Below are 144,179 nucleotides of genomic sequence, written 5' to 3'. Positions count from 1 at the left end.
CTTCGGAACATTCCTCCACGGAAATTTCAGTCAAGCAAGTTCTCAAATTGACATCTCTTAACTTGATCTACCGGTCAAGTATTAACAGTAGCAATCTAACAGCACAACCCACTAACCTCATAGTGATTTGCTGAATTCATTATCATCATTCTAGTTATGAATATCATCACAGGGACTCGTCCCATTCCCCCTCATTGTGGTTTCATTATATTTCAACTAATTTTTAAAAATCAACATTTTTCAATCAGCATTTTCAATCAGAATCCAAATCAATTCATCAATTCTCAAACAGAATTAAAAATCATATCAATCACATTCAAAATCATCATCTAGATAGCATTAACGCTTATAATTTCAAGTCTTAGATTTACTCGTATATACTGTCAGTAAAGAGCTGCAGTATACTCTCGGTATATACGGGTAGTCACGGCCCTTGGAATTATAAGGTAAATACTATCATGTCTAGGCCTCAAGCAAGTCAGGGATTCTATATAATTGCGGTACTTCCATCTGAAGACCCAATTACCAAATTACGAATTTCAGTTTGAATATCAAATTGTATGAATTATCTCACACAATTATAACCTTTTTGTGTTTCTTGATAAATTTTTGATATATTTGTCTTCTCAGTTGATCTTTATTAACCAAAGGCTCTGATACCAACTGTGAGATCCCTGTTCCCACCGAGCAACGGATTCGGGGTACTGGCAGCGGAAGTAGCGCTTCTCACGCGGGACAGGGGTCCCACACTCGGGGCCTCACCCACGGATATCCGGATAAGAGACTAGTCCGTCGGTTGTTCCAAAACCGTACCCAGAAAAACTTCCTTTACCGGAAAGCACGGGCGATTCCACCAGGATAACTTTTTACTCTAACGTAGTCAAGATCATTTCTGATCGAGATGATCCAATTACATCTATAAGGTACTTAGTCAGTTCAAGGAAGAAACTTGCACTTGGATCATTGGGATCAACGCTTTTTTCCCCATTCAAGAGGCACAGCCGTTGATTCCTATCCATAGAACAGTTACTGTCCGGGATTTATTTTTTTCTATCGTAAAAACAAAAGTTTGAGTCTCGATTTACGGATCCATCAGTCCAGCCTAACCCCATCCGATCCCATGGGTTAGCCAACCGCCCAACCACTGTAGTGATGGGATCCAATTTGGAATTTGGTTAGGTTTTGTCCCGGGTACCAAGGAAAAGAGTTCCAAGGCCCCCTAGCCGGAAGTTCATGCAAACATAGAACTAGCCACACCACTTACACACCCAATATGAAATTGCCTTTTTCTTAGCATCAACTAACTTTAAAACAATCCTTTAATGAAACCATAGTACCACTGATCATAATCTTCCAATTTATCCGGTTGATTCATAATTTCCCATCATTCCTTCATCAGAGTATCTATGGCATCATTGGCAACTAGAACGCTCACCACCTGTCCACACAGGGGCCTTTTCAATAGTTCCTAGCCCATAATACTCGGCAATATAATCACTTATAAAAATCAAGATGGACTCTCGTTGAAGATCAGCAAGATCAACCAACAGATCCATATAAAGAGCCATGGACTCATCCATTGAAGACCAGCAAGGTCAATCAACCAGATCCATGCCCGGTTTCACAAAACAACTCTTACTCCTTGTTCCAATATCTTCCTCGACGCACGCGTGGGTATCCTAGGCGACCCAGAGCCCGAGCACCGTATGGTCAGCACCCTCTAGGATCCTTCGCAGGTGACCTAGCGCTTCACTCATAGGCCGCTTCCTTGGTCCCTCATCCACCGTACCGGAAGCTCACCATTTTAATCGAACCGAGGCTGGTCAAGACCTCGGTCGACCTTGCTACGCGAGACGTCCTCCATTGACTCTCCGTCAGCAGTTGCAACTTTATCAGTTAGGTCTCCACGACCTTAATCACAAGACGGTCAAAATGCTTCCCCAGCATTCTTGACATAAAACAGCCATTTACAAACAGCATTTACAAACAGTTTACAAATACAGTTTCTATATTAACTCTCATTTTTCCACATTATCCCTCATTAATCCACATTACTTATTCCACATTCCATGTATATGTGTACTCATCCAATCACCTCCTTTTCCATCTCTTCACTTCAGATTCCTTCACATCACATATCATATATTCACATCCATATCCACATCCATACATCCACATCCACATCCATTTTCACATCCATACATCCACATCTACATGCTTATCTCCATTTTCACATCCTCATTTATACATCCACATCCCATATCCACATTCATACATACACATCCATATATCCACATCTACATCCACATACATACATACATCCACATCCACATTCCACATTCACATCTATACATCCACATCTACATTCACATTCACATACATCCACATCCACATTCCCATACATCCACATCTATACATCCACATTCCACATTCACATCTACATTCACATTCACATACATGCATCCACATCTACATGCTTACCTCCATTTTCACATCCTTATTTATACATCCACATCCCATATCCACATTCATACATACACATCCATACATCCACATCTACATCCACACACATACATACATCCACATCCACATTCCACATTCACATCTATACATCCACATCTACATTCACATTCACATACATCCACATCCACATTCCCATACATACACATCTATACATCCACATTCCACATTCACATCTACATCCACATCTACATCCACATTTACATCTATGCATATACATCTTCATGCATATATCCATTTTCATGTTCATACATCCACACTCCCATCTCCATATCCACACATCCACATACATACATCCATTTTCACATTCCCATTTATATAACCCCATATACTTTCACATCTAATCTTTTACATCACATCCATTCTCGCCCTATCACAACCCATATACATCTTATCCTATCACATACACTTCTTACCTCATCCCCCCATACACATCTTAATTCATCTTATCACATCCTAACTTATTTCATAAGCATCTTATCACCTCTTATCACATCCTATCACTTTCCATACGCATCTTATCAATTCTTATCACATCTCATACACCTCTTATCACATCTTATCACATTTCATATCTTTTTTTTTTAAAAGAGAATTCTTTTATTTGATATAAGATTTCTCTACACATTTATTTATACATAAATTCCATTTAAGGAGACTAACACTTTCAAAATTAAAATCAATCTTTTATGCATCTTCTTATGCATGATTTCAATTTGGTAGGGAATTATACTTTTAGAATAAAAGAATTTCTCTTATGCATCTAAGTTAAGCATAAAATCCATTTATGAGGAAAATCATACTTTTAGTATAAAAAGAATATCTTTTATGCATACCTATATGCATGAAATCCAATATGATAAAAGTAACACTTTTGATATAAAAATTTTTCATTTATGCATACTTCTATGCATGAAAATTAAAAATGATAAAAGTAACACTTTTGATATAAAAATTTTCTTTTATGCATACTTTTATGTATGAAATAAAAATGATAAAAGTAACACTTTTGATATAAAAATTTATCCATTATGCATACTTCTATGCATGAAAATAAAAATGGTAAAAATAACACTTTTGATATAAAAATTTATCATTATGCATATTCCTATGCATGAAAATAGAAATGATAAAAGTAACACTTTTGATATAAAAATTTATCATTATGCATATTCCTATGCATGAAAATAAAAATGATAAAAGTAATACTTTTGATATAAAAATTTATCATTATGCATACTCTTATGCATGAAAATAGAAATGATAAAAGTAACACTTTTGATATAAAAATTTATCATTATGCATATTCCTATGCATGAAAATAAAAATGATAAAAGTAACACTTTTGATATAAAAATTTATCATTATGCATACTCTTATGCATGAAATAAAAATGGTAAAAATAACACTTTTGATATAAAAACTTATCCTTTATGCATGATATTAAAATTCCATTTCTCCATGATTGTAATGAAATTCTTTCAATTAATCTAGGATGATAATTCCTAGAATATGGTAGGAAGTCCTCTTTTTATGCTTTGAATGAGATTATTTTATGCATAATTTTTATAAAAATTTTGCCATAGCTCCGCTGCTATGACTGATAAATCTCAATTTTTCTAAGGGATAATGCTTATCATTAAGAAAATAATTAAAATAATCTCTAATTGGATTATTAATCCATAATGGATTGAATCATTAATATACATAAACTAAAAGCATAGAAAAAAGCCATTAATTTGGCCTCAAGCATAGCTTAATCTTGGGTTAAGGAAAAGTTTTATGAAAAGCTTGATTTGGATTGAGAATGGGTCATGAGTATGACCATTTCTTGAGTGAGAGAGAGAATTTACATAAAAATCATTAGAATTTAAACATAAATGAAAATTAACTTCAATAGCATTATGTAACTCTTCACTACTATTCAAACTTCAATAGCATTTAAAAAAAAACCATACCAATTAAACTTCTCAAGCTTGAGAGGGGTTGAGAAGAGAGAAACATTGAGAAATTATAGAAAGATCAATATTCACTAATTACCTTACAACTTGCTTGATTCTTTGTTCACGGTAGAGGCCCCCAACCAATCAATTGGTTTAGTATGTTGATGGAGCCACCAATGGGGATTGAAGAAAGAGAGAAGCTCCAAAAACTAGTGAATTATTAAATGAATTCACAGTTCTTGGCTTAGGTGGAGTAGAGTAACGATGCATAAACACTATCTATTTTTCAACAAGGGGGAGGCTTCTATTTATAGGAAAAATTGAGCTCCTAACCAAACAAACTGATTCTAGAATTTTCTAAATCAGTTTGGTCAATATTTGACCATTTTTAGGTCAGTTAAGCTAACTTTTTGGAACTAGACTTAAATGAGGAGAGAGGAGAGATGAAATATCTCAATTTTTGTGAGTTTAAAACTCATTCAAGCATGTGAAATATGCACCTCCTTTAAAGAACTCTCTTTCCTTACATATGTGTCATAATGGAATCATTTTAATATTGCTCATAGTTTTTTACTAATAAACCTTGTACATTTTCAACTCTTCATCTTATGTGAAATATGCACATCCTTTAAAGAACTCCCCTTCCTTACATATGTGTCATAATGGAATCATTTTAATATTGCTCATAGTTTTTTACTAATAAACCTTGTACATTTTCAACTCTTCATCTTATGTGAGCATTTAAGGGACTCCCCTTCCTTACATATGTGTCATAATAAAATCATTATTCCCAAAATATCTCATATTTTTAATATTGCTCATAGTTTTTTACTAATAAACCTTGTACATTTTCAACTCTTCACCTTATGTGAGCATTTACTCATTTTTGGGTATCTTCTTTTTTACAAATTGGATTTATCTACTCCCTACACATGGATTGATGCTATTGGCCCATAGGAACCTTAATTGGACCATAGTCTAAAGATTTCTGAAAATCTAGACCCTTAGACTAAGGTTCTTTATACCTATTTCCAATTAATTCCAATTGCACATTGAAAAATTCTTTTTGAATTTCTATTTCAGGGGAACTTATTTTAATAAGATGAGTTAATTTTCTATCCAAAAATATTCATAATCTGAATATTCTCTCTCTAGCATATTTTTCTCTCTCTAGGCTAAAACAGTTAGAACAAGGCCTTTATATTTCTGAAGAGGGATTGATTACAGGGGAAGATACTAGACATCAAAAAGGGGTTGGGGGAGGAATCTTACAAATCTTCTTGTCATGGCAGCTTCTCTCCACGCGTCCGTCTCTTCTTTCAGTCTTCTTGTCATGGCAGCTTCTCTCCACGCGTCCGTCTCTTCTTTCAGTCTTCTTGGGGCAGCTTCTCTTCTCATGTCCATGTCTTCCTTTAGATCTTCTTGGTGTGGATCTTCCTCTTGGAAAGAGATATTCTTCTTCTTTCATGGCTGGGGCCATGAGCTTGTCTGTCAGGTCTTTTTGCTCCATGTGAGCAACATGTTTAAATGTTTTGCTGACAGTTCCTTTGGGCTTTTGATGTTTATCTTTTGTCATTATGCAATGCAAACCCAAATTTATGCGGGAGGTCTTACCTCTTGCCTTATTCTGGACAAGGGCAGTGTCTAATCCCATTTTTACACTGATGCAATGTGCCCAATACATAATGCGTATAGCATTCATTCTTATGCACATTCCCAAATGCAACTTTGGCTGTGAATAATCTTGATTTTGAATGAGATTTACAGGCATTAACCGAGGGTTAAATGCAAAATGATTATTATCTCAACTTTATCAGCACAATTTTACCAGAAATTACATTAAATCAAGGGTAACCAATTTGTACGGGATGGTTGGAGTATCAAACCAACTCCGAATTGGAATCTGAAGTTATAGGGATCTGTATTAGATATCTAATGGTTAATTTGAACCCTCAATTGTACCAAAATATAGTGATTAGCACTGATTAATCACTGATTAGCAAATTAATCAACTATTTTGTGTGCAAAAAACAGAGTATGCGGGGAGTCCAGATCTGGTGCCTTAGACTTCAAATGAGCTCAAATGCTTTCAAAGCCATCAATATCTATGAGTCTAGTAGAGGATTAAGCCAAGAAACACAAGATTTGACCAAATATTGAAAGCTTAATCTCTGTTTTACCAAAGTCACCTGTGCAGATTTGATGAAGAGCTTGGATCTCACTGTAGACTTGATGAAACTGAATTCTGTCTTCACCAGCTTGTAGAGCATGCTTGAAAACTCCTTGGGCTAAGAGGAATTAGAGTGATTCACCGTGAGTGAGTGTAGATCTGAGATCTTCTGCTGAAAAACATAGCCTGCTAAAATAGCAATTTCTTCTTCATCCGACGGCAGTTTGCTACGTTGTTTGGATGAGCTTAAAGAGCTATGAGATACCTATCATGTGATAGAAGGATTTGGCCTAATTTTATGTGTGCAAGGAGAGGGAGCTCCTCCACTAGCTGGGGGTACAGAGGTGAGTTGAAAAAAGAGGGAAAATTATAATTTTCTACTAATCCTAATTAGCAAGATAATGGGCTCACAAATTAGCATGGCTCTGATACCATGTTGAAATTTGAGCATTGTGATGAGCTATGGTGGATCAAACACTAGAATCAACATCATTAACAAATTGATTAGCAAATAATTAAGATGTAATTAGTGGATAATTAACAAATAGATTAATGTAGGCATGGATACTCAAAAACCAGAAAATTCTCATTAGGGCAATGCCTCAATTTATAGAGTTTACATCAAGCATCAAATCCCACTGATTTCTCCATGATTCACTCCACCTCTTTTCCCTGATTCTCTCCACCTCTTCACTTTTCCCAGAATATCTCCCAGAATATCTCCACACTTCCCAGAATATCTCCACACTTCCTAAATCTTCTCATGCTACCCTTTATTCTCTCCCAGTAGATTCTTCTCACCTTTTCACAGGTTCTTTCACATTTACTCATTCTCTTTTACAGCCTCTGACCAAGGGCTTGTTCCTACACACACCCTATTCACTTGTATTTTCAACACAAATAAGGTCACCATTTGAACCATTAGTGTGCAGCCTAGAAATATAACACCACTCAATGTCCTGACACAAGCCTAAGCCCAATTGGGAGACAAGGGGAAGAACCGAGCAGGTGCTACTATTTCTAGAACTGGCCATAGGAGAAGAGTGAAAAAAGTGGGTAAGGGTTACACAAGGGTCACAATCTAAGATGGATTCGAAGAAGATACGATCAACACCAGATCCACCCAATATAGAGAGGATGGGATCAACCACAAGGGTCCGGACCTAGGGGAGCAAAGGGAGCCACCATCAACTCCTAAAGGAGTCGGTGAGTACCCCAACGCTGATGAGGGGATAAGAAAGCTCAAAGATGTCAAGTGCTTAGTAGAAGAATCTGCAAGGTACTTCACTTTGCCATCCTGCATAGACAATGGCACATCTCCAACATGGGCAATTGGATGAGCAGTGTCATCCCCTGTTTCCACAAAACCTGGTCTTTCAAGGTTTTTCATCTCCTTGAACCACTCCCCATGACTTGTCATGTGGTTTGAAGCACCTGAATCAACGTACCATACATCATCTTTATGTGCTGCTTCAACATTTTCAGACATGGCATTCATGACATGCTGCATAACAAACAACCTTTCATTATCTTCATTGTTTCTGCTTGAGGATGCATAGTTGTTTTGCTGTAATTTCCCATTTTGCATGTCAGCCTGCTTCTTATAACAATCTGCCTGCACATGTCCAAGCTTACCACAATAAAAGCATCCACGTGTATCATTATATTGCCTTTGCCAATTTCCACGACCTCTTTGACTCCCCCTGCCTCTGAATTGGCCTCTTCCACCTACGTGTTGTTGTTGTTGTTGTGAATTCTGGGCATGTTGTTGTTGTGCTGCTGCTGGCCATAATTTTGATTACCTGTTCGGCCACCTCCTTGACCACGTCCACGGCCTCCTCTACCTCGTCCTCTTCCTAAACTTGTGTAGAAGGCCTGTTGCTCCAAACTATTTTTGTTTTGTGAAGACTATTGGTCTTCACCCAAGCTCTTCTCTTCTATAATCAGCATAGACACCAAATCTGTAAAATTGGGAATGTTTTCTCGAGTCTAAATAGACATCTTGAACGCCTTGTATTGTGGCTAGAGACCACGTAGACAGACTTCCACCTTATCACATCATCATCTTTCTACTGAGACACCAATAGATACAAGGAATTCCACAATACCCTTTATCTTCAATGCATAGTCATTCACAGACATACTCTTTTTCTCCACAATATGAAGTTCATTCTTCAACTGTATCTTGCATGCCTTGGTATTTGTTTCATAGAGCTTTACCAAGGTGTCCCACGTCTCCTTGGGAGACCTGGCATCCTGTATGTGCCCAATCATGGTGTCGTGTATACTGATAGAGAGCCAATACATAACCTTTCTGGGTCCTTGGTTCCAATCCTTGAACTCTTTCACATCTGCAGCAGCCGGATTGATATCCGGTATCTCCGATGCCTCTTCATGCTCACCTTCTATATAGTCCCATAGCCCTTTCCCCCATCAGGAAATTCGTCAACCTGAACCTCCAAGCATGGAAGTTGTTCTTATCAAGCTTCTCAGCAACAATCTGGGTTATGCCATCATTTGACATCTTGCCAGATACACAAATTTACCATAAACAGCACTCTGGTTTGTCCTGCACAAACTGCTATTTTTTCTGTAACAACGGTATTGTACTACACTCAAATGTCACAACCAGTGACCTCAATGTGCATACATACACCCAATGGCAACTGTTGACCTCTTTGCTTCACACACAATGTCTGCACAGCCAATTTGTCTTCCTGCAGAACAGAGTTCTGCAAAGAATCGATGACTTACCCGCAGTGCGCGAAATCGCCTGCTTTTTGAAAAACGGAGGTCCAGACGCGCCCAAAACGCGTTTTCAATCCAGAAAATATTGTCTGTTAGAACAGTATAGTTGCCCTATAGCTTTACTCCCGCGAAGAAAGCTCCTCAATCAGAGATCGTTTGCCAGTGCCTCCCATAGAGCTCCCGACAAGGGTGTAGTCACCAACACAAATAAGGAAGAGTAGTTGAAGCTCTTACCCTCGTACCGCTTCCTGTGGTTCTCTTGCTTGCAGTTCAGCCCTTAGCATGAACTAGGCTCTAATACCATGAAAAGGTGCAAGGGGGAAGAGAGCTTGAGCTCTTGCAAGCACACACACACTCACAAAACCCTAATAGAGAACACACAAGGTGAGAGGCTGAAAATCTTCTTCTTATTCACTCAACACTCAACACTCTTGCTTGCAGTTTAGCCCTTAGCATGAACTAGGCTCTAATACCATGAAAAGGTGCAAGGGGGAAGAGAGCTTGAGCTCTTGCAAGCACACACACACTCACAAAACCCTAATAGAGAACACACAAGGTGAGAGGCTGAAAATCTTCTTCTTCTTCACTCAACACTCAACACACCATATACAAAGATAAGAGTACACACATATGAAAAGGTACTCAACCAAATACATACAAGGGTTCTCTAGTGTGAACCTAACTAAATGAGCTGGCGCTATAACTATGCCAGTCTCTAGAATGGCTGTCACACAGCCTGTCATCCCACTGGCCGCATACTCACTAGATGAGCTCGATATCTCAACATGATAATGGAGGTGACTTGGCAAAGTCCTGGGTTTTGTTTGATCACACTCATCGAGTTTTTGGTTGGTCAACAATGGCTTGTCATGTTTACGACCCAAGGTGAGACTACGTACTTCTATTTTTTCCGTTCTTTCATTTACCTTGAATGATAGCTGATTGAAAAAAATTCTCTCCAAAATCCTATAGTGTTCAAGAGCTGTTGACAATTGCCACATGTGAAATGAAGGAGGAGGATACAAAAAGCCAAGTACTATTTTGGGAAATGCTGAATAGCACAATGGAGCAATGTGGTTATGCACCCGCACACTTCTATGGGTTTATGGCTGATGAAGCAGGGTCAAATTGTGTGCCGTTTAGGACCATTTTCAATGGGGGTCTGCACAACATTATGGAGGACAGGGAGTGAACATGCTTATTCCATTGGAAACAAAGTTTGATGAAGCATGCTAAACAATGCGTGAAGGCAGAAAGTCGACAACACCATATTGACTTGTGTGAAGAATGGAGATTGGCAACCAATAAGGAGTCAGCTTTCTTAAAAAGTAAAGAGATTCGTGAGAGTGGTGGAGAAATGGACATGTTCATGAGGGAAAACTATTAGTAAATGGATATGTGGATGAGTTGGTGGAAAGTACGAATAGCACATTGGGGCAACCTCATGTCAAGGGTGAGAAATTTTATGGAGAAATGATATGTTGTATGGATGTATTTGCATTGGAGTCAATTTTGTGAATTCATGTATGAAACCTCTTGTGTGCAGGTGGTCTTAAGCTCGGTGGATTTAGCACAAACCCCTCAAACAAACTTATCTGAAAGTGTACATGGGAGTTGGCTTACTGGTGAAGGATATAAGGAAAAGGTTAGCTTGTATGATGCGTGCATTTCAGATATGGCAAACGCTTTACTAAAAAGTGCAAAGCAATATGCATATCAGATGGGGAAGCACAAAGGTGAGGAACCAAGCTTGAGCAAGTTGCTGGACAGGGTGGCAGCAAGGTCAAGACCGACATCACCACAAGTGGCTTGCATGGTCCATGAAACAATAGCTAATACTCCCATGTATGAGGAATCAAGGCCTCTACATGGAGATAAGGAGACTATTCAACGGAAGAGGGTGAGGACAACGGAAGTAGACCAATGCTCACATTGTCAAAATCAGGGAACAACAAGAAAAGTAAGTTTTGGAGATAGATCTAGAACAAACAGTGCAACAAGTCATGCTTCAAGGGGAGGACCAAAAAGTCCAATGACTAGAGGAAACAAAGATGTAGGACATGAAGAGCCTAAACAACATTATGGCATAATGAGCGGAGGACAAATGCATGTAAAGAAAGAGGGCGTTGGACGCACAATGTGGGCCATTAGACAAACCCCATTGAACTCAAAAGTCAAATGTTTGGGAGGTATTGATGGAAGACTTAAGTGCAACTCATACATACAGGGAAGCTCTATTGGAGTTGTTGCCCCTAGCTTCTACTCAGAGCGACGACATCCTGGTCTGGGAGGGCCAAAGGCTCAAACGATGTGGTTTTGTCCTTCAAATGTTTCACACACATGGCATGTAGATCCAAACATAATATACAAGACATCATACCCAGATATGTGGAAAGTGGATGTTGGGACCAACATAACCAGCCAAGAGGTAGAGAAATTAGTAAAGGCAGGGTACAAGTTAGATGTTACTCATGAAGAACCTTTTGTGCCAGGGGTGGGTAGTGCCGAGGCCATGACAGCGACAGTCCTTAATGAGAGTGCAATGCAGCCGTCCCCCTACTCTATTTTTCATTTGGCATGTGAGAGTGGAGAGTGAGAGTGGAGAGGACTATTTTATACACATCAAGGTACAACCTTGGTGTACATATCCTGATTTCATGCAAAGAGAATCTAGAGGAAAGTCTTACGTTGCATGTAAGCATATCTATTTTGTCTTTTTGGGATTACATAAGAATGAGGATATGGTAATGCATCAACCGACACTATCACCAGACGATGTGGGCAATATACTATCACGTCCTCGAAACAAGGATGTTTGTGCCTATACTTAAGCTTTAATCAAGCCTCTCATGTTTGTGCCTACTTAAGCTTGTAAGGAAATGTGAAGCCAATCTTTTTGTAAGAAAATTTGAACCCAATATTTTTGTCTTGCTTTGGGATGGAGTATACTGTCACGTACTCTAAAGTCTTATTGTAGGTAGCTTGCGACGCTATGGTAAAGGAGTTGTACCAACCATATATCTTCTTGTAAGGAAATGTGAACTCAATCTTTTTGTAAGAAAATATGAACCGGGTATACTTGTTTTTACTTGTGTTGAAATAAATATTGGTCTTTGAGTATGCATGAAAAGTTGAAGTATCCTTGTCATAAATTGTATATATTGGAAGAAAGGTACATAGATAGGTATGTTTGTGCCTATATTTAAGTTTCTTTGACATAAAATGTGTGTTTATATGTAGGAAGGTAGGTAGGTAGGAATGTAGGTATGTATGTATGCATGCATGTATATGTTTGGGAGTATGCATACATGTATGTATGTATTGTACACATGTGTGTATATATGTATGTATATATGTAGGAAGGTAGGTAGGTAGGTAGGTATGTTTGAGAATATGCATGTATATATGTATGTATGTATGTATGTATGATGTATGTATGTATGTATGTATGTATGTATGTGAATGTATTTATTTCTCTTTCATAAATACTTACTATATAAAAGCTCACCAAAATGTATCATTTTTCTTACAAGCTCGCATAAAACTATCTTATCTCCAAAAAGCTCGCCAAATAAAGCTCGCAAAAAAATCAAACTCTCCATTGAAGATCAGCAAGATCAGCCAACAGATCCATATGAAAGAGCCATGGACTCATCCGTTGAGGACTAGCAAGGTCAATCAACCAGATCCATGCCCGAATTCAGAAAAAAACTCTTACTCCTTGTTCCAATATCTTCCACGATGCACGTGTGGGTATTGTCTCTCGGTGACCCAGAGCCCGAGCACCGTATGGTCAGCACCCTCTAGGATCCTTCGTAGGTGACCTAGCGCTTCACTCATAGGCCGCTTCCTTGGTCCCTCATCCACCGTACCGAAAGCTCACCATTTTAATCAAACTGAGGCTGGTCAAGACCTCGGACGACTTTGCCAGGCGAGACATCCTCCATTGACTCTCCATCAGCTGTTGCAACTTTATCAGATTAAGTCTCCATGACCTCATTCACAAGACGGTCAAAATGCTTCTCCAGCATTCTTGACATAAAACAGTCATTTAAAAACAATTCAAAAATACAATTTCTATAACGAACTCTCGTCTTTCCACATTGCTCCATATCAAACCACATTAGTTAATTCCATAACCATTTCATAAGTATTCCTATTCTCATCCAATCACATCATTTTCATCTCATCACATCTTTCCTCAATTTATCCTCATCAGATCTCATCCACTCGCATCTACCCATATCCACATCTCATCACATCACATTCATTCACATCTCATCCATTCAGACCACATCACATTCACTCACATCTCATCCATTCAGACCGCATCACATTCACTCACATCACATCTCATTCATTTTACCTCACATCTCATTCATTCACATCTATCCCGATTCACATCCCATCACATCACATTCATTCATATCCATCACATTCACATTCATTCATATCCATCACATTCATTCTCGTCACACCATTATATCACATCACTTCTATCCACATCATATCTCATTCATACACATCTCATCTCATTCATCCACATCATATCTCATTCATACACATCTCATCTCATCTCATTCACATCCCATCACATCTCATCTCATTCATCCACATCCATCCAATCGTTCACATGTACGACTACTCACATCTATCCATCTCATTCATACACATCTCATCTCATCTCATTCACATCCCATCACATCTCATCTCATTCATCCACATCCATCCAATCGTTCACATGTACGACTACTCACATCTATCCATCTCATTCATACACATCTCATCTCATCTCATTCACATCCCATCACATCTCATCTCATTCATCCACATCCATCCAATCGTTCACATGTACGACTACTCACATCTATCCATACATTCATATCTATCACTTCACATCCACATATATTCATGTCACATCTCATCTCTTTACATCACATCACATTCTTTCTTATACACATCTATATCCATTCTTTCACAAACATCCACATCCATTCTTTCACATACTCATTCACATCCATTCTTCACATACACATTCACATCCATTATTCACATACACATCCTTATCCATTCTTTCACATACTCATTCACATCCATTCTTCACATACTCATTCACATCCATTCTTCACATACACATTCACATCCATTATCATCACATACATTCACTCACATCTCATATCATTCATTTACATTCTGATTCACATGACATCACATCTCATCCATTTATTCACATTTATCTGATTCACATCACATCTCATCACATCTATTCACCTCATGTCTCATCACCTCTATTCACATCACATCCATCCATCCATTCATTCCCATCTATCTTATTCACATCATCACATCTCATCATATCTATTCACCTCATATTCTCATCACCTCTATTCACATCACATCCATCCATCCACCATCCATTCTTCTCATCTATCTAATTCCCATCACATCTCATCACATCCATATCTATTCACCTCATATTCTCATCATATCTATTCACCTCATATTCTCATCACCTCTATTCACATCACATCCATCCATCCATTCTTCTCATCTATCTAATTCCCATCACATCTCATCACATCTATTCACCTCATATTCTCATCACTTCTATTCACATCACATCCATCCATCCATTCACATCTATCTGATTCGCATCACATCTCATCACATCTATTCATCTCATGTTCTCATCACTTCTATTCACATCACATCTATCCAATCATCTATCTGCTTCGCATCACATCTCATCACATCTATTCATCTCATATTCTCATCACTTCTATTCACATCACATCTATCCAATATCTCATCACATCTATTCACAGAATTTAAACATAGAATTTAAGAGGATCATAATTTTTAATATAAAGATTCTTTACACATCTATTTATGCATAATTCAAATTTAAGAAAAATAACACTTTTGAAATAAAATTAAATCCTTTATGCATCTTTCTATGCATAAATTCAATTTTAATGAGAATAACACTTTTGAAATAAAAATAAATCTTTTATGCATCTTTCTATGCATAAATTCAATTTTAACGAGAATAACTCTTTTATAAAAATAAATATTTTATGCATCTTTCTATGCATAAATTCAATTTTAATGAGAATAACACTTTTGAAATAAAAATAGATCTTTTATGCATCTTTCTATGCATAAATTTAATTTTAATGAGAATGACACTTTTGAAATAAAAATAAATCTTTTAGAATGCACAAACGGAAGGAATTACTCTTTTAGAATAACCTAATGATAAAGTTTAGTTCTAAAAAATTTAAGAAAATTTTACCATAACCTCCTTTGTATGGCTGACCATTTCTCAATTTTAACATTGAATTTATGACTTGAATTAATCCAATTTGAATTCTAATATCTCTAATCTACTCCATTTTTTTAAAAATCAAGAGAGTAAACAATGAAAAGAGTTTAATGAACCATTTAATTAAACTTTCTAAGATTAAGAAGGGCTGAATTGTAAAGAAGAGAAGGGGGTAGCCTTTCCATCAAGGCACAGCATCACATTTTAATTCAAACATTTTCAAAACATAAAATTTAAGAAAACCATAGATTTAAATTTTATAATAATTAAGAATTAAGCTTACATGGAGCTTGTAAGCTTTCCTTTGGCTTGAGGGATTGAGGGTTCTACTCTTGTTTGCAGCAAGAGTGGCCACCAAATTCACTTGGAGAGGATTGGGCTAAAAAATAATTGAATTATCAAGAAATTCAAGGTTAAATGGCTCAGGACACAAGCAGAGCAACAGTGCATAAACAACATTAACCTTTTACAAGGGGGAAGGCTTCTATTTATAGGAAAAATAATTGAATTAACAAGAAATTCAATGTTAAATGGCTCAGGACCAGAAGCAGAGTAACAGTGCATAAATAACATTAACCTTTTACAAGGGGGGAGGCTTCTATTTATAGGAAAAAGTGAGCCTCTAACCAAGCAAACTGATTCTAGAATTTTCCAGATCAGTTTGGTCACTTTTTGACCATTTTTAGGTCAGTTTAGCTTACTTTTTGGATCTAGTTGAAACAAGAGAGAGGAGAGATGAAAATATCTCATTATTTGTGAGTTTAAAACTCATCCACACATGTGAAATAGGTGCCTCCTTCATGAGGGGAATTCCCCACAATGAGGTGTCAAAAATGCATCATTTTCTCTAAATATCTCTTCTTTTTTAACTAATAAACCTTGTCCTTAGTCAACTCTTCATCTTATGTGAGCATTTACTCATTTTTGGGGGATTTTCTTTTATTCTTCAATTTATCTCCTCCCTACATTTGGATTAAATCTTATTGGTCCATAGAAACCTTAATTCAAAATTTTTAGAAAATCTGGACCCTCAGGCTAAGGTCCTTTTTACCTATTTTCAAATAATTCCGATTGCACATTGGAAATTTCTTTTTGAATTTGTGTTTCAAGGGAAACCATTTTAGACAATAGGAGGGTTTTTATATCCAAAATTAGCTCAATTTTGAATTACCTCCCTCTAGATATTTTCTCTCTCTAGGCCAAAACAGGGTAAAATAGGATATTTCTTTTATTTTAGAGAGGGGAATAATTATAAGATCAGAAGGGAAGGTTCTTACACCTAAACACCTCAAAAGATGGAGGGAGGAATCTTACATCCTACCCCACTTAAAAAACGTGAGATGTCCTCATCTTGCAAAATTAGAGGACAACTCTTTCACTTAAGATCCAATTGATTATGGGATTCCTTATAGTCTGGTGAACCCAACAGAATCCTGGGATAAAGATCCATTATATAGAACTCATCGTCAGATAACAATTCACTCAAATCATATCATTTAAATTCTTATCACAATAATGGTCCATTAGACCGAACTTTCTATTTGAATAGTCCTCCATGTAATTTTCAATTATACAGATTTTTAATTTAACAACCCTTAACTTGATCAACTGGGTCGTGTTAACAGTAGCAATCTGACAACACAATCCACTAATCTTATAGTGATTTACTGAAGTCATTAACGTCATTCTAGCTATGAACATCATCGCAGGGACTCATCCCATTCATCCTCATTATGGTTTTGCTCACCTTATTACATTTCAATCAAAATTCAGGAACCATCATTTTTCAATCAGAATCCAAATCAACTCATCAGTTCTCAACCAGAATTTAAAAATCATATCAACCACATTCGAATTCATCATCTGGATAGCATTTATGCTTATAATTTCAAGTCTTAGATTTACTCGTATATACTGCCAGTAAAGAGCTGCAGTACCCTTGGTATATACGGGTAGTCACAATCCTTGGAATTATAAGGTAAATACTATCATGTCATATGAGACGGTTGTTTTGAGCTATAGAACACTAGGTCATGGTCCAATCTCTATGAATTCTAACATACATAGCAAAAGTTACGAGAAAACTATGCATTTTTTCTTTTAAGCCTCACAATAGACCTCGTAATGAGCCTCTCTATAAGCTTTGCAATAAGCCTCGTAACTTGCAAGGCTTATTATAGCACATCCAATGACGGGATTATAGGGAGGCCTATTGTGAGGCTTGTGAAGTTGACACAAATGTTTTCCAAGTATATTACCCTCACAATGCCCTCATCCTATTAGAGTGTTTTGCAAGATCTTATAAAGCAGGATGTTCTAGAGGACTCAGGAGTACATTTTTCAAGAACTGTTAATTTCATGGTTAGTAACATTTGCTTTTGGATACTAGGTTTGCATCAAGGTGACCACAATGCAAAAAAATAGCATTTATTTATCTATGTAAATAGTAAAATACATAAACATGCACGACCGAAGGTCATAACACCAAATTCGAATGTACAGAAGAGGATGGAGCATGCTAAATGGGATCGGATCTGTGCTCATCTTTTAGACATTATGGACAGACTAGAGGTAAAGCCATTTGGACCAGTTACCATCCTATTGATGGATCACCCAGAGTTACTTTGTCTCTCTCCACCCCCAGCAAAGATGGTGCCGAGATCTCTAGAGGATGATAGAAGAGAAATTGTTTTGGATTCGAATGAACTCTTGGTGAAGGTTGTTGAGTACACTCATGGACAAGAACCCCCACCGTATGCACCACAAATGGATAGAGTCCAGGAGAGCAGGACACGCACTATGTTTGTATGAAGAGATGCTCTTACTTTCTTGGATTTTTATCTTAAGTGGTTTGAAGTATTATTTTGGAGCACTTCTCGACTAAACAAAGTCAAAATAAATCTAGATGCATGTTTTCCATGCCACGAGAGGAAGATTACAGGAGTTCTTGCACAGGGTGAGTGTGATGAGGCATGCTTTCTTGTGGATAAAAAACCTATTTTTTTAAGAATTTTTAGCGCATTTGGAACTGATTCAGCTGGCTATCTGAAGAAAACACAATCATTTTGGAACTGATAGTGTTTACAAGTTGTGCCAAAACCCATCTACAACTTGGTTAGTACTTCCGAAGTTTGAGCTACAAGATGATGAAGAAGTCCAATCATTCTTGATTGAGCATGTGCAACCCTAGTTGTTTCTATGGCCTCAATCGAAAGATTATTGAGAGCACATAGCATGCATGGAGCATGCACTGTACTGCACGACAAAGAGTCAATAGTAGTCAAGGAGAAGATCATTGAGTACAATGACATGGGCAACCAAAGACGAAGGGAAAGGAATGCATGATTATCAACATGGCTTTTTTTGGATGCTTGTAGCATGAGCATGAGGCTGGCCACCTCTTGTCTTAGTTGTATGACTAGTTGGAAATATGTACAATGGACTTGTATTAGACCACTACTCAGCTTGTACACTGGGTTTGCTTTGGTGAATGATAACATATACTTTGGAGTTGTATTATTGGTCAAGTTGTAAGTTGGATTTCTTTTGGTCACCTTGTGAACTAGAAAGTGCACTGTATTTCACTCATAGGATACTAACAAAATAATAATTAGACTACTCATAGGGTACTAGCAGACTACTAATAGGGTCCTAAAATGCTATTACTAGTGTGCTTCATTCATTGGGTACTAACAGAGTACTAATAGACAAAACCTAGTGAAAGTAGGCATTTTACTATTAGGCTACTAATAGTCTATATTCTTAGGGGTAATAATAGATTAGTATTAGGATAATACTATTGCTAGAATATTGATAGGGTACTATATTCTTAGGGGTAATAATAGGTTAGTATTAGGATAATACTATTGCTAGAATATTGATAGGGTACTAACAGATTACTATTAAGGGACCTACTACTAATAGGGTACTAGTAGGATACTACTAGTCTATTACATGAGGTCAATATTAGGGTAGAATAGACATACACTACTAATAGACTACTATAAGGGTCTAATAGAATACTATAAGTAAACAAATTAGACAATTAGACTAGTGAAGTGATTTTTATTAGATGACATAATGTACGTAATGCACCACATTAGTAGTCAAGCACACTCATGAACTATTCATGAGATAGTTCATGAGTGTACGTGTGTGTGGTGGAGAGACCCGCAGTTGCATAATACGAGATAGTACAGAAGAGAAGATAGACAGGAAGAGAGCATAATAATCAGAATTGAAATCTTGAATGTTTCTTAAACTCAATCAAAATGTAGGGTTGTTACATGTCAAGTGGCATGTTATTGTATATTGATTCGTACATTGTATCTGAAATCGAAAAAACCTTCCTTTCATCGTTGACTGATTCCATCTGAACCATTGGAAACTTGATAGCCCTGATAAGGTGCGAGTAAGTCAAAACTTCAGGTTGGTCATTAAGAAGGCAATAAATATGAACATCAAGTCGTTTTTAGTATATACCCTTGACTGCATAACAATCTTTCTCAATGATGTTTTTCCATCCATCACATAATGTTTGTTTTGCCTTAAACTTTGCAGTAGTACACTTTATGATGTAAAACTCCACACCCTCAGAATTCCCAACCTCTGCATTAACAACAAGATTGTCCCCACATAATGTTTGTTTTGCCTTAAACTTTGCAGTAGTACACTTTATGATGTAAAACTCCACACCCTCAGAATTCCCAACCTCTGCATTAACAACAAGATTGTCCCCACAATGCTCACAGCATCACTGAGAATCTCGTGGTGTCTTTCATAGGTGGCATCATCAAAGATGTCATCATTTGTGTGCACACCTATGCTAGTGCTATGGACTCGATGATATGACATTCCCATTTTTGCACATATGCTTTGTTGCAACATCTTTCCCATGCACCATGCATGAAAGCACTACAAAAGCATGATAAATTTCATGCACTAATACTCATGTTGTTGGTCATTAAAAACCCATTAACGCAATGTATAGAACGTGTTTTATCAATAGGTTGGCAGCCCCACAAAACTAATATGTCAACCTCTGTAGTAGCCTTCACCTCCCAAAATAATTGAGCCACATATATTTCCTTTAATGAGGAGGAAGCTTGAGCTGCATTTGACAAATTTGACCGAAGAAAGTTGACCACGTCAACAGCACACTCTAGCATCCACTTCCAATTTTTCATGTGTGAGGGCTCTCTTCACAATAGCCCCTGCTCCATCATGCTCACCCTAACCATGTCCCGGGCCAAAACATTCCACGTCATCTTCAAGCCAGTCAAACCAAGATATCTACTGAAATAAAATGGTCTCTTTGCCTTGAATTGGGATGTTGCACCATCTGACCAAACATAGTGCTAACGGTACCCCCTATTTCTCCAGCCATGTATAATGAGGCATAAAACAATGTTGCACAAATAGAGTATCATGCTTTATATCATCAGAGATGAAGAAATGGATAGTTTTTTTAAACCCACCCTCAATTCGAATGTACATTATGTGCATAAGAATAGTTACCTACTTTGAATACCAATGCATAGACTAAATCTCATTTTGCTCTTGAAATGAGTAGTTCTCAAAACAAAGTCAACAACAAACACAACAACATCAGATGGAAAATACATCACATACTCTTTAAACTACTCAGCTTGCCACATGTATATAAAGTTGTGTCGAATAAACTTTGCAAGGTGAGTCCAAATGTACTAATTCTTTGTAGCTCATTTGTTTGATCATCAACTCTTTCCTATTATTTATTATTCCACCCCTACCCTTGTAAGCCACATCCTCAAAAACCTTTACTAGGACAACTATTTTGCTGTCAAAAATCTCACATTCGCAAAAAAAAAACCCAACTATTGGCCCACACTTTTTACATCGTCCCATTGTGCAGTCCAAATGATGAAAACTAGAAGCTATAGGCTTTTTGCATAGCACACCTTCCCAAATAGACGTAACACTTTTGAAGGTGTGATCAATAGATCTGCAAGTTGAACTACCACCATTGCTTTGGCATATCTTACAATTGCACAAACAACTTGCTCCATGAAATCCATTACTAGGCTATCGCATAAATTTCATTGAATCTTTGAGGAAGATCAGCAACGTGTGTATTTATCTTTTAACTTCCTTACAAAATAAGACTTCAAGTATTCAGATGAGCATGTTTGAATTGCAATATCTAGGTGTTACCCTTTGAATTCCAAGAAAAGTTCTACCTGCAGTAGTAGTAATAGAAAATTTTATGTTTATTACATTGCATAATAATGTTAAAACAAAGGTAGGTAATTAGCATAAAATATTACTTAATACAAAGAGACATGACTACTGATTAGTATACTGGACGACTATTTATAGTAGACAAGACTACTAATTTAGTAGATTGAACTACTGTATAGAACATTGAACTACTAATTCGTAGTGTGAGATCCCACTGCCCCCTTTGCGCACCGGATTCCCGATTGCTGGCAGGCAGAGCGGAAGCAGCTCCCTCCTACGCGGGGTAGGGTTTCCCACTCGGGGCCTCGCCCTCGAATGTCCGGGCACGAGACTAAGCTCGTGGTCATTCCGAAAACCAAAATCGGAAAAATTTCCCATGCCTGAAAAACAGGGACGATTCCACCTTTTTGAATTTCTTAACGAATTTTCTAACGAGGTCAAGAGACTAAACTAACCTTCATCTGATTAAACCAGATAGAAGGAAAATTTATAACAGACTTACCTTGAAGGAATCAATGCTTTTTTCCTAATTCAATCAGGCACAGCCGTTCATCTATTCATTTGAGAAGTCTTCAGGCTTTTATTTAACTACTCGAGTTCTAAGCATATTCCTTTATTATTAAAACTCTACTGATTCCAGCCTACCCCATCCGGCCCATGGGTTTTAGCCACCACCCAACCACTGGAATTGGTAGAACCAGACAAGTACTTACCCACCCATAATTGAATGCCTTTCTTAACTTTTTCTTTAGAATACAGATACGCACACACTCCTCTTTAAACTTTAATTTATAAAACAATCTATTGACAAACAATTATTGGTTACCTATGTCATAGCTCAAAATTTCCATCCAATCCTTGTTTCTCACAAAAAACAGTATCACTCTGGACTCTCCGTTGTTGAGACCAACTGGTCAACAAACAACGAGATCCAGTAACAAATTACAATAATCATTGATCCATCATACAATATCTTCCACGACATACCCATGGGTGTCCTCAGCACCGCGAGCCCGTGCATCGCCTAGTCAGCACCCTCTAGGATCCTCCTTAGGTGTCATGGCACTTCACTCAAGGACCGCTTCATGAGCCCTCGTTCATCGTACCGGGAAGCGCACCATTTTAACCGTACTGAGGCTGGTCAAGACCTGGGCAGGCTTTGCCGCGTGAGCTGTCCTTTGAACACTCCCCGCCAGCTATTACAATCAAACTTCCCTTAGAAAAACACATATACCAAATGCTCCCTCCAACATTCTGGTGTAAGACAGTCCTTTAAGAAAACACGGTTTCTATGCAAGTTTTCAATTTTGATTTTCTTTGAATATAATGAGTATATCTTAAATTCGTATCCCAAGACTTCTTGACGGTCTGAATTCCAAACAGAATTCCTCGAATTCTGTAACCTTGATCCTCATATCAAAATCAAAGGGTCTCAACTTAGTTTTAGATTCGGTGGGTGATTTGAGTGTATTTTCCTAAACTGGTCACATCGTCTTTCCCTGAAACTGACGAGACGAAGAGTTTGGTCTTGGTCAAATTTTGATTCTAGGTTCGAGTCTGGTAAGGTTCTTCCTGAACTACCTTTCTTAAAAGGGGGTGATATTTCAATCATTATTTTACTGAATTTCATTCATTGAATATTCACTTAACTGATTTCTAAACTAATTCATGAATTCCTATGTGGAATAATTTAATCAATTTATCTAAATTTCTGACTTCGATAGATTTTTTGAATTTTCTCATTACCGTCCCAGTGAATATGAAACGATAGAATTTTCTCTCACAGTGTATTTTACTTATTCATTTATCGATTATTCATGGAAATTAAACATAGAATCAAAGAGAACTCTAATTTTGATATAAAATTTCTTTATGCCTCTTTTTATGCATAAAATCCAACTTCAATGGAAATAACACTTTTATATAAAAGAAAATCCTTTTATGCATCTATTTATGCATAGAAATGAAATCTAATGAAAATCACACTTTTATAATAAAAAAATATCCAATATGCATCTTTCTATGCATAGAATTTAAATCTAATGAAAATCACTCTTTTATAATAAAAAAATATCCAATATGCATCTTTCTATGCATAGAATTTAAATCTAATAAAAATCACTCTTTTATAATAAAAAAATATCCAATATGCATCTTTCTATGCATAGAATTTAAATCTAATTAAAATCACTCTTTTATAATAAAAAATATCCAATATGCATCTCTCTATGCATAGAATTTAAATCTAATGAAAATCACACTTTTATAATAAAAAAATTTCTTTTACGCATAAAAATCAATATTGGTGAAAGTAACACTTTTATAATAATAATAAAAATCTTTTATGCATCACTTTATGCATAAAAATCAATATTGATGAAAGTAACACTTTTGTAATAAAAATAAATCCTTTTATGCTTCACTTTATGCATAAAAATTAATGTTGATGAAAGTAACACTTTTATAATAAAAATAAATTCTTTTATGCATCACTTTATGCATAAAAATCAATATTTATGAAATTAACACTTTTATAATAAAAATATTTTTAATATGCATCTTTCTATGCATAGAAATTAATTCTAATGAAAATCACGCTTTTATAATAAAAATATTTCTAATATGCATCTTTCTATGCATAGAATGAAAATAACACTTTTAGAATACACAAACGGAGGGGATTATTCTTTTTGAATAACATAAAGATAAAACTTATTTCTACAAAATTTAAGAAAATTTTGCCATAACCTCCTTTGTATGGTTGACCATTTCTCAATTTTTACATTCTAAATCTACTTAGAATTTACCCCAAGATGAATTAAAACACTCTAATCTAATCAATTTTCACTTCTAAATAGCAATCAATAGGAAAAGTTTAACTTAATTTGTTTGTTTCATTTAAGGATAAAGAAAGGCTAAAATTCTTAATGAAGAGAAGGGAGAAGCCTTTCCATCAAGGCATAACATCCAATTTCACATTAAAAAAAGCAAAAAATCTGAAAACCATAAAATAGAATTTAAAAAAAAGTAGAATTTCTAACTTACATGGTGTTTTTTGAGCTTTCCTTTGGCTTGAGGGATTGAGGGTTCTACTCTTGCTTGGATCAAGAGTGGCCACCAATTCTTTGTAGAGGAATTAGTCAAAAACAAGTGAATTATCAATGAATTCAATGTTTTTGGCTCTGGGGAGGAGTAGAGAAACAGTGCATAAAACACTATTAAGCTTCTACAAAGGGGGAGGCTTCTATTTATAGGAAAAAATGAGCCTCTAACCAAGCAAACTAATTCTAGAATTTTCCAGATCAATTTGGTCAATTTTTGACCATTTTTGGGTCAGTTTAGTTCACTTTTTGGATCCAGTTTTGAATTAGGAGAGAGGAGAGATGAAATATCTAATTTTATTGATTTAAAATTGAAAAGCAATGATGAGAAAACGGTGCCTACTTCATGAGGGGGAATCCCTATCCTGAGGTGTCAAAAATCAGTTTTTTAACTATTTTCCTTAGTCCTTAGTCCACTCTTTATCTTATGTGAACATTAACTCATTTTTGGGGGGTTTTTCGTTTATTTTTTTATTTATCTCCTCCCTACATTTGGATTAATCTTATTGGTCCATAGGAACCTTAATCTAAAATTTTCAAAAAATCTGAACACTTAGGCTAAGGCCTTTTGAACAAATTATAATTTATTTCTAATGCACCTTGTGAAATTCTTTTTGAATTTCTATTTCGAGGAAATTTATTGTAATAAGAAGAGATATTTTTCCATCTAAAAATGTCTAAAAACTGAATAATCTCTCTCTAGAATATTTTCTCTCTCTAAGCCAAAATAGGTAGAAACAAGATCTTTTATTATTCTGAAGAGGGGATTGACTACAGGGGAAGATACTGGACATCTTGAGGGCTAGGGAGAAATCTTACATTCTCTCCCACTTGAAAAATGCGAGATGTCCTCATCTCGCAAATTGGGGGTAATCCCATAACAGTTCGGCTTCTTTTTCCCAGGTGGCATCTTCAAAAGGATAGAACTTCCATTTGACCAATAATTCTCTCAGAATTCTGTTCTTGAGAACCATCTCTCAAACATTAAGGATTTCTTCAGGTTGAAGTTAAGGTTTCATCATCAAGCACATGATTTGGGCTCGGTACATACTTCTTAAGTAGGCTGACATGAAATACATTATGTACTTTGAGATGAGGAGGCAGAAGAAGTTCATAGGCTTAGTCACCTACTTTCTTTGTAATTAGATATGGCCCACAGTATCTGGGGGATAGCTTCTTGTACTTCCCAAGAGATAGAGAACTTCTTTTTGGGCATACTCGAATGAAGACCATATCTACTTCTTCGAATTCTCTGTCTGACCTCTTCTTATTTGCATACTGCTTCTGTCTATCTTGGATAACTTTTATATCTTTGCGAACTGACTGCAGCTGCTCCATGTTGTCAAGCATCTGTCTAGACATCTCGCCCCTAATCAATGGATCGGACCAAGTTAATGGAGTTAACTTGGTCCGATCAATGGATCGGACCAAGTTAATGGAGTTAAGCAATCTTGTCCATACAGAGCTTTGCATCCCGATACTTTGGTGATAAGAAGCATTGTAGGCAAACTCGACTAGGTGCAGATAGCTTAGCCACTTCTTGGGTTCCCTACCCCACAGCATGACCGAAGTATATCTTTGATTACTTGGTTCACCCTTTCTGTTTGACCATCGGTCTCGGGGTGGTAAGCTATGCTGAGATCCAAGAAAGTTCCTATTGCTTCAAAAAATGCAGTCCAGAAACTTGACATGAACTTGGGATCTCGACGATCACTTACTATTCACCTGGGTAGGCCATGCAATCTGAAGATTTCCTTGAGGAACAATCTGGCCACATTCACTGTAGTGTAGGTTTCTTTTACTGGAATCAAATGAGCAACTTTTGTTAATCTACCAACTACCACGAAGATGGAGTTGTAACCTGATTGCACTGAAGATAATCCAGTAATAAAATCCATACTGATCCTACATTCCCACTTCATCTGGGGGATGTCTAATGGATGTAACTTCCTAGGCATTTTTACTCTCTTGGCTTTGACTTTCTGACATGTCAGACATTGACGTACATGATTAAGACATTGACGTACATGATTAAGTACATCTTTTTTTAGTCCAAGCCAAAAGAAGCTTTTCTTTACTACAGACATGGAGGTTTTGATGAAACTTGGATGTCCTGCCAATAAGGCTGTCATGGGCTTCATTCAAAATTTGACCCTTAGTCCCCTCATCATTGTTGGGAATGCATAGCCTGCGATTATAATACATAATTCCATCATCCAGGCTGTACCCTTGAACTCGATTTAACTCCTCAAGGAGTTTTGCTTTCTAATAGGGCCAAAGAATCTATCCTGCATGATCTTCTCTCTTGCCTCACTAATCAATGGATTTGACACCACTGTAATTGCAAGGAGGCTTTTCTGCTCTGAGGGCATCTGCTACCACATTTTCTTTGCCTGGGCGGTACTTGATTTCAAAATCAAATTCCTGTAGGAGGGTCTGCATCCACCTTCTTTGGCACATGTTGAGATCCTTCTAGGTGAAGATCCACTTTAAGGTCTGGCTGATGATTTGTCATCAAAGTGAATCTTTGACCCAGTAGGTAATGTCTCCACAACTTTAGGGCATAGACTACTGAAAGTAGTTCTAGGTCATGGACAGCATAATTCCTCTCATGTGTTTTAAGTTTTCGGGATTCGTAGGCCACTACATGACCTTCCTGCATGAGTGCACCTCCCAGGACCACTGGCATCAATTACTACCCCAAAGGGTAGAGAGAAATCTGGTAATTTCAGAACGGGATTGGTTACCAAGGCGGTCTTCAACTTATCAAAAGTGCTCTGACACCTGGCAGACCATTGAAACGGGGTATTCTTCTTGAGAAGATTAGTTAGGGGGGAAGCTATGAGAGCATACTTTGGTATAAAAATTCTATACCAACCAATCAATCCCAAGAATCCCCTGACTTCTTTCACTGTCTTTGGTTCAGGCCAATCTATGATTGCTTGGACTTTTGCAAAATCTGGAGAAATTCCATCTTTAGATACCAGAAAGCCCAAGTATTCAACATGGTCGGTAGAGAAAGTGCATTTGCTCTTTTTTACAAAGAGTTGGTGCTTCCTTAGAATCTCAAGAACTTTTCGGACATGAGCTTCATGGTCAGCTACATTCTTTGAGTAAATCAGAATATCATCAAAGAAAACAAGAACAAAATCATCCAAGTATTCTCTGAGAATGTCCTGCATTAGGCGATTGAATGTAGCTGGGGCATTTGTCAAACCAAATGGCATGACTATAAATTCATAGTGCCCATACCGAGTATTGATGGCTGTCTTTGGGATATCTTGCTCATTAGTCCTGATTTGAGATCTATCTTTGTGAAGATCTGGGCTCCACTTAGCCTGTCAAGAAGCTCATCAATTTTGGGGATAGGATATTTATTCTTAACTGTTAGCTGGTTGAGACCTCTATAATCCACACAGAGTCTTAACGTTCCATCCTTCTTTTTCTGAAAGAGAACTGGCGCTCCCCAATGTGAAACACTGGGTCTTACAAACCCTTGTTCTAACAGCTGTCTAAGCTATTCCTTGAGTTTGATGGCTTCAGGAACTTGCATTTTGTACGTGCGCTAGGCTACTGGTGGTTGAGCTCCGGGGGTCAATTCTATCACATGATCTAATTCCCGAATCGGAGGCATCTCAGTTAGCTCTCCTGGGAATAAATCATCATATTCACTTAACCATTCAGGTTCTTTAGATTTTAAATTTGTGTCTACCGGATTTATTTTGACAACATAAATGAGCTGCTTCTTTCTAAGTCCTTTTAGTAACTTAGAAGCTTTTACTAATTGTTGCAGACTTGGGGATCCTGAAATTCCTGTTCCTTGAACTTTGTTTTCGTGAAGGTCACGGAAGGAAATGGTTCCATTATGACAGTGAATGTCAGCTTGATTTTTGTGGAGCCAATCCATTCCAAGGATCTCATCAAAAACTCCCAAAGGTAGGACTCTGAACTGACAGTCAGTTATATTACCATCTAGATTGAACTAAATACGATCTATCTCATGGTGAGTGAAAAGAATCTTCCCACTGGCCAATTTAACTTGCACAGGTTTCCCTGATTTTTGATCTAAGACTAGCTTACGCAAGCATCCAGGGAAAATAAATGAATGAGTACTGCCTGAATCAATCAAAAGTTTGAATGACTTACCCTTATACTCAGCTGCTGGAGTATGGATGACTGAGAATTGACGATTTGACCCTTGGTTTTCAATTGCGGCATAAATCTGGCCTCTTTCCTCTTCCACTACTTCTGCTATTGGGTGCTGCAGACTAACTTTGCTTTAGAATACAGATACGCACACACTCCTCTTTAAACTTTAATTTATAAAATAATCCATTGACAAACAATTATTGGTTATAGATGTCATAGCTCAAAATTATTGGTTACAGATGTCATAGCTCAAAATTTTCATCCAATCCTTGTTTCTCACAAAAAACAGTATCACTCTGGACTCTCCGTTGAGACCAGCTGGTCAGCAACGAGATCCAGTAAACAGATTACAATAAACATTGATCCATCATACAATATCTTCCACGACATACGCATGGGTGTCCTTGTCGGCACGCGAGTCCGTGCATCGCCTGGTCAAAACCCTCCAGGATCCTCCTTAGGTGTCCTGGCACTTCACTCAGGGACCGCTTCGTCGGGCCTTGTCCATCGTACCAAAAGCACACCATTTTAACCATACCAAGGCTAGTCAACAGGCTTTGCCATGTGAGCTATCCTTTGAACACTCCCTGCCAGCTGTTGCAACCGATCTTCCCTTAGAAAAACACATATACCAAATGCTCCCTCCAACATTCTGGCGTAAGACAGTTCTGTAACCTTGATCCTCATATCAAAATCAAAGAGTCTCAACTTAGTTTCAGATTCGGTGGGTAATTTGAGTGTATTTTTCTGAACTGGTCACATCGTTTTTCCTTGAAACTGACGAAGAGTTTATGGTCTTGGTCAAAGTCTGATTCTAGGTTCGAGTCTAGTTAAGGTTCTTCCTAAACTACCTTTCTCGAAAGGGGGTGATATTTCAATCATTATTTTATTGAATTTCATTCATTGAATATTCACTTAACTGATTTCTAAACTAATCACAAATTCCTATGAGGAATACTTTAATCAATTTATCTAAATTTCTAACTTCGATAGATTTTTTGAATTTTCTCATTACCGTCCCAGTGAATATGAAACGATAGAATTTTCTCTCACAGTGTATTTTACTTATTCATTTATCGATTATTCATGGAAATTAAACATAGAATCAAAGAGAACTCTAATTTTGATATAAAATTTCTTTATGCCTCTTTTTATGCATAAAATCCAACTTCAATGGAAATAACACTTTTATATAAAAGAAAATCCTTTTATGCATCTATTTATGCATAGAAATGAAATCTAATGAAAATCACACTTTTATAATAAAAAAATATCCAATATGCATATTTCTATACATAGAATTTAAATCTAATGAAAATCACTCTTTTATAATGAAAAAATATCCAGTATGCATCTTTCTATGCATAGAATTCAAATATAATGAAAATCACTCTTTTATAAACATATCCAATATGCATCTCTCTATGCATAGAATTTAAATCTAGTGAAAATCACACTTTTATAATAAAAAAATTCTTTTATGCATCACTTTATGATAAAAATTAATATTGGTGAAAGTAACACTTTTATAATTTAAAAAAAACTTTTATGCATCACTTTATGCATAAAAATCAATATTGGTGAAAGTAACACTTTTATAATAATAAAAATTCTTTTATGCATCACTTTATGCATAAAAATCAATATTGATGAAAGTAACACTTTTATAATAAAAATAAATTCTTTTATGCATCACTTTATGCATAAAAATCAATATTGATGAAAGTAACACTTTTATCATAAAAACAAATTCTTTTATGCATAAAAATCAATATTGATGAAAGTAACACTTTTACAATAAAAATATTTCCAATATGCATCTTTCTATGCATAGAAATTAATTCTAATGAAAATAACGCTTTTATAATAAAAATATTTCCAATATGCATCTTTCTATGCAAAGAATGAAAATAACACTTTTAGAATACACAAACGGAGGGGATTACTCTTTTTGAATAACATAAAGATAAAACTTATTTCTACAAAATTTAAGAAAATTTTGCCATAACCTCCTTTTATGGCTGACCATTTCTCAATTTTTACATTCTAAATCTACTTAGAATTTACCCCAAGATGAATTAAAACACTCTAATCTAATCAATTTTCACTTCTAAAGAGCAATCAATAGGAAAAGTTTAACTTAATTTGTTTGTTTCATTTTAGGATAAAGAAAGGCTAAAATTCTTAATGAAGAGAAGGGGGAAGCCTTTCCATCAAGGCATAACATCCAATTTCACATTTTAAAAAAAGCAAGAAATCTGAAAACCATAGAATAGAATTTAAAAAAAGTAGAATATCTAACTTACATGGTGTTTTGTGAGCTTTCCTTTGGCTTGAGGGATTGAGGGTTCTACTCTTGCTTGGATCAAGAGTGGCCACCAATTCTTTGTAGAGGAATTAGTCACAAACAAGTGAATTATCAATGAATTCAATGTTTTTAGCTCTGGGGCGGAGTAGAGTAACAGTGCATAAAACACTATTAGGCTTCTAAAAAGGGGAAGGCTTCTATTTATAGGAAAAAATGAGCCTCTAACCAAGCAAACTATTTCTAGAATTTTCTAGATTAGTTTGGTCAATTTTTGATCATTTTTGGGTCAGTTGTTTAGTTCATTTTTTGGATCCAATTTTGAATTAGGACAGAGGAGAGATGAAATATCTAATTTTATTGATTTAAAATTGAAAAGCAATGATGAGAAAACGATGCCTACTTCATGAGGGAGAATCCCTATCCTGAGGTGTCAAAAATCAGTTTTTTAACTATTTTCCTTGGTCCTTAGTCCACTCTTCATCTTATGTGAACATTAACTTATTTTTTGGGAGGGGTTTCTTTTATTTTTCAATTTATCTCCTCCCTACATTTGGATTAGTCTTATTGGTCCATAGGAACCTTAATCTAAAATTTTCAAAAAACTGGACCCTTAGGCTAAGGCCCTTAGGCTAAGGCCCTTTGAACAGATAATAATTTATTTCTAATGCACCTTCTGAAATTCTTTTTGAATTTCTGTTTCAGGGGAATTTATTTTAATAAGAAGGGATATTTTTCCATTCAAAAATATCTAAAAACTGAATAATCTCTCTCCAGAATATTCTCTCTCTCTAAGCCAAAATAGGTAGAAACAAGATCTTTTATTATTCTGAAGAGGGATTGATTACAGGGGAAGATACTGGACATCTTGAGGGCTGGGGAGGAATCTTACACGTAGACTAGACTACTAATTAGTGGAATGGACTATTGTTTAGGAGGTAACTTTTAATTAGTAGACTGGACTACTAATTAGTAGATTGAACTACTATTTAGAGACTGAACTACCTAGTAACTAGTAAGTAGTTTAATCACTGAAACAATAGTCCAGTCTACTAAAATTTACTCCTAAATAGTACTCCAATCTACTATAATTAGTAGTCTTCTCTACTACAATCAATAGTCCAGTTTACTAATTAGTAGTCATGTTTACTATAATGAGTAGTCCAATCTTTTAATTAGTAGTACAATCTTCTAAATAGTAGTTCATAACATTCTAGTAGTAAGTAGTCCTATCAACAATCAACCCATAGCTAGTAGTTGTGTGAACAAGAGGCATACCTAAGGGACTAGTAAGTCCACTCTACTAACTAGTAACTAGTAAGTAGTTCAATTACCGAAAACAGTAGTCGAGTCTACTATTTAACTCCTAAACAGTACTCAAGTCTACTAAATAGTAGTCTTCTCTATTACAATCAGTAGTCCAGTCTACTAATTAGTAGTCCTGTCTACTATAATGAGTACTCAAGTCTACTAAATAGTAGTCTTCTCTATTACAATCAGTAGTCCAGTCTACTAATTAGTAGTCCTGTCTACTATAATGAGTAGTCTAGTCTACAAAATCATTGTCCGGTCTTTTAATTAGTAGTACAATCTCCTAAATAGTAGTTCATAACATTCTAGTAGTAGTAAGTAATCCAACAGCTAATAGTCCTATCGACAATCAACCCATAACTAGTAGTTGTGTGAACAAGAGGCATACTTGAGGGACTTCTAGTAAATGAATCGGGTGTTGCACAAATGACTTCCTCACTATCCGTGTGGCACACATCCTTCTTGTTTGGTGACACACATGTGTGTGATGACCAAAAGGTGAACACCAACTCTTTCACCTCTTGGCTAATTGAACTGCCCCGTTGTTGTCACTTGCATGATGACAGGGAAAGATCTTCATTGGCCATGTCACACACCCTAGATTTTGCCAAATACAAGCTTCTCCTAGACATATTCAAAAACCTTGATGTGGCAACCAAGTTTGGTTAAGAGGACTCCTTTTCTGTATCATTTACTAACATCATTAAACTGGGCCATTTGAAAAACAATTGATCTGTAGATTTTGGTCGCTTCACCATAGTAAGGCTATTGCATACACCCCATAGGAGAGCTGCTTTGTAAGATTCCTCCCCAACCCCTCAAGATGTCCAGTTTCTTCCCCTGTAATCAATCCCCTTTTCAGAATAATAAAAGATCTTGTTTCTACCTGTATCCTAGAGAGAGAAATTATTCTAGAGAGAGGTAATTCAATTTTAAGATATCTTTGGATGAAAAAATATCTCTTCTTATTAAAATAAATTCCCTCGAAATAGAAGTTTAAAAAGAAATTCCTAAGGTGCATTAGAAATAAATTATAATGTGCACAAAAGACCTTAGCCTAAGGATCCAGATTTTTTAAAAATTTTGGATTAAGGTTCTTATGGACCAATAAGATTAATCCAAATGTAAGAAGGAGATAAATTGAAGAATAAAAGAAACCCCCCCCCCCCCAAAAAAATGAGTAAATGCTCACATAAGATAAGGAGTGGACTAAGGACCAAAGAAAACAATTAAAAAACTGAATTTTGACACCTCAAAGTGGGGATCTCGCCTCATGAAGGAGGTGCCTTTTTTCTCATCATTACCCCCAATTTTAAATCAATAAAATGAGATATTTCATCTCTTCTCTCTCTCTCTCTATTTCAAAACTAGATCCAAAAAAGTAAGCTGAACTGACCCAAAAATGGTCAAAAATTGACCAAACTGATCTGGAAAATTCTAGAATCAGTTTTCTTGGTTAGAGGCTCACTTTTTCCTATAAATAGAAGCCTTTCCCTTTGTAAAATCTTAATGGTGTTTATGCACTGTTACTCTACTCCTGTCCTGAGCCATCTACATTGAATTTCTTGATTAATTCAATTGTTTTTGGCCTAATCCTCTCCAAAGTGATTTGGTGGCTACTCTTGCTTCAAAACAAGAGTAGAACCCTCAATCCCCCAAGCCAAAGGAGAGCTTACAAGCTCCACGTAAGCTAATTTTCTTACTTATTTACAATTTTTAAATCTATGGTTTTCTTGATTTTTATGTTTTGCAGTTAATTGAATTAAATTCAAATGCTATGCCTTGATGAAAAGGCCACCCCCTTCTCTTCTTCACATTCCACCCTGCCTCTAAATTGGCCTCTTCCACGTGCGTGTTGTTGCGAATCCTGGAACTGTTGATCTGCTGACCATAATTCTGTTATTCTTATTAAATTTAATTTGTATGCATATAGAAAGATGCATAATGGAAATTTTTTTATTATAAAAGTGTCATTCTCATTAAATTTAATTTTTATGCATAGAAAGATGCATAAATGAATTTTTTTATTACAAATGTGTTATTCTTATTAAAATCAATTTTTATGCATAGAAAGATGCATAAAGAAATTTTTTTTAATTATAAAAGTGTTATTCTCATTAAATTTAATTTTTATGCATAGAAGTATGCATAAAGGAATTTTTTTATTACAAAAGTGTTATTCTTATTAAATTTAATTTCTATGCATAGAAAGATGCATAATGAAAATTTTTTATTATAAAAGTGTTATTCTCATTAAATTTAATTTTTTTGCATATAAAGATGCATAAAGGAAATTTTTTTATTACAAATGTGTTATTCTTAAAATTGATTTTTATGCATAGAAAGATGCATAAAGGAAATTTTTTTATTATAAAAGTGTTATTCTCATTAAATTTAATTTTTATGCATAGAAAGATGCATAAAGGAATTTTTTAATTACAAAAGCGTTATTCTTATTAAATTTAATTTTTATGCATAGAAAGATGCATAAAGGAAATTTTTTTATTACAAAAGTATTATTCTTATTAAATTTAATTTCTATGCATAGAAAGATGTATAATGGATTTTCTTTATAACAGTGTTATTCGCATTAAATTTAATCTTTATGCATAGAAAGATACATAAAGATTTTTTTTAAAATTATAAAAGTGTTATTCCCATTGAAGTTGATTTTTATGCATAAAGAATTTTTATATCAAAATTAGAATTCTCTTAAATTCTATGTTTAAATTTTATGAGTATTTGATAAATTAATAATTAAATACTCTAAGAGAGAAATTTCTATCGTTTTATATTCACATGGATTGTAAAAAGAAAATTTAAGAAATCTATCGAGATCGAAATATTCAAATAAATGATTAATTTATTCCTCATTGGAATTCATAACTAATTTAGAAATCATTTAAGTGTATATTCAAAGAAAGAAATTCGGTAAAATAGTTACTCAATTATCAAACCTTTTCGAGAAAGATAGTTCAGGAAAAATCTTATCAGACTCGAACCCTAAATCAGACTATGACCAAGACCAAACTTTTCCGTCAGTTTTGAGGAAAGAAGGTGTGACTAGTTTAGAAAAATACACTCAAAACTCTCGCCAAATCTGAAACTAAGTTTGAGACCCTTCGATTTGATCTGTGGATCAAGGTTACAGAATTCGACGAATTCTGGTATGAAATTCAAAATTCCGTTCAAGAAGTTTTGGGGATACTGATTCAAGAAATACTCCTTGTATTCAAAAAAAAGTCAAACTGAAAACTTGCATAGAAACCCTGTTTTCTTAAAGGACTGTCTTACACGAGAGTTCTAGAGGGAGCATTTGGTATATGTTTTTCTAAGGGAAGTTTGGTTGCAACAGCTGGCGGGGAGGGGACGGCTCACGTGGCAAAGCCTCGATATGGTTGAAAAATGGTGTGCTTCCGATACGATGGGTGAGGGCCGACGAAGCGGTCCCTGAGTGAAGTGCCAGGACACCTAAGGAGGATCCTGGAGGGTTTTGACCAGGCGATGCACGGACTCGCGGTGCCTAGGACACCCATGCGTATGTCGTGGAAGATATGTATGATGGATGAAATGATTATTGTAATCTATTATACTGGATCTCGTTGCTGACCAGTGGGTCTCAACGGAGAGTCTAGAGTGATACTATTTTTTTAAAAACAAGGGACTGGATGGAAATTTTGAGTTATGATATCTATAACCAATAACTGTTTGTCAATGGATTATTTTATATGTTAAAGTTTTAAAGAGGAGTGTGTGCGTATCTGTATTCGAAAGCAAAAGTTAAGAAAGGCATTCAATTATGGGTGGGTGAGTAATTATCTGGTTCTACTGATTCCAGTGGTTGGGTGATGGCTAACCCATGGGGGCTGGATGGGGTTAGACTCGAATCAGTGGAGTTTTAATAATTAAATTAGAATAATAGGAATACGCTTAGAATTTGAGTAGTTAAATAAAACCTTGAAGAATTTCTCAAATGAGTAGATCAACGACTGTGCCTGATTTCGGTTAGGAAAAAAGTGTTGATTTCCTCAGATGATTAGATCAACGGCTGTGCCTAATTTCGATTAGGGAAAAGTATTGATTTCTTCAAATTAAGTCAGTGATAGTTTTTCTTCTATCTGGTTTAATCAGGTGAAGAATAGTTAATCTCTTGAAGGTTTCGATTTTGGAATGACCACCAGATTAGTCTCGTGTCCGGACATTCGAGGGAGAGGCCCCGAGTTGAAAACCCTACCCCACGCAAGAGGAAACTACTTTCGCTACTAGCAACCGGGAATCCCGTGCACGGAGGGGGCAGAGGGGTCTCACAGCTAGTATCAGAGCGTTGTTGATCAGGATAGCCGGACGATCGAAGAATACCATCAGGCATTTGCCCTTCTCCTCAAATATTCTCCACTTTTGGATGAAGAGCAGTTGATGGCCAGATTCATTCGAGGGATGAACGAGCCATTGGACACTTTAGTGAAAAAACTTTAGTGAAAAATGCCAAACCAAAGCATTTGTTGTTAAGGTCCCACCAAAGCTTGCACCCTCAAACTTTAAAAGATTCCAAACCCTGGGAACTGCTTCAAACTTTCCACCCCCAAAGAGGTAGCAAGGCCCTAATCAGAATCAAGATGCTGGGAGATTCAGAAGTGAAGGAAGACCCTTCCCTCAAAACACTTTCTCAAGATGCTGGGAGATTCACCTCTTTCAAGGATTCAGAGGGATGCTCTTAGAAGTGAGAACATGTGTTTTGGGTGCAGGGTTTCGGTCACCAGCTTAAAGACTGCCCGACTCTTGCCATGTCAAGAGGACAGGGAAGTCAAGGACCCAGAGTGCAGAGACCAGCCCCTTTGTATCAGTCCATCTCGCCAAAATCAGGGCAATCCCAAAAACTCAAGCTCAACCATCTACCTCTGTTCAAAGTAGTCTCAGAACTCCCTCCCAGAACTGGGGTAACCAAAGAGAGAGAGTTCTGCCCCAATCTGCAGAAGCAGCCAGAGCAGTTATGATAGCAGAAGTAGTGGAAGAGAAAAGAGGTCAGATTTATGCCGCAATTGAAAACCAAGGGCTAAATCGTCAATTCTCTATCATCCATACTCCAGCTGAGTATAAGGGTAAGACATTCAAGCTTTTGATTGATTCAGGCAGTACTCATTCATTTATTTCCCCAGGATGCTTGCGTAAGCTAGTCTTAGAATAGAAATCAAGGAAACCTATGCAAGTTGAATTGGCCAGTGGTAAGATTCTTTTCACTCACCATGAGACATATCGTATTCAGTGTAATCTAGATGGGAATATAACTGACTGCCAGTTCAGAGTCTTACCTTTGGGAGTTTTTGATGGAATCCTTGGAATGGATTGGCTCCACAAAAATCAAGTTGATATTCATTGTCACAATGGAACCATTTCCTTCCGTGACCTTCACGGGAACAAAGTTCAAGGAACTCAAATTTTTGGATCCCCAGATCTACAATTAGTAAAAGCTTCTAGGTTACTGAAAGGACTTAGAAAGAAGCAACTCATTTATGTTGTCAAAATGAATCCGGTAGACACAAATTTAAAGGGTAAAGAACCAGAATGGTTAAGTGAGTATGATGATTTATTCCCAACAGAGCTTACTGAGATGCCTCCGATTCCGGAAGTGGATCATGAGATAGAATTGATCCTTGGAGCTCAGTCAGTAGCCCAGCGCACGTACAAAATGCCAGTCCTTGAAGCCATTGAACTCAAGGAACGGCTTAGGTAGCTATTAGAACAAGAGTTTATAAGACCCAATGTTTCACCTTGGGGAGCGCTAGTTCTCTTTCAGAAAAAGAAAGATGGAATGTTAAGACTCTGTGTGGATTACAGAGGTCTCAATCAGCTAACAGTTAAGAATAAGTATCCTATCCCCAAAATTGATGAGCTTCTAGACAGGCTAAATGGAGCCGAGATCCTCACAAAGATAGATCTCAAAACAGGGTATTACCAGATCAGGATTAATGAGTAAGATATCCCGAAGACAGCCATCAATACTCGCTATGGGCACTATGAATTTACTGTCATGCCGTTTGGATTGACAAATGTCCCAGCTACAGTCAATCGCCTAATGCACAGGACATTCTCAGAGAATACTCGGATGATTTTGTTCTTGTTTTCATTCTGATTCACTCAAAGAATGCAGCTGACCATGAAGCTCACGTCTGTAAAGTTCTTGAGATTCTAAGGAAGCACCAACTCTTTGCAAAAAAGAGCAAATGCACTTTCTCTATCAACCATGTTAAATACTTGGGCTTTCTAGTATCCAAAGATTGAATTTCTCCAGATTTTGCAAAAGTCCAAGCAGTCCATAGATTGGCCTGAACCAAAGACAGTGAAAGAAGTTAGAGGATTCTTGGGATTAATTGGTTGGTATAGAATTTTTATATCTAAGAATGCTCTCATAGCTTCCCCTCTGCCTAATCTTCTCAAGAAGAATACCCTGTTGCAATGGTCTGCCACCAGGTGTCAGAACGCTTTTGATAAGCTGAAGAGACTGCCTTGGTAACCAATCTCGTTCTGAAGTTGTCAAATTTCTCTCTACCCTTTGAGGTAGTAAACTGATGCCAGTGGTTTTTCCTTGGGAGGTGCACTCATGTAGGAAGGTCATGCAATGGCCTATGAATCCCAAAAACTCAGAACGCATGAGAGAAATTATGCTATCCACGACCTGGAGCTACTTTCAGTAGTCTATGCCCTGAAGTTGTGGAGACATTACCTACTGGGTCAAACATTCACTTTGATGTGACAGATCATCAGAGCTTAAAGTGGATCTTCACTTTAAGGATCTCAACATGCGCCAAAGAAGGTGGATGCAGACCTTGTAGGAATTTGATTTTGAAATCAAGTACCACCGAGGCAAAGAAAATGTGGTGGCAGATGCCCTTAGCAAAAAGCCTCCTTGCTTGCAATCACAGTGGTGTCAAATCCATTGATTAATGAAGCAAGAGAGAAGATCATGCAGGATAGATTCTTTGGCCCTATTGCTACCCTACTTATGCAAGAAAGCAAAACTCCTCAGGAGTTGAACCGGGTTCAAGGGTACAGCCTAGATGAAGGAATTATGTATTATAATAGCAGGCTATGCATTACCCAATGATAAGGGAACTAAGAGTCAAATTCTGAATGAAGCCCATGATAGCCTTATAGAGGACATCCAGGTTTCATCAAGACCTACATGTATGTATGTATGTATGTAGAAAAGCTTCTTTTGGCGGCCTGGACTAAAAAAGGATATACTTAATCATGTACGTCAATGCCTAATATGCCAGAAAGTCAAAGCAGAGAGTAAAAATGCATGGAAAGCTACATCCATTAGACATTCCCTAGATGAAGTGGGAATGTATCAGTATGGATTAACTTTTGCTTTCTAATATAGATACGCACACACTCCTCTTTAAAACTTTAACTTATAAAATAATCCATTGACAAACAGTTATTGGTTACAGATGTCATAACTCAAAAATTCCTTCCATCACTTGTTTCTCAAAAAATAATCTCACTCTGGACTCTCCGTTTTGAGACACTGGTCAGCAACGAGATCCAGTAACAGATTAGATTAATCATTTCGTCCAACATACATATCTTCCATGACATATGCATGGGTGTCCTAGGCACTGCAAGCCCGTGCATCGCCTAGTCATCAAAACCCTCCAGGATCCTCCTTAGGTGTCCTGGCACTTCACTCAGGGATCGCTTTGTTAGCCCTCGCCCATCGTACCGGAAGCACACCATTTTTTAACCATATTGAGGCTGGTCACAAAACAGGATTTGTCGCATGAGCCGTCCTTTGAACACTCCCCGCCAGCTGTTGCAACCAAACTTCCCTTAGAAAAACAAATACCAAATGCTCCCTCCAGCATTCTGGCGTGAGACAGTCCTTTAAGAAAACAGGGTTTCTATACAATGTTTTTAGTTTGACTTTCTTTTGAATACAAAGAATATTTCTCGAATCAGTATCCCCAAACTTCTTGAACGAAATTTCAATTTCATACCAGAATTCCTCGAATTCTATAACCTTGATCCACAGATCATTTTGAAGGGTCTCAAACTTAGTTTCAGATTTGGCGAGAGCTTTGAGAGTATTTTTCTAAACTGGTCACACCTTCTTTCCTCTTTGAAACTGGCGAAAGAGTTTGGTCTTGGTCATAGTCTGATTCACGATTCGAGACTGATAAGATTTTTCCTGAACTATCTTTCTCGAAAAGGTTTGATATTTCAGTTACTATTTTACCGAATTTCTTTCTTTGAATATACACTTAACTCATTTCTAAATTAGTTACGAATTCCAATGAGGAATGAATAAATCATTTATCTGAATAATTCGATCTTGATAGATTTCTTGAATTTTCTTTTTACAATCCGTGTGAATAGAAAACGATAGAAATTTCTCTCTTAGAGTATTTAATTATTCATTTATCAAATACTCATAAAATTCAAACATAGAATTCTAATTTTGAAATAAAAATTCTTTATGCATCTATTTATGCATAAAAATCAACTTCAATGGGAATAAAAACATAGAATTTAAGAGAATTCTAATTTTGAAATAAAAATTCTTTATGCATCTATTTATGCATAAAAATCAACTTCAATGGGAATAACACTTTTATAAAAAAAAGAAAATCTTTTTATGCATCTATTTATGCATAAAATCAAATTTAATAGGAATAACACTTTTAAAATAAAAATAACTTCTTTATGCATCTATTTATGCATAAAAATCAATTTTAATGAAAATAACACTTTTATAATAAAACAATTTCCTTTATGCATCTTTCTATGCATAAAAATCAATTTTAATGAAAATAACACTTTTATAAAAACAAAATTCCTTTATGCATCTTTCTATTCATAAAAATCAATTTTAATAAAAATAACACTTTTAATAAAAAAATTCCTTTATGCATCTTTCTATGCATAAAAATCAATTTTAATGAAAATAACACTTTAATAATAATAATGAATTCCTTTATGCATCTTTCTATGCATCAAAATCAATTTTAATGAAAATAACACTTTTATAATTTAAAAATTCCTTTATGCATCTTTCTATGCATAAAAATCAAATTTAATAATTAATATCTTTTGAGTAAAAGATTCATGGGATTTACAAAAATCAATTCTACCCATATTTTCTAATAAAATTAATAATGCTCAAAATTCTACTTTTGATAAATACTCATAATTTGAATTATCCCAAAAATTACTCTTTTACCATTTAATTACTTGGATATCAAATATCATGGGAATTTTTCTTTTTGCATAAAAATAAATTTACCAAAAATTTCTCTTTTACCATTTAATTACTTGGATCTCAAATATCATGGGGATTCCTCTTAATAAATTTATCGAAAATTCCTCTTTTACCATTTCATTACTTGGATCTCAAATATCATGGAGATTCCTCTTTTTGCATAATAATAAATTTACCAAAAATTCATCTTTTACCATTTAATTACTTGGATCTTAAATATCATGGGGATTCCTCTTTTTGCATAATAATAAATTTACCAAAAATTCATCTTTTACCATTATCAATTAATTATGCATAATTATAAAAAAAAATTATTTCTCATGAATATGATAAAAATCATTCTTTTTACATAGGATGTCCAATCCTAGAATATGGTAGGAAGTCCTCTTTTAGCATTATGCATAAAAATAAGATATGTATTATTTTTTGAAAATTTTACCATAGCTTCGTTGCTATTACTGATAATTCTCAAATTTTTTAAAGAATAAAAACTTGTAATGAAAATATGATAGTAGTTCCTCTTTTATGCTTAAAATTAAATTATGAATTTAAATCATAATTTTAACTATAATTATAAACTTAATTATGATTATCTCACTAGATTAAGCCAATTCCATTATTTCTCTTTTCCCAAATTGATAGGATAATCTATTTCTCATTTAGAATCAATCAAAGTAGTTTTTAACTACTTATAAATAATCTAAAAGAAATAACCATTATTTTGTTAACACAAAATCATAAAAATACCATTTTTTGAATCTCTAGCTTATCAAGCCTAGAGTTTAGCTTTGAATTAAGAGACTATCATTGAGAAGCATCCTTTTTCAAAGGATTTTTGCCATAAAGATGGCTATTCTTTTAGAGAGAGAGATTTACTTAAAGAAAGCATTAGAAATAAGCATAAAGATTAACTTTCTCTTAATTAAATATTAAGACTTTAAGGGAAAGCTTGATTTGAATTAAAACAATTATTTAGAAAGCTTCTCAAGCTTGAGAGGGGTTGAGAAGAAGAAAGTCATTGAGATAAATTAGAAAAAACCATAAAATTTGATTTTACCTCCAAGTTTGGCTTGATTCTCTATTAGCAAAGTAAACCATAAAATTTGATTTTACCTCCAAGTTTGGCTTGATTCTCTATTAGCAGAGTAAAGCCCCCGACCAATCAACTGGTCCACCAAGAGGAGAAGAGCAACTCCAAGAGTTGTTGTAGAGAGAGAGAGCTCCAAGCTCTCAAGAGAGAGAAAAATTTAAGGGATAATAGAAAATATGATTATTTTAATATAATACTAGCATGGTATAGCTCCAATATTTTTTTACAAAAGACTAAGGGTCTATTTATAGGTGAGGGAGGCCACTAACCAAGTCCAACTGGATTCTAGAATTTTCCAGGTTCAGTTTGACTCAATTTAGACAAGATTTGGACCAGTTTGGCTTCCTTTTTTATTTGGTTTGATCTAGGAGAGAGGAGAGATAAAAATATCACAATTTTTTTAATTAAAAACACTTCCACACATGTGAATAGAAGCCTACCTCAAGAGTCCCTCTTTCCTTACCAAGGTGTCAAAAATACATCATTATTCTAAAATATCTCATTTTTTTAGTAATATCTCATAATTTTTAACTAATAAACCTTATACTTAGTCAACTCTTCATCTTATAAACCTCATAATCTCATAATTTTTAACTAATAAACCTTGTACTTAGTCAACTCTTCATCTTATGTGAGCATTTACTCATTGTTAGGGCTTTCTTATGTAATTCTAAAATATCTCATAATTTTTAACTAATAAACCTTGTACTTAGTCAACTCTTCATCTTATGTGAGCATTTACTCATTGTTAGGGCTTTCTTATGTAATTCTTAGACCTTAGTCAAAGGGCTTGGGGGTTAGTTACGTGTGCATGTACCTTTTGGGATGATCTGAACCGAGTGGTTATTCCCTGACAGTTGCATCTAGGGAAGGGCGATGATTCTGATCGCTAATGAATGAAGGAGAAGTTTCTGCTATGTCTTTGCTCAGTGTTCATCATGTCTTTCTTGATGTTTGTGCAATCATTATGCTGTCGTGATAAATCAGAGTCTGTGCTCTGAATGGTGTTGAGTGAGTATTGTTTGTTAATGTCTTGTACAGAACCTTTTGGAGGCCATGTACACAGGCCATGTACACACTGGCGATCCTGCGAGTTCGAATGCCCTGAGTTCTGGGAGGATATGATATATTCAGAGGACCACTAGCCTTGGATGTCTGAAGATAATTCGGGGAATTCAAGATGATATTATACAAGGTTAAGGGCCAAAGATGTTGATGCTGCTTTAACAAGCAGGAATGATGATGAAGAAGATGATGATTATGATTCAGATTATGAAGTTCCTCCATGGACAAGTGGACCTTTGGAAACTGTTTTGGAAGAAGATGTAGAGGAGGAAACATTGGATCAAGAAGCAGAGGATATTGATGATGAGGAAGAAGTACATGATCAGTTTGTGGATGCTGTTCCAGCAAGGGGTTCCGACAGGTTCGGTACAATCTGAATCTGATTCAGGCATTCCAATTTTAAATAGTGATTCAAATCTTAATGCAGAAGCAGGAAGTGTTGGGGATGCTCAAAATCCACCAGTATTCTCAAGTACTTTCAGGACATTTCTTGGAGGAACCTTCTTGAACAGAGTTATCAGGGAAAGTAGTAGGAGAAGGTTGCAATTTCAACCATTACCAGTCTTAGCAAGGAGGCCAGTCAAAATCCACCAGCACAGAACCCAAAGGTGAGATCAGCAAAGTTCAGGGGAAAACCCAAAGGGGACCCTGACTGCCATGTAGCCCAATTCTAAACAAGGTGGGAGGCTAGTGGCTATGACACACTTTATGGGGGAGAGGTGAAGACAAGGCAGTTTGCTGCTACCCTAGAAGGCTCAGCAATGGATTGGTTTAGCCAGTATGGTTTGGGACATTTTGGAAACTTTGATGCTTTGAGAGATAGTTTTCTTGCCAGGTTCAGAAGGGAGAAAACAGCCAATGATATCATAAATAAAATTAAAGATCTTCAACAAAAAGAAATGCTAGTAGAGGACTATGCTCAGAAGTTCAGGGTTCTCTCTAGAAGATTGGAAGGAGTAGATAGGCTTTCCAATGAAATGTTAGCTTCCTATTTCTTGAATGGATTAAGGAAGACAATCAGATCAGCAGTGGCTAATGTAGACATTGTTGCAGGTTTTGATGCTTTGGTGCAAGCAGTAGTAAGAGTGGAAAAGAGGTTGGGTGTTACCAAGAAGAAGAAAAAGAAAAAGAGGTCTGATTTAGACCTGGACTCTGACTCTAATGAAGACACAGACTCAGAGAGCTCTGATGATAATTCAGAATATAATAGTGACTCAGATTCAGATGATGAATCAACTAGCCAGAAAAGGAAAAAGAAGAAGAAATCTTCTAAGTCCAAAGATAAGGGCAAAAAGAAGAAGAAAGGATTGGATGATGAACAACTGTTAAAGAGGCTTAAAGCATTGAAGTATGCCTCAGTATTAACACAAATGACAGACCAGTGTGTCAGATATGCTCAAAGGAAGGACATTTAGCAACCAATTGCTAGTATAACCCAAATTTCAGAGGAAGAGTTCCCCTCGGTGTACAAAGGTCAAAGCAGTAGCAGGAAGAAACTTCATCTAATCAAGTCTTCCCTGCTCAAGCTAGAGGACCAAATAGACAGTTCAGATCACAGCCTAGACAAACATGGCAATCAGATTTTAAAGGAGAATTGAAGTGCACTTATTGTGACAAAGAGGGCCGTAGACAGGGCCCAACTTGTGAGTTATGGTGCAAGCATAGGACAGAGAGGGGTATCCCAATTGTAAGGTACCATGTAGTAGCAGATCAAAATCAGAGAGGAAAGATGCAAGCGAAACCAACAAATAACACAGTTAAATGCAGTGACAATGACAGAGGACCAGTTTCATAGCAACTCTGATATGGTTGAGAATGTTGCTTTTGATTGTTCTGGATGTGTAGTCCATGCAAATGATAAGGATGGGCAACAACAGGTTCGTGCCTTGGCAGTGACAAGAGCTGCAAAGTTGAATAAAGGTCCAATTCAATGGGTGGATCAGGAGAAAGTTAGAAGCAAGGTTCAGAGGAAGTTGGACAAGAAGAAGCTAGCTTTGGAAGAACTATTGTCAGAACAAATAGAAGAGTTTTGTGAAGAACAAGGACAGGTTAAAGGAGAAGAGGAAATTTCTATGGTTGACTCACTTTATGAAGCTTTGTTACATTCAGAAATTCAGATTTCTCTTGAACAATTGCTGACATTAGTACCAGGGTTCAGAGATTTGCTGTTTCAAAGAATTCTTCAGAGAAAAGGTGTTGATTCACCTCAAAGTAATTTTTCAATGAGCAATATTGTTCAGGTGGAAGATGTTGATTTAAAAGTTCCTGCCATATCAGTCAAATATCAGGGCCAGTCCATACATGGAGTTCTTTTGGATGGTGGATCAGGAGTTAACATACTTCCTGAGTCAGTTTATATTCAATTTGGGAGCCAAGAGTTGCATCCAGCACCTTTTCAGGTTAAAATGGCTGATCAGAGGAGATTACAACCTTTAGGTTTGTTAAAAAACCAGGAGATCTTCATTGCAGGATTGAAGTTTATGGTCAACTTTGTAGTGCTCCAAGATGCAATCAGGGAACTTGGCCTACCCAATGCTCCTTGGAAGACCTTGGTTCAGGCAGGCTAAGTTAAAGCAAGATTGGTGAGCTAATATGGTGATCTTGAAACAGGGGAACCAGAAACAGACTTTACCCATGACATCTACTATAACTATGTCAAAGGAGCAAAGAGCTTTGTGGGCACAAGGCATACACCTGGCAGATGAAGTAGAAGATGATGAGGAAGAGGAATATTTGAAGGCCAATCCAGTAGTTGTCCCAGTGTTTGATATAAATATGATGACTATTTTGGGAGATTATGAGGATTGTTTTGCTGTAGCTGCAGAAGGGGAGACAGACCAGCAATTACAGGATATTCAAACAGGGACTGAGATGACTAAGGAACAGTTCAGAGTTCTACAAGAATCAGAGCTGTCATAGTTAGAGGAGATGCAGAATGGTCTATCAACTGATCAGGCTATTGCAATAGCAGAGCAAAGATATGAAAACAGTATGAAGAAATCAGCTAGAGTTATGGAGGATGATCTGAATGAATGGAATTCGGGAACAGAGAATGACCCTAAAGTTGTCAAAGTTAGTGTTCATGTGGAAGGAGAATTCAAAGACAATCTTCTGAAATTATTAATGGAATACAAGGACATTTTTGCATGGGAATATTCAGATATGAAGGGGATTGATCCTGCCTTTTATTCCCATAGGATTAATTTGAAGCAAGATGCTAAGCATGTTATCCAACAGAGGTACAGAATGAATCCTAACTATGCAAAGCAGGTTAAAGATGAAATTGACAAGCTGCTCAAGGTGGGATTCATTAAGCCTGTACATGAAGCAACATGGCTATCTCCAATCGTAGTAGTTCCTAAGAAAAATGGAAGAATCAGAGTTTGTGTGGATTATAGAAAGCTCAATGCAGCCACCATCACAGATCCTTTTCCATTACCTTTTACAGATACTCTGCTAAATTCAGTTGTGCAGGGCATCAAATGTATAGTTTTATGGATGGGTTCTCAGGATATAATCAAATCAGGATACACCCTGATGATGAACACAAAACAGCCTTCAATACAGAGTGGGGAGCATTTGTGTTCACAGTAATGAGCTTTGGATTAAAAAATAGACCACTGGCTTTCTCAGAGGTGGCAAGCAGAGTGTTTGAGCCCTATTTGTCTTCTTTTATGAGGGTATTTATGGATGATTTCTATGTGTTTGGATCCAAAGAGATGCATTTGGAGCACTTGAGGAAAGGTTTTGAGAGATGCGGGAAGTATGGTATGTCATTGAATCCATACAAATGTGCAATTGCAGTTAAAAGAGGAGTCTTGTTGGGCCACGTAATTTCAGAGGAAGGTATACAGGTGGATCCAAGAAAAATTCAGAGCATCATAAAGTCCAAGAGCCCAGTGAATCTGAAGGAAACATCTAGGTTTGTGGGTCAGATCAAGTGGCACAATAGACATTTAAGATATTTGTCAGATGTATGTGCACCCTTGTCACATTTAACCAAGAAAGGAGTAGAATTCAGGTGCTCAGAGGCCCAGGAAAAGGCATTTCAGACTTTAAAGAAGATGATGGTGGTAGCTCCAATTTTGCAGCCTCTTGATTGGTCTTTACCATTCCATGTATTTGTTGATGCCTCAGACATTGCAGTAGGAGCTGTTCTTATGCATGCAAAAATCAAGAATTGGTTCAGACCTATCTACTATGCAAGTAGAATGCTAACTTCAGCTGAGAGGAATTACTCAGTTACAGAGAGAGAAGCTTTGGGCATGGTGTTCTCTTTACAAAAATTTAGACATTATCTCTTGGCTAACAAAGTCTTTTTCCATGTTGACCATCAAGCTCTGTTATTTCTTGTGAAGAAACCACAGTTGACAGGAAGGTTAGCAAGATGGATGTTGTTGTTGTGCAAGAATTTGACTTTGTGATAGTACATACTCAAGGGAATCAGCATGCTGTGGGCTGATTATTTAAGCAAACTTGAAAGTAAAGAGGATGCTGCATGAGTTAATGATTATTTCCGTGACTCTGATCTGTTTGCTGTTGTTCAGAGCTAGAGCTCTGACTCCTTTTATGATCAAATGTTGCTGTTTCTTACTGATGGATTGCTACCAAAAGAGATGAGAGTGGATCAGAAAAGGAAGTTTGTGCTGAAAAGCAAGCCATTTTTAGTCATTGCAGGAGCATTATATAGAAAGGGGATAGATCAAATAATAATAAGATTTGTTCTTCTTGATTTTGAACAAGTAGTAGTGGTACAAGAGGCACATGCAGGGTTGTCTGGAGGTCACTTCTCAGGGGAAATAACAGGAAAGAAGATTTTACAATTAGGTCTATGGTGGCCAACAGTTTTGAAGGATGCTCACACATATGCCAAGGAATGTTTGGTTTGTCAGCAAGTGGGGCAACCCAATTCTAAAGATAGGATGTCAGACCACCCTGTGCTACCTCTAGATCCATTTCAAAAATGGGGATTAGATTTTGTGGGTCCTATCAAGCCAAAGAGCAAGACATGTAAGAGTTATATTCTAGTGGCTACGGATTACTGTACTAAATGGATGGAAGTAGTGGCTCTCAGAGACAATAAAGCAGCTAGTGTGGCCAAATTCTTGTATAGTAACATCATGACAAGGTTTGGATGTCCCATTGAGCTTGTCAGTGAGATCAAGGAACACACTTCTTGAATGATGTTATCAGAGAGCTAACTCAAACCCATATGATTTTGCATAAGAAGTCCACTCCCTATCATCCTCAGGCAAATGGACAGGCTGAGAGTTCAAACAAAATCTTGCTTAAAATCATTAAGAAGATTGTTCAGGACAACAAGTCTGATTGGGATATGAAATTGGACTCAGCTTTATGGTCATTTCAAACAACCTTCAAATGACTCCTTTTAGGCTTGTTTATGGGTTAGAAGCAGTAGAACCCATGGAGTTTGTGGTGCTTAGCTTGAGAATTGCTGCAGAAAGCAGACTTCCACTCAGAGAATCTCTGATCTATAGACAGCACAATCTGAATCAGTTGGAGGAAGACAGAGCAATGAGTGCTTATGTTTCAGAGATCATTCAAAAAAGGAGACAAGCTTGGGTAAATAGAAATCTCAAGTTCAAAGTCTTCAAAGTGGGAGATTGGGTCATGCTTTACAATTCCAAGTTAGGGCCACACCGAGGGAAGTTGAGGCTCAGGTACATTGGGCCCTACATAATTGAAAAAGACTTGGGGCAAGGAACCTTCATGCTTTCAGATTCCTTTGGAACATTGGTACCAAAGGGGATGAATGGGTTTAGACTTAAGCCATTTGTGGGCACTCCCCCTGTAGTTCAGAGTACATGTTCAGATCAGGGCGGAGCAAAAGATCAGAGAACAGAGGAAATTCAGAGCTTGTGTGTGGATCAGAGTCCGTATGGATTTTTCAATTTGAACGGTGGGGAATATATTTCGCACGAGTCGGCTTGATTTAACTTTTTGTCCGACATTATTTGCGGTAATGGCCGACGTGATGCATGAGAATCCCTATAAATCCGCAGCAGTGAGGGGACGGCATGCACGACTTCATCCAGTCCGTTCTAGCAGTGCATGGAAGAGGAGATTGCGTGAGGAGACATCTGTGTTTTAGAGGCGTCCATTCCAGAAGCCTCATTGTGCTGTGTGCTATGTGCCTCATTCTTTTTCTCTTTGTTCTACTTATCCCCCTGCTCCCATGCCCCATAGTTCTACCACTAGGCCAGACCTTCCTGCTCTGAATACTATTAGGCAAAGGTTGGCCATGGTGAAGGGTAAGCAGGCTATGCAGCAAGGGTGACCTAAGGTGGAGACCACATCAGTTCGACGGTCTCCCTGCGAGAGCGTTCAGCACCAAGCAAAGAAGTGGAGCAGTGTTTTAGCTCGGATTCTGAAGAGACGGGACAACAGGAGGAGACTTCTAAGAAGGATATTTCTACTGATGTGGGTAGCCTGATGGAGAACTTTGCACCCTTCAAGTACAGCATGGATTTGGAGAATAATGCAAATGTTCAGTGGCTTACTTCAATTGGGTTGATCAGATATGCAAAATTGGCCTGGGTTGAGTGGCAAGACAATATCTATGCTCCCACACAGCTAGCTATGCTGAGAAAGATAGAGGGAGTCTCAAAGGAGGTACAAGGGTAACCCCAGCTCTGATTTCTCAGGTATTTGACTTACCCTTTTAACCCAGGTTTGGAAGCTTTGAATTTAGTTTCTGATGAGGATATGGAGAGAGAATTTGGGAACCCTGTGGGCTCCAGACATTATTATCATTTGAAGATAGTAGAGGCCACCAGGAAGCAGCAATTGTGATGGTTTATGGAGCGTGTTCTTTTACTTCAAAAGGTTGACTACATGTCAAAGGAATCTTATACCCCTTTAGCTTCAGTAGAGGTGTTGAAAGAACGGTAGAGGGGAAGGAGACACACACACAGGAGCAAACCCTAATGTATATTGCAAACCCTAACCATAGAGGGAAGCCATGTCCACTCACACACAAAGCATAATGCACTAATCCATAATCCACACAACACACAATGAGTTGTGTCCACACTCTACTAACCCTAGCTAATGTCCACACACTATGACCAGCTGGACACGCGGTCATTTATGTCTCACACATGTTCCTACCTAATCTGCCAACACATAGCATAGCTAGCTCACACTGACATCGAGCTTGAATCTCAACAGCCCCTCTCAAGCTCATGATGTACTGCCGATGAAGATGTAGATGAGCTTGGGATATCAAGACTCTCAACACTCCCCCTCAAGCTCATCCCATGTACTCCCAACATAGTCCGGAAGTACTCAAACTTCTCCCTGCTAAGTGGCTTCGTAAAGATATCAGCCACCTGCTCATCAGTCTTCACATACTGAAGATCAACTGTACCATCCAGCACCTTTTCTCTGACAAAGTGATAATGGACCTCTATGTGTTTGGTCCTCGCATGAAACACTGGATTCTTTGCCAACTGTATACTGCTCATGTTGTCACAATGAATGACAACTTTGCCATCAAGAGGCTCACATAAATCTGTCAAGAGACTCTTTAACCATATAGCCTCACAAGTAGCAATGGCTGCACCCTTGTACTTAGCCTCTGTACTGGATAAAGCAACTGTAAGTTGCTTTTTGCTACTCCAACTCACCACAGCACTTCCAAGTGTAAAAGCATATCCACTAGTAGACCTCCTGTCATATGTGCTACCTGCCCAATCAGCATCTGTGTAGCCATGTATGTCCAAGCTTTTACCACTCTCATAGAATAAACCATAATGTGCTGTGGTCTTCACATATCTCATGATGCGTCTCACTGCATCCAAATGTGGTTTCCTGGGGCTCTGCATAAACTGGCTGACTAGCCCCACAGCATAACTCAAATCCGGGCGTGTGATAGTCATATATATGAGACTACCAACCATCTTCCTGTACATAGAAGGATCATCCAATTCCTCGCCATAATCAGCCCGCAACTTCACATTTTGCTCCAATGGTGTACTCATAGGCTTACACCCTGTTATGCCATACTTTGCCAACATATCCAATGCATATTGGCGCTGTACTAACCAAGTACTTGCATGATCTTTCACCACTTCAATTCCAAGGAAGTATCTCAACTCACCAAGATCTTTCATGTCAAATTGCCCACTCAAAGCTTTCTTGACATGCATCACATCTGCACCATGATCACCTGTGATAATCAAGTCATCCACATAGATGACTAGTAAAACAATCCCATGCTCTGTCTTCTTCACATAGAGTGAAGAATCTGCTGTAGAAATCTGAAAACCAAGTGAGATAAGATATCTGCTCATCTTATCACTCCAAGCACGTGGTGCTTGCTTTAGACCATACAATGCCTTTTTCAATCTGCATACATGAGTGGGATATCTAGGGTGTACATACCCTTCTGGTTGTGCCATGTACACTTCCTCTTGTAGATCTCCATTCAGAAATGCATTTTTGACATCCATTTGATGCATTTCCCAACCATTAGCTGCAGCCATAGCAATGACTGCTCTCACTGTGCCCATCTTAGCCACTGGACTAAATGTCTCATCATAATCCAATCCTTGGGTCTGTGCATAACCCTTTGCTACCAATCTTGCTTTATGTCTTTCAATAGAGCCATCAGATTTGCACTTCACTTTGTAAACCCATTTACATCCAATAACATTCTTGTCCTTTGGTAAAGCAACCAAGTCCCATGTATCATTATGGACCAATGTGTCCATCTCTACATCCATTGCTTTCTCCCATACATGCTCTCCAATAGCCTCTGTATAGCATGTAGGTTCCACATGCTTCACCATAGATGTCATGTATGCATAGTGCATAGCAAAATCTCTATATGTCAATCTGTCAACAGGATATCTGACTCTCTGGGATCTCCGCAATGCATGCGGGTCACTCTGTACACCTGTAACTCTAACATGTGGTGGCACATATCTGTCCTGCCTAGCACCAGGTGTGCGTAAAACAGGTATGCCAAGCTCCTCATCCAAACTCTCGGAACTAGATGACTCATAACCTGTGATTCCAATTCCTTCAACTTTCTTCTTTCCTTTGTCCATAGCACTACTCCCAGTGCTTACACTCTCATGCCTCAAACGTCCTGACCATGGACGTACACTGCTACTCTCAGCTTCTGCCTGCTGGCCCAGACATAGTAGTAGAACTAGAACTTGCTTGTGGTGGCAATTTCACATGAACATCAGCCTCAAGTGACTCAATAACACCCTCATCTTTTGCTTTGTACCAACTAGCAATCAAGCACAACATCTCGTGAGATGACCACTTATCTAGTTTGAGGGTTATAACATCTGTATGCCTTTCGATCCTGTGCATATCCAACAAATACACATTTCTCTGCTTTAGGATCCAACTTCCTTCTTCTTTCATCAGGCACATGTACATAAGCTATGCATCCAAAAACTTTAAGATGTCCAATGTCTAGCCTGTAACCTGTAAGCCGCATCTCTGACGTGCTTCCATGAATGGCTGCTGTAGGTGTTTTGTTCAATATATACACTGCAGTAGCACATGCTTCTGCCCAATAGTAATCTGGCATGCTCTTTTCATTAAGCATCGCCCTAGCCACTTCACATATGACTCTATTCTTTCTCTCAGCCACACCATTCTGCTGAGGTGTATACCTGCAAGTCAACTGTCTCCTTATTCCATGCTTCCTCAAGAAATGCTCAAAAGCTTTTGAGGTGTATTCACCACCTCCATCTGTCCTCAGACATTTAATCCAACAGCCATATTGCTTTTCTGCAAAAGCTTTGAAATCCATGAACTTTTCCAACACTTCACTCTTCTCTTTCAGAAAGTATATCCATGTCATCCTGCTAAAGTCATCAATGAATGTCACATAGTATAGACTGCCTTTGATAGATGGGTTTTGTGCAGGACCCCATACATCACTATGTACGATCTCAAGTGGCCTGTTACTCATATTTCTTTCTCTAGGAAACCTCAACCTTGCCTGCTTTCCAAACTGACAGGCTTCACAAACATGCATATGTCCATCATATTTGAACCTAGGCAATCCATTGACAATGCCTCTTGTTTGCATGTTCTTTAATCTCTATATATTGACATGGCCAATCCTCTTGTGCCACATATCAATGTCCTGTACCACATTCCTGCTCTTTGAGAACATGGCTGATTTTAGCTCAGGAATTCCAGCATCCAGCTTAAACAATCTTCCTTCTTTCTTGCCTTTAGCAATCACTCTACATCCATGTTTGAAATCTTCAACGAAACATCCATGCTCGTTGAAACGAACCTGTAATCCCTGTTCCACCATTTGACCAACTGAGGCCAAGCTTTTAGTGATCGAAGGCACATACAGCACATCTGACATAGACTTTGTCTGACCATTATGCATGACCAATGGTACACTTCCAACATGTGTAATGACATGCTGGGTATCATCACCTGTTTCCACATAGCCTTTGACATCCATTGGCTTCATATGCTCAAACCATTCACCATGACATGTCATATGGTTTGATGCTCCAGAGTCCATATACCATGTGTCATCATTCTCAGCATTTGTCGTCATAGAACCCACAACATGCTTCATGGCAAACAAATGATTTGCAGTTCCATCATTGCTACTTGATGCATAGTTACCACCATGTTGTGCATAGTTTCCACCATAATGACCACCATGTTGTGCTCTTCCCCCTCTCAAATCATTCTGTTTGCGGAAACAATCTCTCGCCATATGACCATATTTGCCACAATAATGGCATTCCACATCTTGCATAGAATTTTGTTGGCCTTGCCAACGTCCTCTACCACGGGGGGGTTACCCACGACCTCTTTGAGGTGCATATCCACGACCACCTCGAGCACCATATGAAGGCTGAAAATTCTGTTGTGGAGGCCTATCCTGCCATCCACGACCATTACCACCACGTCCATGTGATGTGAATCTCCCCCTGCCTCTAAAGCCTCTCTGCGAGTAGAAAGCCTGATTTCTGCCATCATCATGGCTAGTAGATGCATCCAGAAATGAATCACTGAGCTTGATTTCCTCAACCAACAAGAGTGAAACCAACTCATCAAAGTCGGGTAGACCTGTACTCCTCACTGAGATAGATGTATCAAAGGATTCATATTCCTTGCCAAGACCACGCAAGGTAATATCCACCAAATCATCATCAGGCATGGGGGCATTTATTGTGGCCAATGCATCTGCAAACTTCTTGATTTCTTGCACATAATCATGTATGCTCCTTTTATTCCTTTTCACATTGTGTATCTGCTGTCGCAATTGAGACTTGCGAGCACTCGTATCTGTATCAAACATCTTGACCAAAGTATCCCATGCATCTTTGGGATTCTCAGCATCCTGAATGTGTATGAGCATAGCATCAGATATACATATAGACAAATAATGTAGCACTTTGAATGCTCTCTCTGACCATTGCTTATGAGCAATAAGCTGCTGCTGTGTAGGTTGTCGAGGTAGCTCAGGCTCAGGCTCAGCACCTGTAATGAGATTCCAAAATCCTTTCCCTTTCAAGAAACTCTTTATCCTGTACTTCCATGCCTGGAAGTTCTTCCTATCCAGCTTTTCACCAACAATCTGTACTGGATTATCCGACATGTTGCTCAATGCGTACACCTTCCGCACACTTCAAATCTGTAAATGAGCCTTCCTCAGCTCAACCACACTCCAATGAATGTTCCAGATACTCCAAGGTAGCCAACAAACTCCAAATTTGATGTAGAAAATCAACCTGTAATCATCCAAGATGAACTGACTCACTCAGTGCAGGATACCCTGAATTGACACGCCTTCCAAGGCTCCAAATCACAATGTAATGGTGAAATCAAGTATGGGCAACTTGCTTTGACACCTAATGAACCTCAATGTTGAGTATTAACACCATCTGACATGTGTACATATCAATTTTTGAAAACCCCTTTCTCTGTTTTTGGAAAAACCAGAAAAACCAGAAAACCAATAGAGAATTTGCTCTAATTCCTTCAATATTTGTCCAAATTGAGCAACCAGGCATTCATTAGCTTAGCATTAGTGTCCATCAACTCCATGTAAGAGGAATTTGTCCAATTGTAAAAGACCAAAGATTAATTGCTCAATTAAAATGCTCTGTTTCTCTGCAACCAATGGACAGCCTGTTTTAATCAGCTCATTCCCAGCGTAATTAAGCATCATTGACCAAACAAATCACATAGCCCTCTTCTCCAAAGTGTAAAGCATCCAATTGCTAAAGCAAACTTGAAATATGTCAAGCATCCAATGAGTAATTGACCTCCTCGTAGTCAAAAAACCAGAAATCTGCCCTGTTTCCTCTGTATGGGCTGCGCCGCCTGCAATTAGGGGATTTGGGAGTGTTTATAATGTTGTTAGATGATGGTTATAGATGCCCAACACACCTAGGTACATGTGCAATCCACCAATGCTTAGATTTTTGCAGAAAACTCACTCCAAATGCATCAATTTTGGGCTTCCTTCTCTCTGTTTTGTAAGAGCTCAAAAAACCAGAATTTTCACACATTCAAATGCTTCCAAAATGCTCCAAAATCACAATAGGGCTTGCATAAGAGTTGCCATTACATCCCTCATTGTCAAATACATATGTCTTTTGCCAGAATCACACGTATTTCCACCATACATCAATGTTCCCAAGCTTTAATGGAAAGCTTCAAAAACCAGAATTTTCTTTGCTTTGATTTGCTCTATTTTGCTTTGCTTTTGCCTGTTTCACCTACAATCCGCTCAAGGATGTTTAGAAGACCTTACCCGGTAGGCCAAGCTTTCAGATCTGATAGTATTTGGTGTGCTCCATTGGTGTGCTCCAAGCTTCACAGCTCCAATGGCAAGCTTCACAGCTTCTTTTCACAGCTTCTTCTCCCTCTTCTCTTCACTCACTCATAAACCCTAATAAACAGCACAAGGCTCTGATACCATGTTGAAAGAACGGTAGAGGGGAAGGAGACACACACACAGGAGCAAACCCTAATGTATATTGCAAACCCTAACCATAGAGGGAAGCCATGTCCACTCACACACAAAGCATAATGCACTAATCCATAATCCACACAACACACAATGACTTGTGTCCACACTCTACTAACCCTAGCTAATGTCCACACACTATGACCAGCTGGACACGCGGTCATTTATGTCTCACACATGTTCCTACCTAATCTGCCAGCACATAGCATAGCTAGCTCACACTGACATCGAGCTTGAATCTCAACAAGAGGCAGGAGTGGATGTGGATTGGGCCACTGTGGTACATCAGAGGATTATGATTGAAGTGGGAGAGAAGGATAAAAGGAGAGCAGTTAGTAGCAGGCTTGGCCCTTTCCTCAAGGCCTTATTTGATTATGACTCTTTTCAAACAGCTATACCTGCAAAGCCTGTGGACCCTAGACTTTCTTCACATACATTGGCTCTTACTCTAAAGAGGAAACTTAGGGATAGACAGTTGACAGAGGAGGAGTAGAAAACAGGAGGGTGTCTCTTGGAGGCAAGTTATAGTTTGGAAGAGGCGACAACTTCTATGTTGCAGTTTGGGATAGATGAAGATGATGAACCATTTTTAGGGGCAAAAGTCTCTGGGATAGGGCAATCTCCGACTCCTTCTCAAACCAAGTTGGGGAAGAAGATACAGTTGATTGAAAAGGAACATGTGGCAGGAGGCAGCAAAAGATATGACCTATTGAAGATGCAAGGGATGCCTTCGAAGGTGACTCTGTTGGGGCAGCAAAATCCGATTCAGAGCAGTCTTGGACTGTCACTACAGAAAATGTGGGAGATACTCTTGTATTTCTGAGGAAGTTTTGTCTGCAGCAAGTTGAAAAGATTAGGGAATATCAAAATAGAGCCTATGCGGAAGAGTAGTTGCAAAAGGCTAATGATCAACTTAGACTAATGCTTGCAGAATCAAGAAGTTGAAATGTTGCAGAATCAAATCAAAGCTCTGAATGCTGACATGGCTGAGTTGAAAGTTTCTTTAGCCAAGGAGATCTCTGAACAGACTAGTCAGTTGGTTAAGAATAGATTGTCTCTGAAGTTGTTTGAAGAATGGACAACATCTTTGAAGGATAGTGTAGAGTCAGAGATGCAAAGATTTCTTGAAAGACAGGTGGAGCTTGAAATAGAGAATAGGATGCTTTTAAATAGATTGGAACCCTTAGAACAGATGAAGGAGCAAATATTAAGTGAGCATGAAGAACTGTCTGTAGGAGGTGTTCTAGTCTCTGAATCAGATGTGGGGAGAATCAAATCAAAAATGATTCAGCAGGGATCAGTGATATGGAAAGAGATCAGAGAAAGAATTGGGCAGTTTGTTTTCAAGCCATATCAGAACCTCAAAGGAGTTGTGAACACAATGGAGCAAGAGGTGAATTTGAAGCGCATTGCTCAATTGGAAGCTGAGGTGGTACAGCTTGTAGCCTTGTAGCTGAAAAGTCCAAATTTCAGAGCAAGGTAGATGAAACAGAGGATATGCTGGAATATAAGACGCCGAGTGGTTTTGCTCTAAAAGGCACAATCAGGCCAGAGGAGTCCCATATGATGGGGATAGAAAGTCCTAGTTCTAATCCTTTTAAGCTTGTTAAGTTGAAATCGTCTATAGGGAAGCTGAAGAAGATTAGAGCCCTTTTTTAGACACAAGAAGTTGAAGGACAAACATCTGGAGCTGTTCAGAAAAAGAGCTCTGATGAGCACGTGAGCTTGCTGATGGGTATGGATAAAGCTTTACCAGATGATGAGGACCCTGAGGCGGTGATCAACATTGCAAAGGAGGTTCAAATGGACGTGGAAGCTCAGCAGGAGCAGGTCTTAGAGATTCAGACTGACCAACAGGGTCAGGCATAGTGATGCTGGGAATGTTTACCACACAATGTTTTTCAACACTATTTTTTTTAAACAAAAACAGACAAACACTAGGCATTTTCTTTTTAGGGAAATTTCATTTTGTTCTAGACACTCTCTTTATATGATTAGAGGTCTACTGCAGAAATCAGATTTTGCTGATCAGGGATTGATGGGTTCAGGTCAAATTTTTGGGAAAAATTTAGCCACCAGGCTGTGCCAAGTGTTAGGGCTTTCTAATGTAATTCTTAGACCTTAGTCAAAGGGCTTGGGGGTTAGTTACGTGTGGATGTACCTTTTGGGATCTGAATCGAGTGGTTATTCCCTGACAGTTGCATCTAGGGAAGGGCGATGATTCTGATTGCTAATGAATGAAGGAGAAGTTTCTGCTATGTCTTTGCTCAGCATTTATCATGTCTTTCTTGATGTTTGTGCAATCATTATGTTGTCGTGGGATAAATCAGAGTCTGTGCTCTGAATGGTGTTGAGTGAGTATTGTTTGTTAATGTCTTGTACAGAACCTTTTAGAGGCCATGTACACACTCATTTTTGGGTATTTTCTTTTATTCTTTGGATTTATCTCATCCCAACACTTGGATTAATCCAATTGGCCCATTGGAACCTTAATTGGACCATAATCCAAAATTTTATGAAAATGTAGATCCTTAGGCTAAGGTCCCTTATACCATTTTCAATTAATTCCTAATGCACATTGGAAAGTTCATTTTGAACTTCTATTTCAGGGGAATCCATTTTAGACACTAGGAGGATTTTTATATCCAAAGATATCTAAATTTTAGATTATCTCTCTAGACATTTTCTCTCTCTAGGTCAAAACAAGGTAAAACAAGATCTTTCTCCTATTTTAGAGAGGGGAATAATTTTAAGAACAGAAGGGGAGGTTCTTATACCTTTACACCTCAAAAGCGTGAGATGGAACTCCTTGAATTGTAATTCCATGTGAGTTGGAATTCTGTGAATTTGCATATTTTGACCTCGAGTTTTTTCTTTTTCTTTTTCTTTTTCTTTTTTTCTTTTTTTTTCTCTTTTTTTAATTTTATGGGTCATTTAGGTCATGATTTGCAAACAACAGCTTCTTGTGCATTCATTTTTCACTTCCAAGAGGGGTGACAAAAGCATTGTTATTTTGTTCTTGATGTGCTCCTAAGTCTTCGTATTTGTTCTTGAATTTGTTGCAGAAATGATGTCAAGGCAATAGAGAAGACTATTGATTGTTTGCTTGAATAGACAAGCTCTTGTGTTGGTGCTGAATGCACGAGAGTGGTTGAGGGATTTTCTTGCTGCTGTTGCTTAGGTCTCCATTCTTGTCGAACCATTAGGTGAAGTTGTTGGGGTTGAATTCAGTGGTGAGGTTTTCTTCACATTGTTTGATTTTGGCAACCATATGATGGAATTACCATCATAGTAACCTTGTTGTTAAAGTACATGCATAGGCACCCATCTTCGACGAACACTATAATTTGGTTGCCAATGTGCTTGGTGTTGAGTCTTTCTTCTTTGTGCAAGGTTAGGGGACTTTGTGATGCGCTTCGGGACCCAAGGTTTGGTATTTCTTTGGTAGTACCCTTGTGCTCGCAACAGTTTTTTTGGTACCCACACTTGTTGCATTGGTGGAGTTTTTTGAGGAACTCGCATCATAGGCTTTTGTTGGACAGTGCTGTGGAGTACTCTTCTTCTTCCTTCGTTTTTGAGTGCTTCATTGAGGAAGATGTTTTGACTATCGAGGCACCCAAATTTGATTGGCACCTTCATAGTAGCCTTGAGCTACAAGTAGCTACTTCTCCACCCACATTTTGATACTATTAAGATATCGTGATTGTGGGAGTCTTGGTGGAGTTTTCTTTAGGGTTGATGAGGAAGGTTTGGGGCCCTCCTTGACTTTGGTTGGTGTTGAGGCTGCAGGGGGTTAGTTTCAATATACATTGTATGTTCAAAGTGCCCCAAACATGGCATGTTCAAGTCTTGTGTAAAGAATCCTTTTTCAGGATGTGTCTTGAGTGTTAGTTGACCTAACAAATCCCATAGCAGCTCGAGAGTCATGAGATTGTGTTCTCATGTTGGATAAAGCTATGCTTGAGCTATGGTGATATTAATTGAAATTTTCAACCCAACCAAAAACATAGGGATTTGCAAGACTATTACTTGTCGGGATGAGTTTAGGTTGTCCCAATGACACCCAAGTGTCTATTGTCATGACGTTATGACTTGCTCGAGGGCTAATCAATGCGCATTTGCATGCTGAACATCATTGCCTGTAGGGAAATCTAGCCATACCATGATAGTAGTCTGGGAGTCTGGTAGCCTGGTGCTCTTGGTCTCCATCTGGCTTGGAGGTCTGCAATGCGCTGAAGTGTAATCCCCTCCTATGTCGTCAGGGTAGGCACTGGGATAGATCTCCAGAAGAAATCAGTGAGTTGGAGCTGTCGCCCACCTCTCCCCCTGTAATATGAGTCCGTATCAATGCCTCTCTGTGGCGCTGTGTCATCTCAAGAAGCAACTGGCCAAATCTGTGCTAGTCTGTGGATTCCATGATCTGACGGTAGAGTGAGGGATGTCCACTGAAGATGGTGGTGTATCTCTCTCTAATGTCACTATATGCTCTGCATCTGTATACGTAATGTTCCTCACTCTCAACCTCCTCCTGGCATAGTCTGCATATCCTCTCTGCTCTGGGGATCCGTGCTGCCCTACCTACCTCAATCTCAAGCTGGTGTGATGACACTTTGAGCTGGCCAATCGCCACTCAGGCACTGTGAGGCATGTACACTGAGAGAGAGAGAGAGAGAGAGAGAGAGAGAGAGAGAGAGAGAGAGAGAGAGAGAGAGAGAGAGAGAGAGAGAGAGAGAGAGAGAGAGAGATTTTTTATTTTAAAAAAAAGCAGTAATGTAATGATCATAGGAATTATTCATCAACAAAAGCAACCAACTATACAACTACACTATGATGACATGTTGGATTTTTTGATTGTATTAAGGATGGCATAATGTACCCATGAGAAACCTATTTGGGTGACCAATAATAATTTCACTTTCATGCTCTCCAAAAAAAACATAAGCAATTCTTTAAGAAAAACTTGGGCACAATGTTGGCCTAAATCTCACTTCCCTTACTTTATCAATTTTCCTTTGTGATAATAACTGAACAATTTGCAGGTCTTAGAGCAATTGGAGTAAATATGGCAATATCTTTTCTTGGAGCTCTTCTTATAACAAAAATTTTCATCATTTGTATGTTTCTTTATAGAGCTTGCTACCATCATTATGTTTTCCTATCTATATCATAAATATATGGTTTGATAGGCATTGTAATGATTCTGGAGTGTATGATGAAAAGGCAGTGAGTGAAATGCATTTAACTTGAGTGGTGATCAATTGAATACAAACATTGGTATGGTTAGGTTATACATATGTTTTGTAAGTACACTTGATCTTTTTTGAAAATGAGAATAGCCATGTTACTAGCTATCCAATGTAGCCATATGTGTTTCTAGCCATGTCAACTCACATGTTGTCATGTGTGTGGGTGTGTTTGTGTGTGTGTGTGTGTGTGTGTGTGTGTGTGTGTGTGTGTGTGTGTGTGTGTGTGTGTGTGTGTGTGTGTGTGTGTGTGTGTGTGTGTGTGAGAGAGAGAGAGAGAGAGTTATATTAATGGGGTGCATTGGAGTTAATCCCTTTGAAATCCATATCTTGGTGTCTTAAAGTTTGTTTGAATATTTTAGAATCCCAATCTTATCAAGTTTGGTAAAATAATACATGGTTATGTGTTGTGAAACCTTGGTGAATACTGGCTCCTAGTTAATGTAACTTGCATGGTTTTATGTGGTCCTCATGTCCTAGTTATAAAATAATACATGATTATGTGTTGTGAAACTTTGGCAAATACCAACACCTAGTTGATATAACTTGCATGGCTTCGTGTGTTCCTCATCTCCATCCATGTACCATCCCACCCAAAATTGAAAAGCCTTTGATTACCTCAATTTAGTTTCCCTTGACTTTGGTTGTGAATTTTGATTTGATATGTTCTTTTTTAACCCTTCCATGACCACCATCTTAGTCCTTCAATCCATCATGTGTAAGTCTTGCCTTATCTCTTCTTTCACTTGAGAGAGAGAGAGAGTTTGTTGGTAGTGTAGAAAAGGGTGTAGCTATGTTTGGTAGCCTAAAAGTGGATTTGGCTATGTATCTACTCTACTAATGTATTGAGACAAAGGCAAATTAAAAACCTAAGGCATGCCTTATTAACAAGAATCATAATCTTTTTTTAGTAGATATACAGGCCTTGTTTACAAGAAAACATAATCTCTCTTTAGTAGATATGCATTTACCAATGCTAAAACTTCAAAATGGGTCAAGAAAAATGTTGTAACACATCAGATAGCAAGGATCCAAAGCTGAAGGATGAATCCCAAAAATCAAAATGGAAACTAAACAGAGACAAACAAGCCTCAAATCAACCACCAAAATCTTAGAAACCAAACAAAACCAAAGACAAGCAAAAGGTGGAGGTCAAAATAGGACAAAGTGAGGATATGAAAATCAAAACAGTCTCACCGAAGGGACTCAAGTCAACTCTCGATTTAGGAACATTCGCTACCCAAAAACATCAAAACTTGCAGGTGAAAATTTGGATGTTGATGGAAAAAAACAAGTTCCTTCTTGCTAGTAAACAAAGAGACTTAGATGTAAGTACTATAGGGAGGGACACAAATAAAGACCTAAAACAAAACTTTTCTTGTGCCACCACATGGGAAAACAAGGGATTACAAGCACGTACACCCTTCTAACCAAATGAAGAAGGATTGACTATAACTAATAATTCTAAGGGTGTGACACATGGGAGAGCATGGTGAGGCTGGTTGAATGGTGGACCGAGTCACCCATTGACTCTCCCCATCGACTTCCCAAATATTGACACCAGAGAAATAATACCAAGCTGAGGATTATTAATTTCCTTTCAAAATGCGCTAGATTTGCTAAATGAAATTCAATCCTCAAGATAAGCGACCTGAAGAGAACTCAATGTGTTGTATGGAGGTGAAATGATTTCAATGGCTTATTGCAATGATAAGTTAAAAATAAATGAAAATGAAAGTGTCCATGCAAATGAGACACAAATGTCAACACAACCAATGGAAATGAGTAAATAACTGAATGCGTCTTTGTCACAACAATGTTGTGGACCATGGAAATGACCTTCAAACTCTTAATCCACCTTTCACTAATAATTGTAGACGTGAAAGTGCCATAGGAGAATATGAGATGAGGGCTAAAGGTCAAATGAATAATCTCAAAGTGAATGGGAATCATTCACTGAAAAATCTATGCTACCTCTTGAGGATCCAATCAACATTTAGCTAGATTTCCTCGTTAGGCAAAAATATTCAACAAAAATGAGCAGTGATTAGCCTCAACACTACTCACAATACTATTTCAAGAAGGATTTTGGCATCTTGAGGCCAACCCATACTCACTCCTAGGTAATTGATTGTGCTAGATCCTGAAGGCCAAGATCTCAAAGTTTGGGGTTATTTCTCACACATAACTATTGAAGCTCATGGATCTAAGCTCCCACATGAAGATGGTGATGATAATAATGACTTAATCCTACACTAATTAACATGTGATTAAGCTAATCTAAGCTAAGGTGGGTGATACCTGTAGGCCACTCTATGGGCTATCCATAGGTGTCACTCATTCCTTGGTATGTGCCTTGTAGGCCTAGATATTATCAGTTAGGGCCTATGGTATAGTTAGTACTAGTTCCGATGGGGACACCTAGTACATGTATGACACCCAGTTAGCTTAGCGGTTCATCATATTAGGTGTATCTTTTGTAGTTTTTATCACTTCAGCAATACATCTACAGCTGCACACTATACTTCTTGCCTTCCTCTCCTGTTGCTTCTGTTGTCCACTCCACCCAACAGTGGTATCAGAGCAGGTTTTACCCTTCAATCCTCGCCAGTTTCAGCCTTCCCGAGCCTCGCCCTTGCTCATTGGCAGTGATTTCTTGCTGGTCGACTGGTCTCTACTGCTCGAATCCACAGTGTGAGCTCCTACAGCTATTCAGTGTTAGAATACTAAATGTATGAATGAGCTTGATCTCATACTCAATGGATGAGCTATGGTGGATGGAAATGAGCCATATCATAAAGCTAGTAATTAAGCACTAGTTAAGCATGATTAGGGAGACTTAATCACAGCATAATAACAACATGAGTGGGGCAATAGAATTCGTGTTTCTTCATTAGGAATAGCCTCTTAAATAGGCATGATACAACCTTTACAAAGATCCAAAAGGCATCTCCTAAAATCTCTCCATCTCCCCAAAGGTCATTGTCCTTTCACACACTCAAGAGGTACTACATACATCATCAGTTATGTCATGACAGAATCTACCTCATTTACTTGATCCTCTAGCTTTTACATTGCCTTTAACCTTAGGCCATGAAGTACCCTTCAACCTTAGTTCATTTGACATGACTTTGGATCATTCCTTCTAACACCCTTCCTTGATCAAGGCATGTCATAGTGTAATACCCTTCCTTGACCAATACATTGCATAAAAGAAAATAGCATGGCTCATAGGGAGCATAGCTCTACATTGCATGAAAGAGATAGCATAGCTCATAGGGAGCATAGCTCTAAAAACTGAAAAAACATAAACATGAAAACATGTCTCTCCAATACTCCATATCCATGAACATTGTGCCTCATGTGCACCATCATGTGTTGAGCATGGAGACCCAACTCCCATCAATCCCCCCCCTTGTGGGCTACATGGCCAACGTAGGAGAACTGTGAGCATACATCATATCACATGACCTACATCATCGGTGGTCAGAGGTGAACATACATCTTGAGTAAAGGAGAGCATCATCATGGCTTTAAAAATCCCATTCATCATCAGGTACCTCTTCATCATTATAAGAGGTGGATATATGATTACATTGTTCGGTGGTAGTAGTGTTGGCTGCATTGGTTGAAGTGCTAGCAATGTTTGCTTCCACTTTGTTGTAGCATTTGTCTACTAGATGTCCTGGCTTTCCACAAATGGCGCATTGACGCTTTGGTTTGTCTTTGTGGTAGCAATTCTTTATGGTGTGTCCCATTCTTCCACAGTGTGAGCATTGAAGAGCTTTACCATTTTGTTTTTGAACAAGATATGCAGGAGTCATAAATTCTGTGGTGGCCCTTCCTTTAAGTTTCTTTTCTTCTTCTAGAAGGACACTTTCAATGCCTTCTAAAGTGGGATCATGCATATACTTCAAAGTGGGCATTATGGTGTCATATTCAGGAGGCATAGATTTGAGAAGTATAGCAATGGCATCACTTTCTTTGACTGTTTCATTTATGGCTTCTAGTTGAGCCATTATGCTCTTCATTTTGTTGATATGAGACGCAAGTGTCTCTTCCATTTTTAGCTCCAAGCTGTAAAAGTCAACCTTTAAACTAATTTTACTGTGTAGACCTTGTGCTCCAAAAGATTTGTCAAGTGTGTTCCAAGCTATTTGTGACGAGTTACCATTACCAATGTAATGAATGTAACTATCTTCCAATCCAAGAGCAATGAGAGCAAGAGCTTTCTCATCCTTGGTTTGCCATGAGATTTCCCCTTCTCTAGTGTTGGGCTTAGGTATAGATCCATTGACGATGCCCCAAACACCATCTTTCATCAACAAAAACTTCATTTTGACTTGCCATGTGTGGAAGTCATGGCCATTGAATTTTTTAATGAGGATTTGAGATGACATCTCCATGAGAAGGTCTTACCAAACAATGGCAGTGTCTAGTCTCATGAGAAATAAGAGAGTTCAAAAACTAGAAGGCACCATCAACATACAAGTGCATGTTGTTACTTAGAAATTCCCCAAACCCTAAAGCTCTAGCATGATGATAGTAATAGGTTCTAGTTTTTACCCGCATCCTTGGCTTTCTGATTTTTCTTGTGCTTTTGAGGGATTTTCTCACATATGATTCATTTGAGGATTCTGCATCACTTTTCGTCTCATGATAATGTTGAAGAGGATTTTAAATTGTGATGTTTATTATTACATCATCACAATACCATATGATAGTGAAGTACAAAATCATATTGGATTAGCTCAAACCTTATCCATTCATATGAAGGCTGTCCCTAAAACAGAGTTGACTTTGAGTGTTTCATTGAAGGTCTTCCCAAATGATTCACTTAAAATGCTTTGAACACAATGAATAGCAGTGATTTGCTAAGCTATTGAGCTCAACACCATCCAAAACAAGTGAGTAAATCACTGATATGAGCCTCAACACTCCAGACACTTTGAAAACTGATGAATGACTTGAAGCAGCAGCTACAGTGCATCAATGCTCATGAAATTCAATATGTATAAGCTTCATAACATTGCTAAAGTGCTCACCAAAGGAATTAGTAAACCATGGACCATGTCTCCAGCTGTAGCCGATTTTTGCAGAAAAAAAGCGCCGATTTGCAGGCGTAATGGCGACGCGATGCTGGTGATTGAACTCACGGGCAGCTACACGCTGAAAGCGCCGCCTCTTAGCTTTCTTTTGCACCAAAAAGTTTGTGAAATGGTTGAGTATTCAGCCCGCAATCAGCAAAAGACCAGGGTTATGTAGTTCAAGCTTCAATGGAAAGCTTCATTTTGATGAAAATGAAGACCATGGTTTAATGCCTTGAAGATGATGATGATAACTAGGCCTAGGAATGAAATGTGGCTCTGATACCATGTTAGAATACTAAATGTATGAATGAGCTTGATCTCATACTCAATGGATGAGCTATGGTGGATGGAAATGAGCCATATCATAAAGCTAGTAATTAAGCACTAGTTAAGCATGATTAGGGAGACTTAATCACAGCATAATAACAACATGAATGGGGCAATAGAATTCGTGTTTCTTCATTAGGAATAGCCTCTTAAATAGGCATGATACAACCTTTACAAAGAGCCAAAAGGCATCTCCTAAAATCTCTCCATCTCCCCAAAGGTCATTGTCCTTTCACACACTCAAGAGGTACTACATACATCATCAGTTATGTCATGACAGAATCTACCTCATTTACTTGATCCTCTAGCTTTTACATTGCCTTTAACCTTAGGCCATGAAGTACCCTTCAACCTTAGTTCATTTGACATGACTTTGGATCATTCCTTCTAACATTCAGAGGAATTCCATTGTTGATAACTGTTTATTGCTACTTCTAGCATTGAGGCGACTGCTTCTAGGCCCTGCTACAGCATTTTCGAGGTCTTCTACAGCACCCGTGGCCATCTGTCGCCACTTTTTGTACTGTATATCCAGGCGCCCAGCTCCTACGACCTCAACCAGACTCAGATCTAGGCGCCCAGCTCCCGCTTCCTCTTCTTGCTGGTCAGATCTAGGCTCCAAGCTCCCGCTTCCTCTTCTTGCTGTCATCACTCCCAGGAGGCTTCCCATCGCCATTTTCTAGAGTTTCTAGCCATTGTTCGAAGTTTTTGGCATAGCTGTGTTCTATAAGTCAAGACGGCAGCAGAGTCATTGCAGTCGAACATGGGCAGCTTCCACATGGTCCAGTAGTGCCCGTCGTAGTAGCCGCCCCCCTTGAAGTGTTCACAGTAGACGCTCCCAACCCTCTCGAACTCCAAACAAGGGATCTGCCCCTACTTGGTGCAAAAATCAGACACCCATGACTGAAATTCTTGCATTCAATTTGAATTTTGCCTGGTAAGCTTTCATTTTCATTTCCAATTTGCTTTGGCAAATTTACCCCTTGGAAATTTGGGCCTTTGCTCGCATTTGGCCTTTGTGCATAGCAGGGATTTGTCTTTTCAGGTATATTCAAATATTGCTGGGCAGATTTAAGTTGGTCATACAGTTGGTTTATGCCTGGAAAGCCTTGAGGATTGCGGAGTCAATAATTGGTATTTGCAGTTGAGAGCTTGAGGCTCCTAATCTTGCCTTTGTCACATTTGGATTTGTGCATTTGTCTGCTTAATGGCCAGTGGCAAGGATGATCTTTTTGGGGCTTTCGGTGCTGACGACGACAAGCTTGATGGGGTGAATTATCCTATGTGGTCATTTATGATGAAGCATGTCTTGGTAGCCAAGAATTTGTGGAATATTGTGAATGGCAATGAGCCTAGGCCTGTCAGGCAAGCTACATCTTCCACTAGTGATGTCACATCCAGTGGTTCTTTCCATGCTGCTTTTGTACCTCCTACTCAGGAGATGATTCAGTGGGATGGTCGTGATGCTAAGGCACAGGCATTAATTGCTCTTTCTGTTAAGAAGAGTATTGTACCTCATATCAGATCATGCGTTACTGCTAGAGAGTCTTGGTAAGCTTGCCTCTTTGTATCAGGTACGCAACGAGGCCCGTGTTGCCTATCTCCGCAAGCAGTTAAAGGATCAACATATGAATGAGGGTGATAGCATGGATGCCTATTTGACAGCTATCAAAGATTTGAAAGAGCAATTGGCCAACATTGATGAGGATATTCCTGATTCTCAGCTTGTATCCGGCACATTGGATGGATGGATTGCCTTACTCTTACCAAGGTTTTGCTACTACCTTGAGGTTGGTTGCCATGGGCAATGCCAACTACTATTCCTTTGATCAATTGGTTGCACTTTTATTGTTGCAAGAGGAGCAGAGTCGCTCTAACAAAAATGCCAGTATGCGTTCTAATCAAGCATTTGCAGCTAATGATAGGAATAAGGAAAAATTTCAGAAATCTGCCCCTAAAATAATAGCAAATCAATCTTCTTCTTCATCATCCCAGGGTGATTAGAAGAAGAAGAAGAGGTGTAATTACTGCAGGGTTGCAGGCCATGATATAGCTGAATGCAGGAAAAGGATTGCTTTTGAGAAGAAGAAGAAAGAAAAGGGACTTGCGGTCTCCACTGCCTTTGGCAATGATGCCATTCCTAATGAGCATGCTCATTTTGCCACGGAACAGTCTTGGAGTTTCATAGTCCAATGCCATTATGATCCTTCTGTACATGATGCAGGTGATGAGTTCCAGCTTCCACGTGGTTCTTTGATAGTGGTGCTTCTAAGCACATCACTTCCTGCACGACATTGTTCACTTCCCTTGCTGATGCCCCAAAAGGGGGTTCTGTGACATGTGCCAACAATGCATCCTATATGGTTAAGGGTGTTGGGCAGGTTACAGTCACTTCAGTTGCAGGCAATGTTGTCACTCTGGAGAATGTTTTGTATGTGCCAGGCATACGCAAAAATCTTATTTCCATTTCAGCTTTTGCTACTTGTGGACATAAGATTGTTTTTGATGGGCAGAGGTATGCAGTCTATGACTTGAGTCATGCCGATGCTATTGTTTTGACTGGTACTCTTCAGGGGGGCTTGTATAGCCTAGATGCATATGATAGATGCAGTGACAGTTCAGCCCATGATGCCCATGCTGTGGATGCAGATGTACTCCCTGACACATATTTATGGCATGAGAGATTTGGTCACCTCAATCTTAATGCCTTGGTACGGTTGCCACAAATGGTTGAAGATATGCCACAGATGCACATGCCTACTAAGAAACATATCTGTGAAGCTTGCCTACTTGGCAAGATGCACCACTTTGCTCTCCCCAAAGATGGCAGCGTTGGGGCATCTCGCAAGCTATTTCTTGTTCATAGTGATGTGTGTGGTCCCATGAAGACCGCATCTATTGGTGGCTTTTACTACTTTGTCACCTTCATTGATGACTACCAGGTACACTTGGATATTTGCATTGAAGTCCAAGTCGGAGGTGTTCGCATGCTTCAAGCACTTCATTGCCTTGGCTGAAAATGATGCAGGCTTGAAGATTGCCAATATGAAATCTGATAGAGGGGGGGAATACATGTCTAAAGAATTCAATGATTACTTGGCAGCCCATGGTATTCATCATGAGTGCACAGTGCCTTACACTCCTCAACAGAATGGAGTGGCTGAGCGGAAAAACAGGACCATTAGGGAGATGTCTAGGTGTATGCTTAAGGGCAAGAATTTGCCTAATATGTTTTGGTTGGATGCAGTGATGTGTGGAAATTATGTCTTGAACAGATGCCCAACTAAAGCATTGAGAACAATCACACCCTATGAGGCTTGGAAAGGTCTCAAGCCATCCATTTTCCATATGCATACTTTCGGGTGTTTGGCCTACGCACATGTGCCTTCACAGAGACGGACAAAGTTGGATGATAAAGCTATCAAATGCATATTTTTGGGATACAGTGCAGAGAGCAAAGGTTATAGAACCTCATCACGTAGGGTGGTTGTCAGTAGAGATGTTATCTTTGATGAGACATCCTCTATGCCTTTGTGGGATTGCAAAATGCAGTCCACTTGGTGTCTCGGACATTTTTGACAGTCTTGTGCCATTGCTTGGTTCCGATGCCTCTAATGATGCACCACAGGATTACACTCCTCCACATACTGCTCATTTACAGCCTATCACGCAGTCCGGACAGCCACCTGTTGTGACACAGATGCCACATGCTCTTGAGGATGTTGTGAAAGAGGCAGTAGAGCAGGAATTGGCTGACATAAGACAGCCTAAAAGAGCTCCTCGTTGGTTCTTTGACACTTTGAAGGACAACAAGTTAGATGCTCCTTTGCCAACCCATACGAGAGCTACAGCCAAAAGAGATTTGGCAAACTCGGTGCTTATGCTTTGATTGCTACAGCATGTGATGAGGAGCCTGTTTGTCACAGAGATGCCTTTTCAAATAAGTTGAGGATGCAAGCCATGCAAGATGAATTGAACTCCATTCATGCCAATCAAACATGGGAGTTATGTGACTTGCTTGCAGGTAAACATGCCGTGGGGACTAAGTGGGTTTATAAAGTGAAGAGGAAAGCTGATGGTTCAATTGACAGGTACAAAGCCCGTCTTGTGGCCAAAGGCTATGCTTAGAAAGAGGGCATTGATTATGAAGAAACCTTTTCTCCCACTTCACGTATCACCACCATTAGATGTGTTATTGCCGTGGCTGCCCACAATAATTGGGAAGTGCATCAGTTGGATATCAAGACAGCATTTCTCAGTGGTCTATTGGTGGCAGAGGAAGTCTATGTTGCACAACCTCCTGGCTTTGAGGTTGTAGGTTCTGAAAAAAAGGTATGCCAGCTTAAGAAAGCCTTGTATGGATTGAAGCAGGCACCTCGGGCTTGGTATGATAGGATTCACACTCATTTGCTCAGCCTTGGTTTTCAGAATAGTCCCACAGAGGTGACTTTATATATCCGCCAAGAGGGGGGCAAATTTGTTGATTTTGATCCTCTATGTGGATGACATGATTCTCACTGGGCCACATCCCAAGAAAAATGCAGATTTTAAACGAGAATTACAGCAATCATTTGCTCTTAGTGATCTTGGCCAGTTTGCAGTATTATTTGGGCATACAATTTGCTCGGACTGAGGAGGGAATTATTATGTCACAATCCAAGTACATTGGACAGCTCTTATAGAGATTTCAGTTTGAGGACTGCAAACCCGTCTCCACCCCATTAGAGACTGGTTTTTGTTTCTCTCTGCTGAAGATACCAGTGGACCTTGTGATGCTACCTCTTATTAGCCAGGCAGTTGGTTGTTTACTTTACTTGTGTCATACTCAGCCAGACTTGCAGTACGTGGTCTCCCAGTTGAGTAGGTTTATGCACAGTCCCACTCATCACCATTGGCATGCAGTGAAACGTGTCTTTAGATATATCAAAGGCACACAACACTTGGGCCTTTTTTACAAGGCTGATTCTTCACTTATCATGCATGGGTTCACTGATAGTGATTGGGCTAGTTGCTATGATACACGCCGATCCCATAGTGGTAATTGTTTCATGCTTGGCTCTTCATGCATCTCTTGGTTCAGTAAGAAGCAAGCGACAGTTGCCACATCTAGTAGTGAGGCTGAGTACAGGGCAGCTTTCACAGCTACAGTAGAGTGTGTTTGGCTACGAAAACTACTTGCAGATCTTCTAGTTGGTCAGACTACTCCTACAGTCATTCATACTGACAGTCAGAGTGCTTTGGCTATTGCACGAAATCCTGTGTTTCATGCTCGCACGAAACACATTGAGGTTCATTACCACTATGTCAGAGAGCGATGGTCAGATGGTGACATTCAATTGTCTTACATTCCCACTAAAGATAACTTTGCAGATCTCTTCACGAAGGCTCTCCCGCGACCAAAGTTTGAGGCTTTTCGACAAGTTTTACACTTGGTACCATTTGTTACATGATCTGCTACTCTGTACAGTCATAGGTTGCTATATCGATATTGGACGAATTTGTGCAACCATAACCTTTAGTCTTCAGGTATCTTGAGACGTTTCCAGGATACTTCAGCCCATACCGTCGAGGGGGGTTTGTAGGCCACTCTATGGGCTATCCATAGCTGCCACTCATTCCTTGGTATGTGCCTTATAGGCCTAGATATTATCAGTTAGGACCTATGGTACAGTTAGTACTAGTTTCGATGGGGACACCTACTACATGTATGACACCCAATTAGGGGTTCATCATATTAGGTGTATCTTTTGTAGTTTTTATCACTTCAATAATACATCTACAGAGCTGCACGCTTTGCTTCTTGCCTTCCTCTCCTGTTGCTTCTGTTGTTCACTCCACCCAACAATACCTAATGACAATCATGATGAATGAACTAAGCTAATTAAGCTTTAGAATCAAGCACAATTAGGTTACAAGATTGAGACTTGTAACTTGTACTCATAAAGAAGCTTGAGAGCTTGGTTGATTCATTACTTTAAATGGACCCCTTTCATATAAGGAGAGTATAACAAAGCTATGATAGCTCATGTGGGATAAGCTGGCTAGGTGACTTGGCACTCTAGCATCACTCATTTCAACACCCCTCCTTGTTGCTAGATTGGGTACAATTTTTAGGCTTTCACTCTTTCTCTCTCTCCCCTTGTGTTAGGCTACTTTGGCATTATAGCTACTTTGGCTATGAATTTCAGCTTCAGTGCATCATGTGGCCTTAGAGGCTGATTACATCACACTTTTTGAAGAGACAAGAGGGGTGAAAAGTACAATGGTTCTTTCTCTAGAAGCATGCATCTTCAGTTGGGCAGCTTTGACCTCGATGTAGTTTTCTTGCTTCTTTTTGTGATAGTAATCTTCTTCTAGGTGACCAATTTTTCCACAATAGTCACAAACAAGCTTTGCTTTATCTTTATTATGACATTCATTCTTGGTATGACCAAGTTTTCCGAAGTGATAGCATCTTGGACGTTGAGATGTTGATTGATTTGTCCTTTAAAATCTCCTACCCTTTGTATACAACGTTTGCTAATGTGATTTGAATGATTCTTTATCCTTGAATTTTGATTCATGTTCAAGTAGAGATGATTGTATATCTTGAATTTTAGTGTTGGGTACATTTTTAAGTGTAGCAACAAGTGATTCATAAGATTCTTTGTCTACACTTTTTAACAATATAGCAATAGATTCATCTTCCTCAATGATTTTCTTTAATGCACTAAGTTGCTGCTTGATACCTTTGAATTTACTGATGGGTTGTGCCATGGTCTCAGTCTCCTTCTTATCGAGCTTGTAAAACTACATGAGAAGGTTGATCTTTGAGTCGGTGCCGAAAATCTTGTTGAGTTCCTACCATGCCAACTTGGCATCCTTGATGCCAGAAATGTGACTAATCACATCATCATCAAGATTTTGAGCAATAAGGCCCAATGCTTTGTTGTTTTAAAGTGGCTCAACCTCAACTTGTTCATTCTCAATTAGGTGCCAAACCCCCTTACGCATAAGCAAGTACATGGTCTTGCTTTGCCATGTGTAAAACCTATCACAATTAAATCTTGATATTACTTCTACATGCTCCATTATGATAAGGGTTTCTTACTTGAGCCTTGATTTTAGTGCTTAGGCAGTGTCTACCCCTATTACAAGTCATTAAGGTGCAAAGTATGTGCTAGAGATAAATCCAATGCAGTGAAAAAATCACTTATTTGAGCAATGCAAGTGGTTGAGATGAATTTTGATACAAGAAAGAGTTTCCCACAATGGATTTACACCTAATTTTTTTAATTTTTAATTTTGGTTGGCCCAATTACCATTAATATTGCACTGATGATAGTGATTAGTACTTAATAAGGATGATTAGCAGGCTCGATTTTTAGAGGCTTAAATTGAAGGGCCTTTTTACCAAATCTCATTCCCCTTGGTTAGGATCAAAGTCCTATGTGGAAGATTCAGCTCAAAAAGCCACCAAATCGCGCGTATCTGTTGCAAAACGCTGACTGTATTTTTGCTTGTTTGTTGCACCAAATCACACAAGATTTAGAATGTAGGCTCCTAACATGATGACTAACAAGCCCCTAAGAGATCTTAGCTCAATTTGTAGTGGTCAAATTTTAAAAAAAAAAACTAGTTAGCGAAAGAGTGTTGAATTCAGGCTATAGCATGCAAATCTATGGTAATTGTGTGGTGAAAGTGGACATCTAGAGTAGGAGAAGAGGTGGCTTGAAGGGTTTTACAAATGCTTGAGAGATTAAGGAGAAATTAGCAAATCAATGTTGCCCACAAAGAGGGTAAGAGGATAAGAATGTGATTAGTGACTAATGAGATGATTTATGGATTGAGATTAGTAATGTGGGGTTAGCGAAGATGGATGCTAAGCTATAGGGAGTAAGAACTTGGCTCTGATACCATGTTAAAGGTCACCGATCCAAGATCCCACCACATGGAGATGGTGATGATAGACTAATGTGGATTGAGATTAGTAATGTGGGGTTAGCAAAGATGGCTACTAAGCTATAGGGAGTAAGAACTTGGCTCTGATACCATGTTAAAGGTCACCGATCCAAGCTCCCACCACATGGAGATGGTGATGATAGACTAATGTGGATTGAGATTAGTAATGTGGGGTTAGCAAAGATTAAGCTAAGCTAAGCTAAGGTGGGATATAATTAATGACAATCATGATGAATGAACTAAGCTAATTAAGCTTTAGACTCAGGCACAATTAGGTTATAAGATTGAGACATGTACTCATAAAGAGACTTGAGAGCTTGCTTGATTAATTAGTTGAAATGGACCCCTTTTATATGAGGAAAGTACAACAAAGCTATGATAGGTCATGTGGGATAACTTAGCTAGGTGACTTGGCACTCTAGCATCACTCATTTCAACAACTCTAACTGAGGATAAAAATATTAAATGTGAATTTCAAGTTACACCTGAGGAACTAGAAGAGCTTGTCCTGGGTAGTGATCAACATTTGGTACTCCATTCAAACTATCTTCTTGGAAACCCTTGAAACATCCTTCACATTACTCTTACGACGACCAGAGGAACCCTTACCACCCTGAAAGTGAGACTATAGAGTCTAAACACATCTTGCCAAAGCCAAAACAACTGAAAGCTTAACAACTTGAAGCTTTAGCGCCTAAAACTCCAGAACCTAAACCATTCCTAGAATAAAAATTGGCTTTGAAATGAGCTAATGTCAAATTTATCCTTTATTACAAGTAAAACAATCTCATAACATATAAGCTATGGAGTTGTATAGGCGAGCCAAGCTTGCAAGCTCATGAATATATTTCATGGAATGACACTCAATATATGCCATGTCTAGGATATTTTGAATGCATAGTTAACGTGGAGTCTAACCCCTTGAAATGTAAGATTTGTGTGGTCTACTATGTGATGGAAGAAGATTTTATCCTAGAAAAAGATTAGGCTACCTTGGTATAAGCTATACCAAACTTCGTTAGCCAAAGAAGTGGTGGTTCCATTCTATGACAAGGATGAAATAACACCCAACACTCTTTATGACCTTATCCAAAAGAGACAACTAGCTTCTACATCAAAAACCAGTCCTGCTGAAGGTGCATCTTAATCCAATTCTAGGATTAACTAGAGCTACTGCCATTATCTTACATCAAGGAGTCACGGCGGTAGATACACCAAAGAGTCATACATTCAAGATATAAGGCAATAGTGTCCAAAGCTACAACTTGGATGGGCATCCGTAATGGTGTGACAGAGTATTTATGGCGATTCTCGCTTCAAGAGTGTGTGGTAATAACAATATAGGATGAAGTCCTAAGTGATGTACTTCATGGATATATTATGAGAGTAGTCATTGTAATAGCATTAGGACTCTTATGAGCCTAAAGTGCCCGGCTGGCCATAGTTTAAGTGAATGTGAACACTTATGGCCTTGTATATAAGTGAATTTCTCTCAGAATACAACATACTCTCCCATTGTGCAATTGAGTCTTGCTCTTGCTAATCCTCTTACTAATCTCTCCCTAATGCATGCTAGCGATTGTGTGAAGTGAGAGGAGGGGCGAGGATCCGTAGTGCAACGCGACGGTGTGACAACGCTCGCGACGGGAGACGCAGTGGAACTGCTTCTCAAGGAGTTGTAGAGCTTGGAGACCTTAAGGGTTACGAGCTCGGCCATTGGAAAGATCCTCATGATAGTTGCGGTTCACTAGGTAATCTCTTTTTGGATGTGTTTCAAGGAGGATTAGGGTGAGCCATAACATTTTTGGCGCCATTGCCAGGGAGCCATCCCTTGGCTTTTTCCATCATTTTACCTCTAATCTATGCATAACCCATTGCCCATTATCTTGATTAGTGGTTTCCCATGAAAAAGATATGGATTTGATGGTGATTTGTGTGAGATTTGGTATAGAATAGCTCTCTTTTTTATTTTTGAAAAGAATGCTTTTGCTTAATTTTTAGATTAATTTATTGATTTTATTATTGTTTTTATGGCTTTTCATGATCTTAGGGCTTGCACATAGTTTGTATAAGGATTAGTTTGCATCCATTGCATCAAAAAATATAAGAGAATGCATTTCTTAGTGAATGTTAGCTCTCTTTACTTTAAACATATATCTAAGATCATTAATTTTAGTTTAATTGTGTGTTTTTTGTTGAAATTTTTTGGATTAGAGTGTTAGCAAGCATTAGGAGTAGCTTAATCTTTCAAAAAAATTCTTAAAACCATCAAAAAATCTTTGAATTTGACTAATTTCTCTTAATGGACTAGTTTTTATCATTAAGGGTGATTAACCTTGTTCAAGAGCCCAAAAAAATTGAATATATGTTAATTGGGGTATAAATTGATCATATGAGTAGTCGAAATTAGAGTTTTTGAGTGTTTTGAGAGCATGTAGATGCATCAAAACACCTAATCACATCAATTTTTTGCTCAATTAAAGAAATTTCACTCTCTACTTAATTTTATCTTAAAAGACGAGACCATAATTAAGAGTCTAATTAATCTCTCATTTTAGATTAATTTACACAATTGTTGATGCACAAAGATTAGTTTTTCCTTGCTCTATCTAATGATGTGCTCAATTGTGTGAATTAAGAAAGGATTAGTGGTTAATTAGAGTCTTTAATTAGTATAAAAGAGAAAAAGATTAGTGAAAAGATTAATCTTAAGTTAGTCCTTAATCACTTTTTTACATAACTCATTAAGGCTAATGAGCATTCAATGAGAAGATGCTCATGAGTTGTTAATTTGTCCATTTTGGGAGTCATTTATAAAGGGTGTAAGGGGTGTCATTAAAAGATTGACTTTTTTAATTCCACATACCCTTTTTGGAAAAATGCCCATATCCCTTTTATTTTAAATTCAAAAAATATTTCGTCCCAAAAAAGAGATTCGTATTTTCCACTAGACTCAAAAAAAATTTTAAAATTTAATTTCCACGTGAAGTCCGGTTCACGCGTGAAAATTGTTTCACGACATGAAACACAAAAAAATAAAAAATAAAAAATCACGTGAAGTCCGGTTCACGCGTGAAAATTGTTTCACGGCGTGAAACACCAGAGTTCACGCGGTAAAAATAAAAATAAAAATAAAAATTTATTTTTCGCGTGAAGTTCTCCGGTTCACGCGTGAAAACCGTTACATGAAACACTTCATGCGGCAAAAAAAAAAACACCCTTGTTTGGATACTCGTATCTCCTAAACCATATATCCGATGAAGGCTCTCTAGGGCTTATCGGAAAGCTGACATCGAGCTCTTTGACTTTGGACTCGGTCATCCGAAGTCAAAATCGACCATTTTGGCCTCCGACCAATAGCCTCAAAATTCGACCCAAAAATCGAGGCAAAAAACAACCCAAGAACCATGAAAAATCACAAAAAAACAACGCGAAAATGACAATGAGCCATATTCAGGCTACTTTTTGAGAGTCTAGACGACAAAATCACGGACTCCTCAGGAAAACAAAGTTGTAGTACTCCAAAAATACTACAACTCTCTCATACAAAGTTTTTCAAAACTTCTTTTGGAACACCCTCAAAACGTGCTGCAAAACAGTGAAAAAATTCTTGAGAAAATTTTTCATCTTGAGATAGTGATGGAAAATCGGTTTTAGGACCTCCTCTTCCATCTGGGAAGTTCCTAGCATACGCTTTTTTCGGAAAAAAAAAATCTCAGTTCACGTGCATATAGCGCCTAAGCTAATTAGGGCAAACGGACACCCGTTTGATCCTTAATCCAAGGAAGAGTACGCCAAGCCTCTTGAGGCTGTAATGGACTGTAGGAAAGTATTTAAAAAAAACTGTGACTGCTTATTGAGGAGCATTTAGGCACTCAAACATGGCCACGATAGAGGGATTGCCAAGGATTACACAAGCATTGAACCCAATGGCTGACATCTTCAAGCCATTGAGATCTATGCCACAAATTCACCTCCCAATGCCATTGGCCATGCTTATAACCAGTGTGTCATCGGGTTTTACACCCCTTGTGACTTCGATCCTACCAGGCTTTGATCCCTTGCCTAACATTCCCACAAGTCCTAGAAGTATCAACCCTTTCCTGGATGCCCACACCTTGGACATACTGAAAAGTCTAGGAAGGGAGGTGGCCCAAGGACTCAGTGAGTCTCTTCCCACAAGAGCACTCACATACAACCTCAGTGACTCATACAAAAATACGGCCGTACAAATTTTCAAAATTATGGGCAAATATGACGGAACAAAAGACCCTATTCAATTCATTCAAATGTTTGAACAGAGATGTGAAGCCTTTCGAAACCCCAACTGCCCCACTAAGGTACATGCGTTGAACTTATGCTTAGAGGGAAAAGCTAGTCCATGGTTCGTCACATTGATGCCGGCGATCAAGACCCACTTCAAAACCTTGAAATCGGCCTTTATACATGGCTTTTCCAGACAAGGTGTTCGATGGAGTGCAGTAACACAACTCTATTCAATTGAGCGTCAACCCAATGAATCCATTAGAGATTTTATCCTTCGGATAAAACTCTTGGACTCACGTTGTGAGTCATGGGAAAAATTAAACGATGTTCAATTGAGGAGATGTTTCATGATGGGCTTGAAGAATAACAGCTTACACAACTTGATCATTGTATCCAATCTGGAAACATTCGATCAATGTTGTAAAGAAGCAATACGTTTAGATAACATGCTAGAAGATGAGCATGCTACAAGGCGTTCCTCATCTAAACCATGTAAAGCAATGGCAAAAGAAAGATCGATCTCGGAATTGACATTCCCAAAATTTTATGCAGCCTTGCTTAAAACCTTACAACAAACATCACTAAGAGAGGATGAAAACCTTCAAAACTAGACATCCTTAATGCCTCTAAAAGTGAGGAGCAAAATGCCTTGTGTTGAGTGTAATCACTACTACCATCCCAATCCTCATTGTGCATACAAGGCACCTGTTCTTCTATACTACATATATTGTAAAACCTTTGACCATGATACTAAAAAGTGTCCCGCTTTATTCACAATGGACTCAAAACCTCCATCTCTCGTGCACCAAATAGAAACAGTCCAAAGGGTAGAAACAGCTCAGGAAGCAATTAATTAGACACTTCAGTGTTTCTATTGTCGTGGACCTCACAAGGTGGTAGACTGCACAGTTTGGAATACTTTCATGTCCATAGTCACTAACACCTTCCGACTAATGTGTGAACAATGTGGCATTGATCACATGTTCCAAGATTGGCCAAAACGAGTTGCTTCAATGCAACCGGTCTCACAAAATACAACTCTTAACATCTTGAGTGTGCTAGATCTTCTTACTCGCCGGTAGGCCAAGCTCTCAGATCCGATGCCGATGTGTGTGCTCCACAGCTTCTCTTGCTCCAGGCTCCAATGGCTTTCTTCTTCACAACTTCTTTCCCTCTTCTCTCACTCACTCATAAAAACCTAATAGAGAGCACCAAGCTATGATACCATGATAAAAGACAGATAGTGAGAGGGCACACACAACAAGAGAAAACCCTAATAGGTTTCTTTCTTTCTCTCTCTCTCTCACATCAAGTCCAAAAGTAGAATCAAGGAAGATAAACAAGACACTAAAAGGCCCTTCAAATTTGTGTGGACAATTCAAAAAAAGGATAGCATTAAGTTAGAAACATGAAGGGATACTTACTTAACCAATGGCATATGGTCACACCAAAAAAGGATGGTATTAAGTTAGAGACATGGAAGGATACTTACCTAACTAATGACATAAGGTCGCACCAATGATTGAATGGGATTTTTTAGTCTACATTTTGTGACAAGGTAATCATATAATCACTAATTGCACCAAATTTGACAAGATTAGGGTCCTAGGCAGTGAAACAAACTTAAGGACACAAAGATATGGATTATACAAAAGTTAAACCCAATGAAACTAAAACAAAAGGATTTTAAACTTACCCTTGGTTTGAGTAACTTGTAAAGAAGGAAAATGGGTAATCTTGTCATGATAGAGCATCCCTCTAAGATGGTATTAAGTTAGATACATGGAGGGATACTTGCCTGACCAATGACATAAGGTTGCACCAATGATTGAATGGGTTTTTTTTGGTATTTTGTGACAAGATAATCATAGAATCAAACATGTAATCACTCATTACACCAAATTTGACAAGACTAGGGTCCTAAGATGTCAAACAAACTTAAAGAAACAAAGCTATGGATTATACAAAAGTTGAACCGAGTGCAACTCAAACAAACGGATTTAAACTTACCCTTGGTTTGAGTAGCTTGTAAATAAGGAAAATGGGAAATCTTGTGAGGATAGATCATCCCTCTTATCTTTACAAAGGGAACATGAAAATAATCCTAACTTCACATACACTTTGCACTGCCAGGCTGCATGCCATGGAGAAGAAGACAGACTATTGATACCATGCTAAGGAATCATTTTGAATCCAAATGGGTGGAAACTGTAATAAACATGTCTTTGCTACTCATGGCCCTTCTCTTAGCAAAAGAAGTGTAGACAATTGTAGGATGCTCATGGTGCTGTATTCACTCGGATCCTACCATGGTGAGACAATTGCAGGATGCTCATGGTGCTGTATTCACTCGGATCATATGATAGAGTTGATGAGTTCAGTTTTTTGGAAGGAACCCTTAGATGCATGGGGTTCTCACATTACACTTATGTGGAGAGGAGGAACTTTTGGATTCTAAACTTGCTGATGATAATGCTATGTATTTTGAGGCCTCCCACATCTACCTTTGTTCTTTTTCCTTAGATGCTTTATGTTTAGTCATACATCAACTTACTTGAATGCACTAGCTTTTGGGTTAGCGACTTGGTGAGAGTAAATTGGGGTGCAGGATTTCACTTTACTTGGATAAGTGAGGCAACACTACGAGATACTTAGGTTGTTAGGTTAGGATCGATGTATCCCCTACACATTAGTTTGCACATAGGGGATATGTCCTAAAGCACCCAACCATTTGAGGTGATACTTCATTGGAGCTCTAGGAACCTGGACTTAACCTCTAGAGCCTTGGTGATTAACCAAGTACGACTTGGGTCAACTTGCTATATCTTCTCCTACTAGAGCTTTTTATGAGAGGATGCATTGGTTAGCTGCAAAGATTGGTTCACAACTTTCTTTGGTCAGTTTTGGATGGCATAGTAGTAGTAGATACTTGAGCCACATTTGCATGGAAGGCCCTAATTTGTCCCAAGCAAGAAGGGGGGTTGGATATTATAGATCTAGAGCCTTGATTTGCAAGTTAGTGGTTAGAGGCTTTCTTCCACACACTAAGCCATGGAAGGATTTTTTATTTCTCAAATCTCTACATCTACACCTCGTAGAAGTAGAAACTAGATGCCCCTCACATCATATATTTTAGCTTCAAAAACAAATTGTAGAGAACCTTTATCTCCCCCCATGTTAGCTATTTCAAGATATTAGAGCTGAATAAGACTTTTCTTGAGATAGACTCTTGATATTAGAGCAAAAAATGTGGATTGATCTTATTAGAGATAATTGTGCCCCCGTCCTTTGGGTCCCTCTCGTTATATGCACACTAGACAGGCTAGGAGAGATGCACAACTATAAGGCATTAGAAGAGAGGACTCTTTAAAGTCTTCCCATGGATCACAAAGATGCCTCCACCCTTCACCTCAAGGGGAATCATGGATGGTTTGAGCAAATTGATTTGAATATCCCCCATAAGTGGCTCACTAGTACATTCTATGATGAGTATCACCTCAGATGGTTGGGTGCTTTTCCTAGGATAGGTGTACCATTGCACGTATTACCAGGACTAGCAAAAGGAGATTGCATAGTCTTCTCTCTATACTATTCTAGTTGGATGAAGATTGATGAGATGTGACACACCCAAGACTTCATCCTTGGAACTTTCCTCCACCATGTGAGAGTTGTTAGTTTGCTCACAGAGGCATTGGTTTATCCCCTTGACTCAAGGCTCTTGATGCTTATGGCTTCATGGTGGATATCCTTGTAAACATCTCCCATGGGGTCTCAGTGAGTGGGATGGATTGATGTTCCCAATCCCTTGAAGAGTTTGCCCTTTTAGTTACACTATGAGGAATTCCATACTATTATTACTCAGATTCCTACCCTCATGCCACACTGGGAAAGTCAGAAGAGGTTTTGGGATCGGATTTAGCACTCTTACAATAGGAGCCAGATATCCCATTTCTTATGGCTTATTGCTACATGATGTCTCCCTATGGAAAGCTATCTTTGGTTCGGATCCAACGTGCCCTAGATGTTTGATAGCCTCGAAGATTGTGCAACATTGTCTCTAGGGTTGCAAAGTTGGCCAAAGGATATGGAGCTCTAGAATTATAACAATGTGTTGCATTAAAGTAATTATAGGCTAAGTTTCTTGTGTATCTCAAAGTTTTAGGAGGAGGTGAGAACCTTGTCCTTTGGAGGGCTTTGTGGCCAATTGTTCATGCACCCATGAAGCATGTCTACGATACTCATTTGGTCTCTTTATGGTCTTCTCTAGATAGTGAATGTGATTCCACAAATTATGGATCTACATTCAACTGTTGATTTTTGAGAATACATTAAGATATTTTCATGGACATCTATAGCTAACCATTTGGGAGGTTTTGAAAAGAATTTCTTAGAGTGGGGGCTCTCAAGGCATCCTCTAGTTGGGGGTGTCCTTGTGTCTCCTCCACCTAGATCTCTATGACCAACATTTAGAAATAAGGTGATGCAAGTTTTGTCCTTGTTCTATCGTCTCCTTTTCCCCTTCACGAGCTAGCTTGAATGTCTATATTTCATGCTCTTAAGTACACAAGTAGTTGTACCCTCTATGTAAATTTTGTGCTTAAATGAGACACTTGCATGTAAAGGGTAGCTGCAAACCCTACCATAAGGTGATGTGGGATCAACAAGGATCATTTATGCATGAAATGTGAACGCATCATGAGAGTTCTAGTAAAGAGACAAAAGATTAACTACTTGGAATGGTGCCATATACATGGCTTCTAGTCTAATTAATGAGTGAAAGAGAATCTATTAGAAATATGTACAGATCATCGCTTCTCTAGGTGTGCCAACGATGCATATCCCTTGGCAAATAGTGCAACTGGTTCATATGAATTTTTGAGCATGAGAACACCATGCCTAGGTATGTATACTATTTCATTCACCATCCTCAAGGGCTTGTTTCGAAATGTAGAAGTGCCTTTTTTTGAGCCCCATGATTCGTGTGGAAGACCATAACCCTTGACCCTCAAGCCCTATTCTCTTCAAGAGGAGTGTAGCACATCCCAAATGTTATGCCCTCCCCTTATATGTGCTCCCTCATCAGCATAAACGAGGGTGGAGATCACTATGTCAACTAGGCTTGATTCTTTTCCACCAAATGTGAGTAAACTTTGTGATATCTATATAGTCTAAAGAGTTTGGGAGAGATGGGAAACCCTATTTCACCCCAATTGTGCTATATATTGGCTTTGAGTGCCCCTCATTTGTGTGTACTTGATCACTTACCTGCTTTATAGGATATGGATGTAGCCCATATGACCCACTAATTTTTTTAGCCTACTAATCAATCAAGCTCTTAAAGCCATGTCAAAGACCTTGCAAAATTTGACAAATTAACAATAAATCTTCAATCCCATATGTTTTTGGCTTCCTCAATGATGGCTCCGGGTGTGAAAATATGTGGAATGGCCCATGGCTCGGATCCTATATCATAGCTATGAGATGGCCAACCATAACGGTCCACTCGTTCTATGGGGTCATACTTGGACCAATCTTGGAGAAGACCTAGGCATATGTACTCATCAAAAAAGTGAATAACTTTGATTATGAGCCCTCGTGATCTTTTTGCCTTACCATTTGTAATAGGAAATTGGATAGAAAATTGGTAGTAAAAAGAGCACGCTTGGTGGGGGTTAGGGTATATGTGAGATGTCTATGTGGTCACAATAAGAAAAGTGTGTGTCTTTGCTTGATACATGTAGCAAGGTTAGTGAGAAGCAGGCTCATTTTCTTTCCAAAAGTGATGCCAACAGTCATCAGAGCTACTGCTATATAGAATCTCAAGCAGCTCTTGCTCACTTTTTGCAAGAAATGAAACTAGCGAGACGCGCATACTCCTCCAGATTCTTACCTTCTCTACACAACCAATTCTAATTTTCTAATCTGCTCATCCGTGTGGCTAGCATCTGGATGATGATTACAAAGCTCTTCCAGTGCAAAGCCTTACATTTCCTCATCATACCATCCACTGTGTGAGATGGTGCCTTCACAAGGCTTCTTGATTGACTAGAGTGAGAAGGGAAAAATGTGTTTGATAGCAACATAGAGTGCATTCTTGAGATGAAACTGAATGCAGAGAGGCTGTCAACAGAAGCAAGTCGAGTTGTCATTCTGAGGGGAGAAGTCGTAGTGCAACATTGGTGGTGCTTTCAAGTTCAAAGCAGCAAGGTGGCAATGGTCAGCCAATGGCATTATCAGGAGGACATAGAAACTCCCCACTAAGATAATCTACACCACTACTCCCATTGTCTCCATGTGGATGGTTCATAAGAGCCAAAGGAAGTTGTCATACCCATAAATATAATCAACCCATGCATAGGTACTACCCATCTAACTTAACTTTTTCTCCTAATTGGAATGATAACATCTTGGTCAATCAACTGAGCATCTGCCTATTGTGTGTGCATTAAAATCAATGCATTCTCTTAGAAGTCCAGAAGCTCCATTTGTCTCTGTTTTGTGTGTGTGTGTGTGTGTGTGTGTGTGTGCGTGCGTGCGTGGGGGGTTGGGGAAGGGGAAGGGGAAGGGGGTTGTTGGGTGTTCTAACATATTATTTGCAGCCAACTCTAGCATAAGGTGAATTCAGCCTCATACGCAAGCCACCACAACTAGATTACAGTTATTAACCGGGACAAGATGAAGAACAAAGTGCTATCTCAACCCAATGATACTATTTACAAGCACGCTGCATGCACAACACAGACAGCGAGCTATGACATCCTGCCAACATCATAGATCAGATTGCAACCTTAACGTACTTAAAAATATGTTCACATTTTAACACCAACCATCAGGCCGAATTTTTATGGTCATCAGACGTGAAGTTCTTTGATTGAATGTATAAATTTGGTTCTTGTTTGAATAAGCTGCTCCAAAAAGTTTCGTTTAGAGGTGGCTATGCCTTCCAGCCAAACCTCCTGAGGGCTACCTCTTTAAATCTCCGTCTTCAAACCAACCCAGTCCACTTCTTCGGACAGCAAACACTTCTCTTCACCAATCATGCTTTCTTGGCCGATATATGGAGGGAGGGACACTTTGATTATGGTGTTTGTTCTCCTAGGGATACCACACCCCTACCTCTGGCTCTGCTCTCCACCTTGATGCAAAATTCTTTCAGCAACTATCATATCATCTGGGGTTGTAACCTGACAAGAATTCAAGTATCCATTCAAAGCACAAGGCTCTCAAACTCGCACTCATTGGTCCTTTCATTAAACATCATGTTTTAGAAATTTCACCATAATGAAAATATTGTGTGTGTGTGTGTGTGTGTGTGTGTGTGAGAGAGAGAGAGAGAGAGAGAGAGAGAGAAAGATATATTAACGTCTGTGAAAGGCCAAAGTTGCCTATGAGACCAAAACATTGTACACAGCTGATGGTGTCTCATCAAAAGGAAGACAAAAAGGACTAACAAAGTCCTAAAACAGTCCGAAACAGCTATGAAAGGAAAATACTCCTGCTGAGGTACAACAAAAGTGTATAATATCTACAACTAGCATAACACTGGTGTAATCTGCTCATCTCAGTCATAGTCATAGGGAATGGGCATTTATAGACTCGGGAATATTGGGGATGGCTGCATCTTCCCGTTCCCATTCCCGTCCCATGTCACTCTATAGTCACAGGGATTCTCAATCTTTTCCGCCCCCGTTCCCCGTCCCCATTTCGCGTCCCATGTGACTATGATCTCAGTATCTCTCTCATGGGGTGCTGTAAGATAGAGAAACTAAAGTGGTGGGGCAGTCGTCTCCTATGGCGGGTGATGATGGCTCTAATCCACCGGTGATGAAGCAGCCGTGGACGAGCTCCTGGTAAGCGTGGGCGACTCGCTTGACAAGGTGCTGTGGCTCTGTCAAGGGTGACTCCTCCTAAAGGACGTCTATGGGACGTCTGGCTCGTCGAGGGGGTAGTGGAAGTCCTGGTCGTATCTACCGGGGTGGTCCTGGCCCTGAAAAAATATGTCATGGCTCGCTGGAAGGGTGGATCGTGGTGTGTTGTCCTGGCTCATAGGAGAGCCTCTCAATGAATACTTTTCGATGGCGAGAGAGAGAGAGAGAGAGAGAGAGAGAGAGAGAAGGCACTTAGACATGCACGAAATCTCAGCTTGCGGATGAATACTTTTCACGCACGTTTGGTGCCCCTCTACCACTTTCGAGGGAGGCATCGTGGTGTGTTGTCCTGGCTCATAGGAGAGCCTCTCAATGAATACTTTTCGATGGCGAGAGAGAGAGAGAGAGAGAGAGAGAGAGAGAGAGAGAGAGAAGGCACTTAGACATGCATGAAATCTCAGCTTGCGGATGAATACTTTTCACGCACGTTTGGTGCCCCTCTACCACTTTCGAGGGAGGCCCTTGATGCACAAGAACTTTTCTTGCAACAGGTCATGCCTATCATCACACGGCAAGAGGCTAACAACACGGATGAGCCCTTCACAGATGGCGAATTAGATAATGCTATAAAAGGTCTAGGCAAATGGAAGTCTCCAGGCTGAGATGGCTTGATTGTGGAGTTCTTTCAAATGTTTTGGGAAATTTTGAAATCACTAATTTTACATATGGTAAATCACTGTTGGAACTTTGGGCAATTGCCATGCTCATGGAAAGAAGGTTTGCTGAAATTACTCCCCAAAAAACAACTCAGTGAAGCTATATTGATGATTGATGTCCCATCTCCTTAATGCCTGTCATATGCAAATAAGTCACCAAGACAGGGTGTGCCCCACATGCATGTTTACATCCAGCACAGTATGGATTTGTCCCTAGAAGACAAAACACTCACCATATAGCGAATGTATACATAGGTGTTGAATATGCCAAGTATATGCAACAGGATGTTCTCATCATGCGAGTATATATAGCCCAAGTGATGGGCAGAATTGGCTTTGGGCCTAGAATGAAAAATGTCATTTTCTGGCTTTACCAAGAGGGAACAACTAAATGCATTTTGGGTGTAGAAGTTTCAGCCTCTTGGCATCTTGGGAAATCTGTTTGGCAAAGTTGTCCTCTTAGTGCACTACTGTATGCCATTGCGACTCACCCAATCCTCCTCCAATGCTCCTTTACATGGACAAACTGACACAAGATGGCCAGTTACATGGTCCTTCCGTGGTAGATGGTATACAATTTGTAGCGCAGGCATATGTTGATGACTCTTTTTTTTCCAAGAATACAAAAGCTGATGTAAGGGCACCCATGAAAGCACTATCCCCCTATGGTTTGGCTGCAGAATTGCATGTGAATTTTGAAAAATCCAAGTTGCTTCCTTTCAAAAATTATGATTGGCATAAGATTTTGTAGCCGGGTCAAATCCTCCCACCTAATGAGATAGTTACGAATTTGGGTTACACCATTGGTTGGGAGTTATCGTTCAAGGATGAGAGTCAATGGGTGATGGGCAAGTTACCCTATAAAATTGAAAATTGGAAATTATCTCTGTGGCCTCTACATGTGCAATTTGCGGATAGTGCACTTAATAATAATGGCATATGTGCAGTTTTATCTTCCGCTCTACCTTGGTCACATAAACAAATTGATAATTTCATGTCTAAAGCAATGGAATGCCTATGGAAAACCAAAGCGAATAGAAAAGGGGTACGTTTGTTAAGGCAAGAGCTCATATGTTCACCCAAAATGCATGGTGGGCTCAGTGTCGTAAATATTAATTATCATATACTGGCAAGGAAGGCCACTCTTTTAGCCGATTTTATAGAGCAAGTCAGGCCATGGGCATGCATGTTGGAAGCTGCATGCATAAAGATTTATACGGGCATGGATTATCAATTATGATGATATAGTCTTTGTGCATTTCACTAGTCATATTCCAGGCTCTTCATATTCGATTGCTCTTTTTCAAGATTACCAAGCTATACCATGTCATCTACAATGGTCCAGTAGGCCTCTAAATCGGCAAAGTATTCACTGGAGCAAGGTATTTGATCGGCCACTTGCTTTGTCTCATCCAAGAAAGGCCTACAATCTATCTACTTTCCGGATTCGTCATGTACATGACATCGTGGATGAAAATGGTTATATTTTCACCTTTCCACTATCCGTCAGGCAATGTAATTTGGGATGGATCACAGACCAATTTGATTAATAAGCAGCTTCCAAGATACACTCTTGTTACCAATTGTCTGCCGCCGCCAAGACTTACAGGTTGCTCTTATCACCTTCATGGATTTAGGATCATGCACATGGCCTATGGCATATGTCAAAGTCTCTTGCTTGGTGGAAAGTTGCATTGAAAAGAATGTGGAAGAGCGGATTGCCCCTCAAGGAAAGACTATTTCTATGGAGATGTCTGGTTTAGGTAATCCCAATAGGAACTCTTTTGGCATGGAGGCATATTGCCACTGCATCTTGTTGGCGGTGCTGCCATCATAGAGAGACAGTGCCTCAACTTGTTTGGTATTGTTTACACCTCTCATGGTTTTCTTGACGATTTGTCCGGACACCTCCATGTTCATTTTAATGGGAGGCGTTTCGTGCGAATGTTTTGGCTTTTTGATTGCCTCTCTCCTCCACTACCAGCTTATGCAAACAGACTAGATTCTGGGCATTGTGGACCATTTACCATGCTCGAAATCAGCTCCTCTTCTCTAGAGATTATGTTCACCTCTTGGTTTACTTTCAGAGAGCCCTTTTACAATGCCTCCGAGATTTGCATGAAATCATAGGGCTTTCCTTCCAGCAACTAGAAGTGTTTTCCCACTGTTTCATTTCTGAACTAAGTAGTAGTTGCCCTACTTTGGGACAGGTATGAATGTACATTGCTTTTTCTAATGAGACAAAAGTTTCACTAAAAAAAATGTGTGTGTGTGTGTGAGAGAGAGAAATGAAACGAAATGATATATTAACGTCTCTAAGAGGCCATAATGACCTATGAGACCAAAACTGAGAGTACATCTGAAGTTGGTGTCTCATCAAAGAGAACAACTAAATGAGACTAAAAAGTACAATAGACTGATTGTCCTACAATTATAAGAACAAAACTGTAAGACTCCGAGATGATACTGAGTAGAAAATACTGGAAAATACTGAAAAATGTATATCAGGTAGATCCATGTATGCTGATCAGTTCAAGTGTTGCCCTCTCCTTAGATCAAGTATCTCCCCCATGGGGCTGTCTAGAATGGAGAGGTCGTAGAAGCGAGGTAGGTGCCTCCGATGCCGAGCAATAATGGCTCTGATCTAGCGATGGTGAGGATGCTGTGGTCAGGATCTTGGTGGGCGTGGCCGACGAGCACGACATAAGACAACTGCTCTATCAGTGGTGACTCCCTGGGAGCGTGGTCGGTGCCTTGATGGCCCAATGGAGGCGGTATCAGGAGGTGTGTGGGCTGGGTTGCTGGTGCTGGTGCTGGTGCCGAAGAAATCTGTCAGGGTCCTATGTACACCGGGTGGGTGATAAAATCATCTGGTGAGGTGTGTAGAAAATGGCTCTTGTAATGAGCCATTTTTGTGCCTAAAGGCTCAAGGGGGCTAGTCCATGTCCTCTCTGTGTCCACTATGATGATATCCATCCTGATCACGCGATTTTGCTCTGAGCGGGTGAGATCCAAAAATGGACAATCCAGACTGTACTGAAAGGGTGGTAGTGCCTCTGTCCACAAACCATGTAGGTCAAACCATGATCTCATCTGAGCGTACCAGCAATGAGTATCTCCATCCTCTGCCAACTGTATGGATGAGGTCAATGCTAATCGGGAGTACCTTTGCTGAGGGAGCTCCCATAGCCACTGTAAAAAGCTAACTGCCTGGAATAGGGCCTCGGTTACTACTGGTGGGGCACCCAGCTCAGCTCGAACAATCTCATGTGGTGCTGATGATTTGCTCCGAATCATGCGGGCAATCATCATAATCAGTGGTCTCTCCATTTGCCTCCATCCCTCATCTGTCCCTCTTTGAGATCTGTGATGTACACTGGGCCCCCAAATTGGAGCTCCATACAGGAGGGTCGGTGTGACAAGCATATCAAATAGCCACAATTTGGTGCGTGGCTCCTGAAACTGTATGTGTGCACACTGCCTCTCAAGTGTCCCCAAGGCTGCATGCCCTCGAGCTAATCTAGCTGCTGCTACCTCCTTCAAGGAGAAACGCGGTCCTGTGAAAGTAACTCCCAAGTAGACATATGACCTGACATACTCTACTAGCTCCCCTCGGAAAGTGAACTGAGGCTCTGATCTCGTCACCCATGCCTGTGTGGTGTTAAACACCATAACCTTGGTTTTACCAAGGTTCACTGTCAGATCTCTATCCGCACAGAAAGCATGTAATGCATCCAGGTGTCTCTTTAATCCCTCCGGAGAGTCTAAGATTAGAACAATATCATCAGCATATAACAAGATGGGTATCAACACCCTGCCAGGCATGCCCCTGGGCCTCCCAATCTGTCTACATAATCAGAGACCGCAGCAATGTACAGTCCAAAGAGGGTGGGCGATAGCGGGCATCCTTGCTTCACCCCTATCGTGCTGGTCACCCTATCAGATAGTCTGCCAAGGGCTCGGACTCTGCCTGTCTCACAGACTCATACAAAGCATATATCCCCCACTGCGTATCCTCGGGTACCTCAATGTCATGCAATCTGTGCATAAGCCTGGCACGTGGTACGGTATCGAAGGCTTTGCGGAAGTCCACAAAGCAACAGTATATCCTTCTCTTCTGTGCCATGCCCTCTTCAATAAGTGCCCGAAGTGTCAGCATGTGATCCAAGGTAGTAAATCCTCTCCTGAAGCCAGCCTGTCCATGTGCTCGATGACCATACCTCTCTGCCCATCGGCTCAGCTCTGACTCCAATATAGAGCCATATAGTTTGGCCAAGTAATGACCAATCATGATCGTCCTGTAGTTGCCTAGTACCATGGGGTCCCCACTCTTAAAGAGTGGTACAATGATATGCTCTGTCCAGCTTGTCAAGAAACCCTCACAAATGGCACGATTAAACACATGTACAATGAGCGGAGCCAAAGTGTCTCGTGCATGTGAGAAGTGCTCTCCAACTAGCCCATCATGATCCTGTGCCTTTCCATTCTGTAAACCTGTCTATCGCATCTAGCACCATCCGCATAGTAAAAAAGGTGTTGCTAGCCGGTCTAGCCCCCAGTGGAGGGGGGATGGGGGGGGTTTTCCTGGTGCATCATATAGCTCTCTAGCATAAGTATGCCATGCCTTAGGTGCAGTAATCAGAGTACCAGGCTGTCTCTCCTGAAATATCTTCCATGCCCTCTTGCTGTCCTTCCCAAGGAAGAGTTGGTAGATCTCCTCCTCTAGCTTAGCCAGATAGGCTCGTTTCTTCCTCCGCACAAGGCGCCAAAAGATCATCCTAGCTTGTGAATGCGTGTGAGACCCAATGGCAATCTTATGCTGTAGCTGTGCTCGTGTCTCAGGACACTCATCATCATACCAATTGTTCTGTGGGGCAGTGCTGCGGGGGTGCGTGGAAGGGATCATAGTGCAGGGATACGCATATGAGGTGGATATATGTAGTACACCTGCCAATCCTCTCGTGATCTCGTCCAAAGGGCTATGCGGGTCTAAAGCGAACAAGCCATCAGATACTGCATCTCGGTAAACCCCAACTATCTCACGTGTAAACAAATATCTCGGGTACCTAGGTAGATGAGTGGCTGGCCCATCTCTCGGGGATCTACCTACTAGTGTGAAACTCAAGTATGCATGATCGGCTACTATGCCAATGGGCCTACTGGAAATCGTGAAACCCCGCACATCAGGTATCAATGAAGGAGATCCCATCAAGTAGTCCACTGTGCTTGCTCCCCGTTTAGAGTTCCAGTGTGTGAGAGCATCTAATCCTTGCCATCTCGATAAGCCATTGTATATGACCAACCCATGTGCACTCCCGAGTGTGAGAAAATGCCTACCATAATCTGTAATCTCCCCCTCATCCTGTGCTGATCTCTGTACGTGCATTAAAAACTCCCAATAGTAAAATGTCTCCCATACTGGCAAACCTCATAATATCAACATATAGTGGTATATAGGGCGACTCTCCTGATGGTGCAAACCTAGAGTGGGCTAGGGGAAAGTAGCATACCGCCACATATAGCTCGCGGATCCCCTCTCTACATATTCGGACCCACATGTACCTCGCATCTGCATCTCTATGTACCACATGTATTTTGTCACAAAGCTCCTCCCTGTAAAGTATTGCCACTCCTCCAGATCCTCGGGTACCTCCCACTGTGCGTGGCTGAGGGCGGAAAACTGATTCCCATCTATAACCCCATACGTGAGGAAGCCTCTTGTTTGTGCACTGATGGGTCTCCATATACATAGCAATATCATTGTGTTTGAAAGTATCCTCAAAGTATCTTGCATCTGTTCTAAGGGCTCCATTGCAATTCCACACCGTGAATCGCAAGGTCTCATAGGCCGCACACCGTCAAGCGGGCCTCCTCTCCGTAATGATGACTCGGCCATCTCTGTATACCGACTATTTCCCCTCTTTCCTTGCCTCAAGCACACGCGGCATGTGTTCCTTCCGGTGTGCTATCTGTGCCGGTGTAAGGTCCTCATCCAAATAAATCTTTTCCCCCTTAAGGGTCATCCTTTTGGAGAGGAAGGCCTTCTTCTTCTCCAAGTCACCAAACCTGATGATCAATATCTTCGCCCTGGTTTCATCTCTGCCTACTCGCCATGCTCCGGTAATGGGTACATCAGTGGCTCCAATTTTTGTTACAAGAGCTTTTGCATCCTCTTGGGGATTTCCCTTATCTTCCCACCCAACTACACGTACATGTAAGGCACGTGCCCCTCTCTTGGCTTCCTCTTCCAATGCAGCGTTCATCACGTCTACTTTATTGACTGGTGTATCCTTCTGGCTTTTTACTACTTCAATCCATGGGTTGACTTCCTCAATTTGTTTCTTTGTGGCTCTGGCAATTTCAGCCCATGAATGCATTTCCTTCTTACCTGCAGCCACTTTTGCCTTACATGATTCCAAAGTGTTTTGCATTTTTGTGATGTCTTTTTCGCGGTCAGCCATACATGCATAGTAACCAGAAACGGCGTTTCCGCCCCCTGGAAACGGTTCGGCCGTTTCCGGAAACGGCAGACCGGCGGAAACGCCGTTTCCGTACAATTTATTTTTTTTTTCAGGTTAAACAGGGGGGGGGGGGGGCCGCGCGCGTTTTTTTCATTTCGCTCCTCCTTTCCTGCGCTTCTGCGAACCCTGCGCCTATCACCACAAGGGCCCAAGGCTCAAGGCCAAGGTCCTAAGGCTCAAGCCTTTGCCCCCACAAGGCCCCAAGGCTTGTACTCTGCAGCAGCCTGCTCTCCAGTCTCATAGGTGGCTGCCGGGCAGCCCATTCTTCAAGGCTTCAAGGCTCAAGCCCAAGCCTCCAAGGGCAAGTGTTCTCGAGGGCAAGTGCTTTCAAGTCTCACTATGCCTACAGATCCCTATTGGCAGTATGCAACAAAAGGGGATGGATATGTCGGAGGTGGGGGTTCCCGCAAGTGGAAATGTTTTTTGCATCTCAATGCATGTTTTTTGCATCTCTTGACATAAGTTTATTTAATAGGATGTCTCTATGCATGTTTTTTACATGTCTAAAATAAATTCAAAAGAAACTCCGTTTCTTGCCGTTTTCGACCTCGCGGAAACTCGGAAACACCGTTTCCAACCCGGTCCGAACCGACCGTTTCTGCCGGTCCAGGTTACTATGCATACATGTCTTCAAAGTGCCTTCGTACGATGCAACTGTTGTGCCAATCTCTCGGAGCATGTCATCCTTCCATTTCTGCACCTCTTTTTTCATTTCCGTGTGCATCAAGGCTTGGGCTAATTCCATCTCAACCCGTACTTGGGCTTGCATTTCTCCCTTCAATTGGACATATATCTCTTCCTTCAGCGTTTCGTATATCACTTTCCTTTGGGCATGCATCTGCTCGGTCCATTCCTTTTCAAGCTCCTGTCGCATGGTGTTCATCTTTGTCCTTATGTGAAGCTATATCTCCTCATAAAGGGCCTCATCTCGTTAGGCCATCTTCGTAATCCTTCGTGAGCCAAGGGACATGATTCCTTCCCTCAGTCTTCTGCGGTAGGCATTTGGTGCCTTCGTGGGGGTGTGAAAGGTTGTCTCACCATCATGTTCCCCCTCCAGGGGTTGAGACATGTTTTCTCCTACTAGTTGTTGCCTTGGGGGCCTGAGCAAGGGTGGGTGGGAAAACAGGAGCAAGGCAGCGAGGCAGCCTACAGCGGCGGGCTGAGCAGAGCAGTAAGGTGGCCTGCGCACACGGCAGCGAGGCAACCTACAGAGGTGCGCACAGAGGCGGGCAGAGGCGTGCAGGTGGGTCGAGCAGAGAAGCGGGCAGAGCAGAGCAGCGAGGTGGCCTGTGCACAGGGCAGCGAGGCAGCCTACAGAGGTGCGCACGGAGGCGGGCAGAGGAGTGCAGGTGGGTGCAGAGAGAGAGAAAGAAAGAAAGAAAGAAAGATGTATTAACGTCTGCAAAAGGCCAAAATTGGCCTATGAGACAAACAAGTAGAACAATGATGTTTCTCCAAGAGGAAAATGTGGAGTGAGAGAGAGAGAGAGAGCATTTACCTTGATATTTGTGTATGAACCTTCAGTGATAAAAACCGGATGTTTAAGATGTTCAACAATGGAAACATCATCAGTAACCTCCAGGTTTTGCCTGTAATAGTTCAAACCAAAAAACCACAGTTAGTTTTCGTGTGAGGCAAAACTCTAGATGTCATTTTATAACTTCACAGTAACCTCAACGGTCTTTAAATTTGTGTGTGTGGGGGGGGGAGGGGGGAGGGGGGGTGTTGGTGGTGGTTGTAATGTGAAAATAAAACCTTACTGTTCAACCAATTCAAACCCCTTTCGTAACAAGCCTGGTTCAATAACCTGTTGAATCATACTAAACGTTTGACTCCTTTTTGATGAGTGCAACAGAATGCCAGCAATTTACACAGGGTGAGCAATAACCTGAGGAGTTTGCATCTCCCAAAGCAAACTTCTGTCCAGCGTCTTCATGACAAAACCATCAGGTTTAGCCTGCAAATAGGGAAAAAAATTCGTGTTCATGCCTTAGAGACCTGTTGATTTGAAAGGTTCACACTACGGAACTCTTCCTTACTTCTCGGAAAAAAAAAAAGGAACTCTTCCTTACACCTACTACTTCATCTCTTTTATCCACACAAATAACAATGCAGTCATAATTTGAAAGAAAGGACCACAAAAAGAGAATTTGTCAAAATGTTCTTCTAATGGCTGAAAGCCTTGGCTGTCTTGTCAAAGCTCTGTAACGAGGGTGTTTTTCATGGCTTTCCTCAGCATGGACCACCAACACGATTATCCCCATGCATAAAGAACCATTTGCAGAATACATCTATGACAAGAGGTGATGCTCCAAAATGAGCTAAGATGACCTCAGGCGGCATTGATGGCTTACTCTGGATCATATGTGAGACCATCATACCTCTCTGTACTCTACCAATCATCCACTCCAAGATCTCGTCCCCAAAAATGGCCACCATATGTGGGGTGTACCAAAATGTCATAACAACCACCAATTGGCATGAGGCTCCTGGAAGTCAGATCGGAAACATTGTCTCTGTAGGCATTCTCTCCAAGCATACTAGAGATACGTATCCTCTCGCAAGGCATGCATGGGCAACTAGTATCATGGAGAAGGTCGGGCTGTGAAGACCACTCCCAAGTAGACATAAGATGAGATGACCTCCACCTGGGATCCTCTATAGAGGAAGGACCAGCCAGCCCGCACTCGGTAGGAGGGGTTAAAGACCATGACCTTGGTTTTGCCGATGTTGAACATGACGTCTCTCTGATCACAAATCTCTGCAACGCATCTAGATGTCTACGAGAGAGTAATATTAACATCTACAAAAGACCCAAAGGATCTATGAGATCAAATGGTTGGACAATTGTTGGCCAAAATCTACTAGAGGGCATACTTGAATAGAGCTGAGTGAGAGCTTTGGGTCACACAAGATGTTCCAACTTGATTCATCAATCAACTGAGGCAGCTAGAGGTGGACCTCACTTGTATTTGCTTCACCCTCCTGCCATTCTTGTCTCCCCATGATCTTCACCATCACATCTTCCAACTTTGACCTGCCACCAACTCCGTGTAACTCGCGGCGGGTGCCCAGGGGACTAGGGCCTTTGACACACTTGTTGATACCATCAATGCATATTAAAACACTTAAACATTTAAACATGGCCACAACCTTAACACATATCCATCATCACTTTGCATAAAACATAAAGCCGGACAAAACATCCACAAATGCTGAAAATGGAGCTTGCACGTGTGACACCGCATAGAGGCCGGAATGGGCCGACCCCCCCCCCCTTTGGAGTATTTTATTACCCAAGGAGAATAATATCATGTACAAGCTTTGAGGGCCTTACTCTCCCCACGGGAGATGCCGGATTATCCATATACAAATGCCATAACACAGCCAAACACGAGGCAACCAAGCCGGAACATAGGCTGTAGAAATGCTGAGCCAACAATATAATCCATATACCTCCGTGTGGGTACTGATTCTTCCCCAAAAACCACGGGTCTTCATGCAATAGAGAGGGTTCAGCAAGTACAACTCTCCATTCAGCCGGTACAGCAGGTACAATGGCTGGTACAACCGGTACGATGGCAGGTACAGCAAGTACAAAAGTTGGTACAGTCGGTACAAAGGCTGGTACAGCAGGTACAATGGCTGGTACAGCCGGTACGGTGGTTGGTACAGCAAGTACAAATGCTGGTACAACAAGTACAATGGCTAGAAATCATAATAAATGATTAAATACCCTTGCCTTCAGTATTTCTTTGCGATGGAAGCCTCCAAAACAGTTCCCAACAGCCGGTATTCTTCATGGGCAGCCTTCAAGAGAGAGAAAAAGAGAGTAGCCATAATTAGGGCAGCCTTCAACGGTGGTAGAGGCTAGTGTGCAGCAAGAGAGCCTCCATTAATGAAGAGAGAGGGCTCCAATTTATAGATTTGGGTCTCCCATGAGCTAAAATGGCAAGAGAAGGCTATAATGACAAGTGGAGAGCCACACAATAGCTGAAGTGACAAGTGTGAGGCCACTTGTCTCACTTTGATCCACTTTCTAACAAGTGTCAGGCCACTTGTCTCACTTTGGTCCACTTTCTTGCCACATGTCCCAATCTAAGAGATGGGTCCTTCCATAAACTTTATCTCTAAAAATATCCCAACTGGTAGACATTCTGTCATAGGCACTTTGCCAACTCTTGGTATCTGCTCAATTCCACATGTAATGACGCGAACAGAATTTCCATCGGAGTTGGGCCAAAAATAGCAACTCTCCTAAATTTTAGGAGTGTGGCCCTTTGTATTCTAGGATAATCCCCCATTCCCAAAGCTTGTACTTTCCAAATATTTAAACATCTTGGAGTCCACCAGACCCCTTTCAGACTGGGAAATGTCCAGGCTGGTGACATCCTCCCCAGCTTCTTAAAAGTTGTCCGCAACTTTAAGCTTCAAGCCATATATTCAAGATATAATCATGTCCCATCGATTGGGCGAGACGACAGCGTCTCAAAAATCCAATATAACTGAAGAATCCATGTCCCAAAGAAATGGGCGAGACTAAATAAGTCTCCATAATACCAATATCAAAATCATGTCCCAAGATAAATGGGCGAGACAAAAACAGTCCCATAAGTCCAGATATCATAATCATGTCCCAAGTAAATGGGCGAGACAATTCAGTCCCATAAGTCCAGATATCATAATCCATGTCCCAAGTAAACGGGCGAGACAAATCAGTCCCATAAGTCCAGATATCATAATCCATGTCCCAAGTAAATGGGCGAGACAAAATAAGTCTCCTGCCAACAAGACATCGGTCCACATGACCCTTGGCATAGACATAAGTCCCGTCATGTCCACTTTACCACTTGCACTCCGTGTTGGTACTCTGACCACACACCTTGGATGAGAGATGGGCTCAAGTAAGAAGATAAAACAATCACTCGCAGGCATAAATAGCCTGGTGTTCCATAAGCATTTCTGCTGCACATAGTTTATAGGCATTTCGGCCACCAACTCACACTACCCTCTCAAGTGCCCATGTTCCCTTCCATGTGCTCTCTATTGTTCCACCCACACATGGTAGAAATAATCTTCAAGAGAGCACGTAGGACAAGAGAACACTACACAGGGTATGTTGTGCTTGTCACTACCCTTTGAAGTGCCCATGTTCCCTTCCATCTGCTCTCTATTGTTCCACCCTCACATGGTAGAAACAATCTTCAAGAGAACACGTAGGACAAGAGAACACTACACAAGGTATGTGAATCATGAGTTTCATAAGTCCAATGCATCCCAAATAAAGGGAGCCAAAAAGAATAATCCATCCCAGTAAAAGGGAGCCATAAACATAATCCATAAACCTGAGGTATACCATAACTCTTACCACATACTCTGTGCTAACCACACACCTTGGAGTAGAGGTGGACTTTATCCATAAAAGCATCATATCCATGAGATATCCAAAGATTTCTTCTCTATAAACTTGGACAGATTCGTCCATAGAAATTGCTTGTGAAGCCCAATATCTATATAAATCTCGTCCAAGAAAGAAATCTCCATAGATATAATCCATCCCAATAAAGGGAGCCATAAACAATGTTTCCCTGAAACCATCTCAGGGCAAACAACAACACCTTTCTCCTTGCATAGCTATACAAGGGTTAGTGAACATCAAAAACACTTCATAGTAAATAGCCAAAGCACCAACTTTGCAAACTCAAAGTATACTTAGCTTTTCTTTGCCAGGTTGGTCATGAAGCCAAAAGAAATATCTCGTCACCATATCCTTAAGATATCCTGAGATATATCTCCATATAGCTTGCCTGTAAGCTTGATAATATAATCCACAATATCCATATGGAAAGAGTGCTAAACGTGTGCACATAAAGCCAACTTCACACTTCCACGATAAAATTCTGTGAATTCATAAATCCTTAGATCAACAAGCTGTCTACTGCTCATGCTCTTGCTTCATAAGCTATGAAGCAGCTGGCCATGCTTAACAGCAATGATGGTAAGTGTGGTCCCCACTTGAGATCTTTTCTCTTCCTTATTGATAGAAGGAAGCCTCCGCTTCCAAGAAAGCCTATGCTCTGATACCAATGAAACTCATGGCGGGTGCCCAGGGGACTAGGGCCTTTTACACACTTGTTGATACCATCAATGCATGTTAAAACACTTAAACATTTAAACATGGCCACAGCCTTAACACATATCCATCATCACTTTGCATAAAACATAAAGCCGGACAAAACATCCACAAATGCTGAAAATGGAGCTTGCACGTGTGACACCGCATAGAGGCCGGAATGGGCCGACCCCCCCCCCCCCCCCCCCCCTTGGAGTATTTTATTACCCAAGGAGAATAATATCATGTACAAGCTTTGAGGGACTTACTCTCCCCACGGGAGATGCCGGATTATCCATATACAAATGCCATAACACAGCCCAACACGAGGCAACCAAGCCGGAACATAGGCTGTAGAAATGCTGAGCCAACAATATAATCCATATACCTCCGTGTGGGTACTGATTCTTCCCCAAACCCCACGAGTCTTCATGCAATAGAGAGGGTTCAGCAAGTACAACTCTCCATTCAGCCGGTACAGCAGGTACAATGGCTGGTACAACCGGTACGGTGGCTGGTACAGCAGATACAGCAAGTACAGAAGCTGGTACAGCCGGTACAAAGGCTGCTACAGCAAGTACGGTGGCTGGTACAGCCGGTACGGTGGCTGGTACAGCAGGTACAGCAAGTACAAATGCTGGTACAACAAGTACAATGGCTAGCAATCATAATAAATGATTAAATACCCTTGCCTTCAATATTTCTTTGCGATGGAAGCCTCCAAAACAGTTCCCAACAGCCGGTATTCTTCATGGGCAGCCTTCAAGAGAGAGAAAAAGAGAGTAGCCATCATTAGGGCAGCCTTCAACGGTGGTAAGAGGCTAGTGTGCAGCAAGAGAGCCTCCATTAATGAAGAGAGAGGGCTCCAATTTATAGATTTGGGCCTCCCATGAGCTAAAATGGCAAGAGAAGGCTATAATGACAAGTGGAGAGCCACACAATAGCTGAAGTGACAAGTGTGAGGCCACTTGTCTCACTTTGATCCACTATCTAACAAGTGTCAGGCCACTTGTGTCACTTTGGTCCACTTTCTTGCCACATGTCCCAATCTAAGAGATGGGTCCTTCCATAAACTTTATCTCTAAAAATATCCCAACTGGTAGACATTCTGTCATAGGCACTTTGCCAACTCTTGGTATCTGCTCAATTCCACATGTAATGACGCGAACAGAATTTCCATCGGAGTTGGGCCAAAAATAGCAACTCTCCTAAATTTTAGGAGTGTGGCCCTTTGTATTCTAGGATAATCCCCCATTCCCAAAGCTTGTACTTTCCAAATATTTAAACATCTTGGAGTCCACCAGACCCCTTTCAGACTGGGAAATGTCCAGGCTGGTGACACTCCGCCCCATTGATAGTGCTCCAGGCTTCATCGTTGCCATCAACCATCCCCCACACATTGCTAAAAAGGGTAGCCCATCGCAATCCCCCCCCCCTCCCCTTTTCCTCACCTATGGCCTTGTATATATATCAATTTCACTCATAATACAAGGACCCTCCCATTTAGCAATTTAAGCCCTTCTCTTGCTAGCCCTCTTGCATATCATTTTCTTAATCCATGCTAGTGTGGGAGAAAGAGAGTGCGCGATATGGAGCTCAAGTGAAAGAGAGATTGCACATGAACACAATGATTGTATTATGAATGATAATACTCACACCATGTACAATGTACAATGATTGTATTATGAATGATAATACTCACACCATGTACAATGTATTTATAGGCACCAAGGCCTTTATCTTTTGACCTAACCCTTAATAAGGGGCATTCACACCTAGAGGGTGTTCACACCAAAACAACCTAGGTATAGTAGCCCATACCACTGATGCTCAGATAATTCCAAGTTCCAACACCCCCCCTCGTAGCAAAAGTGGTGAGACCTGAATGCAAAAGAAGCAACCAACCTCCGACTCCATCACATCACTACAGAGAGGCGACCTAGATATGCGCACCTCTTGTGCCATAACTATTCCCTCAATCAGCTTATGACCAAAGCAGAGATTATTGCTTAGTCACCCCTCCCGACTCCTAACTGAGATAAGAATTCATCTTTGCCTTTTATAGCATCAAGGAATTACGATAAATCCAAAAATACATAGATTTTGGGGACAACCCGGGCAGAGGACCCTAGACATTTTAAAAAAAAACTAAAAAACTAGAAGATGATGTTGGGTTTTATGCTGTGTATGCACCCAGAGGAGTGCTAGTGATCATCAGTAGATTACTGGGGCACTTTTTACTTCAGTTAGTGGAGGTTTTTTCCCCCAGTTTAGCTTAGTTTCACTTATATTCAGTTTATAGGTGTTTTGGTCCACCCGGCACATTTTATGGCCGGACATGTGAACACATCTCTTTAGGTCACTATTATGTGGCTATTGTACTTCACTTTTATCAAGCTGAATACACTGAAGTCGTGTTCTCTCTCTGTTGCTCTCCACGCTTGTTTGCAACATCTCCAAACCCTAACCCTAACACCCCTTGTGCCTTCATTTGGTATCAGAGCATTGAAGGCTTGCCATTGCCCTGCTTGTACACAGTCGCCATCATTCCGTACATCTGCCCGTACACTGTGCTGCAGTAACCGTACAGCTGCCGACCGTACACTGTTCGCCTGCAGCTGCCGTACCTATTCGCCGCCGTCAGCAGGAGTCGTGCATTCTGTACCTGCTCCGTACAGTCAGCGTCGACTGTACTTGTCAGCGCTGATCGACTGTCGACTGTATTCAGTCGACTGCTGCAGCACCGTACTGTACCTGCCTGCCCGTATACTGTACCTGGTCGCCTTGCTCTACACTGTGCAGCTTCCGTACCTGTCAGAGCTGACTTCAGTACCTGCACAGTACCTGCAAAGAATCTGCCTGCAGTCGCCATCAGTCCTGTGTAGTACAAGTCGACTGTACCTGTAAAGTACAGTCAACCGTACTTGCTCTTTTGGTGGACTGTACCTGCAAAAGTACCACAATCTGCTCAATCAATCTGTGGTAAGCATTAAAAATTCTGTTTTTGGGCAATACTATTTTCTTTGTGAAAATATACAGGCACTACAGGCAGACTTTCTAGCAAAGAAGTCTACAGGTTTTTTGCACAGTTTTGCGTGCAATAAATTTGGGCATTTTTGGGGCATTTTGGCATTGTGTACGCCATTTGCTGCTCTACTCAGTCATTGGTGCATTGAGCTGCACATTCAGAGGATTGAGAGTGCACGCATATTTGGGTGAACTGTATTCAGTGGAGTACAGTTGTTTTCAGGGTTCTTGCTATTGGGTTTTTTGATACACAGGTACAACATTGTGCGTAGGCATAATGGCAAATCAACAGCAGAGTGATGTATTCACGTATTTGTCTAAAGAAGACAAATTGGACGGCACGAACTACTCCTTGTGGAGTTTTATGCTGAAAAATGTGCTTGTGGCAAAAGGTCTTTGGGATTTTGTTAGTGGTGATGAACCACGTCCAGGTCCATTGGCTCCAGAGACTCCTCCCCAAGGGGGTGCTCGTGGACAAGGACAACAGGTACAGGCTCCAGGGCAGCCATTGCCTGTTCAAAGAACAAATGCTCAAAAGACATGGGATGCCAAGGATGCACAAGCTTTGTCACTCATTGCATTGTCAGTACAGAGGTCTATTATACCTCATATTCGTTCAGCTGGCTCTTCACAGAATGCATGGGTGACTTTGGAGCAGATGTATGCTGCTTGTAATGAGGCTAGGATCTCATTTTTGAAAAGAGAGCTGGAAAATCAGAAAATGAATGAAGGAGATGATATGTCTAGCCACTTAAACAAGCTGCAGGATTTGAGAGAGCAACTCATCAATGTGGATGAGATTATTCCTGAGACACAGCTTGTGTCCACCATCTTGCACTCTTTGCCAAGATCTTACTTGGCTTTTCATACCTCTTTGAACCTCAGCATGAGGAATGCTGTTGAACCCCTCAAGTATCAGGAACTTGTTGCTCTCTTACTACAAGAGGAGCAAATGAGGAAGAATATGAATATGAACACAAATGCTGAACAAGCATTTACTACAGGTCAAAAGGGGAAAGGAAAAACTCAGCCAAAGAGTTCAAATCAAAATTCAGGTGATGGTGGTTCTTCACAGGATACCAAGAAAGGTGATGGACAGCCCAAGAAGAAGGGCAAATGTCATTACTGTAAGAAGCCAGGTCACTACATCACTGAATGTAGGAAGAGGATTGCCAAAGAGAAGGCAAAGGAAGCTGGGATGTCTGTTAATGATGCTTCTAAAGCTCCTCCAGAGACTGCTTCTTTTGTTGAGGACAGGGATTACTGTTTTTATACATGCAGCTATGATGCCTCTTGGTCTTCACAGGCACTCAGTATGACAGAGCATGCATGTACTTGGTATTTTGATAGTGGTGCCTCAAAGCATATCACATCTCGCAGGGATTTGTTTAGTCATGTTGGCCCTGCCCCTGTTGGCAAAACTGTTCAGTGTGCCAACAATGCATCATATCCAGTTCGTGGCATTGGGGAGATTCAGCTCACAGCCATTGATGGCTCCATTCTCTACCTTACAGATGCCTTATATGTACCAGGGATAAAGAAGAATTTGTTGTCCATTTCTTCTTTAGCACATTGTGGTATGCAAGTCCACTTTGATGATGATAAATGCATGGTCAGAGACAAAGCTAATGCCTTGACCTTGATGCTTACTGGTACATTATGTCATGGACTTTATGAGTTGGATGCATTTCAGCCAGTGGATCAGTCTGCTTATAATGCATTCACTCTTACTCCAGCTATGGTTGATGCGGAGTTATGGCATGCTCGCATGGGGCATGTAAATTTTGGTAGTCTTATGCTCATGCAGCGACATAACATGTTTACAGATCTACCTCTCATGGAGAAGCCTCCAGATCACATTTGTGAAGGATGTATTTTGGGAAAAATGCATAGGTTTTCCTTCCCACGTGATCAGGCTCTAAGAGCAACTGCAAAGTTGCAGCTTATACACAGTGATCTTTGTGGTCCCATGCAGACGAAGTCATTAGGTGGTTGCTTCTATTTTGCTACATTTATTGATGACTTCTCTCGTATATGCTGGGTCTATCCTTTGACACAGAAATCACAGGTATATGATGCATTTTTGGCCTTTGTAGCACTTGCTGAGACAAAGTCAGGATGCAAGGTCAAGACTCTCCGTTCTGACCGAGGGGGGGAATATATGTCACATATGCTGAATTCCTTTCTTGGGAGTAGAGGTATAAAACATCAGTATACTACTCCTTACACTCCACAGCAGAATGGGGTTGCAGAAAGGAAGAATCGGTCACTCATGGAGATGGCCAGATGTATGCTAAAGGCAAAGAGGCTACCACATATCTTTTGGGTGGAAGCTGTTATGTGTGCTTGTCATATTTTGAATCGATGTCCCACAAAGGCATTGGTATCCATTACTCCTTTTGAGGCTTGGCATGGCCGCAAGCCTTCTGTATCACATTTTCGTATCTTTGGGTGTCGTGCATATGCACACATACCCAAAGAGTTGAGGAGGAAGCTGGATGATAAAGCCACAAAATGCATTTTTGTTGGGTATAGCCGTGAGAGCAAGGGCTACCGGTTATATGACCCACTATCCAGGAAGATATTCACTAGTCGGGATGTGATTTTTGATGAAAAATCAGAAATATCCATGCTTGGTTATGAGGCAAATCGGGCTGAAAATGATGTGTTTGAAGGTCTACTACCTATGGAGTTTCATTCCACAGTTGGTGATCCAACTCATGAGGGTACAGGACAGCCAGCAAATGATGTAGGTGGTGCAGAAATTCAGCAGCAAAATGAGCCAGAAGCTGAACCAAATATGGGGCAGCAGGCACCACAGGTCAGACACATACCTAGATGGTATTTGAGGACATTACAGGACAGCCATTTAGAGGGTCCTCTTGCTAGTCGTACTCATAGGGAGACACGGACCAATGAGCATGCACACATCATGGATTTGAATCTGGTTATGGCAACCAGTTTACAGGATGATGATGAGCCTGATTCATTTGTGGATGCACGAGATAATGTGCATTGGAACGAAGCCATGCAAGATGAGCTTGATTCTATTAAAAGGAATCAATTATGGGATTTGGTTGATCTGCCCAAAGGCAAGAAAGCAATTGGTACTAAATGGGTCTATAAGTTGAAAAGACATGCAGATGGATCCATTGACAGGTACAAAGCCCGTCTAGTTGCAAAGGGCTATGCACAGAAGAAGGGCATTGATTATGAGGAGACATTTGCTCCTACATCTCGTATGTCGACACTTAGGTGTGTCATTGCATTGGCTGCACATCGTGGTTGGGTTGTTCACCAGTTGGACATAAAGACTGCATTCCTACATGGGGACCTCGAGGAGGAAGTTTATGTATTTCAGCCCATGGGATTTGCAGAACATGGTCATGAGGGGAAAGTATGCAGGCTGAAAAAGGCCTTGTATGGTTTGAAACAAGCTCCACGAGCTTGGTATGCAAAAATAGATGCTTTCCTACTCACTCAGGGATTTGTGAAAAGTCCATCAGAAGCCACTCTGTACGTAAAGAAAGAAGAGACAGATCTGCTGGTCATCAGTCTTTACGTGGATGATCTCTTGCTCATGGGATCAAATGATGACAAAATTGCAGCTTTTAAAGAGATACTGCAACAGACATTTGACATGTCTGACTTGGGACTTGTACATTACTATTTGGGCATACAGTTTGTGCAGGATAACAAAGGCATTGGGTTGTTGCAATCACGGTATGTTGCTAAACTTCTGGAGAAGTTTAAATTTCAAGATTGCAAACCTATTAGTACTCCTATGGAGCCTGGGATGAAACTGTCACTACAAGATGACAGTATTTCCTTTGATGCCACTACATATGCTCAGGCTGTTGGGTGCCTTATTTACTTGTGTAATACAAGGCCAGATATTCAGTATGCAGTCTCTCAGTTGAGCAGATTCATGCACAGCCCGCGGTTGTCACATTGGCAAGCTGTGAAACGTGTATTCCGTTATTTGCAGGGTACCTTCTCTCTTGGATTGCTTTATCCTGAGGGGGGTGACATGCAGTTATACGCTTACAGTGATTCAGATTGGGCTGGTAATTTTGATACCAGACATTCCACTAGTGGAAATTGTTTCTTTCTTGGCTCTTCATGCATTTCTTGGCTAAGCAAGAAACAGACCACAGTGGCCACTTCGTCTTGTGAGGCAGAGTACAGAGCAGCCTACACTACTACTGTTGAGTGTGTTTGGCTGCGTCGTCTCATGACTGATATGGATATTTCAGTGGAGGAGCCTACACCTATCTATACTGATAATCAGAGTGCCATTGCTGTGGCCAGGAATCCTGTGTTTCATGCTCGCACGAAACACATTGAGATTTACTATCATTTTGTTCAGGAGAGACTCCAGGCAGGAGATATCAGTCTGATCTACTGTCCTACAGATCAGAATGTGGCAGACATCTTCACCAAGGCATTACCACGTCTGAAATTTGAAGCATTCCGCAGTGCTTTGAATTTGTTTCCTTTTGGTGGATGATGTACAGTGATCACATATCACTCCAGGGGGGTTTGTTGGGTTTTATGCTGTGTATGCACCCAGAGGAGTGCTAGTGATCATCAGTAGATTACTGGGGCACTTTTTACTTCAGTTAGTGGAGGTTTTTTCCCCCAGTTTAGCTTAGTTTCACTTATATTCAGTTTATAGGTGTTTTGGTCCACCCGGCACATTTTATGGCCGGACATGTGAACACATCTCTTTAGGTCACTATTATGTGGCTATTGTACTTCACTTTTATCAAGCTGAATACACTGAAGTTGTGTTCTCTCTCTGTTGCTCTCCACGCTTGTTTGCAGCATCTCCAAACCCTAACCCTAACACCCCTTGTGCCTTCAGATGAGATAAGAATACATCTTTGCCTTTTATAGCATCAAGGAATTACGATAAATCCAAAGACTTCCAAAAATACTCAGATTTCGGGGACAACCCGGGCAGAGAACCCTAGACATTTAAAAAAACCTAAAAACTAAGGGAGATGAATCCCCCCTCAATGCCGATGAAGAGCCTTTTTCGACGTTGTTTTCAAGATTCCGGCACTTGATGGGCAAGTGTGGGACAAGTACTTGCAATGAGCAGATGCTTCGTGATTGTGCTTGCAGTAATGATGGCTGAAATCATTTTTGGCACGATGGTGGCCAAGGCAGAGGACCCGAGGAGAAGGATGAGTTCCTCCATGTTTTTTTATCTCAAAAAGATTAGGATATGATCAATGTACGCCAGTTGCTGAACATGTGCTGTTGTAGAGAAGCACAACGGAGCACCCAAAAAATAAGAGAAGCTTTAGGTTATAATGACCTTTGTACCTTTCCTAATGACGTTAGACCGTTGATGAATGGACTGATAAAGCTGCAGGTTCAGGTCATCTTGTGGAGCATAGGAGAGGGTCCTCTTGATGAAGAAAACGTGGTTACAACATAGGATTTTTCATGAAAAAATGCTGACTGTATGGGCTGTTATTGCATGGTAATCTTTATGAGATAAAACGCTGATTATGGAGTGGTCACAGCATATGAAAACACACCATATGATGAGCTGATAAGTGTTGGTCATGTCCACTCCCGGCTAGTTCAGGTGTGAACCCAGCTTACTCATGGGCACTTTTTCCCTGTGACTGGACACAGGTTTTTTCCCCGTGTGAACACACTTAACGTGTGTTGGGCACTTCACCCTAGGCCTTTTTTAGTACTCACTTCTACTTTCATTTCATATCATTATTGAGTACATCTTTTCCAGCACTCTCACGTTTCTCTGTGCTTGAGGTTGTGTGTGTGTGTGTGTGTGTGTGTGTGTGTGTGTGTGTGTGTGTGCGTGCTAGCTTCCCTCCTACCCAACATTGGTATCAGAGCTTGGCTAGGGTTAGCATTAGGGTTTGCCCCCTACTGCCCGTCAAAGCTTGAGCCTATTGCACACATCTGGAATTAGGGTTTTGCTACATTAGGGTTTGCCCCCTACTGCCCGTCAGAGCTTGAGCCTATTGCACACATCTGGAATTAGGGTTTTGCAGCATTAGGGTTAGGGTTAGGGTTTTGCCTTCAGCCACCCTGCCGCCACCCTCAACTGCCTCTGCACGCCCCCGCTACGCTGTCCGTATGCCGTACTGTACGGCTCTTCCGCCACCGCCACCGCCCTCTGTGCGCCGCCCCTATGCGCCGATGCCGCCCTCTGCGTGTGCCACCAGATCTGCCGCCGCCGCCGACTCTACCGCCGTCGCCGTCGACCTACGTCGCCTCTGCCTCCGCCCCTGTGCGCCATCGCACCCGACCGTCCCAGATCTGCTTCACGCCGCCTGCGCCACTCCAGATCTGGCGCCGCCCGTCCACTGCGCCTGAGATCTGGGTGCCCAAAGCCAGCTGCGACAGTACCTGTTTGCGCCCGTACCTGCCTCGACGCCATCGCCGCCCTCAGCCGCCGTGCACCGCCGCTTGCGCCTACTGCCCTGAGCGCCAGCGCCGTCGCCCACCGCCGTACTGCGCCGCCGTACGTCCGTACCTGCGCCTGTACCGGACGGTTGTACCTGCAACTGTGCCTACTCTGCACTGCCCAAATCAACTTCAAATTCGAGATCTGCAAGGTTTGACCTGAAATTGCACACATTGCTTGTTCAAATTTGGGGCTTTTTACAATTGAGCCTGCAATTGCAACATTGGCTACTCTGATCAGCTGGATCTATAATGCCCAAGCCCCCCTGGGCCAGCGGAAGAGTGATAACTGCCCAAGCAACCTTAGCCCGGGCCGGCTGACCATCCCGCCCAGACCAAAGAAAGTTCCTGATCAGCCTCTGTACCTGGCTGATGCAAGAGCTCGAGAAGATCCAGCAAGACGTGATGTACCACATAGTCGCTAAAAGCACCTGATTTGTCACCACCACCCTCCCAGCCAAGGATAGCCGAGCTCTACTCCAATATAAAAGCTTCTTCCAAATGCTCAGAAGAAGTGGGGCGATCTGCTGCTCAAGTGACAAATCAAGTCCAATCTGGCATCCCAGATACCGCACTGCTGTGCTAGGAGGAATCCATCTAAAACCCCGGTGTGGGCTCCACGGAGCGGGAGCGCTACTGATCCAAAAAGCCACTGTCTTGCGCCAATTGATCAATACTCCCGAAGCCACACCAAAAACCTGTAGCGACTGCTCTGCCCTCTGTAGATTGGCCTCCTGGCCATACAGAAACAATCCCGTGTCATCAGCAAACTCAAAATCGAGCGGGTCCTCACCCCGGACTGAAAGCTGGAGTCCTCTCAAACCAACCTCCTCTGCGGTCAGATACATGCTCATAGTCTCTGCAAAGAAGAGAAAAAGAAACGAGGCGAGAGGACATCCCTGACGGACTGATCTGGTCAACTCAAAACTCGGCCCCCGTCCTCCTGCCATCAACACCTGGCTACGAGCTGTGGAGTATAGAGCCGCCACTCCTCGAATCCAGTCTGGCTCAAAACCCAAGCGAAGCATAGTGCCCTCTAGGAAGCCCCAATCGACTCTATCGTATGCCTTCTCAAAATCGAGAAGCATCACGACCAAGTCCTCACCGAGAAATCTAGCTCGGACCGTCGCCTCCCAAAAGGTGAAAATGTTGTCGAGGATACTGCGCTCCTTGACGAATCCTATCTGGGTAGCATGAATCAACTCCCCAAGGAAGGGCTAGATCCTCAAACTCAAGGCCTTTGCTAGGACCTTGTAGACAGTATTGAGGATCGTAATAGGCCTCCAATGCCGAATATCATCTGACACTCCCTCCCCCTTGGGGATAAGAAAGATCAAGCCCTCTGAAAAGCTCTGTGGCATCACCCCAATGTCCAAAACATACTGAAAGTCCCTGCGGAGGCCTGGCCCCAAAAGGTCCCAATAGCGCATAAAGAAGGCAGGCGTCAATCCGTCCTCCCCAAGGCAACTATGACGCGGAAGGACTCTCAAAGCCTCAACAAGCTCATCCTCTGAAAGGGGCTCACCCAAAACTGTGCGCATACGATCTGTGACCCTCCTCTGCACATGGGTCCACACAGTCTGTCTGCAAGCATCACGTGCCTCCGTGGCTGGCTCCGCTGAAAGCAGGTCTCTATAGAACTCAGTGGCAATGGCTCTAATCTCCCCGGGCTCAGTGGCTAACGATCTGTCCTGCCTCCTGAGCAGGCGTACTCCTGCTCGAGCATGGCGGGGTATGGTGATCTCAAAAAGCTCCCCAGTCACTCTATCACCAAGCTGCGTCCACTGAGAGGCCTAGTGATGATAGTAGAACTCATGTCTATGCTCCTCTGCCTCTCTAACCTCCTGGCGTGCCTCGCTCAGCTGGGACGCCACCCACTCACATGTAGGCAGCTGCTCCTGAAGACGCTGAAGCAAAGCAAGGCTACGTCTCAAGCGACGCTCCCGCTCTCAAGTCTCTCCCAGCCCTGTCAAGGCTGTAGCGTGCAGAAAAGAGCTGAGCTCGATGAGTCCCTGGGCACACTGGCCTACTGCATCCAGGTCAGAGCTCTGGCTATCATGCCATATCCTCTCAATGTCCTCATAAAGACTAGGATCTGTAAGTATCCTCTCTCGGATCCTCAACTGCAAGTTGGTCTCCCGTGTCCTCTCCTCCAGTGTCAAAATAACTGGCGCATGGTCTGAAAAAGAGGTGCCAGCGAGAATGCCAACGGAGCCACTACGCTCCCCGAACCTGTCGCCCACATAGAAGCGATCAATTCGTGATAGATTAGTCCCTCCCTGCCGGCAATCCGATCGAGAAAAACTAAGACTGTCCTGAGAGCGAGAGAAAGCCTCATGCTGCCATGCATCAGTGATCCGCAGTGTCATACAAAATCGCTCCCAAGTTGCAAGTTCCATGCCGTGCACTGTAACATGACTGCCTCCCACCCTATCGGCCGGGTCCTCAAGCATATTGAAGTCTCCCCCAACACACCAATGTGCGGCCTCGGGCAATGCATCTGTAACAAGGGTCCAGAACTCTGCTCTGGCACTAGCATGGTTGGGCGCATAGACATTGAGCACACCAAAGTGCTCATCGTGCATCCTCAGAATAACATAATGTGCTCTACCAGGCACAATGACCCCGCGATCCACAATGGCCTGCCACCATACATCCGCAATGACCATACATACTCCTCCCTACCCACTCAAGGGGCCAAAACCTGCAGACCAAAATGTGTCCCATCTACCGGGCATCACCGACCCATATCTCCAAATCCTGCTCTCACTCAAATGGTGCTCCTGCATCATCAGAATATCAATACTGCTCCCAACCAGGCATCTCTGAAGCTCATGTCTCAAGCAACCACGATAACGTACATAGTGTGTGCCACCAAGGCCCTGTACATTCCATGAGATGATCCTCATGGATGACCTGCTGAGGTGGAGGCTATCTCAGCCATATGGCGGGCCTTCGCAACAAGCGGCTTGGATGGAAAGTAATCCCCATCCGAGCGGCTATACGAATCTGCCCACCCGGTGTGCTGCAAGAGTCTCGGACCAAGCGCCAGTGGCTGTGTCCCATAGCGACTGCCTCCCGCTCGGAGAGAGAAACCTCATGTATGCATACATAGCCAGGGTCTCGTGCTAGGTCTGCCACTATATGCGAACCACCAAATGTCGAATCCCGGAGGCATCCGCACTCCCGGTATCAAAGAAATGTGCCAACTCCCAGAGTCCGCCTATCACATCTGTCATCTCCAAATCGCTCACATGGTGAGAAAACTCAACTGCCTGAGTCTTCAAAATACTAAGAGCGAGATACAGAGTCCACTCCCGGTCGCTAGTGCCACAAAGAGGGAAGGAGAAGGCCACCGCTGAATCAAGTGCCTCCTCCCCTTGGGCCGGAGGTATCACCACATGAACTCTGATGGGTGCTGGCTCATGGGGGCCCTCCGCTCCAAAAAGGCACGTAAAGGAGTAGTCGAAAGCCTCCGAGCGCTGTCTAGTGTCGAGACTACTCAGCCGACTGCGGATAGAGGATATCCGTGAAGCCAAATCGGCATGGTAAGTCTGCTCTGCCGTGCTCGAGCAAGGTCGGTGCTCAGTGCCCGCCGGACTGCAGGTGAGCGCCAAGAAACTGCCAGTGCCTCCCGGGGAGCTGAGGCGAGCGGAGGGGGAGGAGGGGGGGGAGAAGGAGGTGAGGAAGGAGCCGCTGAAAAAGCGGGAGCGGGAACGGGAGGAGGCGAAGGAGGAAGCGAGGTGGGAGGGCCGGACGGGGAAGGGGGAGGGGGAGGGGGAGGGCGAAGGGGGAGGGGGAGGGCGAAGGGGGGGGTGCTGGCATCTCCTGATCCTCACCCTGCGCTGGGGTCTCCTCCTGGAGGGGAGCAAAGCTGTTCCTCACTGGAACCCAGTGATGCTAAGGCTGTGACCGCTGCTGCGTTGGTCTCTGGGCATGCTGCTGTGGCTGTCTCCCTCTACGGCGCCCCTGTCCAGGCTGCCAATCCGAGGTCTCTGTGGGCTGAGCAGGTGTCCCGGAGGCTGCCTGCCGAGCCGCATCTATGGGCGGGTCTGCTGCTGCGGTGAAGGTCGGGGTCTCCTGCGAGGGCAGGCCTTGGCAAGGTGGCCGACCTGCCTGCATATAAAACACTGGTTCGGGAGCCCCGAAAACTCTACTCTCTGATCGATCCATCCCTCCCTATCCTAGGTAACTGGATGACCTTCGGAAGGGAGGAGATGTCAAGAACCAAAACTCTAACCGAAGGCAGGCCAGCTGCTCTAGCCACCACTGAAGCTGCTGTGGGGCCAGTCTCAAGCACTGAGCCCACCAATGATCCTATCCTAGAAAGGAGCGGAAGGTACTCGCGGCGAAGTCCAGGAAACCAAACTGTAACATGGAATAGGCGCTCTCCCTGCTCGGCCGCTGTTGGGTCGAAACCATGCTGCCAAGGTCTGAAGAAGGCCCGAGCGCCCCTGATGTCAAGGGGACTCATGGCTAGGACCTGGGCTACGCTCTGGGCTGTCTCGAACTCAATCTGGTAGTGTCCGCGGCCCAGTAACTGAACGTCCAGGATCTTGCCCACATCTGCAACAAGAAGGCAGGCCTGGAGAAGATCCCGGATCTCCCCTCTGCTGGGGCGGGTGCCAACTATACGGCAGATGGTGGAATGTGCCTGGAGTCGTTCCACCTCTGCGGCGAGGCTCGCTTCCTCTTCTGGCATAAGAGAAAGCCTGATGGGGGTATCCTCAGGGGCGGGCGAGGGGACTGCGGAAGAGTCCCTTTGAGGTGGGGCGAGAGGAGCCTCCATCAGAGTCTGAAGCTGAGTCAAGGGCGAAGCAATAAACGGGGGGTCCTGCAAGAGCCAAGCTGCACCATAGCTTTTATATATATATATATATATATATATATATATGCACTTATGTAAATACATATACATATATGTACTTGTAGGTGCTCGCTTTACGGTGGCCATTGGAGAGAGAAGATTTGCAGTCCCCGAGAGGGGAGATGATGGTAGAGGAGAGAAGAGGGGAGGGAAGATGATGTTTGCTAGCCTACGACGGAGTCGAGACGGAGGGGAGGGACCTAAAGTGATGAGGAGGATGCTGGCAGCTAGCTAAGGGTACCACACCCTTTTGAATTTTTTCGTGCGGGCGCGTACCTCATCTATGCGGCTCGTGTGTGCACACATTTTGACATAATGCATTAAAGACATCAACTATGAGATGTTTGCTACCCGTACCTCTCATGGCTCGTGGTGGGGATGCTCTGGTAGCTTGTATGGAGGGCTGGAAGGTCGGCGCGCTCTAGGTAGCTCGTGCTCTCTCTTCACTAGTACATGGTAAAATGACTAGGAATTTGACTCTAAGTGCTTTTACCCAGATTATGACCCGACTACCCCATGGCTTTTAGTGCACCATTGTGCTCATTAGGCTCTATACTTACCGTGCACGTCGAATCACGCTGAGATTTGAGTTCCCGAGCTCCCGTTAGCTCAACCAACCCTTTTCGAGTCGTGGCGCATAAGTGAAATTTTGAACTTCCACCATTTGATGCCTAGACTTCCTCATTGTTTCGCCACATCATGTAGGTCAGGAGTTTGTGGTCAGAATAATTTTCGGGCTTTTCTGCTTCCTGTTATTAATTTCTGAGCAAAAATCAACAGAAAATTCACAAAATCTTTTTATATTAGCCACCACCCCCTCTATAAGAAGGTGGTCCCGTGTGGAGGGAAAAAACAAGGCATCCAATACATACATACATACATACATACATATATATATATATATATGATGTATAGTGTGTCCAAGAGGTGAGCCAAGTAGCAATGAAAGAGCATTTAAGTGCAGGGGGCCTCCTGCGTTGGAAGAGCACTAGAAATAACTCACCCTATATATCTATATATATACATATTCATATATATGAAAGTAGTAGAAATCTCTAACATATGTACAGAGTTAGCAGACCATCCAATAAAAGAGAAAAGAAAAGATATGCTCCTAGCCATTTATTCACCGCTTATAGAAAAAGTAATTAGAGAAAATAAATACCCGTCTATCCCAATAAGGCAATGAGCTAGATAGTGAATTGAAACCCAAGCAACCCATTCCCACGAGGATTGCAAACAAGAGTAGGGCATCCAAGTGCGGTAATAAAGAGAGAAAATGAGGACACGAGCTACTATGTACAAACACATGCCACGATTCTGGCCAGAATTAGGTACTTAAGAGGTGGGTGTGAAAACCCCGAATCAACACGTTCCTTGATGAGTATCACTCAAGATGGTTGGATGCTTTCTCAACAACAGGAGTACCATTACAAGTTCTAGCCATGCCAGACCAAGATCAGGAGGGAGAGACTATATTCTACACTATCCTGGCAGGATGGAGATGACATGCATTACTCGGGAGTTTATTCTAGACACTGTCATCCAGAGAGAGAGAGAGAGAGAGAGAGAGAGAGAGAGAGAGAAGCATGCTAGACTACCCTCCTCCTCGTCATCATCATCATTTTTAGCACCAGCATGGTACTCCTAGGTGGTTGAGTGGTTTGACACACACGGCCTTGACATAAACCGCCTCCCTCCCTTAAAGGGAAGCCTATGCTTGGATCTCTCACGGCAAGAGTCAACCATATTATTCGGTTGGACTTGCTAGGGCTTCACATACATTGGGAATGGGTGTCCCACCACGGCTTAGCACGAAGCTCCATTTCTATAGAGACCAATTCTTGAGAGTTTTAGACGGATTCATTGAGAGTCTCGGATACATACAATGATCAATCACATATGTCACATGCCATGCCGATAGCGATTGGTCGGCTTATAGTATCCTCTCACCTCATTAGAGTGGAAACTAGTAGAGCCGAGCACATCTCATAGGAGGACCAAATATTCAGAGCATGCATTACAAGAGAGAGAACCACTACATGATCAGGTGCCCGGCTTACTATGAGCTCCAAGGAAGATTCCATTGTCTCTTCCGAGATGGTGTCACGAGCTAGTAGCTTGTGCAGCACAAGCTGCCTTTATGCACTGAAGGGTCTATGAGGCATAAAGTGTTACAATGTGTCCATGAAGTGACAAAATCATGGACAATACATAATGAAAAACCAAACTAGAGCTTAAAGAAAAAAACAGCCTTGTAAGTGCCAAGGGAGCAATGATACAATGCAAGGGGATTAGAGTGGGTCATCGACATCTATGACTGTAATCAGGCTCTCCACATCAGCCTTGTAAGTGCCAAGGGAATAACACTACAATGATAAATGTGAGGGGATCAAAGTGGGTCATCAGCACGTATGATTGTATAGAGGCTCTCCACATCTACAGCCTATGGAGGGGCACTCCAGTATCTTTGGAGAATTTCTTGGATCTCAAGCTATTGGGTGCTCACACTAGTGGATCAAGCATCTAGCTCGTTGCACCTGGATCGCTCTACCTAGCTCCGGAGATGCTCCGGAGGTGGGGTGACACCTGTGGCACATGCACCATCAATGAGAGCTGCTTGGGCGGATGAAAGAAACTCGTGATGTGATGGTGGGTTGTGAGGTAGGGTCTGCCTCTCTGCACAACTAATCTGTTGCAGCACAGCTCCATAAGATAAGAGTCCCAAGCGTCACTAGTCTAGGAAATCAATGACCCGAGACAATGGCCCACTTCCCTCCCTCAAGAGGTAATGAAACCCGCCTCCAATCTCGCCTAGATAACTCCAGTGCCAATTGGGGGAGCATACCTTTGACCAACGTGTAGATGTCATATAAGAAGGGTATATGAAGGTCAATGTCTGGATGAGGGCATCAACTACCAAGGGGGGTGCTCCAAACAATAATAGAATGGGACATAGAGGGCTCACTCCGAATCACCCATGAAAACATCAGGTATGGTCCCAAATAGGTGTCACGAGTGTATCAAAAAGCCACCCCTTTGTGCTCTTGGTGCTAGACTTCTAAATGTGAGCCTTGAAGCCCTGTCGATCCAAAGCCACAAATCCTCTCATCAGCCCTGACTGTGCCATTGGGCGCATAGTGAAGCTAGGTCCCAAGTAAACATAAGATGAGACAATGTCCACAATCTGGAAGCCACCAAGAGTGAGGTGTTAAAGATCATAACCTTGGTCTTGCCAATGCTAACTACGAGGTCTTGCTAATGACAAAAGGCTTGTAATACCATCCATAGTTGTCTCCATACGACGTACGATAGCATATCGTATGGAATACCGTACGGAGTCGTACGGAGTTTTTCAAGGAAAAAAAACGGAAATTTTATTTTTCCAAAATATTTTTTTTGGGAGTAATGGTCTTGTTTTTGCTTGTCTATGGTTGTTTGAGCTTTCCTCTATATTATGATGCTTCCCTCCTCCTTGAAATACTCCATATCTCGAAATTGGAAATACCTAAGTTTATAAGTAATTTTTTAAAACACACGATGAGGTTCTGGTAGTTCTTCCTCCGCTCTTGCAAAAAGCACGCTCCGATTGCCTTGTCACAAGAGCTTAGAGAACCCGAGTTTGATGACGAGGGCAACATCCTTAGCAAGGGTGACTTCTGCAAGCGCTCCAATAGGCACTCTTCTAATGGAGATGATCCTAGCGAGAACTCTAATTTTGATAGTGATCACTTCTCCAACTAGATTCTAGCCCCAACCCTCTAGCCTCCCTTTTTTGTGCACCACTTTTTGTACTTACTATTACATTTACATGCGCCTAGAGCACCTCGCATTGTATGACTTAGGCTTTAGCCTAACATCTATGTATGTTTTCAACTTGGTTTTAATGGAATTTTGGTTTGAGTCATGTGACAACTTGTCTTCTCTTTGAACTTGAAAATACTAAAGTTTGTAAGTATTTTTTTTAAAGACCGTATGATACCGTACAATAAGAAATTTTTTTATATCATACCATATTTTCCCGTATGGTATCATATCAAACGAATCGTACAGTATCGTACCTGACAACTATGATACCATCAAGTGTCTTTGTTGTCACATGCATTTCACACTTGGATGCCACGTGCCTAGATCTGTACCGCAAATGCAAGACTTAAGAGTGGTAGCTGGCCCTTTTACCTCTTGTGAACCCTTCCCGAGGACAAGTCAACCCCAGATCCACGATAGAGGACCATGGTTAGATGTGCATGTCCCACACATCTGTCACCCTCTGAAATGATGTAGAGGTGTATCAAGCATTTATTAGGCTTCCACCCAAATGCATGAGCACCAAGGTTAGGTCAGGAGATGGACCTTGTAGGGAAGTGTCTCACGAACAGCAATGGGAGGACTGTCCAAGAGACAACTAGGGCCTTAGGCCACCCCCTTAGGCACTTGGGACAGCATTGGTTGATCCCATGTAGCCATGTCGACCAGTAGAAGGCATGTCGGCCAATAGGAGGGCAGATGAAACAAGCCCAGCATTAAATGTTATCATCTATGTAATCCCATAGCACATGCACTATATCAAATGCCTTCGCCACATCCACCTACATAATCAACACATCTTGTTTTGTATATTTGGCATATTCCATAGCAATATAATTATTAGCAATATTATCCATTATTTGACTTTTTGACACCATATTGTTGAGGATACCAAAGTACATATACATACACCCACAATTAGCAAGACATGTATAATCATTGTTTGCACAACCAAAATGCATTGTTGCATTGCAATAACCAAAGTTCGGACAGAAACACTTTCAAACCAAAACTTCTAGAAGTGCCTAAAAACACCTTGCAAGTTGCAATGGTCAAACGGAGGCCAAAACGATCCCAAAACGTGAATCTTGCCACAAAATCTCAATAGGAAGTACTACGCATTATATTTACGAAGATAGCTCCTCAATCGGAGACGTGTAGCTCCCAGAGCTACCAAGGGGGTGTCCTACCAAAACAAGGAGGAAGAGAGAAAGATGCTCTTACCCGTGTACCGCTTCCTTTGCCTTCGTAGCTTCCTTTGCATGCCACTCAGCTCCTTAGCCTAAACCAAGCTCTGATACCATGAAAAGATTAGGGGAAGACAGAGAGCTTGAGCTCTCGTACTTTTCACTTGCAAGCACACACACTCTCACAACAATGGATAACACACACACAAAGATGGAAGGCTAAAATCTTCTTCTTCTTGTTGCTATCAAAAGAGGTCTAGAAAAGATAACTGAAAACCAACATAAGTACTAGAGTACTATGTACAAGCGGTCCATAATGTGAACACGCTAAGTAGGTGAGCTAACAAGACAAGTACGGGAGTTTGAGCTTCAAACACTAGCAGCAGCTCGCATTGCCATACAGGAGGAACAAAGACAACACATGGAGCACGGGCGTTTCCTTATTACAGCTCTTGACTCAAGGATAGTACCGGTAACTTCCTCGATTCATCTTCACGAGAAAGTGAATTTTAGTAAGTATAATGGTAAACTCAATCCCACATCTTTGCATTCTTGGATTCATCAGTTTGAAGCTTTTACTTTGTTACTGGTCGAAAGTCGGTTGTGGAAAAAGTTGTGGTAGCCAACTACTACATAGAAGGGGAAGCTATATCTTGGGGATTCATTGAGCCCAAACCAACTTCCAATTTAGGGTTGCTGCCTAGAATGGGACCTATTTGTCACGGATCTCAAGAAGTGGTTTCTACCGCCTCGTTATCTTGAGAGGCTCAACGGTGAGTTTAGGGGGATTGCGCCACAACGCGGTGGGGGTCCTTCAGAGAGTATTCGGGACCCAATACTGTGTATTGCAGCCCAGCAAGCATCACTCCTACACACGGCTGCATTACAGAGCTTCCCCCATCGTGTCCACTCAGGAGAGCCTGCGAGATCTGGGACTATGCCCCAGAACAAATGGTATGATGACAAGTGCAGAGCCCTATACTCACAACTCCGCATACAGAGAGCCTTGGGAGCCGTCACAGAGCAGGAGTCGAGGAGAGAGATGAGGACAGCATTTTGGCTACATTCAGATATTGATCAAGCAAGACTACATCTCCATAATAAAGAACCGACGTAACAGAAACATATCTTTAAGAAAACACAGATTTTGTCAGGCAGCTGGTTTCCAAACACGCATGTTTTAAAAATATTGAAACTTCAGGGTTAAAGAATTTAACCCAGAACCTCCTTGATCGTTCCTTTCACAGGCACTCCAAGCACTGCTGCACCGTGCATGTATGCATCTGAAATGACCTGTAAAGAAAGATGCAGCTTGTATAAAAAAACATATACCAGTCTTTGAATCAAATTTACACCCCCATCCTGACTAAACCACCACTCCACTTTCATAATAGCAAAACGCTTACCTAACAACATACATAGATACATGCGTCGCATGAAAAGGTAAAGTTACAGAGACATTGCACCTACTTTGCGGATATCTTTTAACAGGACTAAAGGCCTTGCTGAATCATGTACACATGCTAGCTTTGCACCTTCACATATCTCCTGTAATAATATCCAAGCAAGCAATCTTCAACAGCCATGCTTCATTGCCCTCTATAGCACTGTTACCATTTCTAGTAAGGAAAAAAGAAAACTTCTCAATTTCCGCTATCCGAAAAACAAGGAAGAACTAAATAGATCTTATAGTTTGTCTTGTCTATACCTTTAGTCCATTCAGCACAGAAAATTGACGCTCTCTCCCAGGAAGAGCAAATTTTAATCCTGTAGCACGCATAGTCTTCCCAGCCTCTGCACATATAGCAGCAATCCAGGCAGGTTTATTCGCAAACAAACTTTCTTATTCACAGAACTCATAGACAGCAGCAAGTCAAGCTTCCCCCTGCAAGAAGCCCTACCCACAAGTTCAACTCTTCTTCCACTCCTTGTCTTCATTTCCTTTCCTACTCTCACAATTGAACATTGCAATCCTGTCCTCTTGTAGCTTGCTGCCAGAAGTTTAAACAACAAATCACCCCATGTTCCCTCTGTTATTGGCCCTTCACCATGATCACCCATCACACATTAAAAAAGGGGGTGAGATCGCTGGAGCATGCACTCAAACTCATGAATTGACCAAACTAGTAAGGTGATACAGTCATCAAGACAACAAAAAACAAGGTTGCTGAAAGGAAACTCCTTTCAAAGACACTCACAACATGACCTGTCAACTAATTTCTAGACTAGTTGGTCTAGGTATCGTTAGTTGAAAAGTTGGCTGGCACAAATTTTAGATCAAGTCATGATGTAAATATATGGTGACCACAGTGGTGGGTTTATTGTTATTATCTCACACAAGGCAAGGCCATAGATGAATTGCAATTGTTGTAAATGATGTTGAGGTCATGGTGATAATAAGAGCTTTTACAAGTTCTCTATTCTTTTGTCTCCTTGATGTTACTCTCTTAAGATATTACCTTTGAGTTCTTTCAAGAGATTCAAGCACTTAGCAACTTTTGACACACTTTCCACTGCCACGATTCTTAGGCCCTAGACACTAGAGTTGAGGACGCTAGTCTGTCAACAAGGATGGCCAAAGGACTGTGTACTTGCATTTACATGCTTTGTGCATTGAAAGATCTAGTGCTTCCACATAAGTACCTGACGTTGGCATCAGAGCAAGTTTTTTGGCTATAAAAGTTTTTCTCCTATGGGGAGAAGTTTTAGTGATTTTAAAAAAAACAATTTCTGATTCAGGTCTAAGCATATCTATAGATAAATCTGATTTTGAAGAACAGACATCTTCGCAAGAGGACTCCCACTGCCCTGATGTATCAGATCAGATCGGTTGAATAGCCCATCATGAGTTAAGTGCAGCCTGCTAAACTATTCCACGTAGACAAGAGGTGGTGATTTCTTCCATCAAGAGGAAATGCAGCCACCACTCTTACTTGCTACCCACAAAAAAAGGAGGCACCCCCCACTGGATCATTGTTACATCCCGACAAGCCAAGGATTAGGGCTAGGGGCGTGTGCCAAGATTACAATTAGGGTTAACCCACGATGAGCTTAGTTGGGGCTGTCGGTACCAAGCAATCTCGAGGCTATTAGACCTTAGGCTCGGGGGTGGCTCATGGCACTCAACCCGCGGTTGGGTGGTGAGTCACTAGCCACAATCCATCGCGATCATGCAATACATATGATGTCGGGTCTATGATGAAAGAGTGCACAAAGCGGAAGTAAAGGAGCACTAGAGTGTACTGAATAGAGAGTGCAAGAGAGAGAGAGATATGGAGCAATTATGCTGAATATACTGAAGCAAAACAATCCCAAGCAAGAGACACAAGTAGTCTCATAAGTGAGGAAGCAAAATATGTACAAGACTGAATGAAAAGGTGAGAGGCCAGCCCACCTATTTATAGGTGGGTAGTGCTGGCCGACTAGAGCTGAGACACTGGCCGACTGGGAAAATACCAAATGGGCTGGGAAAAATCCCCAAAAAATATGTAAAATAGGGGTGGCCAGCCCACAATCAAGGGCCATGCAAAAGGGACCAAAAGGACACCAAAAATGGGCAGAAACTGGGGATGAATGTGCTAACACCCCCTCTCAGCACCAGATGCTAAACAAACTCCGAGAAGCCGAAGATGAGGAGCCAAGGAAGCCTGAGAAACCGGCTTGGTGAACAAATCTGCAGCATTCTCCGCTGAAGAACAATACTCCAAACGCAAATCTCCAGCAAGAACCCGTTCACGAACATAGTGATACTAAATCTCAATGTGTTCCGTACGAGCATGAAACACAGGGTTCTTGGCGATGGCGATGCAACTCTGATTGTCACACCAAAGAGCTGTCTTTTCACGTTCCGACCAACGGAATGCTACTTTCTTCTTCGTTAGATCATGTAACGGTGAAGCTAAGAAAGCAAAGTGTCATATGAATCGATGATAGTACGAGCAAAACAATCAGCAAAACATGTTGGGATTATGTCAATACAATGATCCTTCGGCCTCTCTGGAGGTAATTGTCCTGGAAGTGAATCGGCAAAACAATCAACATTCACGTAAGAAATCAATCTTATCTTGATCTACGACAGCTACAACATCATGCTCAACATTATCACATACAAAGACCAAGTAAGAACAAGCTGATTTCTTTATTGCCTTTGAAATAGATATATGGCTTACAACGGGTATGGTACTCCCAGTAGTACCCGCATCAATACAAACTTCCCTATCCCTATGAGTAAACATAACTTTCTTTTCTTTGTGCAAAATCTTGGAATCCAAACGGTAATGCCAAGGCATCCCAAGTAACACATCACATCCTGTAAGTGGTGCCACGAGGAAGTCTTCATGATCCAAATATCCCTGAATCTGTATGCAAAGCTTCCCAATGATGGAAGTGACTTTAACTTCCTTGCTCTCAAAGGCAACATCTACATGAAATTCCATGCCCAATTCCTAAGGCTTTAACCCAAGAGCAGCAGCCATCTTAATGGATATGAAGTTATCTGTTGAGGCATTATCAAAAAGGAATAAGGAATAAAGCTGTTTGGTCCTTTAACTTGCCCCAAGCTTTGCATAAAGTCCTGCTCTTTGGTTCATGTGCAGCGTTACCTTGAACATCGGGTATAACATTCACACTTGGTTTGGCATCCTGCACATTATTCTTTTTGAGATTCTGAGGGGCATTGAGCTTTCATGTGATCTTTGCTCCCACATGAGAAACACTTCCCCTCTCTCATGCAATCAAAGATATACTGCCTGGACAGCTTAGGATCATCCTTTTTAACCCCCGGCTTCTTTTCTGAGCCCCCTTTTGCATCCTTGAACTCATGAGACATAAACTTAGGTGGCTGTCCACCCTTTTTCTGCTCATTTCCAGCTCTGAATTTTCCCTTGTATGAGCTGAATTCTTGTCTTTTTGACGCTCCCTTGCCATGCAACTCCTCAGAAATAGTTGCTGAGTATATGAGCTTCTGTAAGTGTTGTATGATTCGTTGCAGCCCTGACTCAAACTTTCTTTTCTTCTCGTCCTCACTATTCGTCATGAAAGGTGTGACCTTGAGAAGAATCCACCAAAACTTTGAAACATAAGAAGAAACAGATTTGCCTTCATCCTGTGTTAGTTAGCCAATCCCATTCCTTTCGTACATCCTTCTCAAAGTGAGGAGGAAGAAACTGATCATAAAATTGCTCTTTGAAAGCACTCCATGTACGGGCAGCTGTCCTATCCAAAAGCTTTGCCATCCACCAATCACTTGCAGTCTCTTTAAGATGCATACCCACATGCCTGAGCATAGATTTCTCGGTAAATTCCTCAGTGCAAAAGGCTATTTCAAATTGCCTTATGAAAGCAAGTGCCTTGGTAGTATCCAACTTTCCATTATAGCTCTCGAATTTAATGTCCTTGTCCCCTGATTTGAACTCTTTGGCCTTCTTGCCATGACGAGCATCCCCACGCTCTAATACATCATCCTCCTCGTCATGCCTACGTTGGCGACGATGCCCAGATCTAGGGCTGATTTCCTACGTAACACCCTTCACTCTGGATGGAACTTTAGGAGCATGAGCATACCTAGAAGGTGGAGATACCACCGACAATGCATGAAGATCTTCTGCATCTCTCAAATGGGCTGAAAACCCCTCATCATTCCCAAGAGCTACATGTTGATGTACATCACCTCCTGAGGCTGCATGCCCCCTCAGATCTGTTGCATGGGCTGCAAGCCCCCTCAAAACACTCGCTCGGGCTACATGCCCACTTACATCACTTGCTCGGGCTGCATGCCCTCTTACATCACTAGTGAGGTTTGCATGCCCTCTCACATCACTGGTGCGGCCTGCATGCCCTCTCACAACATCATCGGAATTCCCTTCACGAGATAGCCTGTGAGACTGCCGTGCGAAGACCCACTTGCCCTCATCATCGGAAACAACTTCGCCACGGCTTTTTATATAAGCAACAACCAACTCTCGAGGTTTGTCGATTCCCATCTATTGGCCAATTGCATCAAAAGTGACCACATCAACCTTGACATGAGACATCCTATGACCCTCTGTACATCAGGATCTCTTTGCAAAGCACGGAGCTCTTCAAGCTCATTCATCAAGGCATCAATATCCTGCTGATCCTCAGCCCTGGCAGATAACGGTGGATCGTTACCCGCCAAAGCCCCAACATGATCCCTGTCTCTATCTTCTTCCCACATGCGGCGAATACAGGTGATAGAGTCCTCCATAGAATGATCAGACTGGCTGTTCATAATGTATCTTTCAGCTTTTCAGAAAGAAAAGAATTTTCCGTGCCCCAGAATCGCTCTGTACCAGTTTCCCAAGTATGATACCGAATAGACTGCAAGGGTGCAACAGTGCCCCTACACAGACAAGAGGGCCACGATGTCTTTCCGCACGCTCACTTCCGCTTAAACCAAAAGTAACCTCTTTCGAGGCGCGACAATAAGATGAGGGCTACCTCAGAATCCCAACCTTCTCTCACGGATAATGACTCCTTACAGCCATATCCAGCATCATATTAGGCACAACTATGTAGAAAGCCAGGCTCTGACACCAATGTAAACGGAAGGGGCAACTGAACACGGAAAATCTAATCAATCATGAAATCTGAAAATACACATATGCATACCAGATAAAACAAGATGACAAAGCTACACAGTACACCACACTAGGGGCCACAAGATGGGCTGACACCCCATCCCCCCCCCTTCTTTTATGGTTAGATTACCAAAAAGGAGTCTGCTTCCGATACAACTTTGCGGCGGGTGCCCAGGGTTCACCAGCTGCACCTATTTCTTCCAATACAATATGAAACAAGAAAAACATCACAATATCTGAATTTGCTGACAATTTCAGCACAAGTGAGCATTCCCGGCATCAAGCACATGCAGGACAACTATGGATAGCCCATAGCACTCCCACATCAGCCCGGGACAACTCAACATCATCGTCTTCCTCTTGTCTGGCTCATAGAGCAAGTTGACCAGCCCTCAAAGGCTGTTTTCAGCAGTCGATCAACCCTCAGTAGCCACAGAAGAAAGCAACCAGCAGTTGTGCACAAGCCTACAAACCTCCGGTCGGAAGGAAAACTGTCTAGAAGCCCACGACCAGCTCTTCCTCCCTGTTTTTAACCTCTGTCCAGCCTCTATTCAAGCTGTAAATCCACCGGCCATCAGTGGAGAACATGCAGAAGGAGTCCGCCAGCTTCTCCCATGCATCCGGTGAACTTCAATCGCGATGGATGGCTGTAGAAACTTGCCAACAGGCTGAAAACCAGCCGACCATCCCTCATGCACTCCTGAAAAGCACGCGCCCCCCTCCAATCTGGAGTTTTGTCAATAATAGAGGCTTCCCCCACTGAAAATAGCCCACACATGTGCTTTTTTGGGTCCAGAAAGGGGCGCCTCCATGAAGGAAGTCCAAATAATGTCCAATGCCCGATCTTTGGCCGCCACGTGTATTAAATAAGTCCTACTCAATGTGTACTCACTTATAAGTTGTCCAGTCACTTATAAGTGAGTGTGAACCTGCATCCATAATTAATAACATGTGAACTAATAAAGCTGTAAATTGAGTTTTTGGGAATACTTACCACCTGCAAAACACATGTAGACCACCTGTCAGTCCCAAACAGGTGTGCACATACACGTCCACAAGGTACCCAGGTGTCCCCGGCCCCATGGACAACACAAGCAAAAATCTCAGGCATTGTCTAGGCAAACAAGACAAGTCATCCAAAGATAAAATCAAAGTCATGCACACACATGACTGCAATTATATTGGAAGAAACACCCATCTGCTTAGTTGTATCCAATAAAATGTCCAGGGTTCATGATCCTTCCGGAACCTTCCCATAACATAAATACACAAGATCTCCAAGATAGCTAGTCCCAGAGACTTTCATCATGTCAGGCTCCATGGCCATACATGTACACCATGTTAGGCCCCACAAGCCACACATGTACTATCATGTCAGGCTACACGAGCCATACATGTACTGTCATGTCAGGCTCCATATGCCACACAGACACACCATGTCAAGCTACACCAACCATACATGTATGTCATGTCAGGCTCCACATGCCACACATGAACAGTAGAAAAATAGAAGCTGTAAGGAATTTTGTGATAGGATAAATGTGCTAACATATGAAACCTCATTCGGGTTTCAAAAAATGGCCAGATAATTGAGACCTTACATTTAGAATCAGAGCCTAGATCTGACAAATGCTAGAACCCGAGGCATAGAGGATGTACGCGACAATACCCTCATATGAGCTGGTTTCCCCACATCAATGTGTGGGAGAGACGAGGAAAAGCAAGAGCCATAGGGCAGGAGAGAAGGTAAAAGAACCTTGCCTGCAAGCTATATATCCTTGGTGTGTGGAAGCCACTTGCCAGTTGCCCAAGGCAACTTCTTCATAGACCTGAGTTTGCCCATGGGATGGCAAATAGACAGGCAAGTGAGAGTGCCAGGCACCCCCTGCGTTCAGTGGAGGAAGCTAACCGGCAGCCCATTCTATGGAATAATTTGATCTTAGATGGGCATGGTAGGCCTCTTGAGGCAGCTATGCATATTCTCTAGGCTGGTGGCTAGGAGACCCTTTGCCCCATAGTGCTGGCTTGGAAGAGGTTTCAGAGCCTTACCAAGGTGCAGAGATTGGGTATCACGCAGCACTTGAGAGGTTCTAGCCAGAGGATTGCACAGATTGATGCAGCCATTCCCAACCACTGGATTACTGAATCTTTTTTGGAAGGTCGTCATCATTCTTGGTTTGGGGTTTTCTCTGGGACAAGTGTTCCTCTTCAGGTTATGGGTATCTCCTTGCCTAGGGAGGATGATGTACCGGTTTTTTTTTCTGTATAGAATATATGGCAGCTAGAGAGATGTGATGTGCAGGACCTTATTGAGGGCCCCCAGATTCGTCCACTCAGAGTTGTTGGCAGGTTAGGGAAGCACGTCTTTGTTGACCCCCAGCCCCCCCCCCCCGGGATGATCACAGAGAGTGTTAGCCTTTGGTTATATGGTGGCTACCCTATCAGACATTTGCCTTGGGTGAGTGGGAGTGGAAGGATGCTTGTAATCCTTTGAAAAGCATGCCTTTTTTTAGTCATACGGTGCGGAATGCCAGACATCTTATCTTGGGACACATTCAAAGTGTCCCTACTCTTAGACCCCATTGAGAGTCTTACGGCATTTCAATTTTCGATTGACATTCAGAGGGAAGGGCACACAGGATATGTGCATATGTTTTGGCAAACAGGATGCATTAGTGCATGGTTACACGGATTCGGATTATGCCGGTCATCCAGATAACCGGAAGTCTACTACCGGTTATGTGTTTACATTCACAGGAGGTGCTGTGTCATGGATATCCAGGATGCAGAAGTGCACAGCCTTATCTACTACAGAGGCCGAGTATATTGCAGCCACAGAGGCTTGCAAGGAGGCATCTAATTCTAATCCTCCCACACACTAGATAGAGGCCTCCACCACTCTAGTATGCAAGATTGTCGGTGGCCGCGCCGAGCGCGGACAACTCAGGGATCTTATTCAAGCTAGCCTCCTAGGTGGGCCTACAAAGATCATAGACATTCATCCTCTAGGACATGGCTACTACCAAGTTGTGTTCGACTCGCCAACGGCGTCTGATCTTGTCATACAGCTGAGCCCTGTTGCATTGCGTACGGCCCAAGCCTTCTTTGCGCAGTGGCAACATGGCTTCAAACCAGCATCCGACCCTCTCGCTGGAGTTTAGGCTTTTCCCGTGACTGTCTGCTTCCCAGGTATTAGGAAGGAATACCTTCCTCTTCTCCAGGTGATTGGTGGTGCCATCGGGAGAGTGATGGAATCCCCCCCCACTGCTGCCTCAGCCCTCACATGAGCAGCCGGGATTCCATCCCTTCGCATCTGTGTTGGCTCGCCGGATTTAGTGCGTCATGTTATATCTATTCCATGCCTCTGGGGAGACCCCATCCTTCAGCCAGTGCAGTATTCAGGCCAATGTTTCATTTGCAGGCAGATGGGACATCTAGCCAGAGCTTGCCCTCTCGGTGTCAATCCAAGAGACCGCCCCCAGTGGTCCCCCCCACCCGCCCCCCCCACCCCTTTCCCTTTTCCCATTCAAATCCTCACCAGGGGGGGAGAGAGAGAGAGAGAGAGAGAGAGAGAGAGAGAGAGAGAGATGAAATGAAATGAAATGATATATTAACGTCTTCAGAAGGCCAAAATGACCTATGAGACCAAAAAGGTTACAACAATTGGTGGATCTGATACAATGTCTGTGTAAGAAAAGCTAAAAACAACTAAACAACTAACTGAAACTGAAACAACTATGAGGAAAAGTAAGGTACTAGGAGCTCCTAATGGATAACATCTGGGAGGAAAACTCCAGCAACAAAGGTAAGCATCATACACATCACTATCCAAAGATGTCTCTCATCGGTCGATGGCGGATATCCTCAATGTCCTCCATGGTGAGTACTCTGACTGGACATCTCCCATGCCGTGCTAGTATGGTCCTGATCCTCTGTTGTAGTCTCCGCCGGTGTCGAGATGGGCCTCTCATACAACGGAGCACCAAGCCCCGGCCCACAGACGACCCAGCTTGTCGGAGAGTGGAGGACGAGAAGGGGACGGAACTTGTTGGGTAGCGACGAAAGAGACGAGGTTGAAAGGGTGGAGACAGCTGCAAGCGAGGATGGTAGGCAGCCGGATGATGGCTCCACAACAGAGACCCTTGGGGTGGAAATGGAAGTGGAGTGGAGTGGAGGGGGTGATGCACGGCGAGATGAGGCAGGGAGATCCTTTTGCACGTGAAATCAGATGCGGGACACTACAGGAGAAGAATGGTGAAGCCGGTGGGGTAGCAGGGGAGGTAACTGTAGTGGGGGGCTACTAGTGGAGGTAGGTGTGGAAATGAGCAGAAGGCCAAGTAAATGATACAATTTCAGGCTTAATGAGCTAAGCCCGAAATCGGTGGCGATACAGAGACGGATGGATTCATAGAGGAGAAAATGGAAGGGAAACGACTGGCCAGTGCAAAAGCAGTGAAAAGCCTCAGTGTAGAGGGTGGAAACAAAAGGTAGAGATGATGTGGGATTTCTAGGAGTAGAAGATAATAATGAAATAGAATATAAAGTTGCAGGGGCTCCGAAGAGAAGGGGTGGGAGCCAACAAGGCAATGGTAGCAACAGAAAGGTCAATGGAGGAAATGCCAGTAATGAGAGTAACAGAACGGCAATGGGTAACATAACTTCTTGGTGGGCCAATGATGTGAGCGATATGAGAGAAGGTCAGCCGTTGACCATTGGGCATTGTTGAAAAGTTGGCAGCACAAAGCGAGGCATCCATCATTGGCAAAGCCAAGATTGTTACTAGACAACCCAAGGTGGCTAGGTCAACGAGACTGAGCAGAGTGATGAAGGTGGCACAAAGGAAGTCATCCATTGTTGGCAAAGCCAGGATAGATGCAAGACCACCCAAGGTGGCTAGGTCGGTCCTCCCCAGTGAGGGCTCTCCCGCCAAAGTCCCCAAGTGCCCCCACCCCCCCACCCCCCCCACAAGGATCCTGGAGCTGCCAGTGGATTACAGTTTCTTCCGGTGGAAGGAACTAATATTTTTGAGGAGACAGTGGCTCCCATTCGGATCTGTGTTCGTGGATGGATCTGTGTTCTAGGCCATCCACGCCAGAGAGTGGCGCGATCATCTTCTCCTTTCCCTTGAGTGCAGCCTCGGAGACAGAGTGGGATTCGGAGTCAATGGCTACCGCCATCCAAGGCCACGCAGTAGAGCTCTCGCACCATCTTCATGATATGCGCGTCATCGACATGCTCATCCATCTCTGGCCGTAGCACAAATGGAGCTGGGAGGCTCAAGCCATAGAGATCAGGACGGGGAGGTGGTGTCCTCCAGCCCAGAGGTGCTTCTCTTTGTGTTCCTTCATATCTCAGTTGCAATACACCTCCCCCCCTCTTACAGATACCTTCATTGTGATCGATGGAGTGTAGAGCATGTTATTCTCGTGCTCGGACAGAGTGGTGACACATGGAGGGCACCGCCTGCCTGGTATGCCTTCGTCCCAGGATCGATTGTGATTACTCCCCGTCAAAACCCACGCCCAAGACTCTTTGAGTGGAGGGCAGTTTCCATAGTTCCGCCTCCCACAGAGATTGATATGCGGATAGCCTCATGGAACATTCAAGGTTTGGGGGGGGCTCAATGCTTTCAAAGGCAAGGCATCCTTAGAGAAGAGCTCCATAGAGCTACAGTTGGGGGACCTATCGACATTCTCTTTCTCCAGGAGCACCATCTTTCCGAGGGGCATACCCGTCGTCGTCGGAAGATTTTACCAGGCAAGAGTCACAATTTTTGGTCTCCCTCTTTTTGCCCCTCCGGGACACATGGAGGAGTATGTATTTCTGTCAATGAGCACCTCTTGCTGGCAATGGCTAGCTCAGGTGTCATAGTCATTGGGTGAGCGCACTGGGTTACCATTAGGATTGGAGAGGATTGTGTGGGCTTCCTCAATGTTTATGCCCGGAACGTTGCAGCAGGTAGAGCCATCTCGAGGGCATGATTGGCATCTTGGCGGGCACCACATTCTCTGAGCATGCTCTAGTTATTTTGTCCTTGGAGAACCCCTAGAGGCAGGACAAGCATGTGAGCACTAGGATTTCGAACAGCCTCATCCAAGACCCTGAGATCTACAACAGGATAGAGCAGATATGGGTATGGCTAGATTTTATCTCAAGCTCTGCCGCGTGCACCTTGGATGTGGGCCTCAACAAGATCAACAGCTTTTTGCAGCAGGTAGCACAAAGCAGATTGGAGGGATTTCGTGAGCAGGAGAAGAGCATTCAGAGGGGTCTTGCTTCTCTCTAGGGTCTTCAAGAGAGTTCCCCTGATATCACGTGGACTAAGAGTCAGCTTGTTGCCGCCCGTACAGAGATAAGATCCATTGAGGAGAGGAGGTTCGTGTACAGATACCACGCCAAAGCTTCCTTCTAGACCGAGGCCGGAGATAGAGTCCCAGGGAACTTCTTTGAGATTACAAGCCCTCATAGGCGAAGAGATGGTATTCCCAGGTTGCATGGCCAAGATGGAGCTATTGTGTTTGACCCTACCCATGTGAGCCATTGCCATGGATTTTTTCAGATCCCTCCTCTCACGGGTGCCCCGACGCACGAGAGAGGGTCTCACGCCACACAAGAGGTGGTTCCTCCTACTCCTCGAACCTTCTTATTGACTCCCTTCACAATAGAGGAGCTAGCGGAGGCATTGACGGCTCTCCCTAGGGGCGGATGCCCGGGGGCGGACGGGCTTCCAGTTTCCTTCTTTCTTCGCCACTGGGATCTCATGGAAGGCGGCCTTCGAGCAGCCTTCAATGAGATTATGACTACAGGTGCCATGCCAGAGACGCTTTCAAAGGGTTTGATTCACTTGATTCCTAAGGAGGGTGGTGACAGATTGGATATCCGGTAGTGGAGACCCATCACCCTCCTTGGGACCGCCTACAAGATTTTGACCAAGGCCATCAACCGGAGACTTCAGCCTTTCCTCCCTAACTTGATCCATGACACTCAGACATGTATCGGAGAATTTTGGACATCATCTTTACTTTCTGGGAGGCGACCGCTTCGGCCAAGATGCGGCGGCATGGCCTCATTGTGCTCCTCCTAGACTTTGAGAACGCTTATGATAGAGTTGACTTGAGCTTTCTGGAGGGCACGATGTACCTAATGGGGTTCCTAGTGGAGTGGATCCGTGGTGTTTCGGGCCTCTACTCAACCTCTCACAGTCAGGTTCTCATTTAGGGAGCCCGAGGTGACAGATTCCCCCTTTCTTGCTCGGTCTAACAGGGCTATCCACTGGCACCTTACCTCTTCCTACTTGTCGCCGAGGCCATCACCAGTTTTCTCTCAGCTCAAGAGACGGTGCTCCAAGGATTGCGTCTCCCCATCCGTACTCAGGAGGAGCTACTAGACTTAGAGTTTGCAGATGACACAGCAGCATACCTATCCGGAGATATGGGGAATCTCCAAAGATTCGCAAAGTGATTGAGATCTTTTATCGCATATCACAAGCACAGATCGACTAGCACAAGTCATGTGGTTTTTGGGTGGGCTCTACACGGGATCCCGAGGGGCACCCCAGTCCGCTATTTGGGATGCCAGGTGGGCATCGATATCTCCTCGGAGCAAAGCTCGCCCCTCTTCGTCCGAGCATTCGAAAGAAGCTCTTATACTAGAGTTCTATGAGGCTCTCCTTAGCCGGCCAAGTGGTAGTGGTGCACGGTCGTCCTTGCCAATCCGGTACATTACTTCTTGTTGGGCCTTCTCCCAAGCATGCATTGCTTAGGTACAACGGCTGATCCGGAACTTCTTGTGGGCCGGTAGTGATGGGAGGTCTCCCGGGCCAAGGTGGTGTAACATGCGGAAGCTTCCGGGGAGATCGGTAACTTCAATGCTCAGAAATCAGCACACTTGTCGCAACGAAATTAACGCACAAAACTCAATACAGATGTGCAGAAAAATAGAGAGAGAGAGAGAGAGAGAGAGGGAGGGAGAAGAGGACATGGTATTGGGTCCCGAATGCCCTCTGTAGGGCCCCCACCACGAATGGTGTATTTGCTTTTATTAGAATGATGTGAAATACTGAAAATAAAAGACTGACTGAACCTTTCTTGGCTGAGAGTAATCTCTGCCCTTGACCTGCAATCCTTCACCCCTTTTGCGTTAGCTTGATCTGGGCTGTCCTGGCCCTTGCTGCAGCTTCAGCACTTGGCAAATTATGAGATAACCCAAATGATTTGTGGCCTTGGTATTTATACTGCTCAGGACAAGCAGTCAGCCAGTTTTACTGCAGTCGGCTGTCATAAAATCTGCCCACAACTGGATATACAGCATTAAATCCCCAATAAATGCTGCGCATGCTTTCATACTTGGCTGGGCACTAGGCGCATGAGACTAGGGGGCGTTGGGCACTGTCTACCTGCTGTAATGGAGGCTGGGCAGCCTGTATGGACTGCCCCACACTTGCCCCATAGCCATTCCATGGCTGGATAACTAGTTGGCTACCCCTGGCATGCCCCTAGGACTGTCCTACAGCCATCCCATGGCCTACCCATGGCTGGTGGGTACAGCCAGGGCCTTCCTGGCCCTTACGGGGATTGTCTTGTACTTTCCCCATGCCCACATGAGTTCCTGGGGTAGCCCTATGGGCTGGCCCCTTTTCCTTAATGCAAACCCTAACTGTCTACACAGTGTTCAGGCATCCGGTATCATACCAGATACACAGAGTCATTGACATCATTCCAGAGGGATACTCACAGCGCGGACTGGCACTGTTTCATGTGGAGGACAATGCAGACCTGACCTTGGACTCATGTGCAGGACAATGCACACCTGACCTCGGACGACTGGGATGGAACCCTAGCTGACTCATCCCGGACTGGGCTCACATGGGACTAGTTTACCATCCCAGGTCCTGCACCTTTTGTAAAGATATGTCTACGTGGCATCCAAGTGCGGGATGCACATGAGAGGTGGCCTGGCGAGTGATCATCCAACCACAACACAGAGGGGGCCTAGGCATCATTGACCCCGCCATTCAGAGCTGCGCCCAAGTTGATTGTTAAAGGACTTCTTCTAGGTGGGGAGCCTCAGAAGGACTTCCTCTTGGCCCAAATTTCAGCCCGTACTCTGAGCCTGGGGGCCATTGGCCGCAAAGCAACAAATGGATCTTCACAGAGACGCGGGCCTGTGGCTTGCCGCTTTAGCCCAGCTTTTGAGGACAGATTTGCACCCAACCTACTCCAAGCTTGGGATCACCTCATGCCAGCCCTCCAGTAGTTAGCTCCGCTAGCCTCGGAGGAGCGTCTTTGACAATCACTGATCTGGAACCCCCTGTGTCATGTGCACACCTGTGCCATGGCTAATCTTCGGTGTGAACATTCTCAATCCCTGATTAGGCAACAGTTTAGAAGTAACTTTCATCAGTTAACATGTAGAAAGGGGCCAAGGGTCAGCCCAAGGCGTGTTTGGACCAAGCAACCAACGTCAAAAAACCTCAAAAACTTAAAAATCAAAAAAATGAAAGAAAACAAAACCTGAAATTTGGGCAGAACTATCGTATTGCAAAGGGTTTCGAGGGTTTTTGAAACGAAGTTTCAAGATTTCAAAAGTTAGAAACGGGTTTTTTTGTGACTATAGTCCAAAGGGCACGATACCCCTATCTTCCAGTGCCATTGACCGACACCAACAGAGGAGGTGAACATAGAATCAATCTACCCAGTCTTAGGAAAGAATAACACCAGCAGAGGATATGGACATTGAATCAATGTACCCGGTCTTAGGAGAGTATAACACTAATAGCACCTACTTATTCCATTGTATGTACAGGGTCCACCATGTACGCAGGCCTTGTTTCTAAAGGCAGACAAGATTTTTTCCTTTCCACGTTCCATGTATATGTACTACCTTTCAGTCTCATAGGCCCTTTGGTCTTCAGTAGACATTAATACAATCTCCCTCTCTCTTCCCAGGTCCTCTTTGCTTTGCTTTGATACATGGATCTCTGAAATATCTGGTTCAATAGGAATGAGCAAGTCCACTCTCTTTTAAGCACCTCAATTTGTGGGGCATAAGGAATCTTGGCTCTGTTTGCTCCAGTTTTTCAGGTTTTTTGCTCAGTTGAGCACTCATTTGTACCTGGACTTCTCTCTGCTCTTTCCACAGTTGAAATGAGGGTATGATGAAACTCTCTCATGTTGGGTAGTTTCTTGGTTTTTCAACGCTTGCATTTTTGGTACTTCATCGATCTTCTTTATCAGTAATGCTTTGTAATCTTCACTATAGTATAGTTTTCTCCTTTTTCCTTCTCAAGAGACTGTAGATTGAAACTATTTAAAGTCGATGGTGTAGATTGAAACTATTTAAAGTCGATGGTGTAGATTGAAAGTGGAAAATTTTGGATTCCAATCATTGCAAAATTTGAATGGCCTAATAAAAGGAATTTTATCTTGGCCATAGAGACTCCCCCATTAGTAGCCATAAAAATCTTCTTTGTGGCTGAATTAATTTGAAGGTGTTTGTTATAGTTGAGTTCATAGGTACGAAGAAGGTTCTTCATGGATTAAAACCATCAAACCCTCATCACAAAGACAAAATTTAAGATGAAAAGTACCAATGATACAAAAGAAAGAACTCAACAAAGTCTTCAATGCTTTCTTGAACAAAGTTACGTTTTGTTTCAAATTATCATTACAGAATGGCCTTTGAGAATAACCTTCAAAAATATCTCTGTATGATGGATCACAGACAACAACGATCTCCTTTACCTCCTCCATACTGGCAAAGGTATGAAAGCTGCCAAAGCAAGAGAGTGAAACCAGATGCATGCCTTGATAAGTGTCTTGCATAAAACATGTGAAATTTTCTCATGACAGAATGCGTACTTAGAAAACTATGTATTGATCCTTAAATAAGCTCATGCCTGTGAAGTGCAATAGGTTGACCAAGTAAAGGTAGATATTGCTTTGGCATGCTTGCCTGCAATATAACATAGACCAAAGGGAAAAATTAAGTTGATTAATACCATCTCGTGACACAATACATGACCAGGAAATAGATAGTGGCCCTTTACGAAACCAAAGATACAAAATAGTCTTTCAGTATAAGCCTAACTTATGCTTAATAAGAAAAGACAACATACAAGAAAGAAGAACAAAAGTGATAACCATGGTAAACAAAGTATTGTTTATGTTCTCATCATCAAATGGCTTTGAAATTTTTGTTTGACCTTACGTCGACATATGAATGTTATGGCTTGTTACTCAAATCTCAGTTACTAACACATATGTCCACCTTAATCTTCATATTTGGAACATTCTCTTAGATCCCAAATAAATAATATCCGTCTTCTAGCAAGTATTGTAACAAGCTAGGATATCAGGGGAAATGTCGAGACATTGGGCAAGAAAATAGGCTCACACGATGCTCAACCAAATCCAAACAGGTCACAAGACAAGAGTCAATCTTATCCATTACTTGCACATCCCCCTATGTAAAATGTCGATCACAGTACAAGAGTCAATCTTTTCCATTACTTCCATAGAGGGTGATTGCCAATTGGTGCCAACGAGATTTACATCCCCAAGGAATGGTGATGGGTGGAACCTTGAAGCAGCTTCCATTTCTCCTAATGTTCTAGTAGACAGCAACAAGCAAAGAAGCTTTGTACCAAGCTAAAGCTATGGTACTATTTAAGAAAATACATGTGCACAACAATCACAAGAAGTAAAATATTTCACAACACCAAACTCAAACTCAAATTCCACAATAATAGAGATGGAGAACAATACTATATTATGAAGGTGATAAAATAGATGGCTATGAGTGTCACATGCACCCACTCACTAAGGTGCAATGTGACACACTGGCTCATCATCAACACCATACTTGTCCTGAAGTAGTACGTTTTTTAGGATTATTTGTTGTATGCCATGACCCCATTGTGAGCCCTAGTCCACGGACATGTCAAGCATAAGCTATATAGGTCTTTCCAAGCCTTAGGTGTCAAAGTATGTCACTTAACCCACTTGGAGAAAAATCAAGTGCATATAGGTTATCTTAGCATAGTAAAGCATATAGAAGCAGTAGAAGTGATTTAGCAAAGAGAGTCAAGGCTCTAGGCCAGCCCTATGGCCAGCCTATGAGCCTTGCTTGTGGAGGCATACAAGTACCTTACACCCAACTGGCAGCTCCATTCAGTGCTTCTGCAGCAGACAGTCAGCCAGCATATGCAACAGTCAGTCAGCAAAATGAGCAGGCGCACCACACGTCGTGAAATAAGCATTTGCTGCAGTCATGAGCATTTTCAGCAGGCCGGCAACAATAAACATGACAGACCAGCAGCACATATGCGTATATAGGAAGTCCTCGCAGCCTTTGCATTAATCATCTCATTCTTCATAGAATTCAGCAGTAAAACATTGCAAAAGTATGTGTGCTTGAGACCTTGGACTTGTGCATACATCAATTCAGCCAAGCATTCATTGTGCTATAGTCCAAGGCAGTCCGAAGCTATCTTCATCATTAAGCCTTCAGTATTAAATCACCCTCACTAGATCTAGGTGTGCATAAGGCTCTCAGAAGTAGCTTCATAATTGTCTTCAACCCATTTGATGGTTCAACAGACGTTTGGTCTACATTGTCCTTGCGTTTGGCAATCCTCCATCAACCGTCTTAAGCAAGTTTTCTTGGCAGGGACCGCTTAAACAGGTGGGGCTGAGTACCCAGGTCTATTCATCGCTTCGCGCCTTTACCTCTTCCCTTTCTTTAAAAGCCTCCGAATAGTTGGACTATACCTCCGACCTGCACATGACCAATTTGGAGGATGAGTTTTACGAACTCTCCTAGAATGGGTCTCATGTGCTGCTTATTCCAACAAGGTCATAACCATGGCACAGCACTTGGGGGAAGTGAAAAGAAGAGAAGCTAAAATAGTTAGGGGGTTGGATACGAACATCCGATTTCCTATACGAAATTTTGAGCCTCGGTCATATGACCAGGCTCTGATTCTAGCTCAGGATCTGGGAATGACGCTGAACAGAGTACGGTATCGTATTTTCGTACCGTGACAACCATGGTAGCATGGTAAACCGTTTACCGTTTTACCACTTGGTAGCATGGGAAACCGTGGAAGGCCATTAAAAGTTCAAGCACAAGTGCCCGTGGAGGAAAACCAAGTTCAAGATGTGGCAGATGAGGTGGTTAGTGATGGATTGGCACATGCAGTCGACACTCCATTGGGTAATGAACCACATGATCAAAATATGGCACCACATTCCGTTTTTGAACATGGGCAAAGCTCAAGGGCAATGCAACAAGAAAGAGTACCTCTACATGACATTAATGGGCAAATAGTGAATGAAGGCATACCGGTGCACGCTAGTGGACATGATCAAATCTCATTGGGAAACATCACCTTGGATATGTTAAGGATTGCTCTCGCCGATGCAATCAAGGATGCACAAAGAGATGCCCAAAAGGAGGTGCTCTAAATTAGTAGTGAGCTCGTGCGCCAAGGCAATGAGAATGCCAAGTTGATGCATCAAATAGTGGATAAGATGGATGAAAGGTTTGCAACTCTTGAAGACTGGATTTTAGGTGTGCAAAGAGGTGTGGCCAGATTTGACCATGCACCAAATTCACATGGAAATCTTGGTGGTATGCAAGCAAAGTCAAATGTGCCTTCAAGAGACCATCAAAGTGGGCATGCTTCAGTTTCTAGGCTTGGAAAGACGCCCGCAGTTTTGGATCCCATGGAGGGCTCTTAAAGGAGTGTACACAATGTGAGTGGGAGATTCTTGAATGGAGTATTGAGGGATTCATGGAACATACCACACACTACCCATGGACGTACTACATTGAAGTCACCAAGGACCAAAGATATGAAGGACAAGATTACACTTCTCAAGTTCAAAGGAGTGAACACAACCACCGAAGAATTGAAGGAATGAATTAGCAAGATGGAGATGTACTTTGCATTGTATCCCGTGAGGAAAAGGATAAAGTACAATTTGCCATGTTGCATTTGGAAGATTATGCCCATTCATGGTGGCGGTTTACTCAACATGAGGGTATGCACTTTGACACTTGGAAGACATTCAAGGATACTATGTTTCAAAATTTCATATCTCCATTGGAACGAGCTCAATTGGTGGGACAATAATATGATTTGGAGCAAAAGGGGAGTTCCGTTAAGGAGTATAGTAACAAATTTAGAAAGCTCTCCATGTTTGTTGGGAAAATGAATGAGTACAACAAAATGGTGAAATACATACATGGATTGCAATCATCACTTGGGATTGGTGTGAAGGCTCAAAGACCTCAAACTTTGCAAGATGCTATGTATTATGCAGAGATCTGTGAATCTAAGTATAAGACGGGTGTTGCCAATAGATGGAATGTGGGAACAACTAAACTATCTACTTTCAGCCCAAATGCAGTTAAATGGCCAACTTCTACCTCTACTACACCACATGTATCTCGTGCAACCTTCACTCCAACCTCTACATCCATACCATGATATCCTAGTGTGTATGGACAACCAAAGAATGTGAAACGGAGTGGTTCTATGGTCAAACCTCTATCCAAAAGTGATGCTAAATTCTCTTCTCTTCAAGGCAAGCTGATTAAGCAATTGACACAAGCCGAGATGGATGAGAAGAGGAAGAAGGGGGTTTGCTTCCTATGCAATGAGAAATGGAGTCCCGAGCATAAAAAGATATGCAAGGCAAAGGAGGTACGGGCTAACATGATCTTTGAGGTGGTTGAAGATAAAGAGACACCATTGGAATACAAGAATGAGGCTGAATTTCAGGATTGTGCTAATGATGTGATAGAAGAGCCTACTCTTGACCCTTCTCAAGAGTTTCCATTTGATCCAGGTAGAGAGAATTGGGAAGAAGTTGAAACAAAAGAAAGGACAGCCATGCTGCTATATGCCATTTCACAAGAAGCTAAAGTGGGATACAAAGGTTCCAACACTTTGAGGCTCGTGGGGAAGATTGGGGGCACATCAATCCACATACTTGTTGATTCGGGGAAAACACATAGTTTTGTGAACTCTAAATCAATAAATTCTTTGAGAGTATGCCCACGGGAGACAATGAAGTCTTTAAAAGTGGAGGTTGCGATTGGACAAAATGAGCTGAGTAAGAGTTGGATTGTAACAAGAAGCAACATGCAGTGGCACTCTTGTTAGAAGCAGACCAGCAATAGGCCTGCATGTAGGGCTTATTTAAAACTGCAGAGTAGCAGGCTGAGCAGCAATAGACCTGCATGCGGGGCCTAGTTAAAACCATGCAGTGGCACGGAATTGCACAAGCAACTTCAAACAGCCCATCGAACCTGGTAGACTGGAAACGTGTGATGTATGACCACAGCCTTAGTAAGCCTTGTAATTAGATGTAGCAAAAGGTGTGGTGCATAATGTTAATGGCATGTGGTATTTAAGGTAGCTCAAATGCTCTTAAGCATAAGCATGCTGTTCATCCTGCATAGTTAGTGTAATAAACAACTGTGTTCTTTGCTAAGTGATAGTTGACTCACCCCCATACGCTTGCCCCTGCCACCGGCCAGAAGGATTACTGATACACTGCCAGCGGGAACATCCTGCATTGTGTACAAAGCCCAAGTTCGGGCAATCATATTAAATCCATTGCAATCATACATGAAGAGTTTGAAAATCGGGGATCCAAGAATAACCTGAGAAACTTCAGAATTTGAGATGGTGGATTGGGCGTCGTTGGATGCAGAGACTCTGAGGCGGGGGCTGGGCAAGGAGAGGGGCCATGTCATGGCATTGGAGTGAAGGTTGCCGGTGCCTTTGCGCGGGTTGACGGAGAGGTTTAGAGAGAGGGCAGAAAGTGGGCGATAAGAAATAGAACAGAAAATTGGCGATGCTGACCAGGACAATGCGGAAGATGGAGAGATATGAGAGAAGGTATTCTGGGCTGTGGGGATAGACAGGCACTCCATAGCTGAAGAATCTGTTTGCAGTACAAAGAGCTGAAGAGACAAGAAAAAGACCAGGAGCAAGAGATGAAGCGTAGGCTCGACTGAGAGGGAGAGAGAGAGAGAGAGTTTGTATGCTTCTCAGAGGGTATCTCGACTGTGCCTCCCACATGATTTTTCGTCTTCCCCTATTTAATGGGTAGAAACGTGATGCTCCCACCAGTTCCTTATTTCTTCTATGAAAATCATTTGGTGGGTTTTTCTTAATTTTTTTTAAATAAGGAATATGAAAACCATTTGGTGGGTTTTTCTTAATTTTTTTCAAGCTCCTACACCCACATGTTTTTATAGCAACATACTCTCAAAATGCATACTTATTCGTACAACTTTTCAATCCATAGATGTGGTTATTGAGACATCAAGCTCAACTAGTGATGCAGGCAACTAATCACCCACCTCGATGATAGCTTCCGCACTTATGCCACTAGCATGATTAGTGAGATTATGGGTGATGTATTGCTAGTGGTTTACAAGTTGTGTGACAGCTACCTTGGTGCATTAGAATTATGACATAGTCATAGCGCTAGCTCATGTAGTAGTTGCGTTCTGACCAAAAGTGAAAAGTTGCAGTAAGGCAACTATGCATCATAAGTAAGCAAGGTGATAACAACAGTGAGCACCTATTTTTTGTGATGCAACATATGCTCAGTTCCACCATAGGAGATGTTTCAAGTGCATTAGTTATGTGACAACTACCTTGGTGCATCAGAGTTATGACATATTCTTGCACCTCTAACCACATGACCAATCGTGAAAAAACTAGGGTATGTACAAACAAGTGATAATACATACTGTGTACCCCATTGTGCATGTTGGTAAAGTCCCATTGTCTATGTAGAATGATAAAATGAAGTACTTGACAAATGTACTTCATGTTCCTAATATTACCAAAAACCTCACTTTTGTTGGACACATGGTTGAGCAGGGTCTACAATGTGAGGTTCAATCCTCAAGGGTGCTTTGTAAAAG

The 144,179-nt window shown here is 41.5% G+C and overlaps 1 protein-coding gene across 1 annotated transcript; it reads right to left on the bottom strand.

Annotated features, from left to right (window-relative positions):
* Positions 1-86,763: 86,763 nt before the first annotated feature.
* On the bottom strand, positions 86,764-143,347 carry LOC147620132 (2-C-methyl-D-erythritol 4-phosphate cytidylyltransferase, chloroplastic-like). The gene is made up of 12 exons (XM_086772325.1): positions 142,902-143,347; positions 142,746-142,808; positions 138,124-138,179; positions 137,917-137,996; positions 122,336-122,421; positions 122,098-122,175; positions 121,852-121,920; positions 97,066-97,134; positions 96,938-96,984; positions 96,676-96,766; positions 87,198-87,256; positions 86,764-87,110 (listed from the first exon to the last, which is right to left on the bottom strand). Exons 1-12 carry the CDS (start codon positions 143,172-143,174, stop codon positions 87,044-87,046), a joined length of 1,038 nt encoding a protein of 345 aa, XP_086628451.1. The 5' UTR covers positions 143,175-143,347; the 3' UTR covers positions 86,764-87,043.
* Between the last annotated feature and the right edge of the window lie 832 nt (positions 143,348-144,179).

This window comes from Cibotium barometz, chromosome 32 (assembly GCF_041138505.1).
Source record: "Cibotium barometz isolate CiBa-2024 chromosome 32, ASM4113850v1, whole genome shotgun sequence".
Classification (NCBI taxonomy): domain Eukaryota; kingdom Viridiplantae; phylum Streptophyta; class Polypodiopsida; order Cyatheales; family Cibotiaceae; genus Cibotium; species Cibotium barometz.
Note: the sequence above shows the minus strand (reverse complement) of the source record. Positions and strands in the feature narration are given on the sequence as shown.

Excerpts from the sequence above, each read along its gene's own strand:
- LOC147620132 (XM_086772325.1), bottom strand. The coding sequence starts at position 143,174 with ATGGAGTGCCTGTCTATCCCCACAGCCCAGAATACCTTCTCTCATATC. Across the intron at positions 138,180-142,745 it reads GCAGGGGCAAGCGTATGGGG|GCAAGCATGCCAAAGCAATA; the intron begins GTGAGTCAACTA and ends GTTATATTGCAG. Across the intron at positions 122,176-122,335 it reads CTGTGCTGAATGGACTAAAG|GAGATATGTGAAGGTGCAAA; the intron begins GTATAGACAAGA and ends ATATTATTACAG.